This window comes from Ochlerotatus camptorhynchus, unplaced genomic scaffold (genome assembly GCF_037179485.1).
Source record: "Ochlerotatus camptorhynchus isolate MF236.1 unplaced genomic scaffold, CSIRO-AGI_Acam_v1.1 ptg000433l, whole genome shotgun sequence".
In the NCBI taxonomy this organism is placed as follows: Eukaryota; Metazoa; Arthropoda; class Insecta; order Diptera; family Culicidae; genus Ochlerotatus; species Ochlerotatus camptorhynchus.
Genome location: NW_027040919.1, coordinates 2,959,818 through 3,103,996, shown reverse-complemented (window position 1 = coordinate 3,103,996; position 144,179 = coordinate 2,959,818). Strand labels below are relative to the sequence as shown.

At 40.7% G+C, this 144,179-nt stretch overlaps 1 protein-coding gene across 1 annotated transcript; it reads right to left on the bottom strand.

The window, feature by feature from the left end:
• Nucleotides 1-52,776: 52,776 nt before the first annotated feature.
• Nucleotides 52,777-140,622, bottom strand: LOC135711509 (putative mediator of RNA polymerase II transcription subunit 8). The gene is made up of 3 exons (XM_065234376.1): nucleotides 140,518-140,622; nucleotides 139,689-139,815; nucleotides 52,777-54,828 (listed from the first exon to the last, which is right to left on the bottom strand). The coding sequence occupies exons 2-3, from the start codon at nucleotides 139,704-139,706 to the stop codon at nucleotides 53,146-53,148; spliced, it is 1,701 nt and encodes a 566-aa protein (XP_065090448.1). The 5' UTR covers nucleotides 139,707-139,815; nucleotides 140,518-140,622; the 3' UTR covers nucleotides 52,777-53,145.
• Nucleotides 140,623-144,179: the final 3,557 nt, after the last annotated feature.

Here is a 144,179-nt window from a genome sequence, read left to right as displayed (position 1 = left end):
GAACTTCCGTGGAGAAGTTCAGAGTACATTCCACTATAAATTCGTACAACTTCCGACTAGAAGTTCAGCGAACTTCCGACAAGAACTTCATAGGTCGACGAGATGTTTAGAGAACTTCAGATGATAGGTTCAGCGATTTTCCGACGAGTAATTCAGAGAACTTCCTACTAGAAGTTTGGAGAATTTCCGACGAAAAGTTCAGAGCACTCGTGAGGATAGGTTCAGAGAACTTCCTACGAGACGTTCTGATCATCTAGTAGGAATTTCTCTGAACCTCTCCTTGGAAATTCTTTGAGCTCGTCGGAAGTTATCTGAACTTCTCGTCAGTAGTTCTATAAGTTTCTCGTCGGAACATGTCGGACGTTCTCAGCGTCCTTCTGAGGATAGGTTCAGAGATTTTCCGACGAGAAATTCAAAGAACTTCCGACTATGAGTTTTGAGAATTTCCGATGAAAAGTTCAGAGCACTTGGTTCAGAAGCTTCCGACAAGACGTTCAAAAAAATTCCGAGGAGAAGTTCAGAGACTTTTGACAAACAATTCCAAAGAGAAATTCAAATAATTTTCGAGGAGTTGCAATGAAGCTTGCATGCTTTGTTATAGCACCGAAAAATATAGTAATTCAAAAATTTAGAAATGTTACTTGACTTCTGCACTGAATGGATGCTGTTTTCTCATTTTACACGATAAAAGTCCGTAGTTTTATCACATAATATGAAATTATATGTCAATTCATAGTGGATAGCGTTTTTATTTCAAAATTGACGAAAATACATATGGGACTTATATGCGACTCTACACACTTAGATTTTTCTGCCGAGATGGGCACCACCGAGCAGCTCGGCATTTTATTTTGCTGGAAATTCAACAAAAAATATGTTTGTTAGCTGAGATCTCGGCAAAATTCCCGTTTTTAGCTGAATCTCGGCAAGTTTTTCACTGAGATCCAGCAAAATAAAATGCCTAGCTGCTCGGTGGTGCCCATCTCGGCGAAAAATCTAAGTGTGTAGGAAGTATTTTGCTCGAGAAACACATTCATTTCATCTACAAATATTTCATCAGTGTCTCATCATACTTGACTCGATTCCATATCACTTCATTCCATCTACTGCTAAACGTTAGACTTTGTTAGCTAACAGCCACAATTAGAAATCGAAAGATCTAACATCCGCATCAATTCCCAGCTGCCGCCCCAAAAACCTGTAACACATAGTAATCAATCAATTTAAACAATCCGGCTTTCAACTATTTCTACAGCCCGCCGCTGCCACATTTCCAATCACGATCAAGGTCGAACCTAAGCATTCCCTCAGAGCGATCGCCCCCCAACAAACGGCATGTCATTCCGAGAAGCGATAATATCGGCAATTTGGCAGCCTAGCTCTCAACAACTGCGACAGATGTAGACACACAATCTCTTCAATCTTGCTAGCTCCAGATTAGTCACAAGTCGCGTCGAGAACAACACCCATCGCTGGCTGACCGGCAATAATGGCTGTGAATCCGGCCTGCCAGCACCAACGCCTTTCTAATAAATTCATTCTGTTCTACCAGCGTCGAGTCGGTCGGCGCGACGTCGTGGAATCGAACGGTCCATTGCTTGCTGAGTCATCGCCACCGTCACCGCCGCCCTCGGAATCGCCAAAATGCCATCGATTCCAGTCAGGGCGAGAAGAGATCCGCATCGCAGCCAGCAGCAGTCCATTCTGAATCCGTACGTGGGTCTGGGTTTGTTCTTTTCCCAGCCATACAGCCACAGCTATTCTTTCGCTGCCGTGGTCCAACAGCAGCGGTGGGCTTGGCGCATAATGGGTTTAACATTTTACGTAAACGTACCCTAAGTACGACGTGTATGGTTGTCCATTGATTAAGATTCAATCAGTAGTGTGTGCTGTCTGCTGTGGCCAACTGACCACCACCAAGCTCCTTCAAGGACGACCTACACGCCGTTTTGCACATGAATGAGTAATCACCGGTGGTCGTTGGATTGGGGGGGGGGCATGGAAGGGAGAATAGGGTAGGATTATGATCGACATCTCAGTAGCAATAACCGCCAAATTGTATGTGATTTAGAATTAATTAATCAATCATGCGTGAATGATCGGTGGCAAACAGGTCAGTAAACAGAGTATCAATCACGAAACCCGAGAAACACGTCGATGGAAATTCAATTCCTAATGGATCGACGCGACTTTTGAGTTACATGATTTGCAACCAGGCTAATGATAGTAGTTCAACAACAAAAAATGGTCGATGCTAATTTTTCGCCGAAAGCCGGTTTGATTTAAGTGTTGAGAAGGTTCGACCAAATACAAAAAAAAAGTGTACATATGTAATCTATTGTAAGCAACAAATCAGCAAAACGAACAGATAGGGTGGAGGACGGCTTCAGCCCCCCTGAGACCCTTTTCCAAGTTCGAAGTTTTTAAAAAGAAAATTAATCAAAAATATTTCCAAAAGATGCTCTATTATGTCAATCACTGTACTGCAAAAAAAAAATTTAACTTTGTAAGTTATCGTTTACCCCATGTTTGGAATAGGGTCTCGGGGCCTGAAGCCGTTCTGCAACCTATATCACTTTGGAACTGTAGCTATGAATTATTTAAACGCTTGCAAAGCAGTAACTAGTCCCGTTGGCCTTGAAACTCAAAACAGGAAGAGACCAGTGTTGAGTGTTTGTAAATGGATCATTCTTCTAGAAGCAAAAATGTTTGTTTTTTTTTCGATTCTGGTTCCACATGGCAGCAGTCCAGGTATTTCTAAATTTACAAGGGATCCGGTCGATAGAATGTTTGTTGAATAATTGAAATTAACTGTACCTAGCACCATCGAAAAAAGAGAAGTTTAATGCTGTTAATCTCCCTATCAAAATGCAAAATTTCCACACCGTAGAGCCACTGAAAGTGCACTCAGAAGCGTTCGTTCACCTTCGGTGAAAACACAGAGTGTGGCTTTGTGGCTTTCGGAAGAGCCGGAACATCCGTAAAAGTGGCAATCCACGAAACTGATCCTTGAGTTCCGAAGTTTTTTTTTTAAACATTGGGAAATGAAATATATGAAAGAATGTGGGTTTGTGACATAAACATGAATCCAGATGGACATGGAACCCTCCTCCGTAAGATCCGGAATATCCTTAAAAAAGGTCGATTCATGAAACGCAGCCAAGAGCTCCGCAGTTCTTACGAAAACGCTTGCAACTGTGCTTCGAGAAAGAGTTTGGGGTCGTAACAAAAACGTGAGCCCTATTGGCTATGTGACCGTCAGGAACATCCATAAAAGTGGTCAATCCATGAAACTGATCCTAGAGCTACGCGGTTTTATCAAAAACATTTGGAACATTTTTTTTTTTCGTAAACACCTATAACTGTGATAAAAGCATGAATTTGTGGTCGTGACATAAACATAGACCCGGATGGCTATGGAACCGTCCTCCTGAAGATCAGGAACATCCATGAAAGTGGTCAATAAATTAAACTGATTCTAGAGCTACGCGGTTTTATCAAAAACATTTGGAACTATGATGTAATCATTAATTTGGTACTTACCTCACCAATAAGGCTTGTTGGCCTTGTTGTCCTCAGCTGTCCGAAGAAGTCGTCTCCCATCTACTCGATCCATGGCCAAACTTCGCCAACCTCGTAGTCTGCAATCTTCGATGCGTCGATGGCAAGTCCAATCCGCCTAGCTTCAGCCTTCAGTTTGATGTACGTTTCCGCCATTGTCTCAAAGTTCCGTGTCACCATGTCGATGTCATCGGCGAAGCCAAGAAGCTGGATGAACTTCCTGAAGATCGTGCCACTCGTGTTTATCCCTGCTGTTCTGATCACACCTTCTAACGCGGTGTTAAATAACAGACACGAGAGTCCATCATTTTACCGTAACTCTCTTCGAGATTCAAAGGGGCTGGAGAGTGTCCCCGATACTCAAACAACGCACATCACTCGATCCATCGTCACCTTTACCAATCGCGTCAGTTTATCCGGAAATCCGTACTCGTGTATAATCTGCCATCGATCGATTGTGTCGTATGCGGATTTGAAATCGATAGACAAATGATGTGTGGGCACGTTGTATTCGCAGCATTTCTGCTGTACCTGCCGAATCGTGAAAATTTGGTCCGTGGTAGCGCCCCACGAACTCTCTTGCAAATGGTGACAGGCGGTGGCATAGAATTTGGGAGAGTACCTTGTAGGCGGCGCTCAGCAGTGTGATCGCGCGGTAGTTGCAGCAATCCAACTTGACGAACCTTTCCATCCACTCCTCCGGTAATATCTCCTCCACCCAAATCTTGGCAATTACCCAGTGCAGCGCTCTAGCCAGTGCTTCACCACCGTATTTTAATAGCTCACTTGGTAGTTGATCTACACCACTTGCTTTGTTGTTCTTCAGCCGACCGACCTCCTCCTCAACTTCTTGAAGATCAGGGGCCGGTAGCCTGTCGTCTTCTACGCGTGTTCCAAGGTCTGTTGCCGTTCCACCTTCGTTTTATGCTGCATCACCTCGTCAGCCACCGCTCAATCACCTCACACTCGTTCGTGAGAAGGTTACCGTCGGAGTGCTTGCACATATCGGCTTGCAGCACGTAGTCTTTGCGCGAACTATTTAGCTTCTCGTAGAATGTCCGTGTGTGGTTCACGCGGACCAGGTTTTCCATAGCCTCGTGATCTCGGTACTCCAGCTGACGCTTCTTCCTTCGGAAAACTGAGTTTGCACTTGTCTGTATCGCTCCACATTCAATCTCGTGCGGTGTTGCAGCATTCTTGCCCGTGCTGAATACTTCTCCTCTACTAACAGTTTGCATTCGCCGTTAAACCAGTTATTTCTTCGGTCCGGGATCACAGTACCTAGTGCCGCTGCAGCAGTACTACCTATGGCGGAACGCATGTTCCTCCAGTCATCTTCAAGAGTAGCTGCGCCAAGCTGCTCTTCCGTGGGTAGTGCAACTTTCAGTTGCTGCGCGTAGTCTCCGGCGTCTCGTAGTTGCTCAATGTTGGGTAGTGGCGTTCGACTTCGACGAGTGTTATGCACCGTAATGAGTTTTGAGCGCAAGCTACTGCAACTAAGGAGTGATTTAGGAATATATGTTCGCACTGCGGTAGGTGCGGACATTGATAATGTCGGAGAAGAAATTCCCGTCGATTAGAACGTGATCGATTTGGTTTTCTGTGTGTTAGTCAGGTGATCTCCAGGTGGCTATGTATATTGTGGGCGAAAAAGGTACATGGATTACCATACCCCGAGAGGTTGCAAGGTTCACGCATCGTTGGCCGTTGTCGTTCGATACGGCATGCAGGCTGTTTGGCCGGATTGCCGGTCTGTACATTGCCTCCCGTCCTACCTGAGCATTGTACACCTGCTTCAGCTGCCCATGGAACGCTTCTTCTCGTCGGGTCTCCCTTCGTGTGGGCAGTGTACGTTGATGATGCTGTCGTTGATGAAACGGCCATTAATCCTCAAATTGCACATCCTCGTGTTGATCGGCTGCCAACCAAACACGCGTTAGCGTATCTCACCCAGCTCGTTGGTGGTGCCACAGCTCAGGTAGCCGATCCATACCCGCTTTTCCAAACCTTTTGTCCCGTCCTGCAAAGTTCTTACAGTGCTATGACTTCGTAGTTGCGTGGTTGAAGTTCGTCATAGATGAACCTGTCGCAGCCCGGGAAGCCAAGCGATTGGTAGTTCCATGTTCCGAGTTTCTAATCCTAGGTCTTATTTCGTCGCGTAGGTCGGTGCCGATTGTTCCGATCCGTATTTCTTTCTTCGGTATTTTCTACTTTATATTTTTTCCAGGGCGGTTTGTTGGTCCTGACCCAATCGCCTGTCTCACCGAGGGACCATCGTGCACAGCTTTGTTTAGAGTCCCACGCTGGCACTAGGACGGTGATCAGCCGCTCTTAACATGGAGAACAGACGCTCGGGTTTGGTGAAGCATTACCTCTATCACCGTACTATGGTTACCACGCCAGTGTTCGCGTCGCACCTCTTCACTTTGCTATTGCCGGACTGGCAACATTGCCCAGGCTGCGCCACCCAGCTGTGTCCATGTTTCAGCTGGTAGTCTTATGATATGTTATGTGATATGACTCGGGGAGGCTGAAGTAGGACCAGGGTTCTGCATTTTTGAAACAAAGAAAAAGAAATGAACTCTCCGCAGAATCGCTTCATTTCAAGCAATATAATTTTCACGCAAGTCATCGTGTTTATTGTTATCGAGTCACGGTGAGCATTCCTCTTTTCAAACATGACTGGATTATCACTTGTTTCGTTCGTCGAGTGATTCAGTTCATTTCATCTGAAGCAAAGACTTGTTTCAATTGACGCAATGAATGACTCGAAAACTGCTTCCTTCGTTTTTCCACTTTAACTTCAATTCGGGGCTCATTCACCTGACGACGCAGGCATCAAAATATAGTATCCGGATAGTATCCGCACAATATAGGTTGCCGATAGGGATGGCATCCGGATTATATGCGGATTAAATTAACGAGGCCATTCTGGACTCCAAGATGGCGGCCATCGGGTTTCAAATAAAAAAAAGTCAAATACCCTACAATAGGGTATTTTCGGAACGAGGATGCCATCAGGATTCAGAAAGTGTCAAATATCCTACAATATAGGTATTTTCAGAACGGAAACGACGCGTAGATGCCGAAAACCGATATTTGACGCCATTTTGGAATCCAAGATGGTGGCTATCAAGTTTCATAAATCGTGTCAAACACCCTAAGATATGGGTATTTTCGGAACGGAGACAACGCGCGGCTGCCGAAAATCGATATCCGATGCTATGTTGGACTCCAATATGGCGGCCATGGGGTTTCAAAAAAAGTGTCAAATACCCTACAAAATGGTTATTTTAAGAACAGGAAATTCCGAAAATCGATATCAGATAGCTATCGGAGACGAGCCAGCCAACGGCTGAAAGTCTCCTTAATAAAGATATAAAAAAAAATTTAAAAAAAAGATATCAAATACCACTTTGGAATCCAATATTAGGGCCATCATTGTTCAGAACGTACCAAATACCCTACAATAGGGTATTTTTGAAATAGGGATTGCCATTTTGGAATCCAATATGGCGACCATCGGGTTTCACAAAAAGTATCAAATACCCTAAGATCTGGGTAGTTTCGGAACGGGGACTACGCTTAGATGCTGAAAATCGATATTCGATGTTATTTGTAAGCTATTTAACACTTTTTCTGAAAAAGGAAGCTACAATCTTGAATTTCAAGATGGCGTCGCACATCGATTTCTGGCTTCTACATGTCAGCCCGATTCCAAAAAACCCACATTGATCGGTATTTGACAGTTTTTCTGAACCAAAGCCGCCATCTTGGGTTTAAAAACGGCGTGACATCAATTTCGGCATGTATGTTTCATCCCCATCCTGAAAATACCCATATTTTTCGGTATTTGACACTTTTCTGCAAATCGTATGCCGTCTTGGATTACAAAATGGCGTAGGATATCGATTTCCGGCTTATGCGTTGCCATGATTCTAAAAAAAACGTTTGTATGGGTATTTGATAGAATTTATAACTTTTTTCTCAATCTCAATCTCCAGACTCAGCATTTCCGATTTTTCTGAAATAGGAAGCCGCCATATTGGATTTAAAAATGGCGTCGGATATCGATTTCCGGCCTCTAGACGCCATCGCGATTTCAAAAATATCTATATTGATGGGTATTTGACAATATTTCCCACTTGTTCTGAAATCGGAAGCCACCATCTTGGATTTCGAATGGGCGTCGCATATCAATTTTCGATCTGTAGACTTCATACCGATTTCAAAAATACCAATATTGATGTGTATTTGACTATATTTCCACTTTTTATTAAGTCGGAAGCCGCCATCTTCGATTTCAAAATGGCGTCATATATCGATTTTCATTCTCTAGACATCATCCCGATCCCAAAAATACCTTTACTGATAGGTATTTGATAGTATTTCCCAGTTTTTATTAAACTGGAAGCCGCCATCTTGGATTTCAAAATGGCGTCTAATATCAATTTTCGATTTCTAGACGTCACCCCGATTAAAAAATACCCATATTGATGGGTAAACAAACCACCCGACAATGATAAATCCACGTGCACAGATCTATGCGCATACGCTTGAATGAACCCAGTGAACAATCAACAAAAGTCATAAAAACTGCGCGAACTCGGATCGAACAGCTTCGCTTCAATGCAAAAGTAAGTTCATTTGACAATGAAAGAAGAAATGAACACGAGTCAAGCCAAAAAAAAACAGAATGAAAACCGATCGAAAGTGGTTCTTTATTTATTTATTTATTTATTTATTTATTTGTCTGCATCAACAGGCTGTGTAAAGCCCCAATGATGATTTAAGTAACTTATATAGGTAAATCAAAAAATAAAAACTAAGAATAAAATACATTAATAAAACACACAATCATTCACGGTTAACTGTGCCAGAAAAGAACGATGAGAAGTATCTTCGTAGCAGCTGTCGAGGCATATGGAAATCGAAGATGCCCGAGACTCGATTGAACACTCGTTGCAGCCCACCTATTGCACCGTTCATGCCATAGTTTGTGCGCTGAAGTGGCAATCTCAGCATAACGTTGTTACGTAGCGCACGGGGTTGGACGTTAATGTTGACTTGCCCCAAGATTGCACTGCAATCAATTCTACCTTGTAAAGTGTCCGCAATGAACAGGGCCCTAGAGGTGTCTCTTCTAGTTCGGAGAGGCTCCAGATCAATCAGCTGGCAACGACTTTCATAGCTAGGCAGATGAAATGGGTCTCTCCAAGGCAGCTTCCGCAGAGCGAATCGAAGAAAACGGCGTTGAACGGACTCAACTCTCTCAGCACCATTGTTGTAGTTTGGACTCCAGACCGTAGAACAATATTCCAGAATGGATCGCACCAAGGAACAGTACAGTGACTTCAAACAGTAGATATCGGAGAAATTCTTTGCTATCCTGAAGATAAATCCCAATGTCCTAGACGCCTTGTCGACAACGTACGAGATGTGCTGCTTGTACGTAAGTTGAGAATCTAGAATAACACCCAGATCTTTCACATGGTTCACACGGTCGATTACAGTGCCGATAAGTTTGTATTCAAATGTGATTGGTTCTTTCTTCCGAGTAAAAGTGATCACTGAACACTTAGTGGGGTTAACCACCAGTCGGTTTAAATTACACCAGCTGGCAAAGGCTTCGAACTGACGTTGAAGGAAGTGACAGTCATCAATCGAGTGGATTCGTAGGTAGATTTTAAGATCGTCTGCATACGATAGTCGTGGGCCTTCGATGACCAAGTTCACGTCATTGAAGTAGAGTAAGAAAATCAAAGGTCCGAGGTGACTTCCTTGAGGTATTCCTGACGTAGCTAGATAGATATTGGACCGGTTGTCACCAATGGCAACCATCAGTTGCCGATCAGTGAGATATGAACGAAACCATCGCAAGAGGTTGCCGCTGACCCCAAGTCTATGCAACTTGGCAATCGCGATGGCATGGTTTAGCTTATCGAAGGCAGCTGACAAGTCGGTGTATATGACGTCTGTTTGAGTCCTCTCTGCCATGCTTTCCGTAAGATACGATGTCAAACACAGCAGATTTGTGGAAGTAGAACGACCAGAAGTGAAGCCGTGTTGATCACCACTTAGATACTGCTTACAATGAGAGAGTAGAGGCTCCATGATGACTAACTCGAATAACTTCGAAACTGCGCTCAACGACGTAATTCCACGATAATTGTCCACATCCCGTTTGCTGCCCTTTTTGTGGATAGGAAACATATGTGCAAATTTCCAACAAGATGGAAATGTACCACTCGAGATGGACAATCGAAATAGGTGAAGCATGGGCATCAGCAAGCTGGCGATATGCTTTTTCAGGAATGCGGATGGAACGCCATCGGGTCCTGGATTGAAGGACGACTTGAGTTGTGATGCAGCAGTGGAAATCATCTCGACGTTGACATCCATCGCACCCAGTGTTTGACCGTACAGTAGAACATTACTAGCTGCTAGGGTAACGTGTTCGTCAGTTAATCTCTCATTCGTGAAAACACTGGCGAACTTCTCAGAAAACAAGCGACAGATCTGCTGAGGAGTGGAAGCAACTGCTCCATTCAACACCATTGAAGAAGGTAGGCCGGATTCCTTGCGCTGCTCATTTACGTAATTCCAGAATGACTTCGGGTGCGACTTGAGTTTCCTCTGAATCCCTCGTTGATATCGCGAATAGCACCGACGGCTAACTCGCTTGAACTCATAATTGAGCCTAACGTAGTGACGTTTCAGCGAAAGCGTACGATACTTAGTGAATTTTCTTAATGCGGCTCTCTTGGTCGACTTCAACCTACGCAGTTCACTCGTCTGCCAGGGAGGATGAGAAATTTTACGGTGAACTCTTTTCGGAACGTGCCTGTCAATGACATAAGCCAAGACATGTGAAAATGTTTGCGCAGCGGTTTCAACATTATCAGGATCGAGGATGCTCTCCCAATCTATACTAGATAGCACGTTGACGATACTACGGTGATCGGCTTTCCGGAAATCGTATGACATGGTCGTGGAAATGTCGTCAAAGACCCGATCGTGATTGTCAGCAACAGTGACAACCAAGGGAGGGTGATGATGTACTTGCTTTACTAGTGGAGAAGGTGCCGTGGAGATGAAAGGAGCGGTGTCCTGAACGCTAACGAAGCAGAGGTCCAGGCTACGGTTGTTTTCGTTGACTACGTGGTTTATTTGAGATAGTGTTGCTGTACTATAGCAGTCGAGAAGGCTAACTGATCCTGTATGAAATACAGAGTGTACAGGGTCTGGGTAGAGAAAGCCGCTGTAAGATGGTTTCCAGGAAACACCGGGTAGATTGAAGTCACCCAGAACGATTATCTCATCAGTTGGTGTCGCACTCTCCATTATGGTGAAAACGGACCGGCAATGGGTATCGATAAGTTCGTTGTCACGAACCCGGTCAGGTGCAATATACACCGCACATAGGTACAGTGTGCGATCGCTCAGTTCTACGGCCACCCAAACTTGTTCCACACAGTTCCACAAGACGTTTTCAATAGCTCTCGCCTTTAACCCGGAACGAACTGCCACGAGAACACCACCTCCAGTAGATTTCCGACTGTTTTTCGGATTTCTGTCACAGCGGAAAACCTCGTATTCGGATCCGAACTGTTGATGTTGACGGGGATCTGCTCGAAGAGAAGACAGAATGACTTTCAATTGCAAGTGGTGCTTGACAGCTTCATCGTCACTTGACGATTTTCGATTGAAAGTGACTTTGTGGGGCCCTGAGTAGGACCTTGTGAGGAGAAAAGCAAGGTATTCCACTCACCATTTTGTAATGAATTTGGGGTTGTAACATAAACATGTACCTGGATAATACGGTGCGGCAGGTTTACAAGAAGCAGAATAGGCATGAAAATAAGGAAAAGTATTTAAATATTTGCGATCAACTTAATTTGGCTATGAATATCGCATTTCAGGAACATAATTATAAACTGAACATGAACTGGATAGCGCTGTGGGAGTCCGTGATAATCAACACTGGTTGGGCAGAAGAAGTGTTTGCCGTGATTTGTATGGCTGGGACTTCAGCCGAAAACACCGAACATTGGGGGGGGGGTAGGCTGTTACTAGTCGTTGCACCTTGGCCGGAAATGCCAATGCCCACGCCTGCTTGTTACCGTGACTCATCGGTGTACCAATGGTTGTAGTTGAGGTATACAGCGGCGGCTAGCTCTGCAACCGACCTTCTCAGCGCCCCTCCCAAGTAACATTGATAGTTTTATAGAGGTTTTAAAGCATTCTACAAGTCTAAATCATGGTCTATAGAACCCTCATAAAACCAAAATTGTTACTTGGGCTCTGAGCTATCTCCTGCCTTGAAGTTGTCCTTTATCCGGTTGTCGATTTCTATGTTCGGAAGTTGCCAACTTCTATCTCCAAGCCAGTGACTGACTCTTGTTCACGGAGGGAAGGAGAGGGGGGGAGATCCACGTTGGCAACCGTACGGAGGATTATGTCTTCCTCTTCGTGAAGAGAGATCCTATCAGCGTCCGGGTTTTTTGCGGAAAAGGCAGCGGCCTTGCTGCGAGTGTGCGGAACCGAAAAGGAAGTATTCCTGCCTCAATATAGGCTGCATCAGCGGGCGTCGATGGGAAAAGACCGGATACAATACGGACGAAGCTGTTGAAGGTCGGATCGAGGGTTTTGATTAACTTTTCGATAGCTGAGCAGATGAGCTCAATGGCGGGAAAGACGCGACTGTGATGGGGGATAAAAGGCTTCCAAATGGCTTAGGCAGATACTTACTAGGCTGCAAGAGTTTAACTTAAATCCATAACAGACGTGATTGGGGATGACAAAGCTTCTGGTGGCAACAACGGTGTCGCAGGCTTCTTTTCTTTCAGTGGAACCCGATTTTTTTTTAGATCCGTAGTAAATTTCCGAAACAGCAATCCCTCGGGCCATGTTGATAAATCTTTAACTGAGGGGTCGAGCCCAATTTTGAAGGACACGAAAGAGAGGGATTCCAATTCCTTGTCTTTTGGGACGAGCTTTAACACGGCAAGATCACTGTCAATCTCCATATTGGTTTCGACCATAGCAGACACGGATTCTACGATGACATCAGGCCAAGTTCTCGACAGGTATAGCCACAACTTTTGATCAGTGTCCTTGCTACAAATAGGGACCGCAACAACGTTTCCCAGTGCCTTCTTACTTCCCACTCGGCAGTTTGACAGGGGCCCGTACAGCAACATTGAAGTCATGAGGTCGCTTAGTAGATCTACGTTGGTCAGCCGGAGGCCAGCGAATGTTTGCAGCTGGTAAAACTGGGCTACGGGCTTTGAGTTCCTTTGCTTTATCTCGGACTGCAGTTCAATAATCGCAGTCGTTAACGTGCAAAGAGGAGATTTATCATCAGCCTGACATGAGATAGCACATGAGTTTTCCATAAAAATTTCGTAAAAAAGTGCTTTTTAAAAATAAAAATGTCATCATAAGAGGCATACTTTGTTATTGCTTATCGCATATTAGCTTATTGCGTGCTCTCAACTTAGTGTTCTAGATGCACTTTCACAGTTATTAATTAATTGAGAGCTTTAGATGCCTGTACCATTTTTGCATCAGTATAATTTATTTATTTATTTATTTATGACTAAGCATGAATGATGTAACCTAAACTAAACATGAAAAATACTAAAACTAAACATCAATAAGTCAGTAGTCATCTCGTAAAAAAGGAACATTGCTAGACAAACTAAACAGATATAGAAAAAAAGAACTAAACCTCCGGCGAAGCAGCTGGCGAGAAGAGTCTCTGTAAACCACCGATTGCGCTGAACATGCTTTAATCAGTTCGCTGTATGGGCAGGTGCAGCATTGAATTATTCCGTAGGGCTCTGGGTTGAGCATTGATGTAAATTTGCTCAAGGAGAACAGAGCAATCGGTGCGTCCTTGCAAAATATCTGCAATTAGCAATGCCCTTGCTGTATCTCTTTGGACCGACAGGGGCTCCAAATGGATCAGTTGCAAACGACTTTCTTAGGCAATTGGAAGGGATCCGTCCACGACAGTTTACTTAGCGCATATCTCAGGAACCGTTGCTGAACAGACTCAACTCTTTCGACACCGTTGCTGTAGTGAGGAGTCCAGACAACCGAGCAGTATTATAATATGGATCGAGACAAGGAGCAGTACAACGATTTAAGGCAGTAGATATCCGTGAAGTCTTTAGCAATCCTGAAGATAAACCCTCGATTTCTGGAAGCTTTGTCAACGGCATACGAGATGTGCTGCTTGAAAGAAAGTTGTGCATCCAGAATCACACCTAGGCCCTTAATTTGGCTGACGTGTTCAATTTCAGTGCCTAACAAATTAAAAATAAATACAGAATCTTCCCAGAAAGTTTGTAATCATTTCCGCAAGAACGGAGTCACTTCGAACATAATTGAATCACTTCAGAAATGTTCGGAATCACTTTGGAAGTACTGAATGTCTTTAGAAAGTTCATATTCACTTAGGAAAGTACTGAATCATTTCAGAAAGTACTGAATCACTCCAGCTAGCACTGAATCATTGCAGATAGTTTGTGATCACTTCCGATAGTACTGAATCACTTCGGAAAGAACTGAATCACTTTTGAAAAGTTTGAAATCACTTCTGAAAGTATTGAATCACTTCTGAAAAGCTCGGAAATTCTTCGTGTAGGTAGTTTTGAATAACTTGAGACAATTTCTGAATCTCTTTGGAAAATACTCAATCGTTTCAGAATGTTTGAAATCGCTTGCGTAAGAACTGAATAATTTCGGAAATAACTGAATCGCTTCACAAAACTTCGGAAAGTACTGTATCAAATATCTTAAGTTTGCAATCATTTCCTCAAGAACTGAATCACTCTGTACTAATTGAATCACTTCAGAAAAATTTGGAATCACTTCATAAAAATCGGAATCCCTTTGGGGTGCACAGAATCAATTCAAACAAGTTCTAAATCTCTTCTGAAAGTACTGAAACACTTTAGACAATCTCGGAATCAATTTGAAAAGTACTGAATTATGATTAACCGCTCGTGGTTGCTACTCCTTTATTACCAGATTACCTATATTACACAGAGAAGCAACAAACGATGCGTGGGATTAGCATGCATCTGCAATGTGTAACAACTGGTGATTTCGTACTAACAGCGCCGGCCGCGTCCAAATGTGTTGATGTTATTATCGCTTTGTTGGAAACCGATAAATCCTAATCACTTCGATGATTTTTTTTCAATAGTTTTTCAACAGGATTCACTAGGGAGTATTGATTCTAATCGCAATGCCACATTTGTACTCAATTGTGACACATCGAAATAGTTCTCGATTTTGGCAGTCAACTATCCACAACTCGATGTCCACTAGCTCGATATCGACTTATAGAACCATAGTAAATATGAATGTCATGGCTACTGAAATAGGGAATTTGTATAGGATTCTTATTCTATAACTCGATAGTCCATGCAATATCGAGATGTAGAGAGAGCACTGTGGTTATGTTTCCTTAAACGAGATCTATCTGTACTGATATTATATTGCATTAGGAAAGTTTGAAATCACTTTGGGAATAGTTCAGAATCACTCTAGAAAGTACTGAATAACTTGAGAAAAGCTTAGGACCACTTTTTTAAAGCACTGGACCATTTCAGAAAGCGGAAAAAAATTGAAACACTGGATCCATGTATTCAGCTCATAAAAGCTTTAATAGTTCAGAAAAGCTTCAGTAGAAAATAATTCCTCAAGGACTGGCTTCAGACTGGGTGATTAAAAACTTTCGAAAGTAATGCCACGAGCTCCTGGAAACGTCTGAATCAAGAACCTGATAGGTTTGATTTGCGTAACTACGATTGCGTTATTGACACGCACAAATAATCGAAGAGTATGGAATTCCAGTTTTGCTAAGGCTGTGAACCATTTGCCGAGTTAAATTTAACTCGTGGTTAAAAGTGACATTTCGAAAAAAAATTCTTATGTTCGAAAATCCCTCTGTTATCAATCGATCGGTTTTCGAGTAGAACTCAGCCACGGTTGTCAAAATTTAACTTCTTGTCGGTCAGAAATAACCACGCTTGGATAGCAGGGTTAATCAATAACTTTCCATCTGTCAAATGCAAGCAAGGATGCAAGGATGAACCCGAGGATGCCAGTGAAGAACACGACTGGACAATTGCTTACCGACCCCACTGACCAACTGAAACGCTGGTTTGAGCACTTCGAACAACTTCTTCAAGTTTCGACGGCCAACCAGCCATCAACATCTCGGCATGATCCGCCTAGGGTTCGGCGCATCACTCGCGTCTATTCCGAGGCCCCATCGCTGCAGGAGATTGAAGCAGCTATCCGAAGCATGAAATCCAACAAGGCTCCAGGGGTCGATCACATATCAGCAGATATGTTCAAAGCTGACCCCATGCTATCCGCACAAATGTTGCATCAACTATTCTGCAATATCTGGGACACCACGACTTTTCCAGCCGACTGGATGCAGGGCATCCTAGTGGAGGTCCCAAAGAAGGGGGATCTGACTGTGTGCGACAATTGGCGAGGCATCATGTTACTGTGTATTGTTCTCAAAGTTCTGTGCAAAGTTATCCTGAATCGGATACAGGAGAAGATCGACGTGACTCTCCGACGGCAGCAGGCAAGATTCCGTGCCGGAAGATCTTGTGTGGACCATATTGTCACGCTCCGCATCATCCTGGAGCAGGTCAATGAATTCCAAGAGTCCCTTTATTTGGTATTCATTGACTACGAAAAATCTTTTGACCGTCTCAATCACGAGAATCTGTGGGGCGCCCTGAGACGCAAGGGAGTCCCGGATAAAATTGTCAACCTCATCGAAGCGCAGTATGATGCTTTCACGTGCAGAGTTCTGAATAACGGAGCCTTGTCCGACCCTATCCGGGTAGTCGCTGGTGTGAGACAAGGATGTATACTATCACCGCTACTGTTTCTCATCGTAATCGACGAGATCATGGTAGGTGCAATTGACCGTGTACCGAACCGTGGGCTGCTTTGGCAGCCTATCACCATGGAGCATCTCAACGACTTCGATTTGGCTGATGATGTTGCTCTACCGTGCGGGACCGAAATCCGTACACCTAAGCACGAGAGAATCATTTACGGTCAATACTAAATAATGCTATCACATTATGCTCTGTATCACATCTTTTTCCTTTACATTTATCTTTATTTTTCCAATATTTGCAAACACCAGGTCTTAAAATTACCTTCAATTATTAGAAAAAAGAATTTAAATTGCACATATCTTGAATCAAAATCCGTACAGCGTTTTACGATTGAATCAAAATCCGTACAGTTTTGAATCGAAATCCGTACACTGTGTTGAGGATGAATCAAAATCCGTACAGTCATGAATCAAAATCCGTACATGAATGTAAATCGATCCAAATCAATGAAAAAAAAACGTGTTGCTATCTTGAATAAAGTATTTTTTTTTTTTGTAGTTGCTTGGCTAAGAGTCCAAAACAGCTATATTCGTTTAAATACACTAGTTTACAGCATATTTGAGCTTTGTACGCTGATGGTCATTTCCCATGTAAAATCGTGCGCTGAATCCAAAAATATAGTCAAAAAAAATCTCGGTAGGATAGTTTTGAAGATATAGGGGTAAGAGAGGCATAGTGAACAGGTGGGGCATAGTGAGCATCGCGTGTGCTCCAGCTTGGACTTTCGGCCGTTCAGATCAAATTTGTTGGCTGTAGGATCAATATCTTAATGATATTGATCCTACTACCAGTTGATTTGTTTCATGCAGTTGGAGATCTAGAGCCAAAGTACGGGATGCTCACTATGCCCCGCCTGTTCACTATGCCCCTCCTTCCCCTAGCTAAAAAATGAAATCTCACGTTAAAAAAAAAACTAAAACACAAATATCTCTGGCTGCAATGAAGTGATATTATTTATTTTAACGCCAAATTAAACGTGATAAAATTTTTTTTCGATCGATATAACACTATTTTTCCGTGAGAGTAATGGTAGAACCACCATAAACATTAACTTAGCAGAAATTCAATTTTTCTTAGGAAAACTTAAAAAACAAACTATTAACTAACAACAATACCATCAATCTCACTGACAATTGATGTTCAATTGATCGAACGAAAAAAAATCTTACCTCTAATTTAGCGTTAAAATAATTGATATAATCTCATTACAACCGGAGATATTTGTATTATAGTAATCAAACTTGTTTAAAGTGAATTTTCATTTTTAGCTGTATCTCAAAAACTATCCTACTGACATTTTTTTCGACTACATTGTTGAATTCAGTGCACGATTTTACATAAGAATCATTCTTCAAAGGTTCAAGTTCATTTTTTTTACTTTTAATTTTTTAACTAATGATATCAGCGTTAGATTAATTGATGCTCCAATCGATTCAAAGGAGAGGTAACTGAATTCTTTTTATTTAAGAAGGTAACTGTTCTGGAGTTTATGCTAATATCATGTTTAAGGATTAATTTCTTCCAAATTTTATTCTTTACCAGTGCTTTGGGTTAAATATTTTTACTGGAGTTTTCCTCCGATCAAAACTTCGAGGTTTTTGAAATTTGACATGTGATAACGTGCAAGATGCGCCATACTTTGGAACTCCATCAACCCACTGGCATCAAGCGATAAATTAACCGGTTCCTAAGATGGTAGCCCTATAATGGCGGATAAGTAAAAGAAAAATACAACCATCTTAGAAACCAACAAAAAAAGACAATGAACTGACATCAAGGATTAGTTTTTCGTTTTGTGCATGAAAATTAAAATTGGTAAAATAACGACTATAACTTAATTTAATTTGATACGTCAAGAGAGTAATAATCATAAAAATACAGATCTTTCATTGCTTCTTTTCCAAAGCTTTCTTCTGCTTCTTCTCCATTGTTACCATTGCCTTTTCATGTTATAATGCTTTCTTGCTTCCAAGCCTAATAAAAATAACCATAATAGAGAGCTTAACGACGTGTTCGGGGTATCATCAAAACCATTTGTGGGAAAGTTTACCCATCCGGGATAAAGTTCGTTCATGGTATTCGTTTATTAGGGAACTTTCTTTGCTCTTCTTCCTTTTCTTCCTCCTCTTCCTCTCTCGCTCAACCTTTTTCTTTTGTCGTTCCTCAATCCTTTGTTTCTTTGCGTTCTCTTTATCAATTTTCGCCCGCACTACTTTCATGTGTATTTCCGGTCATTCCTCGCTGGTAGCTTGGAATGCTCTCTGGCCCATTTCTGTCTGCTCTCTGTAAGGGAGCATCCAAAAATGACGTAGCATATTTTTGATCAATTTTATACTTCTCCCCCTCCCTCGTAACGTATTTGGCTATATCCAATACATGGCCGGTCACAAATTCTGAAACCCTCACCTCCCCCCTCAAATGCTACGTCATTTATGCATGGTCCCTAATTTGTATATGCGTGTTGGTGATATCCTGTAGGGGAGCTGCGTTGTTTTACTTTTCGGCTGGTTCTTGACGCTCTTCATTAAAAGATATTAATAATATAACATTTACAATACGAATAAAATAAGAGAGTAGCGATTCAATACGGCATCTCTTATGGTGGTGAATTGAACGGCAAAATCCCTGGATGCTTCTCGGTAAGATTTCTCCGCACGCATCATTGCCACAGTCTTCTCCAAATCCTCCGGCGTGTATTTAGTTTCCATGATCTGCTGAAAAACATTGGATAAAGTAGAATCGTCATTAGTGATGCACAAGTGTACGGATTTAGAATCAGCTGTTATATATGGATCGAAATCCGTACAGTACTAATTTTGATAAATAAATACTATATGAACGATCCATTGCTTAGAATTGAGATATAAAACGATAAACACTTACCTTTCCGATCGACCTTCAGGAAACTACTTGCAAAAATCACTTAAATACGCTTAACAACTGGAAGTAAATCCGAGACATTTTCTTAGAAAATCGTTAAGAGCGCAACCGATTGACAGAAATGCCCGACACGTGATAAGGTTTTTATTTTTCTTATTTTAATTACATGTTATACTGCTTAATTGTTGAAGTAAACATCAAGGTGATGCATGAATGAACATGAATATGTATTCATGTATAATATTTACATTGTTATGATGCATATAAATAAACAAATTCAACAGGGTGTACGGATTTCGGTGCTGTACGGATTTCGGTCCCGCACGGTACTAGCACAACGGCGCTCTGATATGCAGAGTAAGCTCAATGACCTAGCCGAACACTCCTCTGCGGCGGGTCTCACCATCAACGTCAACCCTTCTATCTTTACGGTAGCGGGGCAAGCAGTGGAGAAGGTCGAAAGTTTCCAATATCTTGGCAGCCAAATAGCGTCGGACGGCGGGACCAAGAGCGACATAGGTGCACGAATCAAGAAGGCTAGGGCTGCCTTTGCGAGTTTACGAAACGTATGGAGATCCAACCAGATAAGTCAACGCACCAAAATCCGAATTTTCAACTCGAACGTGAAATCTGTGTTGTTATACGCCAGCGAGACGTGGTGTGTATCAGCGGAGAACACTCAAAAGCTGCAGGTCTTCATTAAATGATGCCTGCGGTATATAATTCGCGCCTGGTGGCCTCACAACTGGATCTCGAATGCCGAGCTCCATCGTCGATGTCATCAGAAGCCGATAGCAACAGAAATTCGAGAGCGAAAGTGGAGGTGGGTCGGCCACACACTTCGACGGGGCGGAAACGAAATCTGCAAGCAAGCGCTGGATTGTAATCCGGCATGACATCGCAGCAGAGACAGACCCAGGGGCTCATGCCGGCGGAGCCTCAATAAGGAAATTAAGCAAGTCGATAGGAATCTGACCTGGGCCCAGGTCAAGGCTAAAGCGAGCAGCCGCCCTGGATGGAAGTCTTTCACGTTGGCCCTTTGCACCGCTGTGCACCCTTAAGTAAGTAAGTAAGTGTCAAATTTTAACCAAAGGTTAAACAATCCACCAAATGGTTCAGAGCCTAAAAGTAGCAAAAGTTGGGTTCACGAGGTTTCCTAGATAAAAATATCCTTAACGAAAGAAAGGTTTAAGCACGAGAGCCACATGGAATGTGCCATGCTGGAGATTGATTTATGCTATCTTAACAGTAATCACAATTCATAACTACTCACCGATCCACCACCTGCAGCATAAATTTATCAGCAACGTAGAAACCAAATCAGTAATGATTTGTAAAACGCAAGAGGTATTCTGAGTTGAACGCATAAAGCGAATCCATATAGGTACATACGTATCTTTTTATTGGTATTTTTTTTTTTATTTAATCTTGCTCTTATCTAGCCTCGCACTTGAGACTTAAGAAGGGCGACCGAGTGCCTCGGAGAAACGAGAAAGATGGAGGTTTTGATTTGGTTACTTACTAGTAGTTTAGGAACGTCGTATGACCCGAGATTTTGGCCGCGAATATTTTGGATTTTTTTTAGAATTTGTTCAGGGTATTTCCTGAAATTTGGAAAAGTAAAGTATGATATGAGATAAATAAGAGAACAAAAATTATGGTGCTTGGAAAATATTGACATAATTTTTGGAAATGAATCACAATTTCAAGAAGTAAGGATACAGGGACTTTGTAGATGTTCACCTGTAGAGTACGGTGCTGCTCATCATGCAGCATCGATAAAGTGCAAATATTTTACAACGTACCATATCAACTAGATAATACAGTATTTGAAACAACGTCATCAACGTCAGGGACGGACACATCGTTATTTTAGGCAGATTTATATTTTAAGGGCGCAGGTCAATATTGGGTGCGACTACTAAGCTCAAATTTTAGGAACACAGCACTGAGCTTAGTACTCAACGTCACCAGTAGTGGCGGGATCCAGTCTCACCTGAGGAGTGGGTGCCTCGCATAAGAAAGGCGCTATGTCCTGGGTTACAAAACAAAGCTCCAAACTGCGGTTGTTTTGGTTAATAAAATGATTGATTTGAGAAAGAGTGGCTGAGCTGTAATTGTTTATTTCCATTTCGTCAAGCCAGTGTAGACTACATACAATGATTATTACAATGTTTACTTACATACTATGCATTAATTCTATTCTGTTTTAGCTTAGTTTGTATTTGCTGCTTGGACATAGTGATGTCAATAGTTCCGCAATGCAAATTATATAGGCGCATCATTCGATTGATTGGGCTATTTTTTGCATAGTTTGTTCTGTACGATGTTTCTGAAAATAAATTCCGTGTTCTAAGATATCGACAAGGTGTGTAAAAATTTAATTGTGCGAGAATTTCTGCCGAATCTATGCGCATTGAAATAATGTCGTTGATGAAGAAAAGCATTGCAAATTGGCGGCGCTCCTTAAGTGTTTGTATATTGATGAGCATGCAGCGCGCTTCATAAGATGGTAATGGAAATGCAGTCCAATTCAATTTACGTAAAGCATATAAAAGGAATTGTTTTTGCACAGATTCTATGCGTTCTTCGTGTATGGAAATGTATGGATTCCATACTAGGTGGCAGTATTCCAGAATTGGCCTTACATATGTGGTATATAATAGCAAGGAGCAAATCGTTGGAATGGATGACAGAGTGATCCATATCAGAATGGAGGAAGCCGTTGCGATTTTTTTCCCATGAAATCCTCGGGAAATTGAAGTCACCAAACACAATAGCTTCATGGGTTGCTTTAGCAGTATCCAGAACATAGAAAACCGATGGGCAATGGGTTTCGATGGGCTCACGCTCGCGTATACGGTCGGGAGGAAAGTACACCGCACAGAGAAATAAGGTACGATCGCCCAGTTTGGTCGACGTCCACACCTGCTCTAAGCATATCCAAGCATTATTTTCTAGTAACCTCGCTTCAAACCTAGAATTACAGCCACTAAAACACCTCCACCTTTAGCGGCTATTAGCAGCATTCCTATCGCAACGGAAAACTTTGTAATCGTCGCCGAACACCTGACGAGAGAGCGTGCGTGAATCCAACCAATGATCCAACCATGATGTCGTAGCAAAGATCCGAGGTAGCTACGCGAAAATCGTCGACATCACAGTTGATACCACCGACGATCTGGTAGTGGACAGATATCTCATGCTGGCAGTCGCCAGGATGGATGCATGGACACGATGAGGCTAGTGCGGAGGCTGCAGAACCAGAAACACAGTTAGAAGTTGAAGCGGTATCAGACAACGGAGAGGCTGAATCGTCAATATACTTGTAAGTAATAGCTGGTTGGAAACCCCCGACCTACATCTACACTCAGGGCCGAGGCGACTATGCTGAGCGCTGGCTGGAGTAACCGCGACTGAGGCAGAAAAATCGGGGGCTTCCACAGTACTAACCACGATGCGTCTTGATGCGGTAATTGTGTGGCAAGTAATGCTTGGAAATGCTATCTAACATGTAGCTTTAGTGTGATAATTTATTAGCTAGAGGATAGTCTGAAGACGGTAGGTAGATAGTTCCGCTAGAGTACGGAAGTAGCCAATAGCATTGGAATAAGACAACGAGAAACCTTAGTTAATAAATTATCACACTTAAGCTTAATGTGAGATAGCATTTCCAACCAGCTCTGAAAATCATTTTTTCTATTAAATTAGCTGTTTCCCGGGGAAATCCAAATCAGCTTCCCGGGAATTGGGAAACGCGATTTTCCTTAGATAGCCTCCATGGACGTTTTTTTTCCTTGATTTGTTTTCCGTCCATCGTGTTTTCCGTGCTGAGCACCAATGCTACCGACGCCAGGAAGGCAGCTCCAACACCTGGACCCTACCTATCGACCCATCAACTCATGAACCAGGGACCAACGGCTTTACTTCCCTTCCGAAGGAAAGCGTGATCAGAGATGTTATGCCTCAGTACATCCCGGCGGCGTCGACTGGGATTGAACCCAGGCCTGCTGGGTGAGAGGTAATCACGCTTACCACTACACCACCGGCGCCGCTAGCTCCATGGACGTTATGTGACCTAATGTCCTACTCAACTGCAAAACGCCCCGAAGTCGACGGCCTCTTCCGGATCCTCTGCTAATATTAGCTTTCGCTTGTCACTCTTCCAGCATCCGTGCTACATGCACAGCCCACCATAGGCGGCCGAGATGTTTATGCTTAACACTATCAAATCCGTTATACCTATACTTGATGCGATTGGTGATTCAGTAAACAATTCAATTGACTTTTCTTGGGAAAAAATTGAATTCGAACAAACAAAAACCGCCACGACGGAGTGCCCTTTGATACCACGCATTCCCTGAAGTGGAGCGCCTTGCCTAGAAGGGCAGATCTAACCACACACCAGCCGTAATTTATGGCAATAAATATCTGCACTGCAACCGTGAAGCAGGCACGTGTTGTGCACTGCTAAAGAGCATTCAGTGCGCGCTTTGAACCAGTTTTCGGCTAACCTACCAGATGTCCTAGCTTGTAGATAGACAGTTTTTTGCACAAACACCAACGCCGCCCAACGACATCGAATCAATTTTTGCATTCAATTAGTTTCGGTTCGGTGAGAACTGCTGTGCTGCGGTGGCACGGTGGTGACCCTCTGCAAACAGATTGTAACGCCATGGATCGGATCATGAGGGAACTGTTTCAATTGCAGCAGCAGCAACAACAACAACAGAAGGAATGTCGACCACTTCAAGGACACCAACTGAACGGTCTGATGGTGAGAAATGTAAATCGATTTTCGCCCGGTAATGTGCGTGGAAATGGAATTTCAAGCTGAGATGGTTACTACTAAAGGTACCGGAGTGTGATGGTGGTCATGCAAAACACAAATGCTGCCGGTCAGCCGGTACAGGGAGGTTACCGAAAGGGTAAAAGTGGAAGTAGGCACCAACATGCAACGCAGCTGGGAATTTGAGGTTGACTCACACCGCGCTCTCTCGACGAAATGAAGCAATTAAATAAGTGGATGATTGGATGGTTCGTGTGCGAAGGTAATCGTTAGCTGATTCTGTCCCGTGTACGGAAAGGTGGAATATCATGATCATCATCACAGTCGGGTTAATTTGTAACTGCAGAGGGCTTAATTTTATTGCCAGCGAGGTATGGAGAGTTTTTTTAAGTTTAAAAAAAAACAAAACGGCCTGCCTGGGGACTTCGATGATCTTGAAATGACGAACCCTTGAGTTCTTACACTAATGAGAAAGAATCATGAGAATGATTGACGCATGGATTTGGTCGGATTCTTATGTTAAAATGTTGTCTCTTACCAAACACGGTGAATGCAGTTTTAATCACTGCCATAGACTGAGGATAGTTTTTATGTTTCACAATTGCAAATTTAACAACCGTAAATGAGCTGCAAACTTTTTTTCTAAAACGCACTTTACAAGCATTGGGTACCCGCTCGCCAGTCACTGGATTATGCTTAGGTGTCTGCTTTATGCGCGCAAAAAGTGATAATTTGCTAGTTTACGAGCTCGTCAACATCAAGGGTAGATTACGCGTCACTGTCACTGTCTGAGAAGCGTTAACTCTACTTGTGGTTGGAAACACTCGAAGATGTGTAGTTGAAAAGGAAGCTTTGATCGGCATGCATAATCACTTGGAAAAAGCTGAATTTATCCACCTAGGGTGAGAGTTGACCCTTCCTACAAATATATAATATACAATTCATACATGCAAATAGACTAATAACTTCTAAATTATCTTACTCCGCAACGCTAAGGTGCGCATGGATTTCAAGTATGTGCAATACCTCGAGATCCAAACCATTAAGAGATTTGTTGTCTTCATCAAAGCTGTTTCAGATTATCAAGGTCTTCTGAATAGACGGATAAGTTAAGACTTTTTATCGCTACGTGGTGTATTTGTACTAGACTGATACAAAATTTGAAATTTTAGCTCCATAGTGCTCAAACAGTTTCAGTCCTGATTAGCCTCTCAAAATTTGAATTAATTTAGTAAGAAACTGACTTGGCACAAATCATTTGAAGTTTGTATGGGAATTACAATAGAAAATACTTATACTTCTCGGGTTCATCCCTTTCTCCATGGCGTCTACTCCATTATCACAATACCACTATTGCACATTCTTACTGTTTTTCCTCTGTTCGGGATGCAGTGGATTTATGCACTGCTACCAGTAATTTGATCTATTGTAGTATCCTTAGTTTAGTGCATGTCGTATTACTCCATCACTATTGAGAAATGATGAAGTATTCGAAATTTTTTTACAGATGCCACTCTTGCATTTATCGCAAGGACCCGACTCTAATTGAAAGGTCCCGCTATTTATACCCTACGGAGTGTTGAAACACCCTCCAAAGGCGCGCCCCTTTGTCAGTCAAAATTGAATTCCTTAGAAACAAAACCAAGGAACGATACCGATAATGACCATGCATCAGAACCCTAGTCTTAACCACTTCAAACTAGGGAACAACGAAGATTAGGAATCACATAGATGAAGACTAACTAACTCATTTTCTCCTTGTTTCAAGATCATCCTGGGTGAACAAAGCTAAGTCTTATCACTATCAACAAGGCATAAAAAGTAAAAAAGACCAAGATGTGTTCCTTTGATTACTGAAAAATCCTGTTCCCCTAGTTTGAAGTAGGACTAGGAATCGGTGATAGATCTTACATCCCCCGTAGCGTACCACGAGTAGGTGATCTACCGACGTTACGGGACATTCTTACTGTAGTGGCAACTCGCAAAATCTGGCCAAAACTTGATGGGGCCCGGTGGTACCTAATAACCTAATGGCAAAACACTTTTTTTTAGGTATTCGTTGATGTATAACTGTTCGTTCATATTGTTGATTGTGATGAAAATCGGAGTCTTCTGGCCACAGCTGCAGATTCTCTGCCAGCTTACCAACAAAATGTATAATGGACATAATATTGAGTAATGGACATTACAGATTTCCACGCACAATAACGCAATAACAAATTTATATTTCTTGAGAACATCTCCGCGACCCCTTGCAACTTCTGGGAAACTTCTGCCCTTTAGATACGTTTTAATTTCCATAAGGTAAGGATGCATCCGTTGAATTTGGTCAGCAGCTTTGGGGCCCGCGTTTTGGATGTAATGTTTTGCTTTACGGTCCGGTTTGGTTGATTAATAGAAGAAACCTTCCCAAATGCGTATAATCCGAATTGTACTGCGAACAGCACTGAGTTTGTCAGCCACATCTACGTTCGAAAGTCCTGTATTAGCTTTGAAAGCCTTCATGACGACGTTCTGACGCAGTTTCAGGTCCAGTGTACCCCATCGACGCCTTGATTACAACTTCCGGAAAACATACAAACGTTCCTTGAAACGTTTCAGCATTGCCCAGGCGGTGGTGTTGGCCATTTTTAAATCCTTTGCGATCCTCGTACCTGACAGTCGTTTCCAGCCTCGGTCACGACTACAAGAATCTCGGCTGTTCTGCTGCTGCTGCTCAAATAAGGTCTGTATCCACATTAATCCGGACACCATAAAATCCTGACTTGTCAAAATTTGCAAAAAAAAAAATATGATTTACCTAAATCCACTGTTCACGGTGTGCTCAAATCATTTTCGGAACGTCAAGAGGAAACCGAGAAAGGATAAAAATATTGGACGTGCTGATACTTTTATGGACCGAAAGATGAATAGTATATTGACGGAAAACCGAAATCTCTCGTAAAATAGGAATGTCACCTGGTTTTGAAACAGTGTTTGGGCTGAAGTCGTATAATTAAAAAAAAAACAGGTCCAAATCGCAACGAAAAACAAAATTTGATGCGTTGTTATGGACTATGCAACTTATGTCCTGGTGGATGCCCAAAAATGCTACAGCTGAGTATTTCAGGACGAAGAAGACATCGAAGTTTCCATAAAAATATCTTATTTGGAAAGCAATTTGCACGTGTGGCCGAAAGAGTAAATCTTTCGTCACTACAGGCACAATCAACAAGGAGATTTACCAGAAAGAGTGCCTGCAGAAGCAATTGCTACCCTTCATCAAAAGTAACACACACAAAAACCCCTTTGCTCTGGCCCGATTTGGCATTATGTCATTATGCTAAAACTGTAATGGAGTGTTACGAAGCAAATCAAGTGAATATTGTACCATAAACCGCAAATCCGCCAAATTGTCCAGAGTTACGTCCAATCGACTCTGGATATATTGAGGTCAGCCTAGGGCTGAACGTCTCTTTAATAAAGAAACAAAAACAAACAAAAAATCTGGCTAGGTCACCCATTGTCCTCTAAATATAAATCAATTCAACTACTCCCTAGGAAATTTTACAAGGAAACTTTTCTTCCAAGACCAAAAAACGATCCGACGCTCGTGGAAAAAGTAATTTAGCCATTACAGATGGCTAACCAAACGAACTGCCCATTATTATTATTATTATCTAGCAGCAGTGCCAGCTGCCGCCTGCTGCTGTCTGTGCAAGACAGTCACGTTGTTCACTCAACATGGAGGAAACCCAAGTAACATTTTTTGTTTTATGAAGTAATACAAAGCTATTATAAAACAACATTCATAAAACCCTGGTCAAGGCTACTTTGCCATTGATGCATCCACTAAAACCTCATTAAGACTAGAATCTGTCTAGTTGGCCTATCCTGGAGAAGGTTCTGAAGGGTATATTTTCGAAGCTCTTCAAGATTGATTTACTGTAACATGGTTGTATGATAAACGTATTAAGAACCATTTGAAACCCGTAGCTATTTGGTAACAACAAAAACCTTTTTCAAGCCATTTTCCCTAGCCGCTTGCTGAATCCACTAGAAAAATCATCAATCAAGATAGAAAACGATTCATAAATAACATCTGATCCTAACAAAATAATTGAAATATAAACTGATCATATAAAAATCCTATTCAATTTCCAAACATATTAAAATTGTTCTCATAAAGTAGCCTAGTTGTAGGTGCCATATTAAATATTATGTGAAATGTACTTGAAAACATAGAGAAAAATAAGTCTGCCCTCGGAAAACGTCGATCTAACTTTCAATTTTTAATTTAGAAAAAAATAATTAATTATTCTTCAGATTGATCATTAAGCTCAGCCGAGTTATTTTTAAAGATTATCGTATTTCAAATATCTGGTCATTGCTAAAATGACCAAAACAAAGTTATATCCATGGAAATACACATTGGAAACGAAGATTGTAATAATCACACAAAATAATTGTAATATGGTGGACGCTTAAAAGATGGTTTTCATGAGCCGTCTGTGCAATGCTCTAATGAAATCCCTAACAAATTCATAAGGTTTTAAAAAGGCTCTTATGAAGAAAACTTGCTGACTGAATTGTATTTATCTAAAGCCATTTTGGCAGCATTTATGGAGGCAAAGTTGCCTGCAAAAAGTTAAACGTCAAAGTTTGTTTATCTTACGATAGTTGCGTTGTGCGATCATTGCAACGAGGTTTTACTCCAGTTTCCAGCCAGCTTCCAGGCGATTTTCTCCCGGATTGGAAGAAGTTACTCAGGAAGCGTGGAGTACTGTTTTGCAACATTTCGCATTATTTCGCATATATAATGGAACAGCTGGAAGCTCAATCGGTGCCGCAAAAGATCCCCTTCTTCTGGATGGTTCCCGAAGTGCACCATCAAACGCTGCAGTTTAAATTAAGTACGCTTGAATGAAATTTTGACCCTTTCGCTGAATAAAATCACAAACCAGTCGATCTCCGCTTACTGACAGTTTCAGTGGTTTTCTGTAGGTACAAATGCAAATTATTTCATTCGTTCGATCTGAAGAAGGCAGGTCTGTTTTTGGACTGTTTCATTATAATGACTGTTTACAATAATAAACAATTGGTAATAAAGTTTATGATTGATATACAGAACAGTTTAGATTTTTTTTTTTAAACAAGACAGTTTTTAACTTTCTCGACAGACTATGAAAGGTTTTTAAAACAGCAATAAGCTGAATTACTAACCAGAAATGTTTAACCCTTTAAAATGCAGTATTTGAACTAAATGGATTATTCATTTCCGTTATAAAACCATCATAAATCAGAGTGGATGTCAAGTAGCTGCTGAAGTGCTATTTGGGAAGCAAATATCATGCGCAAAGAATCTTCGATTTGGATGAAACTTTGCACAGGTTTCCGGTACAACAATTATGTTTCACGACGTAGGACGTATTTTTTTTGGCACACAATTTATTCCAATAATTCTATTTGTTAAAACTACGAGTGTAGAGCAAAACCGTATAGGAAAAAATGTAGGCTAAACATTAAGCTTTACGAAAAACTTATGATCAGAAAACAATGCGCATTTCGTTTGACGAGCAGTTAAAATGAACTGAAAATGTCTAAGTTGTTCTGGATTAGGTAAAATTTCAGCTATATTCAAATGCCCCTCATGATCTAAGTTCACTTCTCTTCCACTTCCACTGTAATTCAATCCCTTTTGACCTCTTCTTCATCTTTCTCATAGCGAATTCGTTTATTATCAGTGCGAAACCGAACTTTTTGTCGGAGCGAACCTCAAGGTAGGTTTTAAAAACAACCGATCAAACTGACGTTTGTCAGTAAACAAGCAAACTCAATCTTGATAGCCGATAAGAATTGAATAATAAACGAATTCGCTGTCAGTTAGTTCAAATTTGACTTAGAGCTCACGCTGCTGGTTCCAATTGGATTACTTACGTGGATAGGATATGCGTGGAAAGTGGAGTGGAGATCACGGAAGTGTGTGAATCGGATGAAAATAATGAGAAAGAAAACAAAGATAAGAACCTGGATGCTAAGCGAGGAAAATTGAATAGTAAGTATAGTCAAGATTCATATATCGCGGTTAATAGGGACCGCGCTATAGGAATCGGGATTAACGAATACGCGTAGCATATGGGATTTGAGCTTATTGGGGTCTAATTCTGATTTTGGGATAATTCGACAAGATAACATCCTGGTGTCTTTAAGAAAGTTTTAGCGCAGATAAATTGCCATTCGTTGCTAAAATTTATCGTTTTCTAGGGCACCACTTGCTGGTCCTACGGGAATCCCGGAACAACCGTAGAAGTGGTCAATTAATGAAACTGGTTCTAGGGCCCTGGGTTTTTTTTTTATAAAACATTCATACAAGACTCATTAGACTTAATTTGGACTTGCTCCGGGAAAAGGAACCCGGATACCTCGGGATGACCTTCCGGAAGATCCGGAAAATCCATAAAAGTGGTCACTTCATGAAACTGGTCTTAGAGTCCTGCGTTTTTTTCGAAAGCACTTAAAGAACGACTCATTAGAATTAATTTGGACTTCTGGCCGGAAAATGCAGCCCGGCGGTCACGGAATGAACTTTCGGAAGATACCAAACCACAGTGAAAATGGTCAATTCATGAAACTGGGCCTAGATCACTTATATAAGACGCATTAGAATTAATTTGGACTTTTGACCGAAAAATGGACCCCGGGGGCTACGGAATAACCGTCTGGAACATCAAGAACAGCCGTAAAAGTGGTATATTCTTTAAGACTACTTTATAAGCCCAGAACCGCTGAGTTCCTGAAGGGAACCCCTCCCAAACCCCAAGCTGCTGGTCTTGACCAACGGCAGCTTCCAGGGTTGGCACTCAAGACCTTTGTAGGTTCCGGGTCTCAGGGCAGAGAGGCATGGGAGACTTTTCGGATACGGGAGAACCTAACCAACACTATGGAAACGGTTAAAGACCTGTTTATTAGATTTGACGGTACATTGCGGGCGGTGGGCGGCGATGGCGATACTTCGGAGGTGGCGCTGGTCCAGAGGACGCCGGTACAGTGCGGACGGTGGGTGCCGATGGCAACGATGCAGGTGAGACTTTGGGGGTAACGGTGGTCCAGAGGACGCCGCCCCTGCTGGTAGTGGCTTCGGAAGTGGAGATGAACGTGATGGTGGCCACTACATGGGCCGAGTCAATGGCCACGACCAGGGCGATCTCTTGATGCTGGCGAAGCTAGTAGGACTTCGCGGGGTACTCGGTGACGCAGTGACCAGTGATATTTCTCGTCCGTAGCTCGGTACCAACCCACACAAAGGCGGTGGCTCCGATCAAGGCATGCTATTGTGGTGGCTGGCCGGTGGGGACGCCACTGGACAGGGCTTGGCACTAGTAATAGCCAAGACAATGGCGACGGCGATGGAGGCTGACGTGTACGCGGATGACTGGTCGCCTGGGGCCAGAAGCGGGCCGGATCCCCGGCAGCGTAGGTGCTCGTTAGCGTGACCGACGCGATAGATGTCGCTTGGCGGAGCAGGCACGGAAGGTCATCCAACACGGTTTTATCCAAGACCGTTCGCGGTAAGGCGAGGCCACGACGTCGAGGTGGGCAAAATCTGGTCACTTAGACTCTTCGTCCGTAAACTCCACGAACAAAGTTCACTCCGTGATCTCCTTTCTGTAGCTGGATCCCGACTGCCTTCGCTCTGTTGTCGTTCTCTGCTCCCGATCTTGCGCTAACTGGCTCTCCCCTGAGAGAGTTTCCGCCCCATCTTCATTCAGTTTCAGTGGATTCCATCCACTCACCACTAGTACTCACTGATTAGCTGTTCGGTCACTCTTCTGATCTCAGTCGCTCGCGCTTCAAATTTTCCGTTACAAATCGGAATAAATCAATTCCCTAATATAAACATTCCTACTCTTCCGTGTCATTTAATGTTTAAGTCAGCAATGTTACCCGCCGGTAACAATTCATACAAATGGTCCTATAAAACACCTCTAGAAAACTCATTTGAATAGGACTTGTGACTGGAAAATTGACTCTGGGAGAGCTTTCGGAAGGTCATGAACAACAGCGAAAATTTTCAATTCATGAAACTGGGCCTATGGCTCTGTGATTTTTTCGAAAGCACTTCTAGAAGACTTATTACAATGAATTCAGACTTGTGACTTGTGGGGGCCTCCCTTAGCTCAGTCGGTAAAGGCGCAGCTACAAAGCAAGACCATGCTGGAGGTGGCTGGGTTCGATTCCCGGTTCGGTCTAGGAATTTTTCGGGTTGGAAAATTTCTCGACTTCCCTGGGCATAGAAGTATGATTGAACTTGCCACACAATAATACTAATGCAAAAATGGTACAGGCATCGAAAGCTCTCAATTAATAACTGTGGAAGTGCATCTAGAACACTAAGTTGAGAGCACGCAATAAGCTAATATGCTATATGCAATAAGCTTGAAATGCGAAGGAGAGAGAGAGACAGACTTGTGATCGGAACCTTGGTAACCTTCCAAATAATCCGGAACATTAAAGTAAAAGCAAGACCTGTCATCCTTTTGGTCGTTTATAGTAGCCGTAAGCAATCCAATCGTATTCTTGCCGAGATGAGTTTCAAGAATTCCTCTGCTGATTCACCGCATGAGCTAGCTAATCTTTTTGCCGAATTCATTGAGAATGTGCACAGTACAACATCATCGACATTCTCTCCTGACAGTGTAAGGACCTGCCCTGCATACAATCTGAACTGTCCACCTCTAGTTGTGAGCCAGAACGAAGTATTTTTAGCTTTGTAAAAGTTTATTAGGTCACTCAGTGAAAGTACTTTTTCCGAAGCGTGGAAGTTAGCCTCGATCCTCAAAGCTATTGTTACCAGCTGTTGAAAATTACAGAGGTGTTTCGATTTTATGCTGTCTAGCTAAAGTGCTCGAACAATTGGTTCACAAAGCTCTGTATTTCACCTCCCAACCGCTGATATCATGGATTTGTTAAAAAGCGATCTCCGGCGACGAACCTGATGTCCTACGTAAGCTTTCTGTCTTCAGAAATCGAGAATCGACACCAATTTGATACCATATACAGGGTGCGTGACGCATTTTTGTAGTAAATGGCATATTTGAGAAAAAATACACCAGTTAGTTATTCTAGCAATGAATTTTGTGCGATTTATTTTCTTTCGCAACATATGGAAGCTGTAAGTAAATTTATTCAAAAAAAATTGCCTTCCCTTTCGACGACTGTAGTTAGACGCTTCCGGAAACTGCAGTATGCACGTTTTAAAATGTTTCGATCCATAGATGTCATCACTGCCTTGATTTTAGCTTTTAGCGACTTAAGTGTGGTGTGAGGGGTTCTATTGGTATCCCGTTGGACGACGCCCTATACAAAATAATCCAACGGATTGATATCGGGACTGCTTGGGGGCCAAATTTCTTCCTCCCAAATTTACGAAATATTTTCCGTAAGCCATTTCTGTGCTTTATTAGCAGTATGAGCAGGTGCTCCGTCTTATCACTTTCCCAAGCCTTTTTTAATATTATACACTGTTCTTTCAGACACATTTACCGACCGAATTATTTCTTTCATGCATACTCCGGCGCGCAACAAAGCGACAACGGCTGACAGATTGCTCTCTTGTTTCGAAATCTTTACGTTTACTCAACATTGTTTGTTTAAATCTTACACCTAACAGTATAAGCTATCCAGTGCTGCCAAATATATCTAAATCATGATGCACAAGCATGAGAAATTACTATTTGTAATTTCCTGCAAAAATTCGTCACGCACCCTGTACTTCGATTTCTCGAAGACGTTTGACAAGGTTGCTCGTGACCTCGCAATTGAAAAATTCAAGCATCTGGCCTTCCTAATTGGATCACCGAATGGCTGCGCTCTTACTTATCCAGTCCGAGGGCAATCGTTAAATTACACGGTATTCGCTCCCGCGATTTTGATATCACGTCAGGTGTTCTACAAGGTATCTGGGACCACTAATTTTCATATTGTTCGTAAATGATTTGCACTTTCGGCTGAAATCGAGCCTACGCTGACGATCTAAAAATAAACAAAATGATATCATCGCATCTCGACTGCTGTGCTCTTCAGGCCGATGTTGACGAGGTTCTGCTGTGGAGCTGTGAGAATGGAATGGAGCTTAACATCAAAAAGTGCAAAGTTATTTCGTTTTCTCGCCGAAAATCCCGAACAGAGTTTGAATACTCCATCAGAGGCTATAGAACGTGTTCAAGCAATACGAGACCTAGGGGTCACTGTGGACAGTAAACTCCGGTTCAACTAGCATGTCAGCATAACTACCGCAAAGGCGGCCCTGGGATTTATTCGTCTCAATACAAGTGGCTTCACCAATATAAAGGGCGAACACGAAATTATTGCGACACATTCAACAGGGCATAACTTTTTTACCATTGGGTAAAAATCAACCAAACTTTGCACACTTTCTCATTGATGTGTATTGTGTACATGCTGCAAACTCGAAGTCGTGTTTTTCGATTCAACGAAAATGGAAGTGAACCAACGCGAGTTGAGAGAACAAATTCTTTCCAAACACCTGGAATTTCCTGACCTGTCGCACCGGCAGTTGGGAAAAAATGTTGAACATTCACCATTCAACCGTCTCCAGAGTGTTGAAGCGGTTCCAGGAGCGGTTGACGTTGGACCACGGCAAAGGAGCTGGAAGAAAACCGGGACCGGAGAACAAAAAGATGGAGAGAAAGGTGAAGCGGATGATTAAAGCAAATCCCAACGTCTCAAGCCGTGATTTGGCTAAAAAGATCAGCATGTCGCAGAGCTACGTCCAGAATGCAAAGAAGAGAGCTGGACTACATACATACAAGGTACAGAACTTCCCAAACCGCGATGAGCGGCAACAATCGACGGCTAAAACTCCGGTACGGAAGCTCTACGAGAAGATGCTGACAAAATGTGGCTGCTGTGTGATGGACGACGAAACGTATATAAAAGCCGATTTTAAGCAAATTCCGAGGTTGGAGTTTTTCACCGGCAAGAGCAAGTTCGATGTGGACGACAAATTTAAGAAGAAGAAAATGTCAAAGTTCGCCTCCAAATATCTCATTTGGCAGGCCATCTGCTCTTGCGGACTGAGGAGTGAGCCTTTCGTGACAAAGGGCACAGTAAATGGTGAGATCTACAAATCTGAGTGCCTCGAGAAGCGCCTTTTGCCGTTCTTGCAGCAGCACGACGAAGCTCCGCTATTTTGGCCAGATTTGGCATCATGCCACTATTCTAAACGTGTCCTGGAGTGGTATGAGGCCAATTCTGTCCATTTTGTTCCAAAGGACATGAATCCGCCAAACTGTCCGGAGCTGCGCCCGGTGGAGCAGTACTGGGCAATAATGAAGCGGGAACTTCGGAAGAGCGGGAACTTCGCAAAGACGAGAAGGACATGTTAAGAAAATGGAAAAAAAACTGAGAAACTGGTACCGGATGACACTGTAAAGACTTTGATGGAGGGCATCAAGCGAAAATGCGTTCAATTTTACACTCAAGGCTCCATCGATTAACTTTTCTTTTGATTTTTAAAGTAAATATATGTATAAAACTACCCTAAAATTTTGGTTTGATTCTAAACATTATAAGAAAATTGGCATGACATTTTCGGTGTCGCAATAATTTCGTGTTCGCCCTTTATGCCATATTTTTGAAAAGGGCATATAGAAAAATATCAAGCTTATCTTCAGAAAATTGTTTTTTCGAAAACTGTTTGCCCGATTGGTTTGGTGTCTTCGGTAATATTGCAGATAATGGATGAGACTGTTTGAAAAAATATGCACTCTAAAAGAATTACTATTTCAGCTGAAATATTCAGTAAAAATGCAAAAATGCACACAATGATTTATTGAACATTTCAGCTGATTTCATGGTACTTATTAACCTTCATACAGCAGCTTTTCCGATGATATATGGTACAAGTACACTTCAAAATGGTGCAAAGCGGTGCATACTAAGGAGCATTTTCAAATGCTTAATGTACAGTTTTCTCTATTTTAGAGAGCGTACTTTAAATGTTTACTGAGCATTTTAAGATTTTTAACGCATTTTGATCAATCATTTAAGGAGCAACCCGATCTATTTTAAGGAGATTTTTTTACTTATTAAGGATAATTTCATATGTTTTATTGAGCAAAAATAGGGCTGCCAAATTTCATCTCTTGACGGTATAACCTAGATCATGGACATTTCAGAAAATTATGGACACATTTAACACAACCAGGTATATGGCAACACAATCTAAACAACTTTTAAACGATAAAGGTGTACACTCCACTATTACTTCGAGGTTAGGTAGTGGATTGAGTGATGATACGAAGTTTTTTGAAGACGATGAAACCAGCAGAGCAATCCCAAAGCAAAGTTGAATGGCATTTCTTCGCAACGTCGCATGGAAAAGGTCCATGTGATGCTATAGGAGGAACACTGAAACGTAGTCTAGCTAGACAACGTGAACATCCGATAAAAATGCAAGGGAACTCGCATTGGGCTAAGAAGCGAAACGAGGATCAGCTGACTCAAAATTTCTTTTGTTATGCAACTACTGAAGAACATGAAACTCATAAGCACGATCTCAACGAACAATACTCAAGGACTATAACCATTCAAGGAACTCAAAAATACCACTCATTTATTCATATTTCTGAAAGACAAATAGAAGTAAGACTCTTTTCAAACTGCAATAATGAAAAGAAAATTGTTGATATTACTAAGAATTAAAGTATGGATTTCTATTACAACTATATAAATCTAACAATGTAAAAATAAATTAAATCATTCTCGAAAAATCGCAATTATAAGTTCTTTGCATATGTTAACGAGCGAAATATGTTTTTGCAAGAAAATAAATTGTTTTAAAACATACACATTCCGGATAATTTAGATCATATCGATGAGCCACCAAGAGCATTTCCACAGACAAACAGACATAACACATTGAATATTTCTCACTTTAAAACTTCGTCGCTAAAACATTACCGCCATCTGTTGAGTACACTGTGGTGGGTAGTACGCTGAACAGATGGCGGTATTGTATAAACGTCAAACGCAAGGGAATTGACTATGCGCGCCACAGGTGGCAGTACTACCAACTACGATACTTTTAAATTGTCCGTTAAATGCATGTTCCATGAACAACTTGCGAGTGTTATGTCTGTTTGTCTGTGGCATTTCCATTGTAAATTTTTTGGATTTTTCGGAAAAAAAATAGTTTCAGAACTAGAGAACCGTGAAATACATTTAAAAATAGCCAAAAACTACCAACATTTTTAAAATAACTTTCAAACCACTACAGCTCAAAAACGGTGTGACTTATCAAAATTTTACACAGGTGCTTTTTTATTGTAAATTGGGTGTACTTGCATTATATAAAGTCGAAACAGTAATTGGACCAAGTTTTGGATACTTTCCAAAATCTTGAGTTTTTGTTTTTAAATTCAGACCTTTTTTGTCCATCATTTCTTCGTCTTGCCTATAGCGCAATAGATGGAATTTTTTGTCCTCTTAAACATGTCAACAAATAAAAAAAAAATACAAAAATCTATTTTTGAGAAAAAAATGTTTTTAAGACTTTATTTAACATTTAAAAAAAGTTGGGTAATTTTTTTTTGAGTGCATATTTTTTCAAATAGTCTCATCTATTACTTGCAATATTTCCCAAGACACCAAACCGATTAGACAAACAGTTGTCGAATAAAAAAATTCTGAAGATAAGCTTGATATTTTTCTATATGCCCTTTTCAAAAAATAATGCTGGATGAATATATGAAAATATGAAGATGCAAAATTGCATTATCGATCATAAGGAACGTTTCTGCAAATTTTCAACCGAAACACAAAATACAAAAATAAACCGATTTGCGAATTCATATTGAATTGCTCCTAAAAGCTTCTACATAAATGTATGTAGAGGATTTCATAGAACATATTGAAAAAATCTTGTTTGTTCACGCTAGAAAAAAAAGATGTAAATATTGGATTTTTTGCTTTTCTGTTTTGTAAATGCATTTTTAGAGAATTCTTACGTTGATGGTTCATTCTGAAGATATGCATTTGATTATTTATCATTAATTTAAGCAATGCATAATTTTGTTTGGATCATAATCTACACATATCCTAAATAAACAATACGGATACAATGAAAAATTAAACAGTTACAGACAATTGTTTTTGTCCGTTTTATAACGTGTAACGTATGCTGTTACAGTTTGGCTGTATCAGGTTAAGACGTCCACCTTTGGTTGGGATTTGATTTGCTTCAAGGTTGAAACTGGATGCAGTAAATATATCTCGTTTCAAAATAATATAAGGCTTTTTTCGAAAACATATGTAGATCTATCATCATTAATATGGATCCTCTGAAAAATCCGGAACATCCGTAAAGCAGTCTGTTCATAAAACTAAGTTCTGGATTTCTAAGAAGCTGCTGTTTTCGGTCAAGGCATTCCAAATGGTGATGGTACATAGATAAATTAGGAATTCTTTCACTACGTGCTACTATGTGAACTTCCTGTATCTATAAGTCATATCTTGAAATCCTGACCATCTACGTCAAATATTTACGTGAATTTCTCACGCCGTTTGTGTAGTGGGAGAATCCTGTACTAACCAGCCCACAAATAAGAAGACATTCGTCACCTGATCAACTTTCACGGAAACATTCTGTATAGTAAAGATCACAAGGTATGTTTTGTACAGGAAATTGATTTGCACATTAGCGCCACATTGTGAAAAAAAAATCTGTACTGCAGACTGTAGTACAGTGATGTACTGTGTAATTTTTCCGAAAACAGTAACCATTTATATGGCAAAAATCATGTGATATTTCATGTGGCCGTCTTAACCCTAGAGTTGGCCAACCTAAGCCCGCATGATTATTGTCATTCATTATTTAGTCTTTTTTTTGGTTGGTGATAAAACATCACCAAATAAAAAGGCAATTTTCTGTAAATTAATCTAATTGGGGAAAGTACTCTAAAGGTCAATATTTAGTCAAATTATCGCAGAAATTTTATATTGTTTTGGGAATGTTTTATATATGTGAAATAGTTTGTGTGGCTGGCTATGAATCGCAGAGGAAAAGAAACATTAGTTATACAATCCACGGTAGCCAAAAGAGATAAGTGGTAAAAATAACTCATGTTTACGATAGTTGCTAAAATCCACTAAGCACTTAGCTCAAATGGACGACCATATTTTATACTCTTGAACTGATCGAAAACCGCATCGTATATGAATCATTCATTTAATAATAACACCCATTCCTATTCATAATTCTCCCCACTCATATTTCCAACTGTACGACAATGTTGCTTCACATAAGCGCTATTACCGTGATGCATCTGTTATTGGACAGTGTCTTTAGGTCATTTAACAGTTGATCATTTGAATAATAAACCATACGATCTAGGCAAACCAATTTAAATATCAGTTATTTGGTGCAACTTGGCGAAGAACCAGTCAACTATTACTGTCCAAATGCAATGTTGTCAATCTCACTGCGTTGATCTAATATGTACAATAAATGACTCCTGGTATGCAAAGCCATAGATCTACTTAACCCAGCGCAATATCACAGCTACAGGTAGCAAGCGTTCGTTCGTAAATGACTTGTAATTTAGAGCCACCACCCATCAGGGTCGATCCGATGGCTGGCTCAACTGTCCAGTTCGTTAAAGGTTTATTTACCTTGGATAGAGGATTGAGGCTAAGTGATCTCAGCTGATGGTATAAATGGTTTCAGTAATTTCGATAAGTTGAAAAGAAGCTGATTCTGAAACATTAATACCAAAAAGTCACCCTATCATTCCATGCCACTTTCCAGCAACGAGGAAGTTCCCCTGCCGGGTAATAAATTCCAGCAGAAATAAACCGGTCAGTGCGAAAAACAAAACCAAATCCAAACAAAACTCAACAAGCCGCCGGATTGCAACCGGTTCAAAAGTGCAAAACTTGAGTGGAGGTCTTCTAGTTTTCCAAGCGCCGCATCAAACTAGCCTGGTACCTCTACCGGCGCGCCGCCACCGTAGTTATGCAATTTTGGTCACAAATAATCTGCAAGCGTGTATGCCACACTGACGACGACGGTTTGCTCCGCCGCCGAGCCGAGACTAACCCGGCAAACGACTCACATACGCTTCGGACCCAGCAGATGTTGGTTATGAGAGCCGCGTGCAAATGAAACAAAACAAAATCTGCAGCTCAACCGCTTTTCCGGACTTTGGGGCCACGGGGTTTTCTGATGGGACCTGTTGCGGGTTAGGGTTCGGTCAGACTATGGGGGGCTCGCTCGGAACGGGCCATCTGATCGCCGTTGTCGAACAAAAGTGAAAGTACCCCATAGCGTATGTGCATCATACGCTAGAAGGTGCCGTTGGTTGGTGCAGAATACGGTGGGAAACGGGGTGCAATGATCCGGACATTGGAAATCCGGCTAAAACTGCCAACTATAAGGTACGTGTTTGCGTGTGAAAATGGGCAATATACAATGTGAAACGGCAAACTAGATTAAAACAGTACAGCAGTACTAACGTGTAACGTGGTGTGCGATGTACAGCACAGTTGCCGGGAAATTTAGTTACCTAGAAAACCGGTACAGTTGGACGAATGTATAACCAGAATGCAACTTTTATAAAGTACTTGTTTAATATATACTAACGAGATAATGAGGGTTTACCTATTTTTACATCCAAGATGGAGGTTTCCGGCTACAGAAAAACTGACATATAACCCACAATACACTGAAACCTCCATTTACAAACCAAACCGCGAGTCGAATAAGATAAACAGTCTAGTGAAATTGTAAAAGATTTGGCAAGGGATTCTTTGTTTATTCGAAAATCGTAAAAATCGAACTTTTCAATCGATCTTTTCGATCTTCAAAGAAGCAAACGAATGTCATTTTTGTGCATCGAAAAACTGAGTTCCTTTCACCCCAAACCTGAATTTAATGAACATATCCTCAATATCAGCATCAGCATATTTAGCCGCTCCTAATGCTGTACAAAATAGGGCTGAGAATGTGAATTTGATATGTTGTCGCATCCATTAATACGCATTATGACAGTAAGATTGACAACTGGGTTACTTTCATTCATTTCGCATAACAATATGTTTTATGGGATAATGGAATCATAATATACAACGATTATGATGATATTTTGTATTTTTAACTAGCAAGAAGAGTTTGTATAATCTGTGTATCACACATAAAACCTGACAATGTCGCTATATGCGAGTCGCAATCAGAAAATCGCTGAATATGACTCTTTGGAAGCAAAATTGGCAGGTTTTATGTGAACAACACATTCCTTATAATGTCTTATTGTCACCTACTAATACAAAATATCTTTGTTATTATTATATTGTTTTATGTTAAATTACTGCAGTCACACAAGTTAAAGTATTTCTAAATAAAATCTTCTACAAAATAAACAAATCTCTCGAAAAACACGAGTGAACATGCTACTTTTGATATTTAATTTCAGTTTTCAAAATATACCGTAAAGACCCGGAATCCAGATTCTTAGTCTGTAAATCAGGACACTTTTAAATGTGTATTATCACTGCCTACTATGCTAAAGACAAGCACGTACATTTTATCGTAGTATCGATCTGAATCACACATGGCAGTTATCTTGCAAAGTAGACTAAATATTTAATTATAATTGAATTTTCCGGGTTAACCGATCGTCCGGTATTCGGTGCATTACGGTAATTCAGCATTATGAAGAAAAGATCGATCCTGCAAAGAACTATTCTATTGTACCGGTTAAATCGAAGGATCGATTCTAGTGCCGTAAATAAAATCGATCAAATCAGTCCGCATCAAGCTCTCTTGCCGTGTGGATATTTTTGCTTTTTGATGAAGGAAGTGTTACTTATTCGTATTCGACGTAATCCTGTTTGGTTATTGATTTGGAAAATTCCTCTTGATCCTTCAGATTCTTATAGTAATCTATTTGGAAGTCGATTTGGATACACGTTTTACTGCCACCATGACGTCTAAGCGCAAAAGAAAAGGGCAAGCTCTTGATCCCCTTTGAATGAAATCTCTTGATCCCCCTTGATGAAATTTTTTGAGCAAACAATTTGATATGCTTACGGATGATGAGAATTACACATCATCAAGACAAAATTCCATTAAACATTCCCGGCATAATGCCCAGAAGAAAAGGTCCCCCTTATTGCACAAAACTATTGAAGTTCGCTAAATTCAAGCTTTCACTTCAAATAAGCCGTCGGGGTAAATGCCGTGTGGCTGAAACCTTGGAAGCGGATTCAAACATCTTCTCAAGTATCTTACTGAGAAGCAACACAAATTTTTCGCTTACGACACCGAACGTCTGTTCAAGGTTGCCATGAAAGGTCTGCCCATTGGTGATCCCTGGATCAGATCCAAGATAAATTGACAAAATTACTTGGAGTTGAGCCAGTCCAAGAAATCAAAATGCAAATGAAATCCCGTCCCGCGCAACGGGATTTCTAATGATTTTTATTTAGTTCAATTCAAGTATGGTGAACCAAATAACCTAAGAAAAAGCTAGCCTTATGCTCCATGTTCGAGTGAAGAGGGAACACTTCAGGAAGACTGGAGGGAATTTCCAACACCTCATCCAGTGCCGTAAGTGCCAGGGAAGGGGTCACGGTATAACATGTTTCTACATGCCAGCTCTATCCATGAATTGTGGTGATTGCTTTCACGCAAAGGACGCCTGTTCTGTGAAGGATGATCCTAAGGTATTTAAATGTTCAAATTGTGGAGAGAACCACAAATCCATTTTTCTTTTGGGAATTTAACTGCTGTTAATAACGGTCGGGGAGGAACACATTCTACATTCGTACCCGTAGGTACAAATAGCTCCCCTGTTTCAAATTCTTCATCTATGCCTGCGGCTAACAATGTTCAGCAAGTAAATGGAACAATCTATGCTGCTATCGCAGCTGGTAGAAATCGAAATTAAAATTCTAGCCAACACAATTCTAACGGAAATTTTGATGATTTTGACAAATGAAATTTTTATAGAAATCATTCACCGACATAATTTCTGATATGCTAAAAAAACTTCATGTTTGATGCTATTCAAACTGGAGTTAAATTTGCGAACAATATCGTCATGACATATGACAGTAATGGATTTTAAATCATTAAATATGTTAAATTGAAATGCTCTACCTTTTAAAGATAATGAGGATCAACTATTTAGCTTTTTCAGAGTTCATAACGTGCATATCGCCGCTTACAGCTGAAACGTTCCTTAAACCTGGTGTTTGACTAAGGTTAAAAGGGACCCAAATTATTTTATTTATCGAAATGAGCGTCTTGATGGAGCAGGTGGTGACTTTGCCATCATTGAGCATAGACGTATCAAACATGAAATTCTTTCTTTATTTGAAACCAAAGTTTTTCGAACTGTGGGAGTTTCTGTCGAAACAAAATTTGGACAACTTACGTTTATACCTGACCATTTGTCACTCCAATGCGTAGGCCAGCAAAATAATTTTCTCAAGGGTTTCCTCAGAAACTTCCCCGTCAAAGGTCAAAGCTTGGCACTTGACCGATTTCTGTGTTGTCATGTGTGTACGCATTCTCCCTGACACGATCATGAGAGCCGTTGTGGAAGACTAATGGTAGTCACGACGGGTCGTGTTGGTTTGTGTCGGGGGTTTTGATGCGGAATTTTGACGCATAGACGCGTCGGTCCGGTGAAATATAAAGGAGAAAACAAATGTTTTACAACACAATAGAGTTCGGTCTAGATACTTAAAAGATGTGCAATATTGGTTACGTATTACGCTGGTAAAATCTTCGCATTAGTCGTAGTTTGTCAACGGCGCAGGTGGTGTAGTGGTAAGCGTGATTACCTCTCACCCCAGCAGGCCTGGGTTCAATCCCAGTCGGCGCCGCCGGGATGTTCTGAGGCATAACATCTCTGATCACGCCTTCCTTCGGATGGGAAGTAAAGCCGTTGGTCCCCGGTTCATGAGTTGATGGGTCGATAGGTAGGGTCCAGGTGTGGGAGCTGCCTTCCTGGCACGTCGGTAGCATTGGTGCTCAGCACGGAAAACAAGATCGACGGAAAAAACAAACCAAAGGAAAAAAAGTCGTAGTTTGTTTTCTGATGTAAGGAGCACGGTAACCCAAAAATGTGACGATTTTATGGATTCTGTTCCCGTCTTACGTAAGGGTCAAATCGAAACAATGGACGTCTAGTAAAAGTAGAGGAGGAAATAAGGAACGAATTGAAAACTGGATGAGAAAAGGAGGGCTTTTGATAGCTGGGATGGTCAACCATTGCCCAGAAGTAAGCCGGTGTTTGTGCCTAGAAGACGTAAGTGGAGTATAAAAGTGAACCAAAGTGCAGTGAACGAACTTTTTATGTTCCTGGTGTTCATTCAGGTACCTGAATTCGACCAAAAATTATTTTGGCTTGGTTTTAAAAAACCATTTGTCCTTTAGGATCTTTTTTTGGTTTATTCCACGGATATCCTCATGATCGGTACTTTTCGACCAAGTCAGTCTCGACTGTCTTGGTCTAAATGTCAAGGACCTTCAACTCTCCGGCTTAATAATTGCCAGAAAGGAGAGCATCCTCGGACTCGGTAGTCCTAATTGTTAAGGAGGAAGACCCTTTTCGGCTCGACCAAGGTGTTCTTGTCACGGTCAGCTGATGTTCGCCAACGAAGGGAGACGCCGTTAACACCGAAAAGGCTACTTCGGTAGCTGCACAGGGATTGCTATATTCCCTGGTTGCTAACCGCCATCGCAACGTGCAAACCCAAGCCTCAAATCCACCATTGTAGTGACCACAGCTCCAGTCACCAGGCGCCATCTTCCAGACCAGTTGAAGACAACGATCCAAGGAAGCAGAAACCCGTAGAACACACCCCACAATAGCCCAATAAAACAATCCTCACCATAATTCCATTTGAATAAATTTCTAGACTTTTTCCACCCACACTATAGCTTCCAATTATTTTCACCATCACTTAAGAAATGCCACAGTTTCTGCACAGTTTGTTCCGCGTACTCCTCCGAATTACCCAGTAGAATGCCGGCCCTGTGACACAGTTCAGGGGTCTCATGCTACTGATCTAGTTATTCGGGAGTCTTGGTTGAGCCACTAGGGTGAGTCTCATCTAGTCTCAAGGTCTATTGTTACTACTTTAGGTCGAGTCCTTCCTGTTTTGCAGGTTGTGACATTGCCCGAGTAGTATGATGATAATGCAGACAAGATGCATCTTCCACTTGCCGATTGGGTACTTGGTTTTGGCAAACGCCTGCCAGAATGAGCCACGGTGCAGTCTTCTACTGGATGGACGGATTCTGCCATTACCCTAGTAGCACGCTTGTCGCAAATCGGTTGTAGAAGCTTCTTTATTACTAATTTTAGTCATAAACAGGTTGCTGTGACTTTTTGCGAAGAAATTGTGCTACTCGGGTAGTCACCCTTCTCCTTCTCGCGGAGGAGCTAAACTTCGAGTGCCACTTCCTTGAAGCGGATGACCGACAACGGCAACGAGCTCATTGAATATTATCTTGGAATTTAGTATCACAACTTTTTTCCGTCCTTGACTTGAAAATGTAAACACACAATCTCAAAAGTTATAAGTGCAGGGTTGCCAAACTCATGGGATACTGATACCTTGATTGACACACTTTGGCACATTCGGCACAACGCTTGACAAGGCTTTTGGCGCAGAAAAAGTACTCGGTTGGGATGTGCAGAGTTAAACACAGATTGGGATGTCCAAAGTTGAACACCCCTTGTCACAAGTGGTGTGTTGTGATATGAGGGATTATACCAACAATCAATTCGAAACTAACGATTTTAAATTAGCTCACTACTTGACTAGCCAATTAGTCCCAAGTACATCTATAAGCGTACCCCATTCTAATTAAAATTCTAGTACTACACTATGTTTGTTTTGATTCACTATGAAAGTTTGACAGATAAAATTAGGGATCGTGGATTTTCCTTTTATTTTAAGTGGTGCATCGATTAGCTTGGGACCAAAGTTGGTACCAGAGCTGAGCCAAAAAGTTGAGCTCGTTTCTTCGGGACCTTCTGGTGTAAGAGTTACCGCTATGATTATACTGCCGTTTTTGCTTACTGAGCAGAAAAAGGTGGGATCGTTCCCTGATCCTATCATATTTACGAGACTGGACATCGTCATCGATGTCACCGTCTGGTCACCGTCTGGGCCGGGTAAGAATGGTTGCATCAACCATTGCGGTGACCGGGGGCTCGGTGACCTTGGAGCGACCGGTTTTGCTTACTGAGCAGCTGAGCTTGCGTGGGTGTGCCTTGAATTCCTAAAAATCATCGAGAGAAATCATTGTTTACAAACGCTGTTACGCTCTATTTAGATATGCTTAAATAGAGCAACATACGATGTACTTTAAGGCAACATTGCGGGTGCAATTTAAAAAAACAAAGTCGGTTTCAGCATTAAATTTGTTTGATTCTGATCCAGAGATGATGGATTTCAATTCTTACTACGCCAATAGATAGGAATTTTTTCTACAAAACTGTTTAAATTTAGACTTTATCATTTTTCAAAATGTCACTATTGAAAATTACCCGAATGTGCAACTGTTGCTATGATGATTAAAATTAACACCTGCGAAAAACGAAATTCCATCCGGTCTCACCAAACGTTGTTTATTCAACCACCGCGTGGTGAGTGGTGGTGTTCTCCAGTACACAACTAAAGGCTGCCTGCAAGCAGCGAGTTGCAACCTCCACATGAGCATCCATAGAAGGAGGAAGAAGCCGCACCGCTATTGATCGGAATCAGTAGCACTTCGTGAGTTGCTGTGGGCCATCTATGTCAAGCGCGTCATACTGAAGAGTATAAACAGAGAGAACCCCGATCAAATTCCTATTCCTACACAAAACTCAAGCTCCTGCTGCAGTTAAAAAATAACATTTATTATAACCACGCAGTCCTACGTTACAACCTCATAGGGCTGTCGCATGTAGTTTTTTTTTTATCGAATCAAAAATCGAATTAGAAGGATCGATCCCGTCGATGTTTGTCGTGTTTGAGATCGATTCAAAACATTGATTAATGGAACCAAAACAATCGATCTTTTGTGTTTCACGCCCATTGCTAGTCCGGTATCGAAGTTGTAGAATAGCAGTGGGAGCGAGGAAAAAGCTATACTGTTGGAACGGGGGAATTTTGAAGATGAAGGATGGCTTCAGAAGTCAGGAGTTCAGAAGGGAACTGTCAGCATAACATTACATTATGTTATTACATTTGCACCATTACTGAGCATTAGATTTGATCAAATTTTATCGCAGTTCTGTTTGTCCAATACACACATTTCAGAAGAACATCATCTTCCTACCTAATGAAATAAATGTGATCTTGAGCAAAGTTGTAGCAAGTTAAGCATTCCCATCGATACATTTCCGTTGATCATTATGGTGGAAGGCTACGACGAGGAGAATATCAATTTCACTTTGTCTAGTTTTTTGAAATTGAAAAGAGTCGTAACACGTTTTTTAAATGATGTGGTTATGGGTTTTGCAAGTGGCTTAAGATCTAAACTTTAGATTATTGGACACAAATGTTCATAATTGGCCAGAATACAGTCATGGTTCTTACATATGGATCCAGGAGACAACGGAACAGTCTTCGAAAGATCCGGAACATCCGTAAAAGTAGCCAATCCACGAACCTGATCCAAGAGCTCCGTGTTTTTTTTTTTTTGGAAAACATTAGGAACTGCTGTATAAGAAAGAATTTGGGTCGTGACATAAACATGGACCTGGATGGCCATGGGACCGTCCTCCGGAAGATCCGGAACATTAGGAACTGTGATATTAGATAGAATTTAGGTTCGTTACATAAACATGGACCAGATTGCCATCGGACCGTCCTCTGGAAGATCCGGAACATCCATAAAAGTAATCAATCTATGAAACTGATGCTAGAGTGGTTTTTCGAAATTACTTCACACTGTCATATATAAATTAACAGGGGTTCTAACATAAACATGCACCCAGAAGGCCATTGGGTCGTCCTCCGGAAGATCTGAAACATCCTTAAAATGGTCAATCCACAAAACTGATCCTAGAGCTCCACGGTTTTTTTTCGAAAAAAAATGGAACTGTACTATAAGAAAGAATTTGAGGTCATGACATAATCATGGACCTGGATGGCCATGGGACCGTCGTCTGGAAGATCTGGAACATCCGTAAAATGGTCAATCCATAAAACTAATCCCAGAGTTCCGCGGTGTTTTTTTTTTAACACGTGGAACTGTGTTATAAGAAATAATTTGGGGTCATAACATAAGCATGGACCTAAATGACCATGAGACCGTTCTCCGGAAGATCCGTAAAAGTGGTCCAGCCATGATACTGATTCTAGAGCTCCGAGGTTTTTCAGCAAACATTTCGATCTGAGACATATGAATGACTTTGGGGTCGTGACATAAACATGGACTTGGATGGCCATTGGACGGAAGATCCGGAAGATCCGAAAAGTAGTTCATCCATGAAACTGTGAAAAAACGCAATTTTTTTTCGAAAACTCTTGGAACTGTGATATAAGATAGAATTTAGGGCCGTGACATAAACATGAACCCGGATGGTCATGGGACTTCCAAAAGATCCGGAACAACCATAAATTGGTAAATCTATGAAACTGGTCCTAGAGCTCTGCAGTTCAATTTCAAACACTTTGAACTGTGATATAAGAAATAATGTTGGGTCGTGACTTTAAAATGGATCCAGATGGCCATGGGACCGTCCTCTGAAAGATCCTGAACATCCGTAAAAGTGGTAACCCAAGTAACAATTTCCAGTTGAAGAAACGCTTTCGTTTTGATTTTGTTCAGCTGCATGTTGAATAATAATCGCACAATGTGTTCACCACAACTTTTATAAAACCCTTGTTTACACTCGTTTGAAGAACCTATACAACTGCAACACAAAGGTGTTGTCTAACGTATTCAGTAAAACGTTTACCCAAAATCAATTTCTTGTTGAAGAAACGCTTCCATTGTGATTTTATTCAACTGCATGCTTAATGATAACTGTACAATTTGTTTATTACAACTTCTGTAAAACTTTTGTTTACACTGGTTTGGAGAACCTGTTCAACTACAGCATTATATGTATACGCGGTATAGGAGTAGAAGCAACTTTTATACAACGTTTATAGATACATATTTAAACTCAAGCTTTATTATTTTGGTGAAAGCTCTTATACAACGTTTGTAGACACTTCTTGACAGCTGCTTTGAAATTTAGTGAAGAGTAAACCTGAAAGGCGTTTGTTGCACTCTTTTATGACTCCTAAATAATCATTGTACAGCAAGCGGTGAAAAGCGTTTATAGCACTTTTTAATGACTCCTTAATAACCGTTGTGTAAGTACTCACAATATTCACAGATTAAAATTAGTTTAACAATTGTCGTGGTACGCCAAAATAATTGCTTGTACAGTTTTTATTAATTTAATTTATTTGTGCACATTGAAAAAATATGTAATTATGCCATAATTCACATTCTGTGATCATGGAGAAAGTAGTAACAAGCATCGGTTTAATCTTTGATTGATATTTTTTCAGTTAATCTCTCTAATAATTAATTGAGAGAATTTATCGAGAAATGTTATCGTTGTTATATGATATATATCTTAAATTAATGTTTGCATTTATTGATAACACCTATTGTTTGTGCAACGTCAGTTATATGTATAACTACCCTACCCGCTGTAACGAGCAATACAAATAAACTATACAACAGTGTCTCGTATGCCTCCGCCATGGCAGGACGGCAAAACAATCGGTGTTCTTTATTATTAATCAATCCGTATCACAAAAACACAACGTAGGGATCCCGCCCGTGCGCGATCATATGGTGCCGTGACCAACCACTTGATACCGACGGGCAAACTACAAAAGATAGTGCACAACCATCCAACAATTGTGACGACACCGAGGACGATGATGAAGATGCAGCAGTGAATAGCGACATCGACTCAAAGAATCCCGTTTCACTTCCCGCTACGATGGTGTGGCCCTCAGGTAGCCATCTGGCAGATTATGTACGTTCCTGGCTCACCGTGAACTACGAGAGTTCTGGTCAGGAAACATACTCACTGTACAAGGGCGAGTGAGTATGTCGGATTCTTCAGCAGTATCGTGTTTTGTTTCACTGTTATCTTTGTGTTATCAGAAATAGTATTTTACCATTATATGTATATACGACTAGTTAATAGAAAACAGTTCGTTTTGGGGAGGAGTATGTTTGTGCAACGTCAGTTATATGTATAACTACCCTACCCGCTGTAACGAGCAATACAAATAAACTATACAACAGTGTCTCGTATGCCTCCGCCATGGAAGGACGGCAAAACAATCGGTGTTCTTTATTATTAATCAATCCGTATCACAAAAACACAACGTAGGGATCCCGCCCGTGCGCGATCACCTATATATAATTTACCTCTACTCCACCGAGGGTTTCTCGAAGCAAGATTCGAACTCATGATCCCGGATTGCCAGCCGCTTCTGTTTCCATCTGCTCTATTCTTGAATACATATTTTGATCATATGAGAGAAGTACCTATATGAAGCTCATCTTGAGTGACTTCTCTTGCAGTCGAATAATCATTGCCTTATGGTCATATAAACGTGCCTATCACTTGTGCTATTTTTAGCAACAAAATTGTGGTTGGTGGTTGGTCGAACGTAAACAATCATTTAAGAGTGCTTCAAGCAGCTTTTGAAGCTTCTAACGAAAAAGGCAATACAACTACATTCTTGTACAACTCTGGAAGCTATTATTCAACGTTTGATCAACTCAGGTGTTGTATAAGAGCTCCCAATGGTTTGTTTTGATGCATTTATTCCACGTTATATATAGCTCTTGTCAATCGGTTTAACTAAGGTGCTATAAAAGTTATCGTAGGTCTTATAAAGCATATAGTTAAACCGAACGTAAACAATCATTTAAGAGTGCTCCAACAGCTTTTAAAACTTTTAATCAAATGGCAATACAACTACATTCTTGTTCAACTCTGGAAGCTATTATTCAACGTTTGATCAACTCAGGTGTTTTATAAGAGCTCTCAATTGTTTGTTGGGAAGTCCATGAAACTGGTCCTAGAGCTCTACAGTTTTTTTTTTCAAAAATATTAGGAACTGTGATACAAGAGTGAATTTGGGGTCGTGACATAATTATGGTCCGGATGGCTATGGGCATCAGCCAATCAACGATCTTATTTATATGAAATTCCTCGACATTTTTGTGTACAAAGTGTTCAGCATCAGCTGAGGGTTTCAAAATGACCGAAGCTTAGCCAAAAATCTATTGAATTGAACCAGCAAACTTTAACTGCGTATGTGTGTCCGTGCACATTTAGAAATACAGTTGTTTTCGCACAACCTGATGCATTAGATTTGATCAAATTATTCGCAGTTCTATTAGTCCCACACACACATTTCAGAAGAACATCATTTTCCTCCATTTCGTATGAAATTAAACAGTATACATTTCCGGTGATCAATATGGTGAAAAGCGACGACGAGGAGAATAATAATTCCACTTTGTCCATAGTCATTCGCATATAATCTTCCAAAGAGCCAGTGCAGTATAAGTTCGCAACCATTATTCTTCTTCTTTGCATTTTAAGCATAGTACCACCATAATCTATGCTCAGGGAAGTTGAGAAATTTTCCAACCCGAGAAATTCCTAAATCGGAACAGGAATCGAATCCAGCCGCCTCCAGCATGGTCTTGCTTTGTAGCTGTGCCTTTACCAACTGAACTTAGGGGGGCCAAAGAGCTTGCAACCAAATGAGCTCAAATTTCGGGAGGATGATCATGATCTGATTTTGAACTAATTGAACTGGTTGGATCGAAATCTACATTTTTATCCACTCCACGGTGTCCCTGAAAGAAAACCTTAACCTCAGACTTAAGAAAGCAAGCATTGAAAATATATGAAAAAATTAATACTGTTGGATTATTTTGAAACTAACCTCAAATGAAAGAGGGGTTCGTTTGGTGTATGTTTCAGCGATACTGATTTTTTATGATAATATAATCCTCCCAGATACCGCGACCCTAGTGGACCATCTTCGCCGCTGTTAGGCGACCGCAAGGAATGTGATACCATCGGACACAAAACGCCAACACCAGTAACAGTTGTATTTTAAGTAGTTTTTGTTTTTATTTACTTCGCTTTATTGGCATTTAACACTTCGTACTCGTTACACAGTAAACCTAATCAAGAGTATGAGGAGGGGAGGGGTCGGCGTCATTGGTTGAGAGAACGGCGTGTCAGCCACGATGTTCGTCTCACCAGAAAAAAGGCGCACTTCTAACACGCACACACGCACTGGAACACATTCTCGTGTTCCACCGTCCGAGTACCAACTATCAATCCCAAGTTAATAAACTGACAGCAACCAAACTGTCACACAACTGGAAATGCGTGCTTCTATGTTCAAATGGAATTTGAAACGACGACGGCGGTGTGCGGTTTCATTACCGGGGGGATGGCTTCCGAAGAATAATTCAGTTTTTCTTTTCACTTATATACAAGATTTTCCCTAATGGATACAAATAACATTTTGCTCTTTTGTCTGTCACGAGATTATAAACGAACGGTTACCCTTCCTTATGCAAGTAAGAACAGTTTGAGTCCTAGATTTGTTCTAAACGCTTCCGCAACTTAACAGGTTAAATAGTTTAAAGTCTTATATCGATTTCAAAGAATTGGGGAAAAGGTGGGGATAAATATATGGACAGAGTGAGAGGGGCGAGGGAATTGGGATCGTAGGGGAACAGAAACTCAGCATTTAAATTAAACCTTAACACGACGCAAACAAAATAATAGATGGCTTCGCTTCGCAGACTAAACAACTAGACAAAACACAAAACTCTCTAGCTAATGTGTGTATGTGTGGGTGTGGGTGAGGGAAAGGGGGCGTATGGAACGCACCGGGGGACAGGACTTAGTACTGAATGTTGTGTCCCCTCAGGAAGGCATCGATCTGTCCGCTGGCATGTGACTGCTGTTGCGGCTGGATGTAGTAGTACTGCTGCTGCTGAGGCTGCGGGACACGGTGGGCCTGAGGAGAGGAAGCCTGATAGCGGTGTTGCTGAGGAATGTGTTGACCCTTCTTGGCAGCTTCCAACCGATCGTTACGCAGTTGGTTTTGCTGGAGTTCGAGCTGCTGAGCGAACAGCTGCTGGCTGTTGATGAACTGCAGGTCGTTCTGCTGCTTCTGGTAGAGTTGTTGGGGGATTTGGACCTGGGCTGGTGCTGGTTGAGGTTGGGTACGGTACAGAGGACTCTGCTGTTGGAGTTGATCCAGCGAAACCAGCTGAGACTGCTGATGCTGGACCGGGTTGTGGACGTATGGCTGAATGCGGTGGTTCAACCGGAAGTCACCTTCGCTCTGGGGCAGCTGTTGGTACAGGGCAGTGTCGTACTGGCCGGTCTGAGGATCGTACACCAGCTGAGACTGATAGATGGGGTTGTTGGTGACCTGTTTCGGCGTGGATGACGAGATAGGCTTGGCTGGAGTGGTTGATGGAACCTTGTTGTCTTGCTGGAATTTCTGGAACTCGGCATCAAAGTCCAGTGGTTGACGGGTACCGCCGAGGAGGGTGTTGGCCTTGGTAGTGGAGTAGTATCCAGATGCGGTGGTGGTGTCTGGGCGGTAGGTCGTTGGTGGAGGTTGGGTCTGGAGAGAGTTCTGGGCTGGTAGTCGGTAGATTGGCTTTGGAGTGATGTTCACCGGAACGGTCTGAGTTGGGGTATGGTAGACGGTGTTGGGGGTAGTGCTCACAATCTGGACTCGCGGACGCTGGGTAACGGTCTGTGGCTGTTGGTTAGCGAAAGGACGAGCAGCTGGGCGACCACGTTGACCGATCTGGACTTCCTCTTCGGATTCTTCCTGGTTGTAGTTGCCAGAGTTGTAGTTGTTCTGGAATACGGTAGTTGGGCGAGCAGTTGTTTGGATTGGACGGGTTGGACGAGCAGCAATTGGTCTCTTGGGGTAGTTCTGGGGGACATTTTCGTTAGATTCTTCTTCGGACTTCTCATCTTCTTCGCTGCCATCGGGGTTGTTGGGATCACATGGGTTTCCGGACACATAGGTGAACTCACGTTTGTTACCGTCAGGGTCGATGTAACCGTACTTGCCTCGAACGACGCAATCGGTACCACGGGTTTCCTCCTTGAACGATCCATCGGCAGCTTCGTAGCCGAAGGTAAATGATCCATCATCGTTGACCTTGTTGTAGTTACGGATGGTCTGCACCGGTGGAGCTCGCACTTCTGGGACCTTTTGGCGGGCAGCAATCGGGGTGGCAGTAGTAACCTTCACGGCCGGTCGGTAGGTATCGGCACGTGCCCGTGGAGTTGGTGCTCCATACTGGCCGTTGTAGTCCTCTTCACTGGATACCAGGACCAACTGTCGCGGATCTTCCTCCTCACGGGGCTGGGCGCGGTAGTACTGGATGGCTTGCTGTGGTCGGTTGTCCTGCTCTTCGGCACTGTCCAGCTCGGCACTGTTCTGTTGTTGTTGCTGCTGTTGCAAGACTCGTGGACGCACCCTTAGCCGGCGCTGCTGCTGTTGGGCCTCGGTGGAACATGCCAGGAGTACGGCCACTCCGGCCACCAGCAACCACTGTGGAAAAAAAAGAGAAAGCAAATAGCAAGGATTAGTATTAAACACCCATTGTCTTGCTTGCAATTAATCAGATCATCGGAAGAGGAATCGAAAAACAACACTTCCGACCGGTGGTGGTGCTAGAGCAGTCGGTTGGCAAGCGGCAATTAATAACAATGAACTACCACCGTCATCGGTCGCGGTGTGGGTGGAAAGAGGAAGCGCTCACACTCTAATGACAGTAATAACTACGACGACTGGCTGACGAGGTGGCGCTTGGCATGATATTATCCGATGAAATAATGATGGATAACGAGCATGGTCTGAGACAATGGACTCATCCACCCGGGCGAGGTGACGTTTTTGCGATTGTTTCGCCGCTCTGCCGCGCTCGCTGCCAGGAGTTAAAGTTTCGAACAGCACGCGATAAAGCACGATAAGGCAGAAAGGGCCGTTTTCCGACATGAATTATTCATTCCGCGGAACGGTGGATGAAAGCGATACTGGGAACTGGCGGTGTTTTTCACTCTTGGTCGGTGCTCGATTAGGCTAATTGATGGTGACAGAATTGGAGGGAATTTGTGTTTCGAGTGGGAAGCTGTGACGGTGGGGCTTGTTTCGCTTTCGCTCTCTATATTTTGTTGGTCATTATAAATTGATGGCAAGGGTTACCTTTTGAACCGTGGTAATCAATTTGTGTTGTCAATGAAACTGTAGAACAACATCGTAGGAAGAGTGATGATGGATTGGAAGACGAACTGGCTATTGCGATGGGTCCTTCGAACGATGTTCCATTTGATTGTTGTTCTTTAACTCGATAGAGCCTTCAATATCGATTTCCAGGGAGAAGAATGTACGCTGGAGAAACTTTGGTATTTATTTGTAGCAAAATCAGTAAGTAACCATCTTGACAAAAGTTGCCACAGGGCCCGTCTGCTGCTGTAGTCAAACAGAAGGGGAAAATTATGGTAAATATTTAAACATGAAATCGAAATTTTATTGATTTTTCGACAATACAGTGCAGTGACTGTGGGTGGTCGTGGGTAGTTATTGACTACCTAATACTAAAGCCAATAAGAGTCCAATGACTTATCTATTGCTCTGATGCGTGGTATTTATATCCTGGTTCATCATCAGGAAAATGTGACTGTATTTACAGAATTTTATATGAATATTATGGTAATATCAAGAACTTAAAAATTTACAAAAAATTAACATGATTCAAGGCAAATGCATTAATTAAAAAAAAACGATATTTTCAATAAATTCCTGCGATCTTCAAAGAACTTTCAAATCAATTTAGAAACTTTTTGATAGTTTGATAGTGTTAAGGGGAGTTGCTGTGACTGCTGAAGTGTCCAGACTTTTGGAAGAGTTTAAAAATCTATAAGGACAGCTCCATGATTTTCAAGGGTAAAAAAATACGAGAACCCTTAAGTTGTTCCGAAAGTTTTAAGAAAGTATAGAGTCCATCAGATAACTTATGAAAACTTCAGACAAATTACGAAAACTTTCGAAATATTTTGGGACTTTCATAGAGTCCCAGAAAACTTTAGGAAAGTTTGAAATTGTTTAGAAAAGTCCCATTTAATTCAGAGCAGAACCAAGATATTGAAGAATTGTGAGCTTCAGAGAAATTTATTTCATCTCGACAGGTCAGAGAACCAAAGGGCAGTTCAAATAATGTTGCAGAAAACTTACAGCAGTTTCGAGAAATTCAGGGAAATTTCGAAAACTTCATCAAAGCTTCGATAGCATTTCTAGAACGTAAGGGAAGTTATAGTAACATCAGAAAAATGGGAGAGTATTTATAAAATATTAAATAATTATTATGGTAATATCAAGAACTTAAAAAAATTGGCGAATATTTAACAAGATAAGAGAATTTAAAGGAAAATCCATTATTTACAAAAAATGTGACGTCTCCAAGAAATTCCACAGATCTTCATAGAAATTTAGAAACTTTTAGGTGGTTTCATGATATTCAGAGAAGTCCCGCGTACATCGAGAGATGTTAAGGGCAGTTCCTATAACTGCAAGGAAATCCAGACTTTTGAAAGAGTTTAAAAATCTATAAGGACAGCGCCAGGGGAAAAATACGAGAACTCTTAGAATGTGACGAGAATTTCAAGGAAGAATAGAGTCAATCAGAGAACTCATGAAATCATCAGAGAAATTAAAAATTTTTCAGAAATTTAACGGAACCTTCACAGAGAGGTCAATAAAGTTTAAAAGTTTTTAGGAGAGTCCTATTCATTTCTGAGCAGAGTCAAGATATTGAAGAACTGTGAGCTTCAGAGAAAGGTCGTTTAAATAATTTCAATTAAATTGCAGAAAGCTTCAGAAGTTTCGAGAAACTTCGGAATCTTCAGCAAAGCTTCGAGAGAATATCTAGAACGTAAGAGAAGTTTTATTAACATCAGGAAAATTTGAGAGTATTTAAAGAACTTTATAACTTATATGGTAATATCAAGATCTTGAAAAATCGACGAAATTTTTACTAAGCTGATTAAATAGCTTCAAGACTGTTCTATTAATTAAAAAAAATTAAAATGGTGGGGTTGTGTACAAAATACGACCACATGGTTGACGTAGACAACGTTGAGATGTTTAGTGAACTTCTCGTGCATTTTTCTTGATATTGATTTCCGTTAGGGATATTTCCGCATATGAAACACTTGTTTTTAATCCTCCGGTATAAATTATATTCCCCGTGCACACTTCCATGCCCATCCCATCTCCGTTGAACATTTGTTATGGATAACACGTTTAACAAAACGCTTGATCACAGTGGCATACCTCCGGTGGGAAATCGTTCACAACCACGTATTGCATATCCCAGCCAAGTAACATTGTTTAACATGTTTTATTGAGGTTTTAAAGCACTCTACAAGTCTACAGTACCCTCATAAAACGCAAACGGCCACCACCGGGTAGTGGTTCGAGCTCAGCTCCTGGAAAGCCACAGGTTGCGAGATGTTGTGTCCCATGTTACTGGCGACATGGACCCCAGACCCACCCACTAAACCGGGTGGGAGTGTCCGGAGTCAAGATGGTATAGTGGCCCTCTGGCAGGTCTTCATTCAGGATGGTGCCGTTTCGATTGCTCGGACCGTTGCCCCAAGCTTGGTGTTTTGCGTTCAGGTTGCCAGCGATGATAAAGTTCCCGCACCTCCGGGTGAGTTTTATGATGTCTTTCCGGAGGGCCACTGACGACCCGTCCCTGATGTTGCTTTGCTTGGAGCAGTAGGCCACGTGATTGATCAAGTGATGTGCTCACCTTCACTCCGATAACTTCGATTGTTTTCAGCTGGAAGTTTGGTAGCAGCCGGCAACTGATGTTCCGTCTTGCAGCGATGGCCACTCCCCCACCCCTGGAGCAGGTGCGGTCACGTCTGACGAGCCGAGTCGTTCAGTTCGGGCTTCAAGTGCGTCTCGGTGATGATAGCAATGTCGATCTCCTTGGTGTTAGGGTAATCGAGTAGCTCTCTATGCTTGTTCGTCAGCTAGATTCGTCAACTGAATCGCCTGAGGCAACACGGGCATACGATAGTCCAGGCGCCGAGGGAGAAATTTGATTTGGCAGGGCCGCTGCAGCAGTGAGGCGATGTTGAGCTGAGGGGGCGGCTCGTTGATTGTTGAGGGGTAGCGGTGGGAGATTTGGGACCAGGCGACGAGGCTGGATTTCCGGGTATTGTTCATCCGTGATGACATCTAGTGTACGTTTGTTTCGATGCCGGCCCGGCTGGTTGCTAGTAGCCACCTTCTTCCTAATGTTGATGGGGGCAGTCCCGAGTAGTGGCCCGGTGCGAACCGCCGAAATTCACGCACTTCGGCTCGGTGTCATTAGCTTGAGCACAGGTCGCCGTCGAGGGCAATAGCACACTTGTCGCAGCGTGGTTTCATATGACAGTTCTTCGTGCCACGGCCAAAGGAGAGGCAACTTGTGCATTGGGTCACATCACGATGTTGTGGTTTGTACACACTTAGAAAAAATCATGTAAATTTAGGTGCTCTGAGAGTGACATATACGAGCGTCAATTTTGACATAAATTTGAGTCATAACAGACGGGAAATATAGCTCAATCAAACGTACTTTTCGTCGAGCAGCAAACTTTTCAGTCTCGGGGCACTTAATTTTACACAACATGTTTGTTTACCTCTCATCTTTTATGTCAAAGACGGATTCCGTCACGTGTAAAATTAGTTATTTTTAAGTGTGTAAGATTCCCAGTAGATAATTACCTGAAACAGGTCACGTATGTTGCTCTTCCGCGCAGCAAAGGTGGTGTAGCCCTTCGTGAAGTGGACCAGAAACAGCTGGTCACGATTGGCGTTGACGGCACCGTCGAAAAATTTGCTCTTCCAGCAAATATAGACAGTTTCATATGGGAATTTTCAGTGGAGTGAAAGGATAGTACAAAGTCCGCCATGTTTCACGCACAGTCTGACGTTTGCTTATGAATTTTCTCAAAGGAGTAAAGAGCTACAGAGTCGCCGTCACAGCCAATAGTTAGTATTGGACACAGGCCGTCGATTCATTGGGTGGAGTGCCTCTGATTTCAACCTGAGCCTCATCTGTTCATCTTTTACAGCCGCTTCGTACGACGGCAGTTCCCTTAAAACAATCTTCAATGGTTTCACCGAAGGCAAATCGTGGGTGTAAAACTCCACCGTACTGTTCTTCAGTAGGTCACATTCTTTGGTCCTACACTACAGATCTTGAATCGCGGGAACAATTTGATTTTTTCCAGCTCATCCCTAAGCTTAGCGACGTCCTTCATCGGGGTAAACAGCGGGGGAATCCACTCCTTTTTGGCAATTTCAGCGGCGTCACCACCGCCATTTTCCATTAGCTGCGTCATCTGAAGCAGCTCTGGCGTCTATTTGGGCCTTTTTACTAGGGTCCTCCAAAGCAGGAGTAGAAGAACGCTTGCGTACCATGCTTTGTTTAGTGGCAAGTGCAATTAGACTTGCCAATGTGCCTGTCGATAACGGCACTTCCATGACGTGAACGTAACAATAAAATTAATTAGAAGAAACTCCATAGGGAAGCGAACGAACTACCCAAGTAACCAGCAAGCCCGTTAATCGCCCTTTTTGCTATATAAGGCTGATACGACTTATATATAATGTTTGGAAACCCTATATTTACTATGTATCGAAAAAAGGGCGATTATCGGGTGTGGTTACTTGGGTATACTGCTAGACGGTCTAGCAACCAATGACCATGAGCGGAGGAACGATAACAGAGCGTTTTATAGGTTCAAGCAAAACGATGCACAACCAAATGGTACTCGATTATGACGACTTGGTTTGGGGAGAACTTTTATTTCTTGAAAACAGTGATCAAATTATCACTTTTTTTGTACTGTTTTCGACGGTTTTTTTTAGGAAAATTAAAAAAGCGTGAGATTGTGAGAGATATTTCCCATCGATTGGGAATTTATTTTCATCTATAAATGACAAAGTCATAAGCGTTCAAAACCTTACACCTTTTCGTGACGGTCGCAATTTTAGATTTTCGATGTACCCCCAGTACCTTCCCGTTAGACGAAGTCTACGTCAAAATCAAAAATCTTTAAGAAATTCCAGAGACCTTCACAAAAATTTAGAAACTTTTAGATAGTTTCTATGGGAATTATGGATATTTAGGGAACCTTAGAGAAACACAAAAAACTTCAGGGATGTCCAAAGAAGTTCAACGACAATCAGTGATTTAAGGTAAAGTTCCGTTAGCGTTTATGAAAATTACACAGCTTTAGGAAAGTTACGGGCAATTAAGTGCAAAGAAATTCAGGGCAGTCTAGAGAACTTTGAGAAAAATCAGAAACCTTGTGCACAGCTTTAAAACATCAGGAAAGTTCTATTGGAAAAGTTATGAATTAGCATCGATAATTCAACCCACTAACGCCCAGTGTGTCAGTTACATTGTTGATTACTGTCGAGAAACTTGAGCTCAAACGTTAAACATGTTTTCTACAGACGCTAACACCACCTAGTGAGTCAATTCCGAACTAATTTGATTATGATTTTCAATATCGGTAGGATCAATGTTGCTTGGATGACAAACGTGTATTTTTAAAATTCAGAATTCTCACACTAGGTTGGCTCTAGCGTTCATGTGAAATGTGTGTACATACAATATCTCATGACCCAGACTGTACACAAAGTTACCCTTTTCTGCAATGTTGTTCAGCAGACCTTTTAAATTGTGGAAAATTTAGTTCGGAATTCTCTTGCTAGGCAGCACTGCAGTTCTTTTGAATTTCGTGCTTATGAACGGTCGACATCTCGAGATCCTTGCTAGATAAAAAGTTGCTGTTTTCTGCAATCTTGTTCATGAGGCTAAGACCTTTTGAATTGAGAACAATTTAGTTCGGGATTCTCGCGCTAGGTGGCACTAATGATCGTATAAACATTGTTTACATGCTGGGTTGACATCTCGAGATCCTTGCTAGATATAAAGTTGCTGTTCTTTACAATGTTGTTCAGACGGGCCTTGAATTGTGGACAGTTTAATTCAGAAGTCTCTCGCTAGATGGTACTAGCATAAAGGTAACTCTAAGACCAGAAGGTCCCGAAGAATCGTGCTCAACTTTTTGGCTCAGCTCTGGTACTCTCTTCGGTCCCAAGCTAATCGATGTACCCCTCGAAACAGGAAAATCCACGAACCCCTCATTTTATCTGTCAAACTTTCATAGCAAATCAAAACAAACATAGTGTAGTACTAGAATTTCAACTAGAATGGGGTACGTTAATCGATTTGCTTGGGACCAATAGGCTAGACAAGTAGTGAGCCAATTTATCGGTAGTTTAATCGGTAGTTTAATCGGTAGTTTCGTATTGATTGTTGGTACTAGAGTTCTTATAAATTCGTGAACATTCAGGGTTGACATCTCGAGAACCTTGCTAGATACAAAGTTGCTGTTTTTACAATGTTGTTCATGAGACTAAGAACTTTCGAAATTCTTTTACTATGCGGCACTAATGTTCTGATGAATTTGGTTTAAATGCTGGTTCAACATCTCGAGATCTTTGCTAGATACAAAGTTCCTGTTTTCTGCAATGTTGTTCTGGATGTCATAGCCTTACGAATTGTTAGCTCGAAATATGATCTTATTTATTTCATGTAAATGTAGGGTTGGCATCTCGAGATCTTTGTTATATTCAAAGTTGCTGTTTTTCTGCGTTGTTAATCAGCAGGCTAAGACCTTTTGATTTGTGGACATCTTAGCTCAGAATTCTCTCAGTAGGCGACACTAGTATTCTTATAAACTTCGTGTACACACAGGATCAACATCTCGAGATCCCTGCTAGATACAAAATTACTGTCTTCTGCAATGTTGTTCAGAATGCTAAGACCTTTTGAATTGTGGAAAGTTTAGATCGGAATTAACTTGCTAGGTGACAAGTGATCTTATAAATACCGTGGAAATGATGGGTTGACATCTCAACCTAGTATTCTTATGAATTTCGTGTACATACAAAGTTGACATCTCGGGATCCTTGCCAGCAGTGTTGGCAAAATCAGAAATCAATTTATATTTTTCCGCTCGCATGCGCTCGCAATATCACGCGTGATATTGGAACAAAATATCATGCTTGATATTGGTTTTACAAGCTCCTTTGATATTGCGAGACTATTCACAACGTGCAAAAATCAAGCTGAGAGTTAACTCGACACAAAAATGATTCCATTGCACATCGTTTTCTTAGAAAGAGAAAGCATAGTTTGCAATCTCTGTTTAACCTTCACCGATGGCAGACACGAAGGGACTGCTGCCAGCCATAATGAAAGTTTCGTTGCATTCGGGTGTAAAGCAAAAATCATTAAACTCAATCTCACCACAGTTTGGTGAGATTTGCAGTTGGTGAGTTTTGTTAGCTTGATATTTCGAGCTGCGATATCACAGCTTGCAAAATCAACCGCAGTAGTTTGCTTCTACGAAAATCAAGCGTGATCTTGGGCGTTGCTGGGATTTGATTTTTTGATATTTTCCCAACACTGCTTGCTAGATACAAAGTTGCTGTTTTCTGGAATGATGTTGAAGAAGCCAAGACCTTTTGATTTGTGGACAGTTTAGGAATTCTCTCACTATCTGCAACTAGTGTTCTTTTCAATTTCGTTTAAATGCAGGGTCTACATCTCGAGATCTTTGTTATGGGCGATTCGAAGATGACGTCCATAAAATTTTAAAATTAATGTTCGTTTCCTTCCCCTTTGTCACATGGGGTCACTCATTCCCATTCACAGTCATTTGTCACATCTAACTCATTCATTCTCGTTGGAAGTCACATTATTGTTTTGAGTAGCCCTACTTGCCACTTGCCACGTCATTTTTGGATGACCCCCACGGTATGTATGTATGTATGTAAGGTAGCCACCATCCCTTCAAAGATCTTGTCTTGTATGCAGCTACAATTAATAGCAAGATCAATTTAGGCTACCGATCTGAATTCACAATATCGCTGTATGAAGGGCCAAAAACGGAGGTGCGGACCCGTAAGCAGAGACACTTACACGAAATCCACGGGAATTTAAGAATCTCCTTTTTTTGATGAGCCCCACGGTATACATAAATAAGGTAATATTCTCTCGGATGCAACATCAAGTTCGATAGTCGACTAATGACGTCATTACTATATTTCAATAGTCTGAAGTGAAATAACGCGAATTTTGCAAATTGTGTAAATACGTTGCAGACACATAAAATCACTCAAATACATATGTGAAATCTTAAAATAATGCACACCAAGCAACATTGCATTCTACAAGTCTAAATCATGGTCTACAGAACCCTCATAAAACCTTAATTGTTACTTGGGACTGGGCAAAAATTTACAAAACCACGACTAAATTGAATATTTTGGCTGCCAAACGGTTTCAGTCATGCTACACATGTTCGCAGAGGAAAAATTCTGCTAAATCCATTGGTGGTAATTTCATTGACCGAAGACTTTTGTTTACCGAGATAGAGGGCCGGGATCAACCTGAGTTCCCGGTAATGTAGGAAATGCCACTATCTATCGACATAATTGTACACTTTACTTAACGTATATTAGTGGAAATTGATAGTACTAACTATTTATGGTGTAAAGACACTATATACGCCTTCAGGGAAACTCTAATGGCCTAAAGGAGGATCCGGAACGACCGATAAAGTGGCCACATTATAAAAATTGTCCTAGAACCTTGTGATTTTTTGTATGTTGTTCAGAATCAAGAGATCAAAGCGTATTTAATATGGAAACTATATTTTGGGGTAAAGTGGCCATATTCTGGTTCTCCGGATAATCTGGATTGACCAATAAACTGGCCACATTATAAAAGTTGTCCTAGATCCTTCGCGGTTTATGCATATTGTTCGGAATCACGAGATCAAAGCGTTTTTAACTGGAGTAAATATTTTTAAATACAGTGGCCATATCCTGGTTCCCCGGAAAATCTGGATTGACCGATAAAGTGGCCACATTATAAAAATGATCCTAGAACCTTGCGATTTTTTCTGTGTTGTTCAGAATCATGATATCAAAGCGAATTTAATAAAGTTTTTCCTTTGAGAATATGTATAACATGTTCACTGAATCCGTTTGGCAGCCGAGATATTCAATTTAGTCGCGGTTTTGTCACCACTGTGTAATGCATGAAAGACTAAATAACAAATATCGACTTCGTTCGTATTTACATTTGAACGAAAAAGACACCATACAAATGTCATTTAACGCAATATCTCACCTCTATAGAGTACACCGTGGATGACCCCTATTTACAAAATTGCTGTTTTCTTCATTGAATTCTTTCGCTAGGCGACACTAGTATTCTTATGAATTTCGTGTAAATGCTCGAAATCTTTGCCCGATACAAAGTTAATGTTTTTCTGCAATGTTGTTCAGAAGGCCACAACTTTTTGAGTTATGGAAAATTTGGCTCGGATTTATCGCGCGGTAAGTGTGTTCATAAATTTTACAGTTTTTAACAATATCAATTTGTTACGTTCAAAAAAGAGCGTTATAGCGCGGAATGTGCTTAGTAGAGCGGAAGCTAGATCAAAAACCTTACTTATGCTTTCTTTGAAGGGGAAGAGCAGGGGGAGGTGTGAGAATTGAGAGATCACCACCAACTGAGTACGGCTCTACCTACGATTCCATGTTCGCATTGTTATGCGACTTCTGGTTGCTTGGCATTTTCACCCCCACAGACAACAAAGAGGCTATTTTCGTAGTCATTAGAATAATTGTACTTTCACTTCAACCCATAGCAGCTCAATTTAGTCATCAGCCCATTCGACCATTCGACCTTGCTTGCGCAATAACTTGTGAACCTTAACAAAACATTGCATTCGATCATATTTGCTTCCATTCAGTCTAGCTGGCAGCAACACAGTTCCAAGATCTCGATTTCACTAATGGCATTTAGCTGTTGGTTGTCCGCACATCGCCGGCGCCATCACACCACCATCTAGCAGATCCACCCCCACCTCGATCGAAAAACACCAGCCGTGCAAGAAGCAGTTCACCACAGATCTGGATCAACCGGCAAGTTTAGAAACGCGATCAACCTCTCCGCACAATCTGGGTTAATTTGGAACGCCTCTAGGCTATAAGTCATCATCATCAGCATCATCGACAGCGGTGACTGCAGCTGCCCAGCTGACGACGCGACTCGAATCCATTCACAACTTTGGTGACCGGCTAGATGCGTGAGAGTTGCCGCTGATGGATTTCAAGGTTTCAATTACGAGTCAATCTGTTCTGTTGTTGCACACCCCCACGGCGCGCGCGGCATCGACTCAGCCTGGTTTCAGTTGCCAGTTTGAACCGATGAACTTTTACCGGACCCGCAGCTGGTAGCCACCGTCCGTAAAAGGAATCGGCGACAGAATTCACAACGTGAAGTGGATATTTTTGTAACCGAGAAACTTCATCAATTGATGAGTTTGAGATGATGATGAAGGTGACGACGACGACGGCGGTGGCGCAAAGTTGAAGGATACGCATTTTGCAGCCGGATTTAATGTCATCCGAAATGGATGTTTTCATTTCGTTTGAGACGATTAAAATCCTGATTGGAACCAGTTTCGGGATTACCTATTTTACGGACTTTGATTTTATTGGAGCACCAGTTGTGAAGCTAATTAATTTCCTCCAACTCTAACCATCGCAAATGCGATTTTATTTATCGTTCATCAAATCGCCATATCGATCATCTTCTCAGTGGAAACTGGATTGCAAAATTCCATCAAATTTGCAAGCTGCCTATCTAGAGTACCGCTTTGCACTGTGAGGCAACTCAGCAAAAATCGACGATCCCAATTTGATTGACACGTGCGCTTTCGCTGAATCGATGTTGGTACCGCCAAAGACGCAGAACGGCAGGTTCGATTGCAAACCCATTTTCTCCAGCTACACCGTGGAAAATGAAGCGGCAATAAATTCCTGGCCAATTGATTGATTGCGTAAGAGGAGGCCAGCCAGCCAGCCAGAGAAGAGCGTCTGCTAAAGTCATTAATCAATACTGCTAGCTGTGGTGGCAGCAGTGGCGATGCTTTCATCGCAATCATTAAAAACGAACAATAATAAGGACGACCTTCATGTGGCAGCACTTGGGCGAACAGCTCCAGAAGGTTACAGTGAGGAGCCGGAGCTTGATAAAGCTGTGAGATGGTGGTTCCAGATAATACTCTGACTGAAATCTAAAATAACTTAATCTCCTGTCCATATACGAATTTCTGACTTCTGACATACAGGGGAAGTAGGAGTAAAATGGGCACTTGATGTTTTGCAGGGCATTTTCATCGAATTATCAATAAATTTGGCATACAACTCTTTCAATCGATGCAGCTTCTACCTCTTTAATCATTATCAATGTAACTTTTGATTTACAGAATTCCGATGATTTCATCAAATCGAAAGAAATGAAGACAGAGGTCGGCAACTCGATGGACTTGACCTGGATGTAGACATGTCTCAAAATGGCTGATGATCTTCATTAAATCGCAAACAAGTTTTTTGTTATGTGTAGTAATCAACACTTTGATGAAACCTATCAAGCCTAGCTCACATCGCCTTCTTGTCTACTCTTCATCTCCATAGCCAGTGATCTGATTTCAGTGCTATTCAAATGCAAGAGGGTGCTATGGAACATATAAATCTTTTATTTTCAATTGTGGTCGCAAAATTTGGAGCCAAGACTCCAAATTAATATTTTTAGAATCGATCCACTGGTTCCATAGATATGGCAGAAGATATGACCAAAACAAGTTCCGGTTAATAAGGGTTGTAAATCTAGAACTGACCTGAAGCGTGCTAAATTTATCATGCGACACATCAACTCACATCAGAATTGAAACAAGAATGAATGGTAGTCATACTGAAGGCATAGGGCCACATTGATTGATCACACTCGAACAAGCTCCAGATTCCGCGCACAGTGGGGTGAAACTGGTCGTTATTGAATTTTCTGTTCATCCATTAATATTCTCAGATAGACTTTAACCTCAAACCGAAGACAACATATCAAGAAGTCTGGCAGAGGAGGTCGTTGGTAATGGGGTGCAGGTGAAGTCGCTAGGCTCGACAATAACCATCCAGGTTAAAGACTTGGACGAGGTGACAGAGGCGATCGAACTCGTCACGGCGCTCAGGGAGCAGTGCCGGAGGTACCAGAAATTACCCTGAGGAAGGGATTGTTCTCCACTCAGGTGGCTACCGTCAAACTCTCGGCAGCTGATGCCAGAAAGGCGGCAGCCGCAAGGAAGGTGCGAGTGGCGAGATGGCGGCGATATGCACGACGGAGCTTCACTGTTCAGGAGGTGGTCTCGTCCAACTCGAGCGAGGGGTTTGTGATCGCCAGGGTCAATGGAGTATATCTAAGTAGCTGTTATGCTCCACCCAGGTGGTCCATCGAGCAGTTCTCGCAGATAGTGGACATACTCACTGCTATTAGCGGCGCCGGTGGTGTAGTGGTAAGCGTGATTGCCTCTCACCCCAACAGGCCTGGATTCAATCCCAGTCGGCGCCCCCGGGATGTTCTGAGGCATAACATCTCTGATCACGCCTTCCTTCGGAAGGGAAGTAAAGCCGTTGGTCCCCGGTTCATGAGTTGATGGGTCGATAGGTAGGGTTCAGGTGTGGGAGCTGCCTCCCTGGCGTCGGTAGCATTGGTTCTCTTCACGGAAAACAAGATCGACGGAAAACAAATCAAGGGAAAAAAAGACTCAATGCGGTACTTGGCGGCCTAAGACCGGTGGCCATTGCGGACGACTTTAACGCATGGGCGGTGGAGTGGGTCAGCCACCACACCAACCAGAGAGGATGCATCCTACTGGAGGCAATGGCCAAACTGGACGTTGTACTAGCCAACACCGGTCCAGTCAGTACCTACAGAAGGAACGGTGCAGAATCCGGCATTGATGTGACGTACTGCAGCCCGTGTTTGGAGGGTAATCTACACTGGAGGGTCAATGAGGGTTACACGCACAGCGACCATCAGGCGATTCGCTAAAGTGTGGAGCAAGGTGAGAGGCGAGTGGCAGTTGAATTTATATATTTAAGGCGTTTCTTAGGTGAAAACACTTGAAGATTACACGTAATATGTTCAATTTTTTTTCCACCTACATATTTATCTTCAAAAAAGTAACGAAAACGGGACATAAGGTATATTAACCAAATTGAAACAGCGATGATAGAGCATCGGTGGCAGGGATTAGAAGGCTTAAAAAGATTTCGTTTCAACTCGAAAATCGACGTTACTTTCATTGAAAGCGATGAGCAAACCAACGACGTGAAAATTCACAGCCAGCCTGTCGTTCTGAGCGTGATTCTTTTTCATTTTCATGTCATGCTGATAGTCCAGCTAGGCGTTGTAGAAATGATGCGTTGAAAACGTTGAGTGAAAGAAACAAAGCTCAAGTTCATTTTAGAGTTTCGAAAATGTAGAGCCCCGGTTTATCCATATTGACTTTTGGTCCATTTTGACATTTAGTCAATTTAGGCCTTTTGTCCAGTCGACTTTTTGTCCATTCGAGCTTCTGTTCTTATAAGTTCAATTTGACCTTTTGTCCATCGACCTTATGTCATTCGATCTTATGTTCAACCTTTTGTCCAACAAACTTTCTTGTGATAAAAACAATTGAAAAAACCAGTACAACGCCCAAGTAACCAAAAGTTTCACATTCAACGATTAAAATCACTTCCAAGCTCCATAAAGTTCAAATAAAGTTCCGACAGAACTTTCAAGTTCCATAAAGTTCAAATAAAGTTCCGACAGAACTTTCAAGTTCCATAAAGTTCAAATAATGTTCTGGCAGAACTTTCAAGTTTCATGAAGCTAAAATAAAGTTCCGACAGAACTTTCAAGTTCCATAAACTGCAAATAAAGTTCCGACAGAACTTTCAAGTTCCATAAAGTTTGAATAAAGTCCCGACAGAATTTTCAAGTTCCACAAAGTTCAAATAAATTTCCGACAGAACTTTCAAGTTCCATAAAGTTCAAATAAAGTTCCAACAGAACTTTCAAGTTCCATAAAGCTCGAATAAAGTCCCGACAGAACTTTCAAGTTCCATAAAGTTCGAATAAAGTCCCGACAGAATTTTCAAGTTCCACAAAGTTCAAATAAATTTCCGACAGAACTTTCAAGTTCCATAAAGTTCGAATAAAGTCCCGACAGAATTTTCAAGTTCCACAAAGTTCAAATAAATTTCCGACAGAACTTTCAAGTTCCATAAAGTTCGAATAAAGTCCCGACAGAATTTTCAAGTTCCACAAAGTTCAACTAAAGTTCCGACAGAACTTTCAAGTTCCATAAAGTTCAAATAATGTTCTGGCAGAACTTTCAAGTTTCATGAAGTTAAAATAAAGTTCCGACAGAACTTTCAAATTCCATAAAGTTCAAATAAAGTTCCGACAGAACTTTCAAGTTCCATAAAGTTTAAATAATGTTCTGGCAGAACTTTCAAGTTTCATGAAGTTCAAATAAAGTTCCGACAGAACTTTCAAGTTCCATAAAGTTTAAATAATGTTCTGGCAGAACTTTCAAGTTTCATGAAGTTAAAATAAAGTTCCGACAGAACTTTCAAGTTCCATAAAGTTCAAATAATGTTCTGGCAGAACTTTCAAGTTTCATGAAGTTAAAATAAAGTTCTGACAGAACTTTCAAGTTCCATAAAGTTCAAACAAAGTTCCGACAGAACTTTCAAGTTTCATGAAGCTAAACTAAAGTTCCGACAGAACTTTCAAATTGCATAAAGTTCAAATAATGTTCTGGCAGAACTTTCAAGTTTCATGAAGTTAAAATGAAGTTCCGACAGAACTTTCAAGTTCCATAAAGTTCAAATAAAGTTCCGACAGAACTTTCAAGTTTCATGAAGCTGAAATAAAGTTCCGACAGAACTTTCAAGTTCCATAAAGTTCAAATAAAGTTCCGATAGAACTTTCAAGTTCCATAAAGTTCAAATAAAGTTCCGACAGAACTTTCAAGTTCCATAAAGTTCAAATAATGTTCTGGCAGAACTTTCAAGTTTCATGAAGTTAAAATAAAGTTCCGACAGAACTTTCAAGTTCCATAAAGTTTGAATAAAGTCCCGACAGAATTTTCAAGTTCCAAAAAGTTCAAATAAATTTCCGACAGAACTTTCAAGTTCCATAAAGTTCAAATAATGTTCTGGCAGAACTTTCAAGTTTCATGAAGCTAAAATAAAGTTCCGACAGAACTTTCAAGTTCCATAAAGTTCAAATAATGTTCTGGCAGAACTTTCAAGTTTCATGAAGTTAAAATAAAGTTCCGACAGAATTTTCAAGTTCCACAAAGTTCAAATAAATTTCAGACAGAACTTTCAAGTTCCATAAAGTTCAAATAATGTTCTGGCAGAACTTTCAAGTTTCATGAAGTTAAAATAAAGTTCCGACAGAATTTTCAAGTTCCACAAAGTTCAAATAAAGTTCCGACAGAACTTTCAAGTTCCATAAAGTTCAAATAATGTTCTGGCAGAACTTTCAAGTTTCATGAAGTTAAAATAAAGTTCCGACAGAACTTTCAAGTTCCATAAAGTTTGAATAAAGTCCCGACAGAATTTTCAAGTTCCAAAAAGTTCAAATAAATTTCCGACAGAACTTTCAAGTTCCATAAAGTTCAAATAATGTTCTGGCAGAACTTTCAAGTTTCATGAAGCTAAAATAAAGTTCCGACAGAACTTTCAAGTTCCATAAAGTTCAAATAATGTTCTGGCAGAACTTTCAAGTTTCATGAAGTTAAAATAAAGTTCCGACAGAATTTTCAAGTTCCACAAAGTTCAAATAAATTTCAGACAGAACTTTCAAGTTCCATAAAGTTCAAAAAATGTTTTGGCAGAACTTTCAAGTTTCATGAAGCTAAAATAAAGTTCCGACAGAACCTTCAAGTTCCATAAAGTTCGAATGAAGTCCCGACAGAATTTTCAAGTTCCACAAAGTTCAAATAAATTTCCGACAGAACTTTCAAGTTCCATAAAGTTCAAATAAAGTTCCGACAGAACTTTCAAGTTCCATAAAGTTCAAATAAAGTTCCGACAGAACTTTTAAGTTCCATAAAGTTCAAATAATGTTCTGGCAGAACTTTCAAGTTTCATGAAGTTAAAATAAAGTTCCGACAGAATTTTCAAGTTCCATAATCTTCAAATAAAGTTTCGACAGAACTTTTAATTTCCATAAAGTTCGAATAAAGTCCCGACAGAACTTTCAAGTTCCATAAAGTTCGAATAAAGTCCCGATTGAATTTTCAAGTTCCATAAAGTTCAAATAAAATTCAGACAGAACTTCCAAGTTCCATAAAGTTGAAATAAAGTTCCGACAAAACCTTCAAGTTCCATAAAGTTCGAAACTTTTAAGTTCCATAAAGTTCAAATAAAATTCCGACAGAACTTTCAAGCCACATGAAGTAATCGGCACAAGTCTTTATTAGTAATAAAATTTAATGTACGTAAATATGAAATGATCAATGACCCGAATAAATCATAATTCTTATATATATGCACTGCATCAACAATTTCCTGGATTCAAACCCATGTATTCGGCATGCGATCTACGATTGCTAACCACTGCACCACAAGTGTATTGTGTTTCGTATTCAAGTTAGTCAGCTGGCACAGAAAACTCTAACACTAGGCGGGACAACAGCTCACAGGACTGGGTTTAATTATTCAAAGTGCGAACTAAATATAGAATTGGTGTAGAGAACAACAACCATTCTTAATTTATTTTCGAAAAGTTCCTTTCAAGTTCCCCCAGAAGCTGCTTAGAATGCTCTTCTATTATGGTACCGGAACTTTCAAGTTCTTATAACGACTTAAAAATTAGGCTGTTTAAAATTCTATAGACCACCTTCACGCAAGCTGCTTAAGCCACAAATAGCCTTTTATCAGAACTGTTGGTGGTTACTTGGGCGTGTTCAAATTCTGAATGGCTTAAACAGCTTTAACAATACTCACTTGATGAAGGTATTCATCCAAAATGCCTTCACAGAACTAAATGCGCTTAGTGTGAATTAAGTCATTTCGGACGGTTCATCCGTTCAGTAAATGTTTTCCCGCCATATAAACACAATGCTGCTACCCTGATCAAATTCGTTCCATTTGATTTCCAAACTGTTCCCCAACCCAGAAATGACGTCCAATTAAAAATGTATCCCTCGTTAGCTGCTTAGCTGAAGCTTCCGCAGACCACCGTTTCCGATTGGATCTGCACGGTGCGGTGCGCGGTGGTGTGAATGACTAATTTCCTGTATACCGGTAGAGCACGGTTCGGTGCTTTTTATGTTGCGCTCATTCAAACCGCATCCAATCGAACCGGTGAAGGTAGGTACGCGTAGTAACACCACTGACTGGTGGGTGCTAGTTCAGTAGATGCAGGTTAGCCGAAAGATTCCGACAAGTTGATAACCATTTCATTCATGTGCGATTCATCAAGTTCGTTCATTCAGTAATTAAATCACTTGAAGTAGATAAACAGTCCTGTTTCCACTATTTCCTTCGTGTGGGTAATTGCAGTGCTGGCAAAACACTTTCTTCTGTTCCATTCTCAACTACTGAGCCTTAAGTAGTGGAAAGGAACGTAATGACCACTAGAGAGTCAGAACTTGTTGCTTTCATCCATTCTAAACTAGGTAAAAGGAAAATGATGTGACAATTATCATCATCAGCATCAGAAGTCCTCTCCACCGGTCGGTGCTGTACGATTAGTGAATGCATCTCAAGATCACCGCTAGGAAGGGTCGTTAATGCGTTACGATAGTGGAAACGATTGCATAATTGCAACTGCATTAGTTTCCCGCTTTTGCTTTGACGACGATGGCGAACGAACGGGAATGGGAAGAAGTAATTAATAAGCACCAGGAAAGATGCAAACTCGCACAAGGAACCGCGCGGGTGGAAACTAATTTATTGCTGCTTACACCCATGTGAGTGCGGCGGGAGTCACAGTGAAACTGTGACAACAATTTGCATCGGGAATCATCGAAGGAAATTGCACTGAGCTTGCTCGTTCGATCTGTAGCAGATCGTAGTACAAGGAGAATACGGGCGTTAATTTGACTAATGAGTCGGCGGTTTGCCAAGAATGCGGAATTTTGCTCCACCGTCGACGATTTTCTCTAGTGGAGTGACTTTCAAGCAGTTCTTAGTGGAATAATAAGATAGACCGGTGATGAGGTAGCATGAGAAAATTGGCGATGATGATGACGAAGCATTCGAATGCGGACGTACCAGATGAGTGAGCTGTTTTGTGGCTAAGACAATTGAGGTGAAAGGATGTTGGATTCCTACCCGGCACGGTAGACTTGATCTTGTGATTTTTTTTTTTTTTTATTTTCATTGCAATTGTGCAGCACATGCCAATTTATCCGTACTTCCTAATTTCTCATTCATATATTATGAAAACTCAAAACCAGCTTGAAGGTCTCACAACTGGCTCTCGACAGCTGAACTGCAGTTGGATCGATGATGGATCGTCGATGACTTCAGAAGCCGATGTCAACAGTTGGTCTCACACTGCGAGCAAGTCAGGCCTGTCATGCTGTCATGAGTAGCCAGTTCCACAGAATGACTTATGAGGCTACTCAGGATATATGAGTGAGTGACTGAGCTAGTGAGAACCCCTTTTGTTCCGGTTTCAATTGGTTGAAATTCCACCAGCAGCGATTAACAAGAACAGCAATCACCAAAAACCCGCTGGGAAGCCAGCCAAGAAAAATGCAATCCACATTTTCCCACACCTGCAAACTCAAAAAAAAAATCTCAACCCCCAACTCCTTCATTCACCCAACCTACTCCGAATAATCAGCGAGAAAAACGACCCAAACGATACCGAAAAATAATTCATGGTCAAGTACGCACGAAACGAGGGCTCAATCCACAATTAGCACACTGCGGGCGCCGGCCGTGGAGTTCGTTGAGCTCTCACGCACCACGGCGGCGACGGCGACTGGACCAATCGTTGTTGTTTGTTTTTATTTGCCTTTATGGGAGACCCCAAAGTCGTGGAATTTCTCACACGGTTTTGCTTCCTTCTGTTTGCTGTCTTAGATTTTTGGTCTTTTCTTCGGAATTGTTTCACGTACCTCATTCACGATTGTATGCAACTGCCATCGTGCGACGAGACGGGGGAAAAATTTCGCAACCACGCGACGGCGGCGGCGACGGCGTTAATTTAGGGGAGCTCTCTCGGTAATGCACGAGATCTCACACCGCCGGACTACATCAAGTTCGTATGTAAATGCATTTGAAGCGTTGGGACCACGAGCTCGCGCGAACTCCGATCTGTTATTATATTGGTGAGAAGAACGAAAAGCAAGAAAACAACTTCAACAAATTGAGCAAGTTGAAGCAGAATAAATCGGTTGGCTTTTAGGAGAGCTAAAGGTTAGAGACCGACCGCGCCGGAGCTTGTGAAGAAAAAGGCTTTTTGTCACTGCAGCAATGAGATGGAAGCCGCACTCTGACTTGCATCGTCATCACTTTGCCAACGCTGCTGCTTCGGTTTGGTACCTAATGGATGGGGTATGTCGGAGTTTGTTAATTCATTCGATTTCAAGATCTACCGGGTTAAACAAAAGCCTCGATACAGCGTCGTAATGAGCTTCGATGAGGGGGAGTTTGAAATTAGAATCAATTCTCATAGGAAATGCGCAAATCACACGGTGTTCGTGAAGGTGTTGGCAGTCTTGAGTTTGAATGTGATTAGATCTGCAAGTACTTGTATGTGGATGGAAGCCTACATCTGCACCTTTTAACTTTCGCTTAAGCTTTGAGTCCGAAACATGCTTTTAGCAGCATTTGGTTGTAAACAGCTAAGGAAGGATTCTACTAAAAAGGTTGGCACTGGTAAAACACACCGATAGACATTTGTCTGCCTTTTTAGCTGGACCAATGCAGATTTTTATGATATTAAATTCAACAATGACGCACCATTTGCTGACTACTGGTTGCAATTGACTGTTAGAGAGTCATCTTATTTCAGTGAACTGAAAATCAGCCTACCTAGAACTTATGCAGTGTGGCAGGTACCGAACTTATGAATTGTGTGACTGTTGTTGCTCCAAGAGACATAGCGAAAGCAAGCGCGCCGTGGATTGCCTCTCCGTGAGCGACCGGCTGTGTTTTCTCTTTCTCTGCGTTGTCATTTACCTTGGGGTCAGCGTTGCCAGTATTCCAGATTTATCTGGATTTTCCAGATTTTCGGTCATGTGGCCAGATACACAAACAGGTCAAGTATATTTCCAGATTTTTAAAATATTTTCCAGATTTTCCCAGATTTTTCAAACATGTTGCTTTAAAAATATCATTGATCGCAGTAGGCCGTGCTTGAAAGCTTACGTGTTTTTCTTTTGCTGCGTATTTTTCGTCAGCGAATTAAACTTTTTTTTTTTACTTGAATTTGTTAATTTGTGTGCTGAAATTTAGTTTCAAGTGTTCATAAAGTTATCATTTAGTGATATATAGCGTTTTTTCGTGTGTTGAGGCGTCCATTTTTGAAGCCAAATTTGTTTAAAAAAAAAATAAGAGAAGAATACACGCTAACTCGAAAGTACCCATTAAATGAGTTTCTTGTATTCATTATTTTAAGTTATTCAAAACTGTCAAAAAATGGGTATTATCCAAAAACGAAAAGTGGGTACTTTTTCCCCATTTTTGAAAATATATTCTACTGTTAAAATGGTTAAATATGTGTCTTCAATTAACTTCCAGACATCTCTAAAGAACTGGAAGCGCAGGACAGAATGTTTAATCATTTTTATATTGCGTGCAAATCGGTAAAAAATGACATTTAAAATATTTAGACGAGTACTGCGATTATGTGACGGAGGTCCAATGGATATAGTAGTTTGTTCCGGCCAATGTTTATTGAGGTGGAAAAGTTTATTGGTAATAGTGCTACGGCCGGGTACTTAATTTTTTCTTTACTATCAGACACAGAAAGATGATGAGATTCAAACCGAAAAACCCGGAATAGCGAAGATCTGGACACGATCTGGTACCTATTGTTACGAGGTAAGTATTAAAAGTGCAATTATGATGTAAATTGTATATGTTCTACAAATGTGTTCCGTTTTAGGTCAGTGAAAATCATCTATGATTAAAATGTGATTTACATGCAGAAGGGTCTGTTCGATCAGTAGCATCCCTCGCGGACAGCTCCCAGTAGTGATCTGGACCGAATGATGAAACCACTCTGGCGGAAAATACTAAGCTTGAATGTCTGCAACCGTGCCTATTGGTATATTCTACTTATTTGTGTAATATGTATTGTGATTATGATTAAGTGTTTATGTGCAATAAAGAATATGAAGTATTTTTATGATTTGATTTTTTTTTAACGTTTGCTGATAAGCAGCCTGAAGCAAAAATACGAATCAATAAAATGAGTACTTTTTACTCATGTGCAGAAAAAACATGATGGATGAAAAGTACCCATTTTTTGACGTATTCGCTGAATACTCGTTAATGAGTAAAATAGGTTTTACTCATTTCATGAGTTAAGCCACTTTTCTTAAAAATGGTTCTTTTTTTTACTCATTAATGGGTACTTTCAAGTTAGCGAGTATAGCAAGTGAAAAATAGAAACATGCAATGACAAAAGAAAGAAGCAAGAAAAAAAAGGTCCGTCTTGAGTGCTTCGGTTGACTTTGAATTTAACCTCCAAAATCTACGTCGCAGCTTTAGTTCAATTGTTTGGTGTCGGTTTAATTGCCTCCCGGGAGCCCGGTTCGCCGAGTTTGGATGCCACACTTTCGGCGCGTAGTTCTATTGAGAGATTCGTCACCGCGGACGAGTTTTAATCCGGTCCGATTAGTGAATTAGCCCGGGCTATTGCTGATAATGTGTCCGTCGCGAGTTTTGATGGTGATTCGGTGGCAGACGTTGCCGCTTGCAAAAGTGTTCGGCTGCTGGTCTCTTGACGGTGTCGGAGATTGTGACTAATCTGAAAAATGGCTCGCTCAAGACTTGACGGGGTGTAACTGATGGTCACGAACGGTTCCTAGGAAAAGCACAAGCACTAGACGCGAACATCCTCCCAGGCATGGCAGTGCAAGAAAATTTGTGTTCGGAACTACGTAGCCCATGGATTGGGGGATCAAATTAACATGGTGAGACCAGTCCAAATACTTTAAAAAAAAAGAACAAAAAACATAAACTAGATACGTGCCAGGATTCAAAAGAACATTTTGAAGCTGGAAGTGTGTGTGTTATACTAATATCCAATTGATAGAGATAATACATACATGCGGGGCTTATTGTAAGTGAAAGTAACCTCGGAATGGCCGTGACTCTCCAGACATTCTGAAATGGGTTGCTGGATCTGCAATAGAGCTATCACCGTCTAACTCCCGGACTAAAGCTGTCTACAATGACCATAAATGCGACATTGTAGAGAGAGTTGTTCCATAATAACACTTTCGGCCAGTGGGTGTTAGATGGAATACATACATACACACACACATGTTGCTTTAAAAATATCATTGCTATTGATTTCCACTCTAATAAAAAAAAATAAAAAGCCAATCTTGCTACTCTAATTATTAAAGGCCATCAACGTTAGAAAAATGGCGACAACGCTCTGATGAGACAACGAAATTCTACCCCAAGCTCCTCCCCTGATCCTATCCTTCGAAAATGTACCCTTCTAACCTCGAGTAAGCCGCGAGTAATCGGCTCAACTCCTACTAGACATAGAATTAAGTGAATCTTGTTACACACAGTGAACAATGAATTATCGGCTCCGTAAAGCTAACGCGATTGAGCCTTCCAAATAAACGAACTAGATAAAAAAAAAAACGTTAGAAAATATTAAAACATCGTACATGGAATTGTTACAACAAGTTTGGATTGTAATGGGTTTGCAGAATCATGAAAATGGAGACATTTAATTTTTTAGAAATTTAATCGGAATTATGTCAAAAGAACATCTGGCAATTTCTGGGAGACTTTCAATACCATTTTGGCAAAGTATATGAGTACTTAGCAAATACGGAAGAGGATTTCAAAACAATTCTGACCTTACCCTACAAAGCAGCTCAAAGGGAATTATCGGATGAGTCTGAGAAGAGTGTGACGGTCATTCTGAAGAGTTTACCAAGGAAATTATTAAGAATATTCTAAGGGAATTTCGTAGAGAAATATGAAAACAAAAGTATGCCAATTCTTGGAAATTATTACCAGTTTGAAGGAGTTGTGGAATCGGATGGTGATTTATAAGAGATTACAAGAGAACCCTTAGAATGTTACTGAAAAAGTTTCGATATCATCAAGATTATTTTAGGGGAATCCAGAAAAGAAGTATGATGGAATTCTAGGATGATTGAAATGGAACTCTGAAAAAAGGACGAAGATAGCCTGTAAAGAGTTCCAAGTAAATTCAGACTAACAAAAAAAATTCATGATCTGGATCCCAGGAAGTAAATAAATTACGCTTTCAGACTTTCATTTTAGATACATAATAAAATTATTCGTAATGGTAATGCAAACTGTTGAGTTACCTGTAGTTTAGGTAAACTGTGTGTGAGTATCACGATGTTAGGCTTTGATTCCCACTTCAGCCTAGTGAGTTTTACTTTAAAATAAAATTGCCTACTGCCTACTATGATGTCAAAAATTACATTGAAAGTCTGATGAACCTCAGGGTAATATTAGAATTATTTAGAACTATAAAAATCTTTAAGACATATTACCCTAGTAACACGCTTGTCACAAATCGGTTGTGGCAACTTCTATACAACTTATATCAGTCATAAACAAGTTGCTGCAACTTAATGTGACGGAAATGTGCTACTCGGGTATGGTACTGCATCAAAAAGTAAGGACTGCATCAACTATAAGTTTAAAAAATCCATCTCATCAAAGTTGCTTGCTTCCCATTCTTTATAAAAAACAAAAAGTTACATTTTAAAAAGCATTTCTAGAACTATTTTCTGCAGTATTTACCAACGATTTAACTCAATTTTTGAAATGCTGTATAATGGATATTTAAACTTTTTTGGTACACTATGTCAATAGTTTTCTTAACTTTTGGATGATTTAAGCAATGCTAACAAGTTATTTTTTTTTATCATTGATTGAAACATGTAATTTATAAACATTTTGGTACTTTGAATGAATTCCATTTGATCATACTGACCGATTTTTACGGGAGATTGGCACATCATTTTGATTTCAATAGCATTATGGTAAAAACAGGATTTTTGGAGCCTTCAAGATTTTTCCAGATTTTATATTTTAACTGGTCCAGATTTTCCTGAAAATGACCTGGCAACGCTGCTTGGGGTATAAACGTGCAGATAGGGGAGTAAAGTGAATGGTGTGCAGTGCTCAGTGTTCGGAAAATAATTCTCAAATCTTATTCATTAATCCCTCCTGCGAGCACAAACTCGCGTTCGAATCTTCAAACGAAAACTCACGCTTGAGATTCTCATACATTTTCACGCATTCACACTTCCAACAATAAAAAATAATTCCTTTTACCAATAATGAAATCCGCTAAAACGTTCAACGAAACGTTAATTATAAAAAAAGGATTTGCAATCTAATAGATCACCCTCCAGTTTGACTCATAACCCCAAATAAGAGCCTGTACTTGAACTGTGTGACAATGTGTGTGTTATGACAATGACCAAGAAGCTTAATGCTGTCGCGGTTAGTTTTGTAGCAATTGAAAAAAGACAAAAAAATTAAAATATATAGGGGAAATTTCTCTAATGTTGGCATATGAATCTAAGATTGAGCCCATCGCTAAAAATCTGCGATTTATCAATTTTGTCTAGTTGAACGTGTAATTGGGACGGTACTCATGGATATTTTTGATCGTTATTGCGAATTTAGTCCATTGCTGAATTTATGTATGGGCCCAAATTAGGGAGGGGCATTTAGGCCGACATTACATCTATTTCCCCTACGTACCAGACAACATCACCAATTTGATTAAAACAACTTGGCTTCTTTATCGTTGTCATGGTAATCACATATTTCATTTTGAAGGCATTTTGACAAGTAGCCAAGGGGCAATCCACTCTGTACACTGTGCCAAAACACATCGTAGCACACTGATCGGCACTCGATGATAAGTTTTAGATAGAATATAATATAAAATGTCATCACTGCTTTGAGTTGTTATTTTGACAAGCGTTGCTAACGTAACGTTTGTTTACTTCAAAGTAAAGGGGAAGTTTTTTTCAGATTATTTTTTTTTTTATATTTTCCAGCGAGAGTATCCTCAATCATAATAAAAGTTTGCACAATCGGAAGGATTCACGTTTTGGGTCAGAATAGGCTGCTTACGTATTAACCCCAGATGGCAATAGGATACGGACTGAAAGCAAATTGTATAAACAAGAATAATTGCAGAATCCAGTTCCAATTGCAGCATTGATGTACGGTGTCAACAACAACCCGGTACAGAACGATCCCATCATCCTGCAGATGCAACTGTAACCAGAGCAGTTTCTCCCGCAGAACCACTCCATTCTATGGACTGAACGATCTCGGAGATTCGATTGACTGTGGAGGCTGGTGGCATCAGTAGATCTTGAATTAGCAACATTAAGAAGGATGCTGCTAACAGAATTGTTAGGAAATTATTTGATGGACGATGAGGATAAACGGATTAAAAGTAAAAAGTTGAGAGCCATGAGAAAGAAGAAGAAGAGCAGCACTATTTATTTGTGTGTTGTTAATGAACAATTTCAGTGATTTCCTGGGTCTCCTGTTTATTTATTAGGGTGTTCAAAAGTTCAAACCATGGACGCAGTCGATTGACTCTCCCACCAAAACATGTATAGCAAACTTAGATGAATTCAGTACCCAAAAGTTAAGGCTAACACTAGGAAGCAACTGAAGGTCTATTGCTGCTTCTACTATCGCCAGTGGGAATTTCAGGTCAAATCCTTCTTGATTTCTAGGTTGTAGCGTTGTCCGAGTACCATGATGAAACTGTAGAGGTACATTTTCCACTTGCCGGGTGGGTCATAAGTGCAGGTTTCGGTGAACGTCTATCAGAATGAGACACGGTAAAGAAGTTTTTTTTGTCCTGGATGGACAGTAGACTGATGCAAAATTTGACATTTCTGCTCCACAGTGCTCAAACGGTTCCAAATTGGGCCCTGTTTAGCCTCCAAAAATTTGAACTCATTTAGTGAGAAACTGACTTGACACAAACCATTTGAAAATTTATATGGGAATTACTATGAAGGAAGCATAATTTCGGTTCATATCGATCTCAAAATTAACCAGTTCTCTCTACTTTAGAAAATGATAGCTGAGCTTGTTGGAAATTTTTGCAGCTACAACTTTCTTCAAGACCACTTTCCGATCAAATGTTAAGGAACAAAAATTATTAATGATTCAAGTCACTGATGTCTTATGATTATGCTCAATCAACTGTTCAGCAGGCAACATTGGTGTTTATGGCGCATAGAATAGAGGACAAAATTCATGGCTACTATGTCACACTGCAGAATACAGTGTTGCCCACAATACAGTTGCTTAATCTTGCCATAAGATTATCAATATCTCAAACAATTAATAACTATTTAATTTCAAGTTTGGCTGAAAAACGATTTTCTGCAAAGTTGTAGCTGATAGAAACTCGCATAAGAATAGTAATAGAATTTGTTAACAGTGCAATATGTAAAAAGAGCAGAAGACAATTAACAAAAAGTTTTGTTTTCCCATGATAATTTCCATATAAACTTCAAATGGTTTGTGCCAAATCAGTTTCTTATCAAATGAGTTTAAACTTTCGGAGGCTAATCAGGACCGGATTTGTAACCGTTTGAACACTTTGGATCGAAAATTTCAAATTTTGCATCAGTCTAATGGACAGCTTCTGCCATCACTCACCCTTCTCCTTCTCGTGGAGGAGTTGAACTTAATGGTTGGCAACGGTCAGCGTATACTAACAGTTCCAGCAGTGGCCGACGATCTCGCACTTTCCAATCTTATCACTCATTTTGGCATCGTTAAAGCAAGAGGAATGAATGTTGTACAAAGAAAAACTCACATTCGTGTTAATTGATGCCCGTTTTACTTTTTAGCAGGACAGGCACAGTGATTACCCTCGTATATACTATACAATATACACAGATATAGCTCGTTTAACCATCCATGAGAACTTGGCAATGTAAACAAACAATCCCAAAAATCATAACTGCAGGGTTGCCAAACTCATGGGATACTGAGATCGACAGCTTGATTGCCACACTTCGGCACACTCGGCCTAACGCTTGCCTCAGCTTTTGGCACAGATAAAGTTCTCAGTACAGATTGAGGTGTGCAGAGTTCAATACCCCTTGCAAGTAGCTTGATAGCAGAGATGAGCCTCGCGACGGTGGTTTTCATTTACTCCTACTTTTGCCTTTTTATTCTTCCTGTTAACATGAAAGATTAATACGCAGAGAATTTTGTGCGTGAACTTATCGTTGTACATGATTTGTGTATGCATCTGATATAAATTGAGAATCGCCAGCGGGCATAAAGTAATTTTAGAGTTCATTTTTACCCGGTAACCATTGATGCTGACTCGTTTTTCATTTAATTGTGATAGTGAGTTGAAGAAAATGCGCTGTCAGGTGCAAATTTGCGGAAGAAACAGTCGATCCAATCCAGAACTCCACTTCTATCGATTGGTGAGAAGAAAATGGATTGAATTATGTGGAGTGGATGAAGATCCCTCAGATGGCTCGGGCTCATATGATCATGAGATCTAACCTAGTGCTAGAATATGTAGCGCAAGTAATGTCTTGAAAGCAGCCGTGGCCAAGAAGTTGAAGCGAATTTATAGAAAGGACCAGATGGATGTTGTTCTTGGAAGAGTAAAACGAGTGAAGAAGCTGCCCTACGTTGCTTTACCAAGTTCCAGGACCTTGTTGTTGGGACGCATTGACGCATTTTGCAACCTGCTAGGGAATGACAGCAAGAGATAAATTTAGTTTAGTTTAGTACACGGACACATACACACACACACATCTCAAAGTTCAGTTCAGATCAGAATTTTTTTTAATTTTTTTTTTTTTTTTATTACTTTATCAAAGAGATTTTCAGCCTTCATATTCAGATCAGTAATGTAGAGAAAGCTTAAATTACAGTCCACGCGTTTCCTTTTACTCGTCGAAACATGTTGGTCCTACAACGCCGGATAATCAGAATAGTTTTCGGTCGTAGTTAACCAGAAAAGATCGGTCGGACGAATGGACGCATAAATATTCTCTACTCCCGTGAAAGAGTCGGAAAATAAGCACAACACGCCAATCGGAGATCGTCAGTAGCAGAAAAAGAAAAATGGCGGAAGAATTCCAGGCGATTGTTCTACAGCGCGGAGCCGTCAATGCCAAAATCACACGGATCAGAAACGTTATGTGCCGACACGAGCAAGGAGAAGCAATCCCGGAAGAATTCCTGCTGCGTACTCAGTTGCTTACGATGAATTCAACCTGTTCCAGAACAGATCCTACGCTCTTGCACCTGGTAATGCAACGGAGCAAGAAGAGAAATATATTGAATTTGTGGAACTCTACAATGGTATTCGAACCAAGGTATGCCGACTGCTGGACGGAGTGAAGCAAGATATGAATCAACAACCACCAGCGATCGTCCAGGAAGCTCCACCACAGGTCCAGCCAGTTCGATTACAAGCGACCTCTTCTCTCCACACCCGCAGCCTACCTTCGATGGAATGCCAGAAAACTGGTTTAAATTCAAGACAATTTTCATGGATGTTATCAATAAGCATGACGGAGAATCAGATGCTACGAAGCTTTATCACCTCGACAAGTGTTTGGTGGGTGAAGCTTCGGGTACAATTTGATCAACAAACGATAAACGATGGCAACTTTGCTGCTGCAATGGATCATCTGACAATGTGCTACGAGAACAAAAGCAAGATTGTTGACATTCACGTCAGTGGAATACTTACCTTCAAATCGATGACTTTCGAGAGTGGAAAACAATTACGTGAGCTGGTGGACGAATTCAAACGTGTTGTTGATGCACTCAGTTTCTACGATACAAAATGGAAGGACTATCGGAAATCATCGTCGTCAGCATTCTGGCGTCAAATCTCGATTTGGAATCAAGAAAATTGTGGGCAAGCTGCATCAATCATGGTGACATTCCGGAGTACGACGACACGATTAAGTTCCTCGCAAGTCGGAGTCAAATTTTGGAGCGAATCGAGCCAGCTAACAATCCAAAAAAGCTCAGCAGTACTTCTACAACGAAGATCCCCGCACTGAAGACATCAACCATGACGGCGTCGGTCGAGTACCGGTGCAATTTCTGAGATCAAGCTCATCCGAATCATCAGTGTGGCGATTATCTTAAGCTGTATCCGAAGGAACGCTACGAGAAAGCAAAGCAGGTTAGAGTCTGTTTCAACTGTTTGTGGAAGGGGCACGTCACTGCACGTTGTTCCTCTTCCTTGTCGTGCAAGATTTGTAAGAAGCGACACCACTCTACTCTACACGTGAACGCTACGTCAACATACAGCTACAACGGTGCCGGCGGCATAATCCAATGAGGACTCCACGAAACCTACTACTACGAACACGATCAGTGCTTCCTGCACAATCTACCAGCACCGGGCGGTTCACATGTCAACCTGTAGCGTTGGAGTGTGAACTTTGACGTGACAGGTATGGATGGTTCTTCGACTAGGGTCACAGCCTTGGTGAATGTCAACGTACAAGCTCGAGACAACAACTACAAAATCAACATCGAATGTCTGGTTATCAACCGAATCATCGGAATCGTGCCTTCAAAGAATATCGACATTTCTACGTGGCCGATACCGTACGACCTACGTCTCGCCGATCCAGATTTCCACTACCCACAGCGGGTGGACATGCTGATTGGTGTTAGACATTTCTTTGGTCTTCTGAAATCGGGTAAGATCAAACTTGCCGAAAGTCTGCCGTTTTTGCAGGAGACAGTGTTTGGGTGGGTTGTAGGTGGCCTAGCCAACTCTAAGAGCTGGAAGTACGAAGTAACCTGCTGCAATGTGGCGGTCCATGAAGCAGATTTGAACAATCTTGTCGAACAATTCTGGGAGTCCGAGGCGGTGCCTACCGCTTCTAGTCTGTCGTCTGAAGAGGCGACGTGCGAGCAGTTCTACGACCAGACATGCTGCCTTTTCGTAATAATCTGAGTCAACTTGGTGACTCTTAGCAGTACTCTCTACTAAGATTTTCGTACCTCGAGATAAAGCTGGCCAAACATGCAGAACTCAAAACGGTCTATTGCGCATTTATGGAGGAATACAAACCACTGCCGATAAATCGATCCGTTTGAAGAAGAAGCTAGTGGATTCTACTTGACCCACCACGCTATACTCAAGCCAAGCTAAATTGCGGACCGTTTTTGATACTTCGGCGCAATCGAGTTCCGGTTTGTCCCTGAGCAATACTCTGATGGTCGTCACTACCATACAAGATCCGCTTATCGATATTGCTCTTCGGTTTCGAACGTACCTTGGAAGACCAAACTTTTCATGGGAGACTTACTCCGCTGCATTCGAACGTACATTGTGTTGATTTCGCGGGACCAATTTTTGTACGTAAAAGAAATCTACAAAACCAGTGTACTGCAGAGCGTTTGTGGCATTATTTGTATGTATGGTCACTAAATGCATTCACATCATGGTGATTTAGAGCCACAACTATTGTCAAATTGGTCCCAAAATGCATAGGGTCATCTAATTTCACTAAGAGGCGCCAGTGGTGTAGTGGTAGGCGTGATTGCCTCTCACCCCAAAAGGCCTGGGTTCGATCCCAGTCGGCGCCGCCGGGATTTCCTGAGGCATAAATTCTCTCATCACGAGAAGTAAAGCCGTTGGTCCTCGGCCCATGAGTTGATAGGGAAGTTGCCTTCATGGTGCCGGTAGTATTGGCACTCAGTACCGAAAACAAGATCGACGAAAAACAAACTCTAGTTTTACTAATTTGTATCGATTTACAGCAATAACTTTTTATTTGTTTACGTTTTCAGAATTGTTGAGTTGTTGAACAGGTAGATTGAGGTTAGGGTGACGTCACTGCTTGAGGTATCAATGAGCTGTTGAGCTGCGGTTCTAAAAAAATGAACCGCGAGTCATGAGCTCACTTTAGTGAATCGAGTATTTAGAACAGCTTGGGAGCGGATCGCCCATTGCTAGTTTCAATTAATGTTTCCAATACATTTAAAAATGATTATTGGAGAATATTTCAAAAAGAAGAAGGGTACACATTATTTACCCTTTGTGGAACCTTAAAAGCGTAAGCTATTTGGCGTTTTGAAAAGATGTTTGGCGTTTTAAGATCAGTTAGGCCAATTTATAGCCAATTTACACAGATCCAAATGAGCTTAACACGTACGGCTAAATTAACACTGCTCTCGATACGGTAGTGATCGTTTTGGAATTGTTCGTAGTTCCGGATATTTTAAAGAAGTAATGGAGTACCGATCCAGGCAAGTGCTCACATGTAGTTCGGTATCAAACCTTTCCACGGAACTTCATGACTTTGCCGAACGATACCATATCAACATACTTTTCGACCACATTGGTCACTCCAGGAGGTGACGAATTGCACACTTATTGTAAACTGCTAGAACGGGGCTTCCCTCCGTTGCTGAGTGCTTCTTCTTGATTATGAGATCTTAAGAAGATCGTAGATCTTACCAGAATATGAGTTATATCGTATACGAATGGTCCTTACCTAAAATGAGATGAAAAAGAAAATATTTGTTAGAAATTATTGGTAAGGGCAACATAATTATTTCTTATTAATAGTTACTGAATTGTTCCTCAATTACTAAGGAAAATAAACTTCGTTGTTTTCAATAAACCATGGTGACACTTATCTCTACTGGAGTTTCATACCAAATTGATAACAAGTTCTTATGTATGGTACGAGATGTTAACGTTTCATCCATTTATTGGGTTCAGAAGAAACAAGTTTAAATCTTTGGCCTGAATCATCTTACCCCTTAAATGTTGCACAGTAGGCCTGGCCGTTTTGATATATTTTGCGCATCACAGAAAAAAGTGCTCGTTGTTTATCGCAAAAATAACGAATTTTGATATCATTGAATACATCTACCGTAATGCTATCGACTACTGGACTGTTTGTAAAGAAATTTTTCAACTTTAAACCTTTTAGCGAGTAAAACGATGTTCAATGGTATATATTCCATCTTTTTCAAGGGATCTACAAAAAATGGTTACATAGCTTAAGACGTTTCACAATTTACAAATTTGGTGACTTTCAGAAAATAAAGTTTTTTGTATGGTGGTCTGTGATTAACAGTGCTTATCGTCACTTGATCGAAATCTTGCATCAATTTACCTATAATTAATCGTCAGTTAGTTGTCGGAGTCAAAATACACATTCTACAGTCATAATTACTATCAAACAGTTTGATAGAACCATGCGGTTAATATTTAGAGATTTGTACTAACCTCGCATCGTTCGTAAACAAATAGTACAATCTTTCATGATAAACAACCGATAAAAACAAATGAGCAATGCGATAAGAACTGAAAACAAAATGATACCTGGAATAACAGGACTTGTTATCTAGATGGCATCAGGTTGTTATTTACTCTGCTCGCATGCAACTAAAATTCATTCAAATTAAAAGCAAAACTCCTCCATTTCGCATCGAAACGGAACCATAAGTCTCACCACCGTCACCTTGAATCCGAAAACATCATCAGAGCAAATGCCGAATCCAATAACTGCCGAAATCACACAAGCGTGTGACATTAAATCAACTTCCTTCGACAGAGCTAACCGATCCACGCTCGCCAGGCAACTATTAATTATCTCATTCGAAGAAACAAATCCGCCTAGCAGTCCTCAGCAGTTTACGACTTTCGGAAATGAGCTTTATCCTCATTAATTTTTGCGCCTGTACCTGTACCTCAGCCCCCACGTCATATTCGGAGCATATTGATGAGAATGGGTGGCATTAGGCCCAGCATGCCCAATTGGTGGTGTCCCCGCTCTGCTTTTATAGTGTATTAATTTTCCATTTTCAATTTTCGACGAAAATTAACCACCACCTTGCCTGTTTGGCTGTTGGTTTTTTTTTTATTGCCCATCATTTCGGGGGTGAGCTTTAATGCACGCGCGTTTAGGCTCCTCCACAATGCGAGAAGATGAATAGCAACCAGGTATGGTGAACGGAGATGGTACCGGGGGAGGGTGAATCGTTTGGTAATTAATAACACCATTTGGTTTCGAACCGAAATGTCAAAATAGCACACAGAAAATCGTGCTTACGGGTGCAGGGGGTGGAGAGGGTGGCGGTAACACGGAATGAATCGCTTTTCGACTCGCAGCAGCAGTCGGTTCGATTCGGTCAAAGATGTAGATGACGATGATGATCGGTCGTGCGTTCTCAAATAAGGGACATGGAGATGAGTCTGATGGCTGAGCTGCACATTGGAGCATGGTTGTCTATACCTATATTGAATCGACATGCAGGGAAGATGAGTTTGCCGTTACTTGATGATGAAGCGTTTGGTTCGAAGGTAAGTACCTACCACCGACCGGCAAGACAGATGATGATGGAGAAGCGTTTTTGCACGCCTTCGAGAGACAGACGGTGCGGGATATGTGGGAAAATTTGATCGAAAACAAAGTAATAAGTAGAAGAGTAGCACGTCGAGAGGTGCCAATATTGTGAACTGATGTTCGGTTTCAAATTGCAGTGACGGACCAAAGGCAGCGGGGGGAATCTGACTTTTAAGAGAAGAGATAATTTTGGAATCATGCTTTCAATTTGTTGGTTTGTAGATGCAAAATTCAACTGACAGCTGCAGTCGATGAGATAACGGACGTGAAAAGGTTACTTAAAAGAAGGTATTTGATGCTCGGTTGCATCATCAAGACTTGTGAAGGAACAAAGGTGCAACGTTCAATGTGTACGTCATCGAAATTTGATTAACACTGTAATGGTGGCAGCCCACCCAACAGTAAGTATATGAGCTCAATTACACAAGAAATACCCACGGGCAATGCCACCAGAAACCAATTATTCACACCTCTTGTATACCATTCAGTTTTAACACAGGTAGCACCGCTAAATACATATATCCTATGCGGTTGAGTTTGAGTTTCATTTGACAAATATGGTGCGGTTTTTCAACAGAAAGGGCAAATTAAAATATGTTCACGTACGTCGATCATAAAGTAGCACCTCATTTGAGTAGACCGCAGCCCTGCTGTGGTGGGTATACTTATGAAATACGTTCGATGTACAACATTGCCATGGATGATCTTGAAGATAATCTGCTCTTTGCTTAGGAATCAAGTGAATCTACTATTTGTGGGTCAAAACACCAATTTGGTTGATTTTTGCTTTGTTTTGCTTATTTTCCGATGGTACCTGCGTTCTCCCCAGTGTTGCACAGAACCATAGTAAAAAAAATCCATGGCTACTGTGATAGCGATTTTGTGTGGGATTGTAATTCTATAACTCGATGGTCCCTTCAATATCGAGTTGTAGAGAGTTCACTGTATTAGATAATATAATAATAATTTGTATATGTAAGATGCAAGAAGAGGAGGTAAAGTGTGTATATGACACATAAAACCTGTCAATTTTGCTTTCAAAGAGTCACAATTAGCTCTGTTATGAGCAAACGCGATGAATGCGCACTCATCGTTAAGACTAATCGCCAATTGTGATACTCTGGAAGCTAAATTGACAGGTTTTAAGTGCCATACACAAACTTTACCTTCTTTTCCTGGAAATGAAAAATATCGTTATAATATCTCACAGTTTCCATAATTCCTATTAATAACATTTTAGCAGTAATGAGCAATTGCAAGCCTGGTTCTTCCAAGTATATTTCAATCATTGACGCCAGGGAGGTGAATCCACCTGGACTCGACAGATCAAACCCATCAGCCCCCCGTGATTAGGGTAGATCATTACAGATTCAGATCTACCACATAGAACTCAGGCCCTAAGCTCTTCTTGTTATCGATTATGAGCCTCGGTTTTGAGTATCTCAGATTGGCAACATAAGAATCAGGGTGCATAGTCAAATATTAGTATCATCACCTGTTTTTGTCACTTAGAATACATATTTTGATCGATGAGAGTCTTTGGAGATGACTCAGAACTCTTTGGAATCACTTTTTGGAATATTGCAGCACGGAACGAATGAGAACTCTTGCGAGAAGAGTAGTGTTCGAGAAATAAAAAAAAAATCAAATTTCACCAAAGAACAAGATTTTTCTACAGGTACCGTTGAATTATATAAAGAGTTACACATTGTTGAGATATCGTTTAAAAACTAATACTGCTTCTTGATTCTAAATCCGTCCTACGAGTTTCAATTCTGTCCAAACGCATTGAAACGCCATTAGATTTTCTTCGTCCTACAGTTGAACGTAGAAAAGGGGGATTCGCTAGGAGCGCTTCTTTTGTTTTGAGAACAATGAGCGTAAATATTCATACAATGGATTTATGTTGTAGCTAATGTACTAACGCATCGGAACAAACATATTATTGATTTGTGCACGGTGACATCATTGATATTATTGATCTTTTTTTTTAATTATAGAACGGAAATGGGCGATTACGACGAAGTAGCGGTCTACCCTATACTAGCTATCCTACACACTTAATTTTTTTTTCGCCGAGATTCCAACAGCCGAGTAGTTCTGCAATTTATTTTGCTGAGATTCAGTAAAATTATTGCCGAGACTCAGCTAACAAATATCATTGTGCTGAGATATCAGCTAACAAACAGATATTTTGCAGATATATCAGCAAAAGCAGCCGAGGTAATCGGCTGTTGATGATTTTACCGAGCTAGATTAAGTGTGTACAACGCTACATCTATAGGGAAAACACTGTCTCGGAGAAGCAAAAGAGAGAGAGAGAAAGAGACCTAACACAGTTGGAGCGGCAGCTCCAGGCCAGTGACAAGACCTATTCTAACAGCATCGTTTGACAGTAGGCAGCATGTCCCGGGCTCAAATCGCTGTCACTGTATAACATGTTGCCTACGCGCCTGCCACTGGGCTGGGCAGCTCTCCAACACAAGAAAAACGAAAGAAGATTCATGTGTGAATCTTATGCTATGAACCATGCCTGAACACTATTGATTCGAATTGTGACACACTTGGATTCGATGTGCCTCACATGGTGATATCAATAGCTATGCACACCATAGTTCGATATTCTGCAATACTCTACTTTATCGACTTCTACTCTACCGACTCCAAAATTGAATCGACACATAGATATATAAACAAAGCTGCCAGAAGGCAGAGCATACCCAACTAACATGTTCAGCTTTATAAGCCAACTTTCCCAGCGTGTTGCTGTAAAGTAGCTGAAACAAAGCTGCAGATACAGCTACAAGCAAAAGCAACTTTTTCACAACCATTATTCAATTTGTAAGTCGCACTGAATAACATCAGCCAATAAACGCTAATATCGCTTCTATGCAACTATGAATCAACTTTCAACTTTTAGCTGCAAAACAAAGCTAATAAAGCAAATATATTACTTATTTGGTGGCTTCTTCTAACCAACCACTCTTGCTGAATAACATAAACATCAAAAGTGCCTTTTCAACAACTAAACAACCTGTACTCAACTAACAAACTGTGTTAGCGCTACTTTGGATGCATTTTTACAGTCAAATAGGTTTATTTTTAGACGTGTGTAGTTTCACAGCTTTTACTCCGCTCCTTTACAAAGCTGAATTAACTAGTCGAGAAAAGTGATTCATGTGCACTATTTTAAAGCCGCTACTCAGCGATCTTGTTGTAGAAGGGCATCTATTTTGGTTTACGTCAGTTCAAAGTGTTGGCGTAGCGAAGCTGGTAGTTTCAAGGTTCGCCAATGCGGTCGTCTCGAGTTCGATTCCAGGTTCCGGTACAGTGTAAATGATTTGGTGGCGTGCTCATAACTAATTTCGATTAATTTGATTCGCAGTTAAAATCACCTTGATAAACTCCTCCAACAAAAAAAAATCGTTAGCAATAATTTAACCTGGGAACTGTGAAGTGATTATTGGATAATCGGGTAAAGCTTGAGTAAGCGCCTTTCAAGTTCACACGCAACTAAACAGAAGCTGTAGAAGCTGTATAGAAGTGTAAAAAGATATACAATAAGAGCTTGTCCCAACCGTCACAACAGCCATAAGTAGCTGACTAAGTTCGCCAGATTTGCTTGTATAGAGGTTGAGTAAAGGTTTCCTCATATCGTATAACATTTGAATACAGCTGCGACTGTATAAGTGAAATGAGTAAAGCGTTTACATTGCGAAAATTGTTAGTTGGGTACACATGCCTTTTTTTAATGTATCCGATTTGGGAATTGATCCTCGACTGGTTGGGATGTGCTGCTGCAGCTGTCTTCTTTCGATCTCACTGGGCCACGGTCATATATGAGGATGGTTGATAAGAATGACGTCACAACTCATGTTTTCGATGTTTACCTTGCAGAACAACCAATTCACATCACATTGAAATGCACAACACTTCAAGTCCATCTGTTTTGAACGGTAGTGTGACTCAGTATGCAATACACTTGTATCGATAGAGAAAGATTATCAACATTTCAAACTTTTAAACACGAGAAATCAACACATTGAACCATGGGGCAATACACTAAGAATAAATGTGATTGTGCGTATGAAAAATCAAGTGTTTGAACAGTTCGATCAGACGTGTAGACTTTTTTGAGTGTAGCACCCGATCCCTGACGTTGAGAATAGTCTCGCAATATCAAAGGAGTTTGTATAATCAAAATCACGCGTGATGTTGAGAGCGCATGAGAGCGAAAAAACATCAATTTGTTAATGATTATGCCATCACTGGAGAAGAGCTAGTACGAATGCTAACTGTATCAAACACGAATACTTCATTACGATTCCATATGAATGAAGTACTACGACATGCACTAAACAATGGACACGGACAAGGGCGTAGAATTCAAAATACGGGAGGGTGGCAAAATTTTTGTTTTGATCATGGAGCACTAGGCCAGGTGCCAACTACTGTTAATAACTCGCTAGATTTAACATTTCTCGGTGCGTTTGGTGTTGCTTTTGATAGCCAATACAACCTGTTACAGCTCTGCATTGAACAAATTCTTTTTTTTTCCTTGATTTGTTTTCCGTCAATCTTGTTTTCCGTGCTGAGCACCAATGCTACCAACGCCAGGGAGGCCACTCCCACACCTAAATCCTACCTATCGACCCATCAACTCATGAACCGGGGACCAACGGTTTTACTTCCCAACGTGATCAGAGATTTTATGCCTCAGAACATCCCGGCGACGCCGACTGGGATTGAACCCAGGCCTGCTGGCTTGTAGAATTAATTGTAATCCTCTGTTTAGCATACCCCGAAGTATTCCCGGAAAATTCCCATGGATTCTTTTCTTTTTCATCAGAATTCTTTCGGCATTCTTCATTGTATTTCCTTGGAGTTCTCTTCAGAATTCCTAAGGAACTAACTTCAGAAATTCATTAAAATTTAATTCGAATCCTATTCAGGATTAGCTTGGAATTCTACTCAGATCTACCTTGGCATTCAGGTGTTGCAAAGAATCTGGAGAATTTCGTGGATTTAGGCCCTTAGAAATTATCATCCACTTTCATGAGCCTTGAGAATTATACAAGGTCCTTAATTTTGATCTCTTTCAAATGTGTGATCTTGGAAAATACCTAGGTTCTTGAAAAGTATATTTTTTAAGCCAATAATTTAAAAAATTTGGTCAAATTTAAATTTTGTGAAAAATATACATGTTTCAGGATCTAAAAAATAGGCCTCTTAATTTTTAATATTTCTTCTGATACTCAATAAGTGAATGAAGTAAACAGCTCAAGCATTGTATGCAGAAAATCAACTAGAATTACGCATGCTCAACGCCCGAATCTTTAGTACGAGAATTTGAAAATTCCTCAAATAATGATGAAATTTTCTAAACATTCCCGGTTTTCTATGTTTTTTACAGGTAGTAGGCACCCTAGTAGTTTGCTTATTCTTCTTCTTAACATGAGACGAAACATTTTTTGCGATTTGAGTCCAATATGCAATAGCCTTATTTATCCTCCTATTATTTGCTGGTTATTCTCCATTTCAAACCCGAACATTTTCTTCGCAAGTGTTAAGGGACCATTCGGCCTAATGACCGTTTGGACTAATGGCTATTCTGCCTACTGACCTTCGACCTAATAACCCAGCATTCTTCATAACTGTATGTAACTGTAACTGACTAACAGTAAATTAATACACCCCTCGTGCGCCGCTAGCACGCCTCTAGTGTTGGGAATCGAAAATCTTTGACAGTGGTTTGTTTACACTTCTATAGAGAACAACTGATGCAAGTTTGATCAAAGTAGTCAATCGCGTTCAGAAATAACGTCAAATGGAACTCGAAAGAAGAAGAAAATATTGTGCACAAACACCTGGAAATCCGGAGTGGTCCGGTTCCAAGCTGGCTAAAGTGCTGTCGAGTGCTCAAAACCTACAAGGAAACCCTGAGTGTGGAAAAGAATCAGCGGACCTACGAAAAAAACTGGAACCAGGCCTCGTCATCTGCGCAGCAAGGTGTTGAGGTGCATTTAAACCAAACACGGTTTTTCGATCCGAAATGTGCCCAGAAAGTACAACGCCAACTTTCAAACGGTGTGGAACATCTTTGCCAGGAAAGGATGCGAGTCGTACAAAGCCAGAAAACATTCGAACCGGCACATGAAGCAGAATTCCGTGGCCAAAGAGCGTGCAAGGCTCTTGTACGACCGTGTTTTGACGACACACAAGGGCTGCACTTTGATCGATGACGAAACTTACGTCAAACTCGATTTTAAGCAGCTTCCCGTTCAACAGTTTTGCATCGCGACTGGACGTGATTTGGCAAGTGATTTGCAGTTGTGGTCTGAAAATGGAACCATTCGTCACATCCTCGACGATGACATCCCAAGTTTACATCGAAGAATGTCTGAAAAAGCGTGTATTGCCGTTCATCCGTAGGCATAGGGGCAAAGTCATCTTTTGGTCCAATTTGGCCAGCCAGACTACTCCAAGGTGGTTCTGGAGTGGTATGCTGCCAACAAGATCGATTTTGTTCCCAATAAAACCAATCGAAAAATACTGGGCAATTTCAAAGCAGCGACTTCGATGAAGCGACGGGGCAGTAAAGGACATCCAGTACTGAAAAGCAACCATTAATGGACTTTTTAAACTTATTGAATCACGAATTACAGGCCTTTTTGTGCGTACCAATTTACTTTAATTCAGCCTTTATATCTCATGATAGGTCCTGGTATAACTAAAAAGTACGGACTATTTCCCCGAAACATGTTCTGATGTGGACGGTGAGTCCTGAGTACTCAATGTAATCACCAGTTATCATGTTTTCAAAGTTCCTGTGAATCAAACATCAACATTAAAGAATTCAGAAGCTCTACCTTTGACATATCGAGTTATAGAATCAAATTAACATTACATAGAACATCGACCAAAGAAGGCATCGACTTGTAGAAATATCGACTTATGGAGAGTACCATACATGGGAAAATCAAGGGACCATAGAATCCATCGAGTTATAGAAAATATCGAGTTATAGAATATCGAGTTGTGTAGAATTGACTGTATTCAGTTATAGGTGTGAATCTAAATTTCAAGTTTCCATATTAAAGTATCACATAAGCTTCACAGAGCTGATCTCATCATGCGGAGGGTAAGCTTAATATGCATGAACTGATTTTAAAACACCAAATATAAAAAAAGTGTTGAACAATGCTTGTTTAGAATATGGGTTAAATAGGGGAAACGGATGTAATGTCGGCCTAAATGCCTCTAATTTGGGCACATACGTAAATTCAGCAATCGACTAAATTTTCAATAGCGACCAAAAATATCCATTAGTACCATCCCAATGACGCGTTCATCTAGATAAAATTGATAAATAGCAGATTTTTAGCGATGGGCCCAATCTTAGATCCATAGGCCAACATTAGAGCCATTTCCCCTATCATAAGTAAGCTAGCGAATCAATCTTCAGAAGCGTCATCAATCTTCTTTCTATCTACTCAGCGTGCGCGCAGCTAGCCACAGCAAAACACAATCTTTTCTGCATCGTAGATAGAGTCGTCCCCCTCGGTTGTCATACAATATTTTAAATATTCTATGGCATACATAAATCGTTAACAACATGACCTATAAGGCAAAGTTATATAATATGTGACGTATTATTTAAAATGCACATTGCACATTGCACATTACAACAGAAGACACTTCCGGTAACCATCCCATTTCCATCCTTTGAATCGTTGATCCTATTCCGAATTGGACGTTGACCAGATTTATTAACCAACCCATAAATTACCATTCGAACTGCCTACGCCTCTTTCAGCCATTGTTCGAAACAGTCCTTTACTGCAACGCAGTCTACTATTTCGGTCTGTATTCCATCCTGCGAGACTAGGCTTTGTTAATATTGATTGAGAGGCGTCAAATTGATTTACTACCAGCACCGTAGTCAAAAGGGTGGGCGACGCACCATTATTCATATATTTCTATGGCGGTTCATACCACACAGTGGTTGAGATTTTCTTTTCAGATGGTATAAAGTCGATTTTTTCGAATTTTTTTAAATGTTCGTAAATGTTTTTTTATAATTTCTTTATTAAATAAATCGAATTTTGATCAGGCTCAACCGCCGCTGGGTTTTTACGATCATTATCCAATACAATAAATATAATAAATCTTTAAACTATAGTCAAGACGTTCAATGCTAAAAGTACCTAATCCTCCGTTATCCAGTGTCTTCCATCAAAACGGAATTCACCTCCAGTGGTTTAACAAAAAATCAGTTTTGTCAAAGGGGGACATAGCGCTTCCATTCGATAAATGGACGCAAATCGCGGTCTTCACTTATACACTCATCACGAAATGTTTGTTTCCAAGGTCGAAAACAACAGGATCGACCAAGCAAACTGCTGAAGATGAACAAAATACACCGGACAATAGCTGCTATAGAGTAGACAGACGATCGCGTGATGAACATCGAGGGGTACTGGTTTCGGCAAACACTGAGAGCGAGCTGATTCATAAATGAGGAGGTTAGAAATAAAGGGGTGTAAGTGACTTTGATCGATTCTCTTCATCGGCTTTCGCTTTTGATAGCCACAGCTTTATAAACAGATTTTGCACTATTTCTGCCACATAGTTTGATAAAGGAGGTTCTCATCCAGTATCCAGAATGGCACACGAATCGAGGAATGTGTTTGCAGCTGAATTATTACCGAAAGAGAAAGTCGAGGATGAGAATCGATCAAAGTCACTTACACCCCTTTCCTTCTAACCCCCTCAAATGATGTTGATACATACAACCAACGATATAGGGAGATGTCGACATTCAGAATTTTAGCCTGGTATTTTAAACTTTGACCCACTGTGATTCCCTCAAAGTAGATACACATTGGGAACGTCACACTCGGAATGGAAAAAAAAATACAATCTTTCTAAAAAAGACATGACGATTACACGATTTATCAAACCATCGTCTCGCCCATTTGCTCAATATCGACGGCAGACGAGGATGATCCGTTTCTGCGCTAATGATAAAAAATGGCACCCATTCGTTCCGAAACGGGACGACCCGATCGTAATCCGAGTAAATTGCATTTCAATCCGACAAATTTGGCGTGAAAACCATCACTTAATTGAGACCACGTCGACGACGACATAGCCGACAACCTTGTTTTCCCCCATTTTCAAGATCGACGGTCCGTCGAGCTATTAAACTTGACCCCAATCCCCGGTTCCCATCGCCAATGAAATTCGCAACCGAAGCCGAGTTTTCCAGAAAAAAAAAGAAGGGGAGAACAGTCCATAATGCACCCCGGGGGTAAAATGGCCCAACGAGGTTTTACTAATTATGGGATTTCATGTGCCAGAATGCTAGCTGAAGTACTCGAATTGCCAATCGGAGAGCTGTAAAACAGCGCGGAGCCATTTAACCCTGGGGTGCATTTTCGACCATCCTACCCTAAATACCTACAAAATCAAATTCGCTGAGTCGATCAACAAAAGGGGTTTTGCTTTGCGGTTCGGTTACACAATCGGTTCACCTCACCGCTGACTGCTATAAGTTTAATAATAAATGTTGCTGGTGTGGTGTGGCTTCCCCTATAGGTTGGTTGATTTCACTTTCGACTCTAGGATCGATCCGTGGAAGATGAAGATGATGGGTAGGTGTGCAAGTCGAAGAGCCAACCACGAGTGAGCAATGGGAGGTTATCAAATCAAAATCAAATCAATCACCTTCAACGCCAGGTGCCTCGTTGTTTGGGGCCGATGCGATGGAACGTGTGGAATAGTACACGGCGAATGAGAACGACCCAAATTTGAGTTTAGTTCACTCAAAATCGCCAAAAGTGCAGGAGCTCAGCGATGAGTAAATTTGCCTCATGTTTTCCCAGGTTTTTCCAGGGAAAAATTCCCGAATTTGAGAAAAGTAAAGATTGGATTCACTCAGTCTATTGGTACTACTCCGAGACTGAATAAATTTTTTGTCAATTTCCTCATTTTCCGGCAGATTTTTTAGGTTATCCACAGGAAACCATGAGACAAATTTTACTCATCGCTGAGTTCCTGCACTTTTGGCGATTATGAGTGAACGAAACTCAAATTTGGGTCGTTCTCATTCGCCGTGTACCATGCGTTGGGGAGGGGTGGAGAAAGAGGCTGGGGACAATCAAACTAACTCGACGCTTTTGAAGGCGGGGATTGCCGAAGCGAGAATATACCGAGGGAGAGAGCAGCAAAAAGTGATGAGGAGGTTGAAACTGAAGATGTGTAATTTGATACCAGTAATCGTCCGAAAAATTACATGACAGCGGGTGTGTAGATTGTGTGGTTTTTAGGGCGATCTCGATCGGTCAGGCGTTACGTGAATGTGACAGAAATTGGCAGTTTCGGACAGTGCAGGTTTAGAGCAATGAGCTGGATTACCGAGGTAAAGCAGTCGATTAAGTTGTGTTAGTAAAACCCCTGTATAACGTTACTAATTGCGTTTACGTTTATTTTTTTGGATTACTAATACAACCATATTTCACTATCTGCTTTACCTCTCTCTGCACCTCATTGGGTTTAGAGCGCTGTTCATTTTTTTATTTAGTTAGAAGAGCATAGTGACGGCTAATTTGTTTCCCTCTTGCACGCACTTCTTCGATTTGGATGGTGCAGTGGTGTACGCCGATTAAACGTCAAGAAGCTCTATTAGCCATTTCTCAGCATCACGCACACATAGGACGTGTTTGTTTGTTTACATTTATCTGCTGCTTGCTATTCTATCCATTCCAATCGTCAGAATGGTCCAAAATGGTTTGAAATCGTTTTTACAACGCTCCAAACTTCTCAGGTGAGTGTGACTATATTGTCGGCAGTCTCTTTTTCATCGGCAACCTTTCCATATAAACTGCGTGTTAAGCAGCTGTTCTATTATCAGCAAATCGAAATCAGCAGTATTTTGTAGTGCGTATATTTCATTTGAAGACTAAGGAATCGTTTAGATACATTCAGCGAGGTTTTGCTGAGAAAATGCAGCGAAATTAACGTTTAAACTTTGGTTGACGAAAACAGTCAATGGGTGCCAAAGCCATCATTTACCCTAGCTCTGGAATTTGTTAACAGTAGAAGAGAACAAAGGGGCCTCCCTTAGCTCAGTCGGTAAAGGCGCAGCTACAAAGCAAGACCATGCTGGAAGCGGCTGGGTTCGAATCCCGGTCCGGTCTAGGAATTTTTCGGGTTGGAAAATTTCTCGACTTCCCTGGGATTTAGAGTATAATTGTACTTGCCACACAATTATACTAATGCAAAATGGTACCTGGCATCGAAAGCTCTCAATTAATAACTGTGGAAGTGTATCTAGAAGACTAATTTGAGAGCACGCAATAAGCTAATATGGCGATAAGCAATAAGCTTGAAATGCGAAAAAGAAGAAGAAGAATAAGAGAACAGTCCTCAACAATGAAAACGAAAGCCATTATCTGCGGAGGTCAGTCTCTACAGTCGCACAAAGAAATACCGCTATGAATTTATGGACTTCCAGCTTCCTAAAGACTGCTCGGTGAAACTTTAAAGAGTGATGGAAGCAGCAATAGGCTAGTTTTTGTTATCCGGAACGCCCGCTACTGGGTTATGGGTCACAACGCAACTTCATCTCTGAAGGTTTCTGTCAGATGATGAGTTGAGCATCAGACAATCAGGAAATAGAAGATCGCTCTAAACAGTTGTACCTCTAAGTGTGGATTACGCGATCTACTGTGTCCGAAATTTATAAATTGTTATAGAAACCAACAGAGAAAGATTACAAACTGATTTTATGGCTACGGCTTTTAGCGCAAAACAAAGGACAAGAAGCTCGAAATCCTGGGACTGAGTGAAGTCCGTTGGCCGAACTTTGAAGATGACAAACTACCATCCGGACAGGTACTGTTATATTCTGGTATTCGAGGTGAAAACGCTCCCCGGCACCGTGGAGTTGGTTTCCCAGGCACAGGCTGCGCTCATCCATTGGGAGCCTATTAATGAGAGGATAATCGATGCCAGATTTAGAACACGGGTTCAAAACCTTACCGCAATCCAATATTATGCACTAACCGATGTTACCGAGCTACAGAACTAGGAGAATTTTTACAGCAAAGTGAATGCTGTCGTGGATAAAGTCCCAAAGGGTGACATCAAGATCTACACTGGCGACTTCAATGCGAAGATCGGCTCCGACAACACGGACTATGAGCGTGTCATGTGACGGCATTGATCAGTGCACAAAGTCACGGAGCCTTCTTGACGTCCGGTATCAACGCAGCGCCGACATCGCGTCCGACCATCATCTTCTAATCGGTGAAATCCACCTACGCATTGCATGGATCCAGCGGAGGGAGGAGAGGCTCGGACGGCGATTCAACGCACGCTGACTAGAAGATCAAGCTGTGAAAAGATCGTTCGTTGAAGAACTTGAGACCGGAGCAGCGGATTTTCCGGAAGGTGGCAGCGTAGAAGAACAGTTTGGGTGAGCTGCGCAGTCAGCGAAAAGAGTGAATCTCTGATGACACCTGGCGGAAGATTGAAGATCGTGGAGTAGCAAATATCGTGATAGAGTGAGCGAGAACCATAGTAGTCCTGCATGCGACAGCAATATGACCGCCCAGGATGGAAATCTTTCACGTTGCCCCTATGCAACTAGGGATGTGCAGGATACATAAGTAAGTAAACTGGATGTGAGTGCCGTTCAATTGGAAGCAACGTAGCGGATTGCAGAGGAGATAGCATTTTTCATAAAGTTCAAGTCAGAAGAATCAAGGCTGCATGCGTTGACGTATAATCTGTCGTTAAATGTCGAATCTCGTCATTCTGTCCATCTATGGAGCATTTCGTCTTACCGAAGGTCACAGCTTGTTTGACTACTTCTACAGTTCATATAAATGGATGGGACATTCCGGTAGATATAGTACTAGCAGATCTGGAAGTTTGGGGAGCTCCCTTAACTCAGTCGAGAAAGCTGCAACTACAAAGCAAAACCATACTGGAGGTGGCTGGGTTCAGTTCCCGGGCCGGTCTAGGAATTTTTCGGGTTGGAAAATTTCTCGACTTCTCTGGTCTTGCCACGCAATAGATACTAATGCAAAAATGGTCAGGCATCAAAAGTTCATATACGATAAGCAAGCTTGAAAAGCGAATAAGAAGAAGAAGAACTTATTATTCTTCTTTTTATTTACTTTTCAAGTTAGTTGGAAGTTTTCCGTCCCGGAAAGATTGACTTGGCCAGTCCTGTCATTTTCAAATTCATGCCATAATCAACCAATCTAAATAGGAAGACGCAAACAATTTATCGTTTGAATCAAATTAATTTTTTTAATAAAAAAAATCATTTGAAATAACAATGGCATGCTCGAAAAATGATGGTTTATTCAAACAAAACTCAGTTCAATTCAGACATTCATCGGATATGTTTTTCGACTTTATTATTGAGGTTTTCAACTACGGGCCACTTAGGGACGTACCTTTGATTTTGAAATACAAAGATTCAAACGTCAATTTCTCGAAACTCTGAGCACTCTAACGCAAACTACTAACACCATCTTGTTGGGGGATCATTATCCCTGTTAATGCTGGTGTTATTTTGCGTGGGAGTGATTAAAGTTTCGAGAAATTTACATTTGAATCTTTGTAAACAAAAACAGATACGTCCTATTGAAAACGCAATCGAGAATTGAGTACTTCCGATGGCAGCATTCAAAATCTCCTTCGAAATTGTGTGGTACCTTCTCCGCCGAAAACATCAGCAAACTCCGTTGAAATCCACTGGAACTTCCGATGAAGCATCTTAAATCTTCCCTTAAAAATTTAAGAAAAATCCATCGAAATCCACTGGAACATTCGTTGATAGCATCTGAAATCTCCACCAAAATCGTGTGGAACCACCTCCAACGAGGCCGTCAGTAACTTCCGTCAAAATCCATTGGAATTTTGTTTGGCAGCAACAGAAAACTCCACCGAAATCTAATGGAACCGTTTCCATCGATAATGTCAGAAAACTCCACTGAAATCCACTGGAACGTTCGTTAGCAGCAGCGTTGCCAGAATGTTTGCAAGCTTATCGCTATCTAATGTTTAAAAATGTTTGTTTTTATATTTTTGCCGATGTTTGAAGGCAAAAATTCAAACTTTTGGACTAAGAACGGAAAATTTACTTTCCGGGAGAAGTCAGAAGAAAATTCCGGGAATGCTTGAATAAGCTTCTGAACAAAACCGAAACTCTTCAAGAGGAAGTTTGAAGAAAATTCTAAGCAAAGTCGGAGAAACATCCAGGGATCTTCCAAGTATTGAAAATTTCAGGCGGAAATTTAAAGCATCTTTCGCAAAGCTAGCGCCGCAACATTATTTAACCTCAATTCGGAGGGTGTATTTCTACCACCAGCGCACTGGAAACGAGAAGAATGTCGGGATCGAGAAAAAATAATCGTCTCAGCGTAGTACGCATGCTGTCGGAAGAGGAAAGTGCAGTGTTCGGTCAATGTCCCGCATGTAATCAGCCGGATGTGGCAGACAAATGGATGGTACAGTGCGATTCTTGTGACCAATGGTACCATTTCATCTGCGCTAAAGTGGATGAGGGCATCAAGGATAGGAGCTTTTCTTGTACTAAGTGTGCACCCCGACCAGCTTCATGAAGTTCGAAATTCAGCAGATCTACTTCTTCGAGTGCACGACTTGCTCGTCAAGAGCTGGAACTACGGAGGCTTGCCGAGGAAAACAGCTCTGGAGGAGCAGCTACTGACGCAACAGCAGGATGGAGAAGCAGCATTACAGAACAAAGCGATGGAACAGGAGAAAGAAAGGCAGGAACAGGCACGGCTCAGGATGCAGGAGTTACAGATGCAGTGCATTAAGAAGAAGTATAACATTCTTTAAGCCACCGCAGAGGAGGACGACGACGGATGTGTACAGAGTCACCAAAGTATCCATGGCGTTAGGATCACAGTTCAGGATTGGGTTAGGAAACACCACGATTCGGCCCTGGCAAGCAATCTCCCCACCAATTCCATGTCGAACAATGTACAGTTTGCCAATCGGACATCTGCGAATAACCAGGTTCCTGGTGTCACTTCTACACCAGTCAGTGGTACCAAAGATCTTGAAGGTAGCTTCGGTACCTTAAAATCCATTAATTCCGTTCAGGGGACAACCTTTACCCAACTTTACTCCTGGAATTAGTTTGCTTCTCCAGTTTCTAACGACAACCTCTGCTAATAAACCGCAAACAACTCAGCAAGGGCAGGTCACGCAATATTCGATTGTGTCTGTTCCGTTCAATCAATAATCAATTTATGGAATAAGCACTCCGGTATCAACGACGGCAGCTCTGATTATTTCTCCGCTTACCAGCAGACAACGAGAGATGCTTCATTTGACAGGTGTTAATATGTTGCAACCTACGACTACTACTACCGAAACGGAAATGCTTCATCGGCAGGTACATGATCTTCAGCAACAACTATACCGATTGCTTCATCAAGGTGAGTCTAAACGAGGAATGGAGCTTCCCATGGAACTAACTACTCCGACCCGAGCGTGTATGGTCCCACGGTAACTGCTCCGTTCCAATGTAGGTCTCAACACAATATCCCTGTGGTTACCTTCAGTCAACGAGCTATTGCTCGGTAACTGCTGCAGCTGGTATATCGAATCCTGTTTCTGCATCGATAAAGTTCGTTCATCCTCTGCTGCAATCGCGTGTAACTAGCACAATGCCTTTGGGAAATCCGGCACTGCCCCAGCAGTTCCTGGGTTCCCTCCACCTCCGTTTGTTCAAACTGTCCCAAGCAATTCTCAACCGATAGTTACTCCGATGGTTTCGCAAGGTACAGCACAGCCAGTATTGGCAGCTGGACCACCTGCTCAACAAATCGTCGCTAGACACGTCGTTCCAAGAGAATTACCAGGGTTCTCATGTGACCCCGCTGATTGGCCTTTGTTTGCTAGCAGTTTCGATAACTCTTCAGTTTGCTAAAAAGACCTCCGAAGGTCTATGATTGTCGTGTGCCGCAACAGCCATTAAAAAGCATGGAACTTCCTTTAGAATGTACTCTAAATTTCTTAATGTTCATTAAACTTCCCTCACGTTTACAAAATTTTCGTGGACCTCTCGGATTTTTGCTGAAATTTCCGGAAATTCCTTGAGTTTTTCGGAACTTCTTTAAAATTTCAGAAATTTCCTTAAAATGAATTGAGCTGTCCTGATAGTTTCAGAGCTTCCCTAAAGTTACGTCAATTCTCCTGAATCAAACGGAATTGTCTTCCGAAGCCATTAATTTCTTTGGACCAATATAGTTCTCTGTACCTTCCTGAAATTCGCCGAATTTCGAATGTTAACAGAAACTAATGAAACTGCCTTTGATTTTACCGTAACATACTCTTACAAATCATGAAACTTACTCAACAGTTCTGAAGTTCAATGGCTCTTGCAGTTTCTCCGCAAACGCAATAAAATTTTTGAGGCATACCTGAAGTTTCGAGGAACTGGCAAGAGAAGACGGAAGAACCTTTCGAGCGAAGCCAGAAGAAGCTTCCAAGGGAAGTCGAAATATCTTTCCCGGAGGAATCGGAAAATAACTTACGAAATACGGTGGAAGAAAATTCCAGGAGAGAGGAATTTAAAAAATGAGCATCTTGATGGACCTTTTTGGTCACATAATAGATAAAAGTATTTCCCTATTCCCAGGAATTACTGGGATGAGCCAAAAATGGCGAGGAAATGGAGACACTAGTCGAAAGAGTATCAAGCATAAGATAAGCAGTAGAAATTTTAATTATTAAAATAATGGGTAAAAATCGCAAGAATCGCTATTCTAAGAAACCTCATCCGTTAAATCGATATCAAGTTCGAAAATCGGTGCAAATAACCGATAAATCGCTATATCTGGCAACACTGGTTGGCAGCATCCAAAATTTCAACCGAAATCGACTGGAACCTCGTTCGTCGAGATCGCCGTAAAAAATCTACATTTGGCGTCCATTTACACAATATGTCATGCCAAATTAAGCACGATATCGCATAAATTAGCAATGTTGCATGCAAGCTTGGAAACAAGATCGTTGTTTATGCCATCTATGGCTCAAGATTAAACGTGGGCAGAATTTATGTCTCTGTAGTAAATCCCCAAAATCTTCGTACAAACAGCTCAGACTTCAAGCTGAACATTGCATAAGGTCCTAAGTAACATTGATCGATTATCTTCACCGACTTTCTCTCTCGCAAATAACTTGGGTACAAAACCGTTTCTCGTCGTGTTTGTTGTATTAGATGAAAATAGTTTCTTTCATCGATCTGTGGGCTGAAAATAGCTGGGAATGACATGGCCCTGAGGATCCAAAAAGAAAGTAGACGAAGAGAATCTGTCAATGTTACTTAGGACCTAATGCATTGTTCAGCTTGACTTATATTTTTGGCATTTTCAACATGAACGATGGCGCTTCAACCCAGACGTTTCCGACTACAGTTCACCTTTCTCCATCGATTACTGCTCATCAAGATCCAATAATAAACCGCACTTGAAACCTTGACCATTAACACCTCGAAGATCGCATTATAGACTATTAGCTGATTAATCGACAACAATCAACTGCTGCGCTTGAGAGTCATTCGCATCTCACTCTTTCTCCCTCCTTCCACAGACACAACATAGGGTGAGAATCTTCCAAACTTGAAAAAATGCTGTAAATCTTCGCAAAGCTTCTCGGTAGACAGCTCGGCATTCCCACATACGCCGACTATCGGAGGTACTTTGTGTACGATTGCGCTAATTATCGTAACCTATAACATGGTGCGAAACCCCCTCCCAAGCTACTACTTGGGAAGGTAGGTACTCGTTCGATTCTAACTCTTGTGCGATGGATGCGATCGTCGCTGCCAAATGTAAACAAATTCTCACGGTATTCCTCCCAAGACCAGTTCGTGTTTCGTGTTGAACGTCATCGTCCGTCGCCGTCGTCGTTTCATACATGCATCTCCACAGAACCAGACAAGATAATTTATAAGAGACTCATCGGTTCGCGGCTTGATTGCATGCAAAGCCATACTCGCCTCATGGTAAGCACCTACTACTTGCATTTGGATGAGATGAGATGCACCTCTTCTCGCTGGTGCCTGGCGGTTGGCGGAAGAGAGTGGCGATTTATTGTGGCTTATGAGTCAATCAACGACCCCTTCGACACAACGACGACGACGAAGACGACTACTACGACGAGAAATTGATAATTGGCTGCAGACATGCAGCCGTGAAGCAGCCGTGCTTGGCGATGTCACTTCACCTGGGACTCGAACTCGGGAGGCTCCACCTTTGCGTCTGTCTTGAATCTCCAACTCAGACTCAAAAACCCCCCACGCAGCTGCAACAGCCACCGCCGCAAGAAAACAAATCAATTTCAATTGCAAATACTATGCGGGTTCGTACAATGCAAATCCGAGAGGGCACCGTGGAAGGAGTATGACTTTGCATTTAACAAAAAAATACAGTGCTTATTGTTTGCGCTCTTGGCCGCCTTCGGCGGCTGTGGCAGGTCTTTTCAAGAACTTTGCGCGTACACTACAATGGTATCTTGTTCATGCAGATTTCGCAAATAAAAAAAAAACTGTCTCTGCTGGACCTCCCCCAGTTTGAATGGTTCATAAAAGAAACTCAAAGAAAAGACCTCGAAATAGGTTGACGGGTTGACACTCTTTCGGACGACAGAACTCGCCGACGGCGGCGTGGGGGTCCGTTTTCAAGCCGCACCATCGAGCGGCAGCTTGCCGTGCCGTCGTCATCGCTTTAAACTAAACTTGAAGGGGTGGCGAACTCTTTTGGTTATATTGTTATCCAATGTAATCGTAATTGTGCTTGTTTCAAAAAACGGTGTCTATTGTGGTAGTCAATGGGTAAATGAAAGGATTCGACAAATCAAGCATAGCATATCATGTAATGGTATGGCTAGAAAGCTATCTATGCCCAGCTGTGCAAATGCTCAAAGAACGCTTAAATGAGTAGGACAGAAGTAGTGATTCCATTTCCCGGCCTCCCGGATGGCTCTTCCCAGGAATTCCTGGGGATCAGGAAATATTTTTATCGAGTATAATTTTCGATTGATATTTATTAAAAAATTAGAACTTCTCCCGGTTTACAAATTACAATAAATAATATTCGTGGTCTACAAGACTATGATAAAACCAAAATTGTTACTTGGGTTGAGCCATAATTGTCTCTTTGTAGAGATCCAGAGACCACGCCCAGCACGTAGGGTACCTACCCAGTGCTGCCATGGTAAATTAGGAGTTGGTTACTTGCTGAATTTTCATATATGCGCCTCCGACCATCTTAAACTCATGCACCCCTTTCAAGAGAGTCCATAATTGTAATTTAGGAACGTATAGGAATACATGTAAGCACCATTAAGCTTTCTCTAATAAATACTGAGCCAGCTCGCCATAAAACTTAAAAATGCTTACAGGGAAGAGAGTCATTTCCCAAGAAACACACATGTTCTATAACAGTTTAAATAACCTTTGAGTTACTGGATTTGGTTGTACAGAAGTTAAAAGACAATTCAAGCTGAACATTGCAAGAGGTCCTAAGTAACATTGATCAATTCTCTTCATCGATTTTCTCTTTCGTTAATAACTTGATAACAGAACCCTTTCTTGATGTGTTTGTCATATTAGATGCTAAATAAAAGCTTCTTTTATCGATCTGTGTGCTGAAAATACCTCGGAATGTCTTTACATGGCCGTGAGGATGCAAAGAAAGAGTCGACGAAGAGAATCTGTCAATGTTACTTAGGACCTAATGCAATGTTCAGCTTGAATTGACACCGTCTTCAACCAGAGGGTTGCACAGACTGAACACTAGATGACGGCCAACACCCAGTAGATCAGTAGGGAAATTTCCAGGTTGCGAAAAGTTCCACCGCCTGACGCGGGAATTGAACCCTGACTTCAATTTACTCATCATCATTCTATCGATTTGTGTTAAGTGCTGAACACAATGATAGCGGCATAGCGGCAATCGCAAATTTTCGAATACACTGAAATCCGTTTGATAACCCACAATGGGATGAGCGGCAGCCTGGGAAGTGCTCAACATTTTCCGTTTTTTTGTAATTTTGAGTAAACCAGAACCTTTAAGACGTGAACCAAATAATCATCCAAGGTCTTAGTATGTAATCAGAACCATGCATCCGGACATATTTCGGGTACCCCCGGAAAAGTGAAACTTGAACCTACATCCTCATGTGACACACCAAGCTATATGATAATTCAAAAATAATAACATTGGTGACCATATTAAGTACTCAGGACCACACTGGCCATACATGTTCCGGGTGCTCCCGGGGAATTTCATCAATTTCCAGAAATTTTCCTGAGGTCAATGGAAATTCTCTGGAGCTCTCGAAACTTCCCTGAAATTATCTTCAGAACTACTCTGAAGTTCTCCTTAGAACTACTGTGAAGGTCTCCTCAGAACTTCACTGAAACGCTACACAGAAATACTCTGAAGATCTCATCAGAACTACTCTGAAATTCTTCTCAGAATTTCTCTGAAGTTCTCCTCAGAACTACTTTGAAGCTCTCGTCAGAACTACTTTTAAGTTCTCGACAGAACTACTCTGAAGTTCTCCTCAGAATTACTTTGAACTTCTCCTCAGAACTACTCTGAAGTTCTCCTAAAAACTGTTCTAGATCTTCGATGGAGTTTTCAACATTTTCCTGAAATGTACGAACGTGTCCGAATATTCTCTTGAAGATCTTTAAACTTCCTCGCTAGTCGGGACTTCTGTAAAGATATCTTTACTCCCCTATAAGTTCCTTTAACTTCTTAATAAATTCTGAATTCAATTAGAGTTTTCTGGACTTCCCTAAGATTCATGGAACTTTCCTTAAGCTCCCGCAGTTTTCCTGATATTCATTACTCTTCATCGATGATTTCGATATTTCCCCACGGCTCAAGGTACTTCTTCAAAGTGCTCCCATATTTGTTTAAGTTAATGCAAATTCAGAGACTATCACTGAACTTCGGAGAATTTCAAAACCCCAGATTTCAGATTGATTAATTATTCAGAAGACCTTCTACTGATCCTTCAGAGATTATTCAAATAACAAATAACTCAAAACTGCAATCAAAGTAATCCCGTTTACGTGGTTTGTTTACGTACAGCCAAGGTTGCAAAGACTCATTTCAGCTAAAACAATGTTTTTCTAAATTATGAAATAATTAGATGCCATGATCAAATTTTGAATTGGTAGGATACAAGAAGAGGTTGCAAAGAATGTGTTTGACATATCAAACCTGTTTATTTCACTTCATGAGAGTCACAATCAGCGATTTTTCACAAACTCACTCACTCACTCACTCAGTGATCAGCAAATCGCTAATTGTGACTCATAGAAAGCAAAATTTACAGGTTTTATGTTTCCAACGCATACTTTGTAAACTCTTCTTGTAAGTTACAAGTAAAACATGCCATCATACCATCTTTTGGTTTTATTATTCCGAAAAACATTATTTTAGCTGAAATGAGTCTTTGCAACCTTGCGTACAGCATGCAGCGGAAGAGGAAAAATAGAGATTAGTGACGTTTAACGCACCTAGTGTGGGGCAACGCCGTGTGAAGTTGTTTATTATTTTCCTCTGGCTAACCTAAAAATGTATGCAAGTAGATCTGTCAAAATGAGTTTGACATCGATTAGTTATGTATTTTCCTCGGATATTCACTAACACGTTCTCACATATCGCACCAATACAACCGGACGTGAAAATGTCTATAAATAGATTGTGCACGCATGCATTATGGATATTTAGGAATGCGGCAACGCGGCAACGCGGCAGTGGTACAGCGGTTAGAGCGATTTTAGCAAATTGCGCGTTTGCCGCTGTGCCACTATTTCGCTATGCCACTGTCATTGTGTTCAGCCCTTTACTTGGGTCACACAATCCAATCAATTCGTTTTGTTATTTACCGATTTTTGAGACACACAAAAACTTGCGTTAACTCGATGTGAATCCGGATCCTAACCTTTATAAGCCAAATCCACAACCACTGTTGTTGCACCCTGACTTGGTTGCCTTACGTAGCCAGATTCTTTTTATACCAAAACCCTTATGTGACATTGCAAATTGAGCATTTTCCTAAAGTTGTTAGAACTTCTGTAGAGTTCCCAAAATCTTCCAGTGTTTGGACTTAAAGATCCCACAATTTTCCTGAAATTCTCGCAACTCTAGAAATTCTCTGGACTTCCCATAAATTATCTGGACTTTCAGAAATTTCCTGGACTTCCTTGAATTCCAAGGGACTTCTTAAAGGTTCCCACAATTTACCACAGGTTAATGGAACTGTTTTGAAGTTCTTTGATCTTCTCTGAAGTATGCTAACGGAATTTCCCTTAAAATTTCCAAAAAAGTTTGAACTTTTTCGGATTTTCCTGAAGTTCCCAAAATTTACTAGATGTTTTTGGAACTTCTTTTAAGATTTTCCTAATATTCAAGAATCTTCTCTGACGTTCCCGTTATTTTCTGGAATTATCTGAACTTCTCTGTAGTTCCCCTAATTTTACTTAAATTCTCGGAACTTCTATAGAGTTTCCAAAATCTTCCAGTAATCGGACTAAAAAATTACCGTAATTTTCCTGAAATTCTCAAAATTTCCCCGGACCAGGGTTGCTTCCAATCACTTGCTATAATTGTTTTACGAAATTATGGAATTATTAGATGCAAACTTGCAAATAACAAGAAGAGGGTGCAAACCAGGGTTGCTTCCACTCACTTGCTATAAAACATATTTTTTCGGAATTATGCAATCATTAGATGATATAATGATATGTTGTACTTGTAAGAAACGAGAAGAGGGTGTAAAGTATGTGTTTGACTCATAAAACCTGTCAATTTCGCTTTCAGAGCGTCACAATAAGCAATCTTATGATTCGTGAGCGTTCACTCAGAGTGAGCACTCACGAGTCGCAAAATCGCTGATTGTGACGCACTGAAAGCAATATTGACGGATTTTATGTATCAAACACATACTTCACGTCCTCATCTTGTAACTTACAAGTACAAATTATCACTATACCATCTCATGATTTCATAATTCTGAAAAACATGTTTTTATAGCAAGTGAGTGGAGGTAACCCTGGTGTAAACTGTGTGCTTGACTCATAAAACCGGTCAATTTCGCTTTCAGAGCGTCACAAACAGCGATCTTATGATTCGAGAGCGTTCGCTCAGAATCAGGGTTGCTTCCACTCACTTGCTATAAAAACATGATTTTCTGAATTTTGAAATCATTAGATGTTATAATGATATTTTGTACTTGTTCAATACAAGAAGAGGCTGAAAGACAAGTGTTTGACTCATAAAACCTGTCAATTTCGCTACCAGAGTGCTACAATCAGCGATTTTATGATTTGTGAGCGTTCACTCAGAGTGAGCGTCGCGAGTTGTAAAATCGCTGATTGTGACTATCTGGAAGCAAATTGGACAGGTTTAATGTGTCAAACACTTGCCTTTTAACCTCTTCTTGTATCTAATAAGTACAAAATATGATTAAAACATCTAATGATTTCAAAATTCAAAAAATCCTGATTGTATAGCAAGTGAGTGGAAGCAACCCTGCTCAGAATGAGCGCTCACGAATTGTGAAATCGATGATTGTGACGCACTGATAACAATATTGACAGATTGTATGTGTCAAACAAATACTTCTAACGGCGCCGGTGGTGTAGTAGTAAGCGTGATTACCTCTCACCCCAGCAGGCCTGGGTTCAATTCCAGTCGGCGCCGCCGGGATGTTCTGAGGCATAACATCTCTGATCACGCCTTCCTTCGGATGGGAAGTAAATCCGTTGGTCCCCCGGTTCATGAGTTGATGGGTCGATAGGTAGGGTCCAGGTGTGGGAGCTGCCTTCCTGGCACGTCGGTAGCATTGGTGCTCAGCACGGAAAACAAGATCGACGGAAAAAAACAAACCAAAGAAAAAAAAAAACAAATACTTCTCGACCTCTTCTTGTAACTTACAAGTACTAATTACTATTATAACATCTTATGATTTCATAATTCCAAAAAACATTTTTTTATAGCAAGTGAGTGGAAGCAACCCTTCCCCGGACTGAAAGAAATTTCTGTAAAAATTTTGAAGCTTTTGTCAATTTCTATAGACTTGTCGATGCTCTCTGGATTTCCCTGAAACTCTTTCAACTTCTCTGAGGTTCTCTGGACTTTCAGAAATTTCCCGAACTTCCCTGATTGCCACAGAACTTCTTAAAGGTTCCCACAAGTTTTCACAGGTTAATGCAACTGTTTTGGAGTTCTTTGTTCATAAAATTTCCAAACTTTGCTGAACTTCTTTTGATTTTTCTGAAGCTCCCAAAATGTACTAGAAGTTCTCGGAACTTCTCTTAAGATTTTCCTAATATTCATATAGAATCTTCTCTGACGTTCCCGTTATTTTTTGGAATTCTCAGAACTTCTTCGTTGATTCCGTAATTTTACTGGAATTCTCGAAACTTCTGTAGGGTTCTCAAAATCTTCCAGTGTTCGGGCTTATAGATCCCGTAATTTTCCAGACATTCTCAGAATTTCCCCGGACTTCACACAATTTCTGTAAAAAAAAAATGATGCTTGTGTGAATTTCTATTGACTTGTCAATGCTCTCTGGATTTCCATGAAATCCCTTCAACTTCCCTGTATGTCCCTGGACTTCATATAAATTATCTGGACTTTCGGAAATTTCCTGGACTTCCGAGCTCCACAGAACTTCTTAAAGGTTCCCAAAATAGTCCAGACCTCTCTCTGTACCCCCTTAACAATAACCCGAAAAAGACATGGACTTTGACGATCATTCAACGACGACCAGGGCTGGCAAATGTCATTTTCAATGAAAGATCTCACGCGATATTTACAGAGATACTTCTGTCACTATCATCGGATGAGAAAACGATGATAGAGATTTTCTTCAAAATCTCATCGAATTTTTCGTCATGACAAAACGGGACAGTGTTGTGATCATCGTAATTACTAGCTCATTTATTGCTTTTAAAGTTACTTGTACCGAGAAAATCGTAATAATATATTCACACTACCGATTACATACGGTTACTTGCTTGAATTAATCTAAATCAGTTAGAAATGTAGATGTTAAAACCGCAATATAATTATTCTCATGAGTGCTTGATCATTGGAAAATGACAAGAAAGCTAATGATAGATAGTTTCGTCTAGTGATAGTGAGAGGACCTGTTTTCTCATTCTTACATGACGGCCGTGCTATTTACCAGCTCTGTTCCAGAGGTTAATGCAACTGTTTTGAAATTCTTTGTTCTTCCCCGAAATATGCTAACGGAATTTTTCTTAAAATCTCCAAACTTTTTTGAACTTCTCTGGATTTTCCTGCAGTTCCCAATATATACTAGAAGTTCTCGGAACTTCTCTTAAGATTTTCCTAACATTCTTCTCTGACGTTCCCGTTATTTTCTGGAATTTCCGGAACTTTTCTGTAGTTCCCGGAATTCTCGAAACTTCTCTAGAGTTTCCAAAATCTTCCAGTTTTCGGTCTTAGAATTTCGGTAATTTTCTTAAAATTTCCGGACTTCATCTAATTTCTGTAAATATTGTTATTCTTTTGTCAATTTATATCGACTGGTCGATGCTCTCTGCATCCCTGAAACTCTTTCAACTTCCCTGAAATTCTTTCAAATTCCCTCTGGACTTCCCATAAATTATCTGAACTTTCAGGAATTTCCTAAGCTTCCCTGTAATCCAAGAAACTTCTTAAAGTTTTCCACATCTTTCCGGAGGTAAGTGGAGCTATTTTGAAGCTCTTTGATATTCTCTGAAGTATGCTAACGGAATTTTCCTTAAAGCTCCAAAACATTTTGAGCTGCTTTGGATTTTCCTGCAGTTTTCAAAATATACGAGAAGTTCTAGAAACTTCCCTAAAGATTTTCCTATCATTCTTCTCTGACGTTCCCGTTATTTTCTGGAATTCTCGGAACTTCTCTGCAGTTCCCGGAATTCTCGAAACTTCTCTAGAGTTTTCAAAATCTTCAAGTGATCGGTCTTAAAATTTCCGTAATTTTCCTGAAATTCTGAAAATTTCTCCGGACTTCATCTAATTTCTGTAAAGATTGTTAAGCCATCTCTATCGACTTTTCGATGCTCTCTGCATTTCCCTGAAACTCTTTAAACTTTCCTGAATTTTTTTTCAACTTTCGTCAAGTTCTCTGGACTTTCCATAAATTATCTGGACTTTCAGAAATTTCCTGGACTGCCCTGAAATTCAAGGAACTTTTTAACGGTTCCCACATCTTTCCAGAGGTTAGTGGAACTGTTTTGAAGTTCGATGATCTTCTCTGAAGTATGCTAACGGAATTTTCCTTAAAATATCCAAACTTTTTGAACTTCTTTTAACTTTCCTGAAGTTTCCAAAATTTAAAAGATGTTTTCCGGAATTTCTCTTAAGTTGTCACGATTTTCCTAATACTCAAGAACTTTCATTGACGTTACCGTTATTTTTCTGAAATTCTCGAAACTTTTTTGTAGTTCCCGTCATTTAACTAGAATTCTGGAAAGTTCTCTGAAGTTCTCTAATCTTTTATGAAGATTGCTTAATTTTTTTTGGAGTTCATTAGACTTCCCTGGAATTATCGGTATCTAAGGTCAATGTTCCTGAAATTCTTAATCCAAATTATTTATGCGGTTCCAACGTTGTCACCGGGCCTCTCTTAGCTCAGTCGGTAAGGGCGCAGCTACAAAGCAAGACCATGCTGGAGGTGGCTGGGTTCGATTCCCGGTCCGATCTAGGAATTTTTCGGGTTGGAAAATTTCTCGATTTCCCTGCACATAGAGTATTATTGTACTTGCCACACAATTATTCTAATGCAAAAATGGTACAGGCATCGAAAGCTGTCAATTAATAACTGTGGAAGTGCATCTGGAACACTAAGTTGAGAGCACGCAATAAGCTAAAATGCGATTATTATTAAGCTTGAAATACGAAGAAGAAGAAGAAGAAGAAGAAGAAGAAGAAGAATAATAAGAAGAAGAAGAAGAAGAAGAAGAAGAAGAAGAAGAAGAAGAAGAAGAAGAAGAAGAAGAAGAAGAAGAATACGAAGATTGTCACTGAAGTTCTACACACTTAGAAATGCCTAATCTTACACGTGGCGGAATCCATCTTTGACATAAAGATAAGACGTAAACAAACATGTCACGTAAACTTAAGTGCTCCGATTTCGAAAAGTTCGAAAGTACATTTGATTGAGCAGAATTTTGCGTCTATTATGACTCAATTTTATGTCAAAATTGACGCTCGTATATGTCAGTCTCAGAGCACTTAAATTTACATCAATTTTTCTAATTGTGTGGTTATTGATATTCATGGAACTGAACTTTTAGGAACAAATTCTTCAAAATCTTTAAACTACCCTGAAAGCATAGATTTTCCAAAAAAAAAAACGGAGCTTCCCAGAATTTACTGTAATTACCCTAAGGATCTGGACTTTCCTCTTTTTATTATTCAAAATATTTGAACTTCTCTGGACGGCCCTAAAGTTTATGAAACTTGCCTACCCAACAAACATTGAATGTTGAATAAGAGCTTATTCAGGCAAACACAAGCTTCTTCAGCTAAAAAATAGCTTGTTCAGCTGTTGATCAACTCATCAACAATCATTCTGGAATGTATGGAACCTTCCTGAAGAACATGACATTTTGCGGTTTCCGGAACATCTCTTAAATTATCGCAATTTTTCTTCTGCAACCTTATGAGATTAATGTAGCTGCTCTGATATTATCTGATCATCCCCCAAACTACTCTTAACTTCTCTAATGTTAATAGAATTGTCCTTAATTCCTCCAAACTTATCAGTAGTTGCTTGATCTAACCTCTCTGAAAGTCTTGGAACTTCTTAAAAGTTTGAGCAGCTGTCTTGAAGTGTCTAATCTTGCTGAAGTATTTCATTTTTTCCTAAGGTTTCGAAATTGCTCTGAAGTTAACGGAACTTTCTTAAACTGTTCGCATTCTCTTGATATTCCGCTAATTATCAGATGCTCTCGGAACTTTGCTGAAATTTTCGAAAATGTGTTGAGGTTCTCTCAGCTACTTCAGAGTTCTTGCAATTAACTTGGAATTAATGGAACTGCCCCGAGGTTTTTTATGTTCCCTGATGCTCTTGAAGCACTCCTGATGTTCTCGCAGTAAATTTTGGAAACTTCAGGAAAACTCTTTGCCGTAAACAAGTTTGGAGGTTTTAAGGGAAATTCCGTTAGCATACTTCAGGGAAGATCAACGCACTTCAATACTGTTCCATTAACCTCTCGGAAAATGAGGGAACCTTTAAGAATATCTGTGGAATTCAGCGAAGTCCAGGGAATTTTTGAAAATTTAGAGAAATTCTGGGAAGTCCAGACAATTTCAGGGAAGTTGAAAGAAGTTCAGAGAATTCCAGAAAGCATCAAAAAGTTGATAGAATTTATTTAAAATTCTCAACTCACCCTTACGGGTCGTTTAACCACTTCAAAAGTCTGGACTTTCCTTAAGATCTCGAAACTCCATTGAAGTTATCGGAATTACCCTAAAGACCTATAAGCTTCCGGAAGCTCTTGGAACTTTGTTTTTTTTTTAATATTCCCAAAATTTACCTCACGTTCTCTGGAGTTCTTGGAAGTTGCATGGACTTATTTTCAACTGTATGTATGTATGTATGTAAGGTAGCCACCATCCCTTCGAAGATCTTGTCTTGTATGCAGCTCCACTTAATAGCAAGATCAATTTGAGCTACCGATCTGAATTCACAATATCGCTGTATGAAGGGCCAAAAACGGTGGGGTGGACCCGTAAGCAGAGGCACTTACGCGAAATCCACGGGAATTTAAGAATCTCCTTCCAACGATACGATCCAACAAATCGAATCACGCAATTCGCAATACTTATTAAGCTTCCTACAGGATGGTTTGTTAAGAAGGGCGCGTCAATCTCCATGAAACTGTTGGAGTAGAATTCACACCATCACAATCGAATCGGTAGGATAAAGAAAATGATAGTGTTTATTCCCTCCTAGACTCCGGTTGTCATACCACTCCAATCGTCCAGTTCCAGGTCAAATGATACCCTGATGCTCCCTCCCAACCCAGTATTTATTTATATATACAGTAAAAATATGTAATGAAGAAATGAAATATATCAGAACAATAAAATACGTAAAAATGAAAATACATTTATATGGATACAAAAAACTGGTATTCCGCAATGAAAATAATAATTATTTCACATACAATATGATGCAGCTCTATGTCTCCTCAGCTCCCAATATGGAAGATGTAACCCTGAAATTTCCAGGTTATATTATGCAAATAAATATTTTTAGCTAGAATGATACTTGATATGTTTGTGTTGTGTTATGTTGTGGGAGAGCTTGGGATTAAACCCATGATATTCTGCTCATTAAGCAAAACCGATCCCTCTAAGGTTATCGAGCATCTCAAAACCAAAACACTAGACGGCAAAACATGATTAAGCCCTCACCTGGTATGTAATGAACAACAGAAATACGCGATAATTCATAAATTTTCAGCATATGCTGCAATATCACAACTGTTGATAAAAGGTGCATGGACTTATTTTCAACTCTCCAGATATTCCTGAAATTCTCAGCACGTCTTGAAAGTAGTTTTAACTTCTCTGAAGGTAGTGAAACTGCTTTGAATTTTTCAAAACTTTTCTGAAGCTTCTGAAGTATTGTAACTGAATTTCCCCAATGCTCCAGTAAAGTGTTGAGAAACTTCTCTGAAATTCACGACATTTACTCGTAATCCTCATAAATTCTATTAGGTTCCTGCAATGTTTGTACAAGTAATGGGACTGCTTTAAAGCTCTACAAACTGAGTTTTTCGGAACCTTGCATAAGTATTCACAATTCTCATGATGATGTTATTGAAACTGCCCTGAAATTAGTGGAATTGCAGTAAAGATCGATGAAGTTCCCTGGATTTCCGTACATTTCTGGGAACTTCGATGCTTTTAATTTTTTTTTTTGAAGTTCTCGAAACTTCCCTAAATTTCTTAAGCTTCATAGCTTTAAGAAGGTTTCACTAATTTTCTAAAATTAGTATTAGATGGGGCAAAACCATTTTTCATTTGCAGATGGAATTTTCCCAAACTTTTTCATATCACTAGGCACTACCCAAGAGACATTGCAAGTTTTATGCTACAAGTCTAAGTCATGGTCTATATAACTCTCATAAAATCTAAATTGTTTCTTATGTTGGGTCGGAAACGCAAAATTTCACGACGAAATTCAAAATCTCATAAACCATGCACTCTAGAGGTTCGACATTTTCCAGAGAGTTTGTCTACATGAAAATATCTTCCTTTTGGCGTAGGTGGTGACTTGGGTGGTTCTCTAAAAAATCTTTTCTCCTACCCAGAAATTAATGAAACTGCCTTAACACTCTTAAAACTTCCCTTTAGTCCCCTGGTCTTCTATTAAATTTCTGATATATTTCAGAAGTATTCTAAAATTCTCAACTCACCCGTACAGGTCGTAAAACAACTCCAAAAGTCTGGACTTTCCTTAAGATCTCAAAACACTATTGAAGTTATCGGAACTGAAGTTCCTGAAGCTCCTGAAGTATTGTAAACGTTTTCTGATCGCCTCTAATGTTCCAGTCTGTTAATGAAAATTCTCGGAATTTACTATCAATCCTCGTAGCTTATATTAGGCTCCTACAACTTTCGTTAAGTTAATGAAACTGCTTGGAAGCTTTAAAAACTTCCCTGAAGTTTTTGAAACCTCGTATAAGTATTATCAACTGCCCTGAAATTAGTGGAATTGCAGTAAAGATCGCTGAAGCTCTCTGGATTTCCGTGAATTTCATCGATGATTTTGGATTTTGTTGAAGTTATCTAGACTTCTCTGGACTATTTCCAACCATTTTTTATCACTAGGCACCATGGTCGAAAACGGAAAATTGCACGACCTTGTGGAAAGTTTGTCTACAAGAAAATATCTTCCTTTTGGCGTACGTAGGTGGTGACTAGGGTGGTCCTCTTTTTATCAGATAAACCAAATCTTTAGAGTGCATCGATTTTTGAGGGGTGGAGCAATGTTTTTTCATCTTCTAAAGCACAGATTAAAATTTTAAGTTGTCTTCAGAGGAGTTTATGAGCATGAGGCTGCCAAAATAAAATAATGTTGGGCGCACAACAGTTTATATTTGATGAGCGCAGAACATTTTTCATAGCACATTTGAAGACGGGTCATTCCACATTTAAAGGGGAAGATTGATTCTGGGTGTATCAGTGTTTCAGTTAGCACTGAAACTTGGCAGCGATATTTTTCTATTAGCGCATAGCAATCTAGATGGGCGTCCAAAAATTTGGTGCAGCCTAGATTAGAGAAGTGCATGTATAGCGAAATGTCTGCGCCCAAAAATCATTCTGCGGAGCTGGTTTATCATGAAGTAACGAGTAACCACCATGACAGACTTGAGCAGGTCTGTTGTAAAGCATCCTTCAAGACCAAAACGTGGTCTATAAGGCTAACCTAAACCTAAAACCTAAATTGTTAGTTGAGCTTGTGGATGGATCAAAGAAAGAATCATCAGCTGTTTCCCAAATTCTGGGAGATGGAAATGAGGTCCTCCTACATGATTTGGACAAAGGCCTTGGAGCACAAATTCAATCTAGTTGATCTTCGTGGATTAGTGCCAAAAATCTTGTAACTTTTTCCAAAAAGCCTCTGGAGCAAGTCAAGAGGACTTTTTTTGGATCGAATACAGAGAATAAAACAAGCTTCATTGAAACAGAAGATCTCATAAGCAAACATAAGGAGCAAAGCTTGAAATCTTTTTCGGACCTTTTAAAATTGTCATAGGAGCTCTATAAAGCTTCCATAAAGCTAGATTTTCACTCATGATCTCCTGTAATCTTCTAGGCACACCTAGGGTGTTCATTGTGCCCGAAGACCCTCAAACTTATTCTCAAAGCAAGAAATTTCTAATCAAGTCCAATGAACCTAAAATCCTTAGTCCTATCCCAGAATCTTACTCTACAAACATTCTTTCAATCTCCTTCAAGTTTTACATCGGAAGCCAACTCTGAACTGCCAGCGAAATTCTCTGAACTTGTCTTCCAAATTATCCGGCATTGCCTGAGCTCAATCCACGGTTAAACTTTACGATTGATACGTATCAATCCGGCAAACTTCCCAGCCACAACCCACAGCTCCATAAAAGTTAAAAGTAAGTCAAGTTGATCGAGCCGCCACCGTTGGTCATTAGCACCAATCTTATTATTTAACTTTCGTTTCGTGACTGTCGTTTGACCATCCATGGCAACCTGCCCGGGGCCGCGATCGACATCCACTACACCAGTCAGTAGTGTCAAGTGAGGTACCGTTTGATTGCGGCCGGTGTGTGGCTTAACCGCCCGAACTTCAAGCGATAAATAAAAATCCGGTTCGCGCGTTAATCGTGATCAGTTTTTTATCCACACCAAGAAGAACTCATATTTCTGTTATGATTTCGACACCGTGCCCCGAGGGGGAATCAAAATCTATTTCGTAACCTCCTCGATCTCATTCATACTATAGTGCATCAGAGATTAATGAGGGACTCGACCGAAGGTCAGTTGGATTGGATTTTTGAAATGCTGATTTCATTTTTTTTATTTTCCGGAGGTTCCGGTCAATGTCAAACGGAGCTGGTCGCTGCTCATGCATGTCCTGAGGCAATTCCTCCACCGGATGGCCTCAGGGGGTTGCGATCCAATATTGCTGCGTGTCTCGTTGGTCAAGTTCATCTCCCTGCAGTAATTGATCAGTTGGCGGTCAGTTTTTGACAGCCCAGGGGGTGCCCTAATGGAAATGGCGTGACTGCAAATTGAGGTTGGATTGTCGAATTTTGACTAATGACTTTTCGGCTTACGGATGACGTCCGAGGACGACGTCGGTGTTCAATAATGACTGGAGAAGATCTGCAGGCGAACGGAAATTTAGTTGGATAATCCAAATTCAACCAGATTCCGTATTACATCATCCACGGTGTGGTACACGGTCTACAAAGCGGTACACAGGCAAATAAATTTCCTCCTATTCGGCTAGTTCAAAACAATAAACATACTTTTGTGTGAAGCCGGTGCTGTGTTCGTGCCAAAACCATGCTGAGAAAAGTGTGTGAGTCTCTGGTAGGTAGGCGGCATGCATGTGGGAAAGATTGCCAGCCATTCATTGATCCAAGCAAGCCATATGCAGGCAGAGGCACTGAAGGCACTTGGCACAAAGCCAGCGCAAAATTCTCCCCTTGTTATGATGAATATAGCTTTGGCCCTACTCTCCGTTCGACCCACTGCTGCTGGTCATGTTCACTCCTTCCCTTTTCGTTGCCCCAGTCAGCGTTCGGCTCAGGGGGCTGACATAACCATACCATTTTTTACACTGCCAAGCAACCGCAGTGACTGGTTCACCTCAGCAAATATTTCTTCCTCCATTGCAAAAGACACTAACGGAGAGAGAGAATGAGACAACGGGAAACACGTCATGATCTGGACTTGTTTCCCCACTTCCCCGCCCACCGAGCTTCCACCCTTTTTCATACAAATCCAACCTTCTGTAGGTCGTGTAAGCTATTACCATTAAAGATACATTTTTCTCCGTTCCATTATTATAGCCCACCGCCAGCTTGCGGCCGATTATAAAATTGCACAAAGCACACACACACACACTAGCAAAGATATGAACAGTGGAATAGGGGGAAGACAGTCAGGCACTTTCATTTTCTTTTCGATTATTCTCTAGTAGGCTGACTGCGTCAGCTGTCAGATCGGGCCACGGCCTACTAGCGCAAGTCCTGAAACTTCTAGGTCGCCATAGGTCATGACACCTTTACAGTAGAACTAACACCGAAACAACCGATACCGTCGATCAGAACAAAAGCTCAAATGCAATATGTATTTCGATTTGTGAAATTAAACTTGTATTGCACTGTCAGTGGCAGGATTGCTGGCTGCTGCAACAAATCGAGACAGCACGAGCTATAAGGTACCATCTGGGAAATGACTTCAACACGTTTCGAGACTGGGTTCTCGTTCACTCGTTCGCCTAGGAGGAGAGACCTCCGGAGTTTGAAAAGTTGTTGCAAACAATAAAAGACACATATACACCGACACACCGAGTCAGTCAGTCAGTCAGTCAGTCTCACAGTTGGGGCGGAATGAGCTTCTAAATTATAGACTAGAATTTTCCTATCTGCAGTTCGGAACGTTTGAAATGGGGGAAAAACCAACAGCTGCTGTTGCCGTCCAGCAGATCGGTCGGTCAGTGTATGTCCCTGGATGTGTCGCTCTGAAAATGGAAACAAATTGCTTTCCGTTTAAAAAAAATGGCTTCCGATCGGTATGACGACCGGTGGTCAAGGTTTTGGGTGTGAAGCGGGAGGGTTGTTTGACTATCGTTCCCAGGGATCCACCCGGTGTGTCTTGAGAGGTGTTTTAGAAACACACACAAACAAACAAACACCTCCCACTTTTTGCTGGACGTGTGCTCTTCTGTTGTGTATGACAATCGTTTGTCGGATTGTTTCGTTTGTAGAAATATTTTCCACAGTTTTGAACCAGTGCTTATTGAGAACGGGGAGATGATTTGAAAGAGATTGTACGGAATGACATTTATTAGAACTGCAATTGTCAAGTTTATTGTACACAGTAAAAATATATGAAAGTTAACGTTATGGAATTGGTTGGTACATCCAAGTATAGTCGCTATATTTATAGTCTGGCGAATAGAATTTCAATCTATCAAAAAGCGAAACAAATTTAATATTCTGTAGACCAACAATTGAAAAGGTACTATCAACTTTTATAAACAAAATGTTGATTATTCTTTCCTCGACAATCAAACGCAAATTACTATCATCATCGCATAGGGGAACTTTCCCCAACCCAAAAATGGTGTTAGTTTGCGTAGGCGAGCCTTGAGTCACGAGAAAAGGGTTTCCGAAGTTTTGTTCACAATAGCTAATGTGCTCTTTTCTGATGTTGGTCATGATTTGCTCGATTGGTTCCGCTATTTGACAGCTCAATCGGTTCCCAAGATTTTATCCGCCAGAGTATGAATGTAGCGACTATACATCCAATGGGTAAGTCACTCAGCACATTGTGCCGAAATTAGATTCGACACAGCTTGGGCACATCCATTTGCACACCTTCGGCATACGTTCGGCACACCTTCGGCACAATCTCGTAGGCATTGGATTGTTGTAAATAAAATGGGAGCCCTGCTGGAGAACTGTCATTGAAGTTGTTCACAACATTACGTGCTGTTTGACTGTATATTCAGGAACATCCTCTAAATTAATATACCAGAGGAACTCAGACCAGCAGTTCACTTATAGATCTAAATAAGAAATGTAGGTTCTAGAGTGGGCTCAAGAGAAAGAGACAGTTAATCAGACCCCATTTGTTGAAAACAATGGCGATGGGCACCGATCTTTCAGCAGAGAAAACAAAACGCAAAATTGCAATATTTGCCACATGCTACAAAGCTGTAATATTTATATAATTAAAATACACTTCAAAATACAATACATTACAGTACTTACAACTTCGATGTTTTCTCGCATTGCACAGTGGTACAAAATGCTGATTTAGGTGGAATGATATGTTTTGAGCCTGAAATTGAAACTTTAGACTAAAACTCTCTTCTACAAAGTTGTTCCTTATAGTTAGGTCCTCATTTTTATGACAATGAATTCTAAGGTGGTTCTCATTATCATTGAAATCAAAAATCTAACTTTTTGTTTGAATAAATTAAGGTATACATTCTTCGGTAAAGGTATAGCTGAGCTAATTTCAAGCAACTTTGTTCAATAAAACTTTTTTGTACCTCTTAAATTGACCGATTTAGAGCTATTTTCTCGAATTGAGTTAGGGTGTCTCTAAAAAAACAGTTGTTTGCCCTAGTTTTCTTATCTCTAATTTCTTAGCAAAGAGTTTTTGACGTTTTTCTACTAAAAATATGCACTTTTCAAATGTTGGGGCAAACAAAAAAAAAAGTTTTTTTTACGGCATTTGAAGGGGTGTTATTCTTAGTAATATGAAAAAAATGGAGATACGTTATGTTTTAAACTCGTATAAAATCAATTTGAATGTATTCATAGTTTTTTACTATATTTGGGTATATCTTTTTTATTAGAAGAGATACAGACACCAAATTTTGCTATGAAACATTCGTCTTAAAGAGTTTTAAAAGTCTCTAGAAGATGACTTTCATGAGAAATTTCCCCCCACCGGTTCCAACTCTTTCCGGCCGCTGATAGACCGATGTTTTTCACATCACGAAAGGCAGTATAAAACACTAAAACAGGACTTTTATAACCCTATGGAACACAAAACACAAAAATTTTGCATACCCGCCACTTCCCGCGTCATCCTCAATCCGATTTATCCTTGCGATTTCAAACCAAAACATTCAAGGTGTCAGAAATACCTGGTTGCTGGGATGGGTATTTTACAAACAATCGCAGTTTGCTCTATGACCGGCACACCTGCGGCACACTTGCGGTACACTGACAAAAAATATGACCCAAGATTGGTGTGCGGAGTGACGTACCCCTTGGGTACATCACTGCTGCAGAAGTGAGCCGCAATTAACGTCCAATCGTAGGAGACCAGCGATGAAGGTAGCCTTTGAGACGCCACGGCGAACACAAAGTAATTGTAAGGACATCCAATTACAGCGACTTTCATAAGTAGCGAGGTTGACAGGATCACTCGAGGGTAGCCAACGAAGAGCGAAACGTACAAATCTTCGCTGAATGATCTCAATACGATTCACCCCGTTGCAGTAAAAAGGAGTCCATACTACGGAACAGTACTCTAATGTGCAGCGGACTAGCGAACAGTAGTGTGTTTTCAACACTCCGAATACGGTGGGTAAAATACTTTACGCCGACTACGAAGCCTCCGAAAAACGTGTAACAGCAAGTTTACAATGGCATAACTTAGCTATTTCTTGATGAATTTAAAAAAATTATGGTACCTCTAGAATTCCTAGGCTTTGTAGATTATTTTAATTGTAGAGTTGGAAATAGGGTCGTCTACTTTTTCAAAAGCGAAAAGAGTCGTTACACGTTTTTTTAAAGGTGTATTTATGGGTTTTGCAAGTGGCTTAAGATCCATAATTTAGATTAATGGGCACAAATGTTCATAATTAGCCAGAATACAGTCATGATTCCTATTTATGAATCCTGGAGATAACGGAACGGTCCTCGAAAGATCCGGAACATCCTTAAAAGTGGTCTATACATAAGCCCCTGATCCTAGAGCTTCGCGGTTTCTCCGAAAACATTAGAAACTGTGATATAAGAAAGAATTTGGGTTCATGACATTAACATGAACCCGGATGGCCATCGGACCGTCCTCCGGAAGATCCGGAATATCCGTAAAAGTGTTCAATCTATGAAACTGATACTAGAGCTCCACGTTTTTTTTTTTTCGAAAACACTTGGAATTAATTAGGGGTCATGACATAAACATATACCTAAAAGGCCATGGGACCGTCCTCCAGAAGATCTGGAACATCCTTAAAATGCTCAATCCATGAAACTGATCCTAGAACTCCACTTTTTTTTCGAAAGCATTAGGAACTGTGATATAAGAAAGAATTTGGGGTCATGACATAAATATGAACCTGTATGGCCATAATACCGTCCTCCGGAAGATCCGAAACATCCGTAAAAGTGTTCAATTCATGAAACTGATCCTAGAGCTCCGCAGTTTTAGAAAAAAAACACTAGGAGCTATGATGATAGAATGAATTTGGGGTCGTGACAATCATGGACCCTGATAGCCGTGAGACTGTCCTCCGAAAGATCTGGAACATCCGTAAAAGTGATCAATCCACGAAAGTGGTCAATCCTACATTTTTTTCGAAAGCATTTTAAACTGTGATATAATAAAGAATTTGAGGTCATGACATAAACATGAACCCGGATGGCCATGGGGCCGTCCTCTGGTAGGTCCGAAACATCCGGAAAAGAGGTCAACCAATGAAACTGATCCTAGAGCTCCGCAGTTTTTTTTTTCAAAAACATTAGGAACTGTGACATTCGGAGTGATTTGAGATTTGGGCGTAATTGCATTTGTAAACAAACACGTCAATCACCGATTTCTCACGAATAAAAGCTCAATCTCGAAAACTAATAACGCTATGCAGTAGAGGAATGATTCCTCTATAATTTGGTATAGTTTATTTATGAGATTGAGCTTCTATTCAACAGAAATTGGGAATTGACGTCTTTGTTTACAAAAGCAATTACGCCCAAATCTCAAATCACTCCTGATATAAGAATTTGGGGTCATGGCATAAACATGTACCTGCATGGCCATAGGATCGTCGTCTGGAAGATCACGTTCCCAGATGACTGCCTTGAGGTACACCAGAAGAAACAGCGAACAGTTGAGAAATATGATCTCCTATCTTCACTGACATATGTCAAGCCACGGAAAGATCGGTGTGGATAGCATCCAGTTGATGACCTCTTTCCATCTCGCGTATGATTGATGATGTGTATTGAACGAGATTTGTGCCGGTCGACCTCTTCGGCATAAATCAGCGTTGTTCGGTCGCGATGTAACTAGAGCATGTGTGTTTTAAATAATCTAGCACCAATAGTTCAAAAAGTTTTGCGACTACACATAAAGCAGCGATGCCACGGTAGTTGGACTTGCCCTTTTTGAAGACAGGGAAAACAAAAGAATCCTTCCAGCCGTCGGGAAAGATCCCAGAATCCAAAGAGAGGTTGAAGATGGATGCTAAAGGTGTGGCCAGCACTCCAATACAGTTCTTAATAACCGCGGAAGGGATTCCGTCAGGGCAAGTGCTAAAAGAATTTTTCATGCTCTACGAACATCACTAGTCGAGATAGACGGATGCGGTCCAACAGCAGTACGGGAACCTCGCGTACGGCGGCTACGATGTGCTTGTTAGGCAAATTTACTGCTGAATTTTGACATGAACAGGTCAGCGATTCCTTCCGCATTACACTCTTCTCGATCTGTATTGTACATGGTAGAAGGTAGGTTCGATTCCTTCCGTTGATCTTTCACATGATTTCAGAAGCTCTTGGGATTTTCTTTGAGTTTAGTTTGTAAATGGCACGGATGGGCTTGATAAAGCTGTTTGTTAAACCACTCGCTTGGACGACTTCAGTCGCTTGAGTCGGTGGTTGGACCAAGGAGGGTTACTAGATATGGGTGGAGTTGTCATGGGTACAAACTGATCGATCGCATAGACGACAATGTTCGAGAAAACAGAAGGAGTTCATCGGTCCAAGCTGATGTTCTCGGAAAACAGTCCTTCGATAGTCATACGAAACGCTGTCCACGCTGTACAAAAGTACACGAAACGAAAATCAATTATTTAATTCATGTGTTTTTTGCCAAACCATCAGCGTTATACATTCCATAAAACAAACCACATAGGTCCTATTAGAATGCATAAAAGGTATGTGTGACCGCTTATACATTTCATTTGACACATGGTCTTTATTAACTTTTTGCAAGGCGTCTGCTTATTAGTTGACTTATACATTTTACGAATAATCAGCAATGGAAATTTGCCAAAAGGTATAAGTAGATTTCTATCCGTGTACAAGCCTGATATAAGTGTAATGATAACTGCAGAGGTGAATTTACGTTTAACTAGTGGTTCGGGTGCCTCTTGGATCGAAGTAGCCCGCGCTGCAAAACTGACGTTTTTTAGTTTTGCTGCGTCGTGTTATAAAATGTTATAAATTTACAATTTCATTTTAAAAAGTGTTAATTTGATAGTACAGAAGTGATGTTGAAAAGTGCATTAAGACAAAATTTTCATATTCCTATCCGTTGCATGTGGTGTCGACTGTTCTAACCTACGCGCTAAGTTTATTTACCTTTTCGTTCCTCTGTCCTCGATAGGAAATATCCATCTAATTCAAGACGATTATTTCAAAATTGACTAAATACTTGTCAATCAAGTATCGCACTACAGCTTGATTGAAAGTTTCAGTACATTATCAATGGTGTATATTTACATCCATGATGTATTGGAGCGGGGCTTATCATGTGTAAAAATGGCTTCGGAATGCTTGCGTTCTTGAAATGGGCTATTGTAGGTGCGGTAGAGCTGTCACCTTCGAACTCCCGGGTTCAAGCTTCTTTGCATTCATAAGAAATAATTGCAGGCAGATTTTATCCATAATACCACTGCCAGACAGTGGAAGTTAGGCAAAGGAGCAACGGGATCGAGCTGATAACGTTTCTTAATTCCAAAATCTGAAGACCGTTTTGAATAATATGTTTAGGTAATGGGCAGCAACAACGGACAGATAAACTACTTACAGCTTCTATTTATTAAATGCTTGATATAACGATTGCCAGCAACGCTGGCTGGGCGTATCCTATGGCTTACCCTCCCTACTAACAAAAATCCACCCTTCCCGTGACACTTATGAGGGTTTTTAGACTTCTCTGCATCTCTCTTAATCAAGTGTCGGACTAACTTTCTCCCCTTTCCCCACCAGATGCAAGGACGTGGCCAGGACAGCTCTGGTCTGTGGAAGGGAGACGCATCCTTTATCTAATTAATCACAAATTTCTATCTAACAGCACGGATTAATGGTGGGTCTCCTTCTTAACAACAGTTTGGAGCTCGTACCACCTACTACATTGTGCAACCTGGTTTATGCTATGCTATGCTAACTAGTGGTTCGGGTGCCTCTTGGACCGAGCAATTAGAGGCGAGTTCACGGCTAAGAAAACATAGATCAAGCAGTCTATGATTTTCATTGGAGATCCCGTTCCGTTGCAGAAGATCATCAGTATTGTAGCAATTTAGGAGAGATGCTACTAGAGGTGAGCCATTAGAACGAGGATGAAAGAATCCTGTTTCATTTGATGACCAGTTGACTGAAGCAAGATTGAAATCACCAACAACAAAGATCTCGTCAGTCGCATTCATCCTGGATACATCACGCAAATAGACACCACTTTCAGCCACACAAAAAAAAGTGCTTCGGATACCTAATATTCCAAAGGAAAACCTCAATTTCCCTGCAGATCATTTGAGCAAGGAGGAGGTCAAACTTTTGCTTAAACATTGCGGTCCTTTGGTCAAAAACTAGCCTTTACACAGAGCCGTCTTAACCACCCTTGGGGCCCCTGGTCTATTTTGTATTGCAAGCTCCCCTATGATTTGATTTCAGTTTTCAAATTCTAGCACACATGAAATTACAATAAGTATGAAATCGCTTAGAAAAGTATTGCAACTCTCATTTGAATATTGCATCACCTCCTAAAAAGTTTAACATCGCCTATATCCCGAAATCTCGATTATCTGCAAAGGTGCTGTCTTGAGCAAAGTTAATCAGAAGACCAAGGGCATCCGGAAGGTGGATAGTTTGGTTCGCAATTCAGACACTACGTGGCGCTAGCCGCTATTGTGCATGTAAAATTGAGAGTTTCTCGATTCATTTTATCTCGTGATCGCGACGACCTAAAAAGCTCGAGTCTTCAGTAAAGTTGTTCAGAAGACCAAGAACGTTCGGAAGATGCTCGGCATGGTTTGCAATTCTCTCACTGTGAGCATTTTTTAACTTGTTTTATCTCGCGATCCCGACCTCCTAGAAAGTTCGAGTTTTGAGCAAAGTTGTTCAAAAGGCCAAGGGCGTTCAGAGGGTTGGCAGTTTGGTTTGAAATTCTATCACTACGTGGCGCTAGTGGGCATGAAAAATCAACCATTTTTTAAGTTATTTTGTCTCGTGATTCCTACCTGATAGAATGTTCGAGTCTTCAGTAAAGTTGTTTCGAAGACCAAGGACGTCCGAAAGATGGTTAGTATTGTTCGGAGTTATGTCACTACGTGTCGCTAGTGTGTATGCAACATGCAGCATTTTTATAATTGTTTTATATCGTGATCCCGACCACCTAGAAAGTTAGAGTCTTCTGAAAAGTTTTTCAGAAGAGCATGGCTGAGCGGACAGTTCTTAGTTCGTTTTGGAATTATCTCACTACGCGGCGCTAGTGTGCATGCAAAAATGTGAAATGTACCGCATCTGGGAAGTTTTAAACTGACCTGAACAGTTTAGATTTACTTGAATGTGAAATGAATCACGCCTGCAATGTTTGGAATCACTTGATTATTAACTTTAACTATATGTTTAGTATTATTTCTGCGTGAAGTCAACGATTTACATAGTTGAAGATGCTAATTTTAAATAACAGACTAAAGTGGTAATTTTTATACGATAGATGAGGAAATGAAAGTATAGAGTTGATAGTTCCGTTAGAGTACGGCAGTGTGAAAATTGTATATAGAGAGTAGAAAGCGAGCAAGGACAACTTTTTAGGAAGTTAAAAATCGGTTTGATCATCTCTCTTTACCAAACTCCCCCGTTGGAGAGAGATGGTGAGGGGTATTCCTCCCCGCCACCACTGGCAAAAAGAGATGATCGCCAACTCGCTCATGTACCGATGATGTGTTCCTTCAGATAACAACTTGAGTGCGGTAAAATCGATAGAACTGTTCCAAACACATCGTCGGTACATGAGCGTGTCGGTAATCATCTCTTTTTGCCAGTGGGGGGGGGGGCAATACCCAACACCATCTTTCTCCAACGGGGGAGTTTGGTAAAGAGAGATAATCAAACCGATTTGTACCTTTCTAAAAAGTTATCCACTTTCTAGTCTCTATATACAATTTTCACACTGCCGTACTCTAACGGAACTGTCAACTCTATACTTTCATCTCCTCATCTATCGTATTAAAATTACCACTTTAGTCTGTTATTTGAAATTAGCATCTTCAACTATTTGAATATTAGGTTAATTCGAACGGAAAAGTTTGAAATAATTTGAATAAGACGTGAACCAGACTTAAAAAGTTACGAATCACTTGAAAACACTGCCAGTAATAAGTATGGAGTCGCTTAGAAACGTATTGTAACACACAAACTAGCATAACTCAGTTCAATAAAGTTCAAAACCACTTTGGATAGTACTGAATCACTTATTTATTTCACCAAGATATTTCACTTAACTTGACCAAGAAATTGGAACTCCGTTAATAGTGACTATGTGACTCCTACTAGGTTTCAAAAAAAAGAACCTCTAGACTTATGTGGGAACATTATAAGTAAAGTTTTGGAAGCATTGAGAGAAATCTTCCATATCACAACGAACAAAGATTTGTGGCAACCCTGAAGCAAATCCGGGAGGTCCGAAGTGAAAATGTTATACAATATAGACCCAAGAATGCTATTCTGAGGAACTCGAGCTCCAACAGGTAGTCGTTTGAATTTAGAATTTTGATAATTTACCTGCAGAGTTCCGTCAGTTAAATAATTTTGAACTAATTTCATAATATAGAGTGGAAAATTAAACTTTTTTCAATTTAGCAATCAAAGCTTCATGCCAAACACTGTCGAATGCTTTTTCTATGTCTAGAAGAGCAGCTCCAGTTGAGCAATCTTCAGATTTGTTTGAACGAATTAAATTGGTAACTCTTAAGAGTTGATGAGTAGTTGAATACCCATACCCATTGCTCATCTGCAAAAATTGAGTTCGTATTGATGTGAAGCATCGTTCTATTCAAAATTTTCGTTTCAAAATGTTTACTTATTGAAGAAAGCAAACTTGCTGGACGGTAGCTAGAAGCTTCAGCGGGATATTTATTCGGGTTCAGAATTGGAACGACTTTTGCATTTTCCCATCTATCAGGAAAGCTGCCTGATGGAAACATCTGTTAAATATTTTTGTCAAGAAAGACAAGATACTCTCTGAAGATTTTTTGATGAGGATATAGAAAATTAAATCATCGCCTGAAGCTTTCATATTTTGAAATTTTTTAGTTGTGTCCAAATAAGTCCCATCGGAATCATCAAAAATATTTTCCCGTTAGAAAATATTCAGATAATCCCGAGCAACCTGATTCTTAAAAGGACTAGTAAGACCCAAACTGAGATATGGGAGCTCTCGAATTACTCAGCAATTTTCTGACCTTTTTCCGAATTTGTGATCAAAATTGTACCACTTTCTTTGAGCGCAGGAATAGGCTTTTGAGGTTCTTTTCAAAAATTTTGTGAGTTTCCAAAAGTGTTTGGAACACTATTTTCAAAAGTTTTGTTCCTCAGAGCAGAGAATCAATTTTTAATTTGTTTGTGCAAATCCCGCCAGATAACATTCATGACAGGATCGCATGTTCTTTGATTTTGCCGTCTACGGACATTTTCCAGCCGGATCAAGAGCTGAAGATCGTCGTCTCTTACAATAGAATCGAATTTAACCTCGCATTTTGGTACTGAGGCAGCTCTTGCTTCAACTATTGAAGTAGTTCAAGATTCAATAGCATTATTAATATCATCGTTGGTTTGCCAAGGAATATTTGGATCGAAGTTATTTTCCATAAATGTTCGATATTGCTCCGAATCAGCTCTATGATAATTGAAACATTGGGATTAGAAATTATTTCTTGGGAAGTTCAAAAGTTACAGGAAGGTGATCAGAACCGAAGTCAGCATGAGTAACCAATTGGCAACAAAGTTGACATGAATCACTTAAGACCAATTCAATAGTTGAGGGATTTCTTGCAGAAGAAAAGCATGTTGGGCTGTTTGGATATTGAATAGTGTAATAACCTGCAGAACAATCATCAAATGAGTATATTACCATTGGAATTGCTTTACGCATTAATCCAAGAACGGTGTTTTGCACTCGGACATGGAGCATAAGGCTAACCTTTTTCTAAAGCCTAAGGTTGTTGAGTTCACTAGACTTGAAGTGAGCTAAATAAAAATCATTAGGAATCCCGTTGTGCGAATCGACAGGACGGAATTTCATTTTCATTTTGATTACTTGGACTGGCTCAACTCCAAGTAAGTTTGTCAATTCATCTTTGATCTGATCCAGGGATTCACCACTGGTCAGAACTTTCAAGACAACCTTCAACAGGTGTTCAGTTTTGGTGTCGAAAGTGAAACATTTGTGTTGCTTCTCAGTACGATATTTGAGAAGACATTTGAATCCGTCCAAGGTTTCAGCACAGAACAGGAAAAGGAAGTTCTTTTGTATCAAAAAGTGGGAGAACATTGTTGTTCACCAAGCGATGCTTGTGGATGCACTTCACATGGGTTTTCTATGGGCACTCATACCATCAAAGCATGCTGCCCTTGTAAACTGAAGGCCTTGCCTTCTACCGGTAGGTGCGCTAGTGTTCACAAAAATAAATAATATGGAGATCTAAAGTTCCATTTCTGATCAGTTGTGTTCCGTGTATTGGGCATTCGCCCGGACGGCCAATTTGAAATAAAAACTTGAATTTAACAAAGTTCAAAAGCTCCTTTCGAAGAGCATGGAAATCGGAAGTGGTTACCACAATAAGAGGGACCTTTTCCAGCATCAGAACGAAGGTTCTCCAAATCGACTTCCAGGCAGATTACTATAAGAATCCGAAGGATTGAAGAAGAATTTTCGGAATCTATATCCAACCAGGATTACCCTGGCTAGAGTTCAAACAGGGATCGAAGAGGAATAGTAATCAAACAAGGTAGAAAATTTTCAGGTCATATTTAGCACTGAAAAAAGCTGTTTAAATGTGTTGTAACTCTAAGTAGCAGTAACACTTACTGCAGCAAAAAGCGAATAGATCCACACGGCAAGAGAGCACGTCTTTAAATTGGGATTGAAATTTTACGAAATTCAGAAAATAAACACTTGAAAAATATCCACCAATTGAATAATGTTTTGCTCTCATCAGATTTGTTGCATCCTTAAGCTAAAAAACTGTTTAATTTGATTCTTGTCACCACATGAATGCTCATGTGCTCCTGTGCTCCAAATGCTTTTTCTTTTGATCCAAATTTTCAAAAGGTGCACTTGTAAGTGAAGAAATGAACCATTATACAGGAACTTTACTGAAGTTTCAAGAACTTCCCTGAAGCTCAGAAAGCTTCAACAATATTTTTAAAAATCTCAACGAATGACCAGAGATCTTTGGAACACTTCTGAGAACTTCAGAGCAGTTCTGTGAACAGCAAATACATTGTGGGAACCGAGGAGAGCGACTCTATCTAATATGCAGGAAAAGTTTCACTTTCCTGTTGTGAGATGCGTGCACGCTTAGTACATAGAAAGAAGATTGATGGAGATTTTAAAGATTTCCTGCAAAAAGTTGGAAAGCGATGCGAGTGTATAGATTTCGATGCAAGAGATGAAAAAAGATTTATCGTCGATTGAATTGATAACGTGAATTTTTCTGATCATCTAAAATTGAGATTTGGATGTTTATCATTGATGCTGTAGTGGTGTGAGTGTACATCAAGTACTATCGCAACTACCGGAAATATAGCTACTAGAGTTCATTATTATTAGGGCGTGACAACGATGGTGAGTTCACCATGTTTTATTTCAGCAACCTGACCTTCCAGCAGACGCTTTGGACAGTTATTTCACCATTTATAAAAAAAATAACTATATTTGCCAACAACACTGACTGTGTGTATCCTATGGCTTACCTTCCCTACTAACATAATTCCTGAATTCCCAAGACATTTATGAGGGGTTGTACAAGGGGTTGTTGCAAGGACGTGGCCAGGACAATCTTTAACTGTTGGAGAGAGATATGTCTTTATCTGGGAGATAGTAATTATTTCCTACTTACTATCTGTCTAGTAACAGATATCCGTCTTGCTCGTAATAGTTTCGGATTCGTACCACCTACGATATTGTGCAACTTGTTCGATGCTAATGCTAATGCTAATCTAAAATTGAGATTTGGATGTGTCGCACCCCCAGGTGGGAACTTAACAGATGTTCTAAGACCAAAAATAAAATTCAAAGCAGTTTAGATATCTTAAGCAAAGCTACGTGAACTTCAGGTATGCGATTCATATAATGTTTAAGCGGAATTGATCGAAACTCGATGTATTGTGGGCAGTGTTGGAAAAGTTCGCGATATTTCACGAAGTTCACCAAGGGAAAAGTTCGCGAGTCATAGTGAATTTTTGCGAACTTTTCCATCACTGATTGTCGGTATTGTGGGTTTCCCAGGTACCCAGTTTAAACTTCAATTGGCTGCGGTGAGTCTTCTTCTCCATCTAGCCCTGAATAGATAGTGTGAATAAGAGCGTCTATGGGATGTTTTGCTGTACCTGTTGTGGACATTAGTACATCCTTTTCCTTAAACTTGTTGAGGACGCCTTATCTTGCCTTAAAAGTTATCCATTTGATCCTCACACCATAAAGAGCACCATTACGGAGCATTAGATTTGATCAAATTATTTGCAGTTCTATTTGCAGAGGATGACACACACACATACATACACAATTAATTGAAAATCAAAATTTGAAACATCGCTGTTTTGACCCTGAACGATCTAGAACTAATCCGACCGAATAGGAATGTTCACTCGGATTCTGGTATCTACAAGCGTAAAAATTGCCAAGTCATAAATATTTAAAAAATTAAAGAGTAAATATCATACATATTTTTAAAATTTAAAGTGTACATTTCGTTTTGTTCCGCGGAGTTTCATGGAATCTAATTGCATACCCTTTTCAGGGCAGATCGAAGAACTTCAGGGCTGTTCCTGACCATCAGGAACACTAAGGATGCTACGAGAGCTTAAACAAAAAATTGAAACATTCTTGTAGTTCTAATCATGTCAAAAAAAACTATTGCGAACAATTAAGAAGCTTAGAGTGTTTTATTAAACTTTCAAGAATATCAAGAAAGTTCCGAAAACTCCAGCGTACAGCTGATTCTTTTTTTGTAAGGTATCTTTAGAGAGGCAGCCCTTTTAATTTCACGAAAATTCAGGTCAATCTCTTGATTTGTTTTCCGTTCGGAGCACCAATGCTACCGACGCCAGGGAGGCAGCTCCCACCCTGAACCCTACCTATCCGACCCATCCACTCATGTACCGAGGAACAACGGCTTTACTACCCGAAGGCAAGCGTGGATCAAAGATTTTATGCCTCAGAAAATCCCAACGGCGCCGAGTGGGATTGAACCCAGGACCATTGGGGTGAGAGGCAATCACGCTTACCACTACACCACCGGCGCCGCTACAAAAATTTAAGGAATTGCAAAGAAGTTCCAAAAAAATGAACAAAGTTCCAAGGTTTCAGGGAAGTGTCATGAACAGACTGCAGGAACAGAAAAGTTCCCAGAACTTCTGAAAAAGTTTCTTCCTTTTCTAGCAAGCTTTAAGAACTTCAAGCTGGTTCAATCACTTCAAATCAAACTGCAGCAACTTTTAAAAAGTTCTGAGAACTTTACAAATATCCGGAGAACATGAAAATCCATTTAAAAAAAATTAAATTAAGTTCTTAGAACATAAGGGCCTTATAGTCTAGTCAGTGAAGGCACGGTATTACCAAGCCGGAGGCAGTGAGTTCGATTCCCGGTCCGGTCGAGGAAATCTTTCGGTTTGGAAATTTTCTCCACTTCCCTGGGCATAGAGTATCAATGTGCTTGGCAAACAATATACAAATTCATGCATTGGTATTGCCATCGAAAGCTCTCAATTAATAACTGTGTAAGTGCATTTAGAACACTAAGTTGAGAGCACGCAATAAGCTAATATGCACTAAGCAATAAGCTTGTAATGCGACTAATAAGAAAAAAGAAGAAGAATAAGAATAAGAATAAGAAGAAGAAGCTCTGCGAACTTAGGTTTTGAGATCTTCAAAGAAGCTCAGAGTTCTTAAGGGAAGTTCCAATAACTTCAAAAATATTCCGAGAATTGTAGGAAAGCCCGGACTTTTGGGCAAGTGTAAGAATCTGTGTGGTCTGGTTTCGAAAAAATCAGGTCAGTTCCAAGAAGTTCCGGATAATTTCGATAACGCTTAAGAAGCGGTGTCAATATCAGGAAAGTCCAGAAAAACTACAGAGAAATTTCGAAATGTTTAGAAAAAGTTAGTGACCTTCTGACAAGTCCGAATGACTTAAAGATTCGTTGAATATTTCCATTTATTTAAGAGCTTCAGCATTTAAGAGCACTTCATGAGAATTGTGAGAGCATCAGAAAAGCTCCGAGAACAACAGAAAAGATCAGCGAACCTCAGGGCAGTTCAATTAAACTACAGCACTTTCAAATAAGATCTGAGTAGCTCAGACAATTTCCGGAAACTTTTGCAAAGTTTCAAGGGATTCAAAAAATCGCGGGATCTTCAGGGAACTTCCATGGACATCGAGAAATTGCAGGAACATCATAACGGAAGTTCCGATAACTTCATGACAGTTTCAAGAACTTCATAAAAATTGTACCAACTTCAGCGAAAATCAGAGAACTTTAAGGTAGTCCCATTAGCTTCAGAACAAAAAAAAAACGAAAATATTTAAGAAGTTCCGAGATCATCAGGAAAGTCCAATAAATTTCAAATCATTTAGAGATTTTTAGGCAGTTTTTTTAGGAAAGTTCCGAGTATTTCGAACCAGATGTAAGACCTTCAAAGCACTTCCATTGAGTTCAGAAAAGTTGCCAAAAACTGCCAAGAAGTTAAAAAAATCATGGCAAATTTCTAAAAATTTCAAGAATTTTCCAGGAATTTCAATAAGGGTTGGGGTCAACTGAGTAGTTCCATTAATATCAGGCAAATGCTGGATCGTTAAAGAAATTTCGAGACTTTTTAGTAAATTTGGGGAACTTCAGGGAAGGTCTAAGGATCCAATAAACAAATTAAGCTGCTGATCAGCCTTGTACTGCTAAAAACCGACTTATTCAGCTTTCAGCCTGATAAATTGTTTGTTAGGAAGTTTAGGAAAGTTGAGTGATTTTAAAAGATGCTTCGTGAGCCTCAAGGAAGTTTTGAAAACTTCTGGAAAATTCTGGAAACTTTGGAGAAGATCTAAGAACTTCAAGGCAGATCAATAAACTTCGGGAAATTGGCGGAAACTTTTATAAAGATTTTATAAATTTAGGAAAATCTAGAGAACATTTTGAGGCATTTCCATTAACATTGTATGGAAATCTAGAACCGTGCTACTATTCATACTGGTGACAACGCTCTGATGAGACAACGAAACCCTACCCAAGCTCCTCCCCTGATCCTGTCCTTCTACCAGGGCTGGCAAATGTCATTTTCAATGAAAGATCTCACGCGATATTTACAGAGATACTTCTTGATAGTGACTATTGGATGAGACAACGATGATAAAGATTTTCTTCAAAATCTCATCGAATTTTTTTGTCATGGTAGAACGTGACAATGTTGTGATCATCGTAATTACTAGCTCATTTAATGCTATTAAAGTTACTTTTAATCTTAAAAATACATTCACTCTACCGATTACATACGGTTGTTTGCTTAAATTCATCAAAATCAGTTAGAAATGTGGATGTCAAAACCGCATAAGAATTATTGTCATGAGTGCTTGATTATTGAAAAATGATAAGAAAGCTAATGATAGGTAGTTTCATCTCGTGATAGTGAGAGGACCTGTTTTCTCATCGTCACATGACGGCCGTGGTATTTACCAGCTTTGCCTTCGACAATGAACCCCCATAATCTCATGTAAGCCACGAGTATTCGGTCGAACTCCTACTAGACATAGAAATAAGTGAGTTTTGTTCCAAACAATGAACAATTATCGGCTCCGTAAAGATGACGTAATTGAGCCTTCCAAATATACGAACTAGATAAAAAACAAAGTAAATTAAGAAGAACAATTTTAACCGTATATCTCTTTTTTTCATTGAACCCCATCAACTTAATCAGTACTAATCGGTTTCCGAAATAAGAACTCGACCATCTTTCCAACACAAAAAAAAACCAAACTTACCGTTCTCTGGATTCTCATCTCTGTTATCCAATCAAGTTATTGAAAACTGCTGCTATTCCTCCGGTCAATGAAGATTTTCTTCCTTCCTTTCAACACCACTTAACAAACACTTTTCACTAATCAAACCCTAAATGAGGTAGGAAAAAAAAACAAACAAAGGAAATACTTTAAACCCAACTCGACTGCTAATTTCTAAACGTCGCTAGAAAGCAACCCAAGGCAATTATCAAAAAATCCTAAAATTTCACTTTCAATTAAAATTCGCTAAACAATAAACTGGAGGAAAATAAAAAAATAACTCAAAATCCAAATTCATATGCACACCACTGATGACGAAAACCCGAGACCGATTATGAATGCTAATCCCGTCCCGAAACAACACTGTTGCTCTTCTTCGGATCCGTGTTTCTACACGGTTGTTACTGTTGTTACGTTGAGCAGGTTGCACGGTGGCTTTTCAATTGCTCCACTGAATGTTGATGTGTCGCAGTTTGGTTGCCTTAATATTGACTATGAAACAAAGCGCACTAAGACGATCGATCGGTTTTCCCATTCCCTCCGCTTCTGTTCCCACTCGAAACGTTCACAACGCGACGAACCCCCGCTCCGCTCGTTCACTAGTATAGTCTTTAGATTGATTGCGACACCACTCTAGTCAATGTTTCCAATCACACATTATCCATAGATGCTTCATTTGCTGTCACTAATTGAATTCACCAGTTTTCCAAATCGGGTTTTGCAATCAAACCTGGATCGTCGGAATCGACGGGTATCCTGCGCAATTGTTCCACCCGCACACATAAATGCAATAGCAAGGAACGAAACTCACACGCGTTCGGCACTTCTTTCCGGAGATCTCTCTGCGTACTACACTCGGTGACGTTCTTTTGCAAAATGACTTTAATGACCTATCCTGCACAGTGTTTTATAACCTTTTTTTCTACGGCGGCCAATCGACGGGGCGTCGCGACGCGTGTGAGTTTTGCGGAGCGAAGCGAGCACGAGGCAAGACTGATCCTCTCACCTTAGGACCCCCAAGCGGCTTGCTGAACACTGCTAAAAGTATCGGTAGTGGGTAGGTAGCTAGCAACAGAAGCCATCGCAGTGCTGCTGCCGGGTCTCTTCTTTGATATGCTCTCTCGATCGCGTTCGCTCGAGGAAGGTTCTCTTCGGAGAGATCTTAGAAGGTTGGTGGTAAGTGGTGTCTTCCAGCGGGGTGGCATACATAGAGAGTGAGAGTGAATTGTACTTAGTGGGCCGATGATCGTGGAGAATTTTAGTTTTCCCTTTCGTTGGAGCAGCTGGAGCTGCTGGGAGAATTGTTGCGGTTGATGCCTCGGCAGTTACACCGCGCCGCAACAAGAGTCGGTGCGGTGTAATGTGAAGCTTCGCGCTCGGAGACTTCAACGCCGGAATGGAAAACGAAACTCGATTTTTTTTTTTGCACAATGGTGGATCACATTCCATACTGAGAAGTTTTCAGTTTAACATTTTTACTGTGACGTTTTTTTATGTTTTATTTTATGGTGAAGTGGGTTTGTGTCTTTTATCAAAATAAAACATTAAGAAATGTGGTGGAATGCGGCTTTACCAATTCTTTGCAATGCAAGGTTGGTATAGGGTAAATTTCTGTAGAGTAAGACATGGCAAAGGATCAACTGCAGTTGAAACATTAAAATATGACAAAACTCAAGGATTTGGAATCAAACAAATTGTATACACAATTATTTTTTATTTATGGATTAGCGACTTGACTGTAAGTCGTTAAACCATAAATAAAAAAATGTGGATAATTGATTATAAGAAAGTTTGAACATACTGAAAAGTAAGCACATATCATCGGTAGGAGACGTGTGTGGGACAAATGTTATGGTTTGCAACTGTTTTCTGCAGACCATTTTTGAATGCACGCTCATTTTTTAACTAGTTCTTTTATTTATTAGGCTCAGTCATGTGTGACACTTTGCGGAGCCAAAAATCCGTAATTTTTTAATTAGCATTTTAAAAAGCAGTACTTTTAGGTTAGTATTGGGTACCAATTACTCGTGGCGGGCTCGAGGTTAATGGGCAATAATTTCGATTGGAAGGACCTAGATAGGAGACTGGTTTCTTAAACCTCCTTCAGATACTACTCTCGAAAGGTTGACCAAATGCTGACTCGGCAGGGGCAAGTAACTCAGAAACAGGAGGTTAATAAGACTGAGACACAATGGCTGGAAACTGTTTGGAAAGGAGGGGATGGTCATATCAAACTCTAACATCTGACAAACAAAGGAATTCTTAGATCACCTGCATGTAGGGAAGATCACGGATTCCCAATACATCTCTTACTTCACGGAAGGGTGGCCAACTCCGGCCCTCTAGGGTATCCAACAGTCGTGCTCTGGAGGTGTCATTACCCGGGCAATGCCAAACTGCGTGATCGATGTCATCATAACCGGTTCTGCATCTAAATATATTGCTAACGAGGTTTATTCTTACCGACTTACATCCAGACCTTTGAACCACGCACTCGAAGAAACATTCGGAATAATGGAATGTAGCCACTGCCCAAGAGAATTACTTGTCCAATCGTTTTGCCAACTTAGAAGAGAACTACTACTAATGGGAAAAATTCATCATGTGAAATTCTTCTATCATAAATCTCGTCTTGTTGTGCGTCCACCTTTGCGAAAGAGTCTGTCTTCTCATTGCCTGGGATTGAGCAATGTGAGGGGACCCATACAAAGGTACATACAACGTAATTCTATGAATTGGTGTTACTTGGGAAGATGAGTTCCTACCAATCGAACTGAGACTATCCGAGAAGATGAAGTAATGGTCTGTGGGCATGTTGGAAATCATCCCCAATGCGAAGTTGATTGCTGCTAGCTCAGCAACATAAACGGAACAAGGTTCCTGAAGTTTCCGGAAGGCGGTTGAGTATTCATTGAAGACGCCGAAGCCAGTGGATCCATCAATGCGTGATCCATCAGTGAAAAATCTTCTATTGCAATTGACTTGCTGGTACTTTTCAGCAAAAATACGGGGAATTGAGATAGGTCGAAGTGGATCTGGAACTCCTTGAATAGCCTGTTTCATGGAGAGATCATATTCAATGGGGGAACTGTAGTTAGTAAAGCGTACACGACGGGGGCTATAGCACGGAAGGCTACTATCCGATGACATATAGTTAAGGTAGATTCACACGAATCTAGACTGGGTGCTCAACTCGAGCATTGCTTTGAAGTTTTCAATCACAAGGTTGTTACTGATACTACATTTGATCAATACTCTTAATGAGAGCTCCCAGAAACGGGGACACACAGCTGCTTTTTGTGACAACAAGCCCCGTTGTGACAAATGTAGCCAAGACCACTTCGAGTGTACTTGCCATCAGGAAGCAACTAAATGTGCTTACTGTGGCAAAGATCCTCTTCATGCTTTGCAGGACTGCTCCGCGTACAGGAAACGTACCAACAATGTGATGCGTTCCATTAAAAAACACTCCAAGCTGACGTATGCAGAAATGGTTAAGTTGCAAAATGGAACCTCTGCTTCTTTGGCATCAGCCGCACAAAATGGAAACACTTATGAGATTTTGTCTTCCGATGAATTGGGCTATGAAATTTCAGACGAGAGTGAGTCTCCGGAGGTACTCGTCCCCAGTAAAAGGAAGCCGACTAGCTCACTGGGAGTGAGCCGGAAAAATTAAACCCACTCTCAAAAGCTTGCAAAAATCTATAGGTAGCGGGGATTTATTGAAAAAGCCGAACAAATCGGTAATTGCTGCTTCATCTGATCCTTGCTACAGCTATTCCAACCCGCCGCTACCCAATAAAGGTAATCGTAAGAGGTTACCAAAAATAAAAACCACGTCTACACGCAATTCCAAGAACACTCTCCCGTCCAAGCGAGGAAAGATAAAATTTAAGGACATTGTGGATAATATTTTGAATGCCCTCGGCATTTTCCGACGATTCGCCACTTCGAGGGCTTATTGACCTGCTTGTTCTTATAGTTGCAAACTACTTCAAGCAATTGACTGTATCATGGCTGTTTACAATACAATTCTACATAAACTACACACTTAGAAATAACTAATTTTACACGTGACGGAATCCGTCTTTGACATAAAAGATGACATAAGTGCTCTGAGACTTAAAAGTTCGTTGCTCGACGAAAAGTACGTTTGATTGAACTATATTTCGCGTATGTTATGACTCAAATTTATGTCAAAATTGACGCTCGTATATGTCACTCTCAGAGCACCTAAATTTACATGATTTTTTCTAAGTGTGTATATTATAATTTAACTTACGATAAATCCGAAAGTGGTACGGTTACCCCACCGAATACTATAATGCAGATTAAACTATCGAACGAATAATTTTAATATCTTTAATACTTTTTGATGCCACGTGTTTTTGCCATACAAAGTTATTCATTACTATTTTCCTCCGTTTGTTTATCTTTTGGTTATCTTACTCTATCCATTCTCACACACTCACT